Consider the following 144,179-nt stretch of genomic DNA (forward strand, 5'->3'; position numbering starts at 1 on the left):
AAAACGAATTCAAAACCTGGTAACACAAAACGTTTGCAAGCTGTGATTTTTGCCAAAGGCGGTGTCACTAAGTACTGACTTAGTTGGGTGTCCATACATTTGCCACGTTTACTCTCTTTGTTTAGTTTTAGCACATGCGAGGGGCGTTCAATAATTTATTTACCTCAGTAGGAAAGAAAAGAGCTTTCTAAAAATTTGTATTTTTCAATACAGTCCCCTGATAGCTCCATACACTTCATCCACTGTTTCTGCAATGACTTTAACCCCTTTGAAAAAAATATCTTCAAACAGGACATCACAGCTGCCTTGACATCTTCATCGCTTGAAAGCTGCCGTCCACGGAGAGATTTCTTCAAAACTCGGAACAGGAAATAATCTGACAGATCCAGGTCAGGACTGTAAGGCGGATGGTTCAGCTGCTGGAACCCACATTCTCGGATGGCAGCCTGTGATTGACGTGACATGTGAACTGGCACATTGTCATGAAGAAGCTTACTTGATTCGCCTGAGGACTCTCCTGATCTCCTGTCTCTTGGAATGTTAGACTCGCACTGAGCCACAACTGTGCATGAGTAACCTTGAGGTGTGTCACAAATTCCCAGGCTTTCTTTCATACTCAGGTAGATAAATTATTGAACATCTCTCGTACACAAGGCTTACCTCCCGTTATTGCCAGTCTGGTGGTGTCTGTGCCTCTGAAAACCTCTTGCCGGATGAGCACACACACAGGAGCAAACAGACTGATGGATTTTCTCCTATTGTAACTTTGAGGTAAGGTGTTATTTCAGCTCAGGAAGACAGAAGTTTTCAGGTAGGATAGAAATACCTACTAATCATGGTGCCAGAGTGTGGCAAAGTGTTGCATGTTGATTATGTGGACAACGGGGGGGTGTTTCAGTTCCCCACACACACAACACAAGCAGGCTCAGACACAAGTTGAAAGGCTAAAGAGTATTTTATTGTGGGAAACTCTTTAAGGCAAGCTTTTCCCACCACAGCCACAACTACAATAAGCATAATACATCACACATCAACTCTTTCTTTCCTTCTCTCTGTCTTTCACTGCCTCCTCCAATCCTCTTCGCGAACGTTGTCCTCGTCCTCCTGACTCAGGCTCCTTGATGTGAGGCAGATGGCTCCTTTTATTCCAATCCCTGGGAGTGCTTCCAGTAATATGACACCTGCAGCTCCAAAGCACTTTCGGGTGTGGTTGGAGCCCTACAGAGTAGGGACTCCCAAATACCACAGCTCCCCTGGAGCCACGCACAGGACCCAACAAGGCAGTTCCCTGGGACTACAATATGCAGTATGCCTTGTGGATACCCATGCGGGGATCTGAGCCTGGGCTCGCTGACATATAGCATTCGGGGAGAGACAAAGCCCTGTGTATGCTGTCTCCCCCTGTCCTTCCATCCCAAGGGCATCCCAGCTGGGAAGGATTAACAATTAACACAAGAAAGAATTTCATTGAACTCTGCACAAGTGACAATATTGATCTTATGAACCTATGAAATATCTGTCTATGATATTCTGTATAAGTTGGTTTTGTGCTTTGCTGAATTGGAAGTCAGCCAAAATACCAAAAGCAGCAGATTCCTAACATGGCGTGAGTTTAAAAACAAAATGCAGCACAGAGACAGCCACTCTTACACATGACGTCTGGCTACTTAACTGTGCTTTCCATTCAAGGGAGCCTTCTCAAATCAGACCTTTATTAATTCTGTATTTAGTTAATTTCTAGCTGATGAAATGTATTGTATGATAATCAGCTGCAGTGGTCAGAATGAGTCTCTTATCTGACCTTTAAAAATCTGAAAGTCATGTCCCCAAAGCTGATGTCACATCATGCAGCCTCTAGTCGTGGGTATGTCAGCTATCATCACTGGACCAAGTCAGTTTAAACAACTACTACACTAAAATGAATATCTATCTATCTATCTATCTATCTATCTATCTATCTATCTATCTATCTATCTATCTATCTATCTATCTATCTATCTATCTATCTATCTATCTATCTATCTATCTGTTTTGTCTTGGTAGAGTATTATATTGCTCTACTTTCCCCTATTGTATTATTAATATGTATCCTTTGTCAGAATGCCTCAAATCCCATAGACCTACCACTGTTTATAAGGCATTGTACTTCATAACTTCTCCACACTTTCCCTTCTACATTTATAACCTAAGGCAATTAGGTGTAGTAAAAGACAAGCAGGAGTTAAGTTACACATAAAATAATGTGTTCATAAATAATAACAATATGCAATGTACATTTGAATATTGGCAACCATACAACCTGATTAAACGATGATGTGTAGTTTCAGGCAGCACACAGACTTGTTAGTTACTTGAAAATGTCTCTAGTTAAGGCATCATTGGTGGTCAGCTTTCTTTAGAACAGGCCGCATGCCTGTCTCAATATGGCTGCTTAGCTGTACTCTTCATTGTGTTGCCCTTGTCAGTTCATGGTGTGTATAAGCTGCTCCTTCATCAGTTGGTAAGAGAGAGAGAGTGAGTGAGGGACTAAGCAAATTTATAGATGTTCTGTCCAACCCCTAGAGCCAATAGGAAGTCATGGTACTTAAAGGCTTCTGATACAAGCCAGTTCCAAACAGCCATACTTCAGACCAATGGGGGAATACAACATCTTAACACCTGCCATCTCCAAAAACCATATGTTAAGGTAAAGCTTGGCAGTTAGGCAGCCTGGCATTGTGTGGGAGTTGAGAGACTTCAGAGAGACATTAGCCAAACTTGTTTCAGGCACTTCCCCCCTAACTCTGTCATAAAATTCAGAGACTCAGTCCTATTGGGGTGGGGATTGTAAGCATGAATGCTTTTCACTAATGTAACAGTAATATTACATTGCTATGCCATATCTATCTATCTATCTATCTATCTATCTAAGTTACAAATAAAGACATACAAACTATTTATCAAGTTATATGCAAAATCTCACATCACAACACTATCTATTCTGCCTAATACACTAAAATGAATATCTATCTATCTATCTATCTATCTATCTATCTATCTATCTATCTATCTATCTATCTATCTATCTATCTATCTATCTATCTCATAATGTGCCATTCATATTTATCAATTTAACTATCAATTATATAGTGTCTTGTGTCTATGTGTCTATTATATTGAATATATTCTATCTATCTATCTATCTATCTATCTATCTATCTATCTATCTATCTATCTATCTATCTATCCATCCATCCATTTTCCAACCCGCTGAATCCAAACACAGGGTCACGGGGGTCTGCTGGAGCCAATCCCGGCCAACACAGGGCACAAGGCAGGAACCAATCCCGGGCAGGGTGCCAACCCACCGCAGGACACACACAAACACACCCACACACCAAGCACACACTAGGGCCAATGTAGAATTGCCAATCCACCTAACCTGCACGTCTTTGGACTGTGGGAGGAAACCGGAGCACCCGGAGAAAACCCACGCAGACACGGGGAGAACATGCAAACTCCACGCAGGGAGGACCCGGGAATCGAACCCAGGTCCCCAGGTGTCCCAACTGCGAGGCAGCAGCGCTACCCACTGCGCCACCGTGCCGCCCTATATCTATCTATCTATCTATCTATCTATCTATCTATCTATCTATCTATCTATCTATCCTGCCTGCTACACTAAAATGAATATCTATCTATCTATCTATCTATCTATCTATCTATCTATCTATCTATCTATCTATCTATCTATCTATCTATCTATCTATCTATCTGTTTTGTCTTGGTAGAGTATTATATTGCTCTACTTTCCCCTATTGTATTATTAATATGTATCCTTTGTCAGAATGCCTCAAATCCCATAGACCTACCACTGTTTATAAGGCATTGTACTTCATAACTTCTCCACACTTTCCCTTCTACATTTATAACCTCAGGCAATTAGGTGTAGTAAAAGACAAGCAGGAGTTAAGTTACACATAAAATAATGTGTTCATAAATAATAACAATATGCAATGTACATTTGAATATTGGCAACCATACAACCTGATTAAACGATGATGTGTAGTTTCAGGCAGCACACAGACTTGTTAGTTACTTGAAAATGTCTCTAGTTAAGGCATCATTGGTGGTCAGCTTTCTTTAGAACAGGCCGCATGCCTGTCTCAATATGGCTGCTTAGCTGTACTCTTCATTGTGTTGCCCTTGTCAGTTCATGGTGTGTATAAGCTGCTCCTTCATCAGTTGGTAAGAGAGAGAGAGTGAGTGAGGGACTAAGCAAATTTATAGATGTTCTGTCCAACCCCTAGAGCCAATAGGAAGTCATGGTACTTAAAGGCTTCTGATACAAGCCAGTTCCAAACAGCCATACTTCAGACCAATGGGGGAATACAACATCTTAACACCTGCCATCCCCAAAAACCATATGTTAAGGTAAAGCTTGGCAGTTAGGCAGCCTGGCATTGTGTGGGAGTTGAGAGACTTCAGAGAGACATTAGCCAAACTTGTTTCAGGCACTTCCCCCCCAACTCTGTCATAAAATTCAGAGACTCAGTCCTATTGGGGTGGGGATTGTAAGCATGAATGCTTTTCACTAATGTAACAGTAATATTACATTGCTATGCCTAAGTTACAAATAAAGACATACAAACTATTTATCAAGTTATATGCAAAATCTCACATCACAACACTATCTATTCTGCCTAATACACTAAAATGAATATCTATCTATCTATCTATCTATCTATCTATCTATCTATCTATCTATCTATCTATCTATCTATCTATCTATCTATCTATCTATCTATCTATCTATCTATCTATCTATCTATCTATCTATCTATCTATCTATCTATCACAGACTTCAATAGAAGAGGTAGTTGGGCCCAGTTGCAGGTTGAAGTAATTTATTAACTACAGAGAACAAAACCCTTGGGTTATTGTGGCCATTTTCTATTGTTCTGCCAAAAGCCAAGCAAAATGACACCTTTTATTGGCTAACTAGAAAGATTACAATATGCAAGCTTTCGAGGCAACTCAGGCCCCTTCTTCAGGCAAGATGTAATGTTTACATCTTGCCTGAAGAAGGAGCCTGAGTTGCCTCGAAAGCTTGCATATTGTAATCTTTCTAGTTAGCCAATAAAAGGTGTCATTTTGCTTGGCTTTTCTCCACATTCATAATGGCTAACACGGTACAACACCCTAGTACTATTGTTCTGCCATAATAGGTGATCTTGGCAGCAGTTAGTGCTTCTCTGTAAGCTCTTTGGTGGTCAGAGAAAGCCTGGATGTGCACGGTGAGGCCAGTCTTACGTGACATTCTCTCAAGGCGTGTCGGCCAGCTGCTTTCATAGATCACAATTCTGAGTTATACAAAGGAGCTGAACTTTTAAAGGAAACCTCCTTATGTTTTAAAGGAGCTGTTTTATCTAATGTTGAATGAAGGGCTGAGTTATACTGGTCAACAAAACTATCTAGTGTTGATGGAATAGGTGAAGACAGTAAAAGATCAGAAATGGATCCAGAAAGGATAAAGGGACAGATATTTTTAAGGTTTCTGTAAGAAATTTGTCATTTACAGGTAAGAGGAGGGAGAGGTAATGAGACAATGAAAGTACTGCTTTATGGTCAGAGAGTCCCAAATCAGTGCTGTAAATGTTGGCAACAGATAGTCCAGAAGTGCAGATCAGGTCCAGTAAATGACCACCAGAGTGGGTGGGAAAATCAACATGTTGTGTGAAGTCAAAACAGTCCAGTAAGGATAGGAACTCATTTCTCAGTTTAGAAATCGCCCGAGAAGATAATTCTCTGAGAGTAAGAGCTTAGGTAAGTCAAAAGTTCAATCAGATCAGATAAGAAGGATGCATTGTATTATGGGGGATGATAAAGAACAATGAGTGAGACAGGACCTAATTCCATTATTAGTTTAAGAGCCAGGCACTCAAAAGACAATGGACAGTCAATTGGGATTCGTTTGATGTTTAACTCCACTCTGACAATTACTGCAAGGCTACCGCCTTGTCTTGAGCTGCGAGGCTCTGTGTGGTAAGTCTAACCAGGTGGTGTCGCCTCCGTGAGAGACGTAAATTCGTTTGGTTTTTGCGAAGTCTCCGTTAGACACAGAATATCAAGTTTGGTGTCAGTGATGAGTTCTGACAGCACCAATGCTTTGTCATTAAGAGACCTCGAGTTAAACAGTGCAATATTAGTTAATGAGGCTTCTTTTTGCACAGAGCCGTGATCAGGGTTTATTTCCACATAATGTAAATTTGGCACACTGACAATTCTATTTCCAGGGTCATGAGAAGGACGGCGTATTCCTGAGCAAATGCTGCTGGTGCTCTTTTCAATCTCAGCCCGGTGGCGGCGGCGACCTGACCCGCGATGTTTATATTTCGGGCGCCGCAAAATACCGGCGTCGTTTAGAATGTTCCAGTCAGACCGTTTGCTCTGGACAAACTGTTTAATATGAAGGAGTTTGTCACGAGAGTATTTTAACTTGATACTGAACAATACTTATCTGATAGCAGTGGAGAAGCAGCACAGCGGAGCGGAACCGGTAGGACAGGCGGGTGTGGTAGCGTACGTGAGCGGCGATAGCAAATAGCAGAAAGCATAGCAGGATATGGTAGGAGGATATACTTTAGATTAGGAGACATGAGATACAACTGAGGTTAAAGGAGTCAAAATTGAGAAACTGGTTTGAAAAGTGTGGTCTATTTTGTGAGATGCCTTCCCAGTCTTGTTTTTGTCTCGTTCCAGACTTCACATTCATATATTACTGTACTGCTGCCTTTATCCAAGGTGACTTATGACATTTGAGATATGATCAGGTACTTTTTCTTTTGTTTTGCTAGTTGGAGTCCAGGCAGATGAAGTGGCTTGCTTATTTATGATCACACAGTGGTGTCAGTGGTGGGATTTGAAACCACAACTTCAGCATTTCAAATCCAAACTCTCAACCACTGTGCCTCACTGTCTTTTTTGTTTTTCCCAGGATGAGTATGTCCTAACTGGTGAACCACAATATAAATGAAAGCAACTAATGGTATTACTTAGAAGCAAAGACTACAGCTTTGTTATCATAGTAAAGTGCTTTATTACAATACTGCCCATAGGTTTCACCATAAATCACTGAGCATGTGAAGCATACACTGTTTAAATTGCAAAGTAAAATGTCAAGATAATATTTGGAAGATCTGGGCCCCTTGTGTGACTTTGCTGAGATCTCCGCTGAAACTCTAGAGGAGACCCTTGTGAGAATTCCGGGGTATTTTTTTTCCTCGAGAGAAAAATTTGAGAAGCAGGAGGCAAAAGAAAACGTCTCCATTTTAATTCTGTTCTCATCTCATTGTTATCGAGGAGAAACCAAAACATATTTTAAGGAGATCTCTTGTTTTGATATTGCATTCCTGTGGGGCCGGTCAATGCATGTCACCGCTAAATGGCTGTTGGATAATATCATTACAAGAAAGTGAAACAATGAAGGGAGGGTAGATTGTTGAAATGGCATCAGTGTCCACACCCTAAAAAACAATTGTGACAATTCTGAGTTTCTTTTCAGAGGTGAAACCCACAGTTGGTATGCCTACCTGAAGTCATCGGGCAAACCATCTCATTCAAGAAGTTCAGTTAATACAATACAATACAATACAATTAATTTTTGTATAGCCCAAACTCATACAAGAAGTGCCGCAATGGGCTTTAACAGGCCCTGCCTCTTGACGGCCCCCCAGCCTTGACTCTCTAAGAAGACAGGGAAAAATTCCCAAAAAAAAACCTTGTAGGGAAAAATGGGAGAAACCTCGGGAAAGGCAGTTCGAAAAGAGAGACCCCTTTCCAGGTAGGTTGGGCGTGCAGTGGGTGTCAAAAAAGAAGGGGGTCAATACAATACAATACACAGAACAGAACAAATCCTCAATACAGTATAAAAATAAAAATTTTACAAGTATGGAGCAGAATTTAATAGTAGATGATATCCCATAATTTGTTTAGAGTCCTGGTGACCTCAGCCATCAAGCTGCCTCCTCCTATTGGTCATTCCACAGCTGAAACAGCGCTGGGCCAGCCAATCTGATGAAAGGACCCCTCCTGTGATCCTCCATCAGGGATGACTTTACCTTAGGCAGGCAAAACAACTTGACAGGTGGGCCGTGGCACCAAGTGCCATATTTAAGTACCAAGATGAGAAACAGAATAGGTGAGGGTTAGTAACAAATTATAACTATCATGTTACTTATATTTAAGTGCTAATGACTGGCAACAGAGATGCAGTCTGGACAGTTAATACTAAACACTGACCTTAGATTAAGATGGAATAAAAACCTCCTGGCACGGTAGCCCCCCAGCACCTGCACAACTAAATAAATAAATAATAATAAAATAAATAAGGCTAAGCCAACTGATTTACAGAGTTGTTTCCTTTCTTGTACGCAGTGCTGCCTGGTTGTGTGCTGAGTTCATGCACGAATACCCCAAACGTAAAGGAGCCCAGGCGTGAACCACAGCAAAAGTAATGTGAAGATGCAGTCAGTGAGAGATGAAAGCGCAAACTGCACGCGAGGCCACCGGATGCGCGTGCCAGTGACGACTCACTAGAAAAAGGCCTGCGCGCGGCACCGAGGGGGCTGAGTGTGACCGAAAGTCTGAGCGCGCACAACACGCACGCGGAGCGCAATGGACAGCGAGCGCAAGAACGCGGACAAGGGAAGCGACATCAAGATAGTAAGCAGCGCCTTTTAATACTGACATTCTTGACTTGCGTAACGGTCCCGTCGTTGCCTCGTCACGGATCCAGCGTCCCGGGTTGGAATCCATGAAGTTCGCAAGTTCTCGTGGTGTATGCAGGAGTTCCTCTCTATAGGCTTTCCTCCCACATCCCCCAAGACGAACTGATTAATGTTAACCTAGCGTGAGTGTGGATGTGTGGCGGACTGCTACCGCCGTTTCCTGCGTTGTTGTAAGTGCCGCCGGGATAGGCTCCTGCCTTCGTCCGCGCCACTGAGTGGGTCAGAAAGTGGGATGCAATGCTGTTGTTAATAACCGCAACTTTATCCTGCAGAAGTGTTTCTTTGCAGGCTTTGCTGCATAAGAGGCACGGAATGGGAAAAATGTATAAAATTCCAGTAAACTAGCATGGGACGTTAAGGTCCGTGCAAGTCTCTGGTGAGAAAGTTTCGTAAACTCTTCACATTTGTCTACAGTCGTGCGGCTGATAATTTGTGAAAGGGAACCATTTGTAACATCCAGCCCAGGCTGGCGTGATTAATAAAGAAAAAGAAAGAAAAGGAATACTAAATACAGTACATAAATAGGATTGTTGTTTACTGCGGTCCAGACATTCGGGTTCTGCAAAATTATGAAACGGAAATTTACGGCAGTATACAGTAAATGCGAAATCGCCTAAAGTATATTCTGAAGTCAGGCATCGTATACTGAAATTCTCTATTGTATCTTGTAAACGGAATCATAGTCACTCAGTTTCGAAAGACATAAACCGTATACTGAGATTTTGTCTCGTACATTGTATACTAAACGCATACAGAAATACATCCCCTGTATTCTGAGATTTTGTGTCGTGCATTACCCAGCATATTGATCGTACACACTCAGAAACGCTTACACTTTATTTTGAGAGTTTGTCTTATCTCTTACTGCATAGATAGATAGATAGATAGATAGATAGATAGATAGATAGATAGATAGATAGATAGATAGATAGATAGATAGATAGATAGATAGATATGTGAAAGGCACTATATAATAGATAGTGATCGTTTATCAAATTAACTGCAACCAACTTGTTTTGTTCTTTACATCTGTTTTCCTGGTTTTATCAGTTAAGTAATAGCTGAGCAGCCGAGGAAGTTGTGTACACAAGAATGCAATAAAAAAAGCTCTTAGGTTTTCCTGAGCGGCCCACAGCCAGAACTTTATTTCTGCTGACCGCCGTCTTGAAAATTTGTTACAGCAGAACTGAGAATTTCATTGTCACAGTAAAATCGCCAGTGCTAAATGAATACATTAAGTATTCAAGCTAGCATAGGTCTGTAACATAATGAAAGCAGTCTACATAACTGTGAGAGTAAGCAGTTAAAACTCATTCACATATTCAGTAATACATGTAAGAGCACATTTCCACAGTATAATGGGAGAAGTTTACCTTAACGTATTTGGCAGTTTACAACATTTGAGATGCAGCTGGTGACATCTGTTTTATGTTTCCAAGTTGAGCACAGGCAGGTCAAGTGAGTGACTCAGGGGCACACAGTGACAGTGGTGGGATTTGAACCCACAGCCTTAGGGGTGAGGTCAACATCTTTAACCACTACACCACACTGAAATCACCGACGGTGTACATGAAGAGTCGTGAGAAGTCTGCAAAGTGGCGAGTCTGGTCCATTATGCCTTAAAGCATACATTTTTTTTAGATAACAGGATAATTTAGGTTGGAAAGTTTGGTTTAAGAATCATGATTATGAACAAACTGGCAAATAAATAATCAGTTTTAAAAATATAAAATTTTTTGGAAAATAAAATCTTGCATATTTACACCTGATTTCCTTTTTTACTGTTAAGTAAGAAGGATTTTGTACCATTGTATAAAAAGGGTAATCAGTCTGCTCCAAGTTAGCTGAGGCCAGTAAGCTTAATGCGCATCACAGCTAAATTACTGTAATGGAAGACAATTATTAAGAAAAAGATAGAGAAGCACACGTCTAGCACATGGGTTCAGACGAGGAAGGTTGTGTTTCACTAATATGATGAAATTCAATGAGGAAGCAACAAAAGGATATGACTGGGGGGGGAAATATGGCTTTTTATAGAAGCTATTTAAATAGATAGATAGATATGAAAGGCACCATAAGATAGATAGATAGATAGATAGATAGATAGATAGATAGATAGATAGATAGATAGATAGATAGATAGATAGATAGATATTCATTTTAGTGTAGTAGGCAGGATAGATAGATAGATAGATAGATAGATAGATAGATAGATAGATAGATAGATAGATAGATAGATAGATAGATAGATAGATAGATAGATAGATAGATAGATAGATAGATAGATAGATAGATAGATAGTGTGAAATGAATGACTTTGACACCACAAAAGGTTTAGGGCAATGTCCCTGTATACTTGAAGTCTTGCTGAAAAAAAAGGTGAAAGTAGTAATTGACAGTCTTTACAGACAAAGAGTCCAACACAGAACTCACAAACAGGAGGATTATGGCAGTTTTTAAGGTCGGGTCAGGGGAAGTGACATCATTCCAGACAGAATTACCAGTTTTTTGTCTGCAGGGATAAAAGAGAAAGGAGAGAGGATGTGAAGCATTGCTCATAATGGCACTCAGTTTTGTTTTAATATTTTCCTTTGCTTTGACCTCTGGGGGGTCCAGAGTGTGTCCCATAACTGAGCCTGCCCTTTCAGTTAGCTTGTTGATTTGGTGGACCTCTCATGAAGTGAGGTTACCAGCCCAGCACACCACAGAGTAGATAATCTCACTGGCCATCACAGAGTTATAGAAGATGTGAAGGATGTCACTGCCCCCTTTAAAGTCTCCTTAGACTCCTAAGAGCTCACACTGCCCTTTCTTATTTAGCTCCTCTGATGTTAAGCAATTGTGGAATAAGTAAAGTGCATTTGATTTTATTTTAAATTTAATAATTGGTCTTCAATATTCAAACACAGCAGAACTAGAAACTCTGATAACCCTTTCTTTAAATTTGTGTTCTATCGTGTTCTTGGTCTCAGGGTTTGAAAAGCACTGCTTAAGCCCCTCTTACCAAGTGGTCAAAGATCAAGAGAACCAAGCTATACAACGTCTAAAACAGGGACCCCAGCGCACTACTAAACTTAGGATGCTGTTAAGCCGGCCCTGGGTGATGAAGGGGTATCTTGAAGTGCAGTTACTGGTCAAAGGATGTAAAGATATGGTGGCATACTTCCCTGTTTCCCCAAACACAGAGTCCAGCAGATAAATGCAAGCCAGTTCACGAAGAACATTGGTGGACTGGATTGGGCAAAACAGTGCCCATTGCCATCCCTAAATCTAATGACCATGCACAATCCTTCTCCGCTATGAAATTCTAGTTGATGAAGGGGTTTAGCTGCTGCTTGAAGATGAAATCAATTGAAAAATGAACAAATCAAAAAGTCCCGCCACATCCTCCTCTTCCGGTTTTTATGTGTACAGTGCCTGCAGACCCCAAAACTACAAATCCCCCAATCCCCTCCGCATCTGTGCATACCAGTTTGAAGATGCAGACCCCATATTTACAAATGGGAATCTGTGTGGCCATTGTTGTTATTAATATTCAGCATACAGGACCTGCCTATAAACGAATGAAACCCCCTGTGTGGCACGGCTGCAGCTTTTTCTTCCCAGTGCATCAGAAAGAGCCAGCAGTGCTCTAAAAACAAGGAGTGCAGCTCACGTCACACATTATTACTTCTCCTTAGCCTAAACTGTAAAATATCAGTAAAAAGAGATACAGCATATGTCTACTTTAATAAGAGTGTATCCTTTTCATCTTGCTTTGCCTGGAATTGTTTCCAACAGAAGGCAGACGTAGGCCATAGATATACACAGAGGAGAAATGGTTAAGGCGGGAACAGAAAGCAGAAAATTGAAAAAGATCAACCAAAGCAGAAGAGATCTAGCAGATTAGCAGACTCCTACTGTCCTCCTCTCTCTTTTTCTCTCCAAATCTTAGCCCCTTTCCTCTCTTTCAGTGAGATTTCACCCATTTCACAGGGTGTGAGCCAAGTCTTGAAATCACTTTGAGGGAATCACCTGCTTAGAGCAGCCTTAAGCGTCCCTAGGAGTCTCTGCTCACACACTTGTCACCTGTGTAAGCGGACCAGCCTTCAAGACCCCTTACAGGCTGCCAGCTCTTTATTTAGGTAGCAAGGTCCCACCTATCCCTGGTTGAAATTTTTTAGAGGCATAACGTCTTGTCCTGAAGGTTCTCTCTCTCTCTCTGTCTCTCTCGTTATCGCTGCGTCTCTCACACTCACTGTCAGGGCACCCAAAGTGCATGCAGGGCTAACCGTCCCCTGTCTTTGGAGAAAATCTAATTACACTTCAGCATCTCAGACTCTTAGGCTCACAAGGTTGCTCTGTGATAAATGAGCAAATATTGTTCTTAGAGATTCAGCTGTGTACACACAGAATACATGAGAGGGAGATCAGTGGAGTGGCGAGGATGGAGGGAGTAGAGTTGGCGAAGGTGGAGGACTTTAAATACTTGGGATCAACAGTACAGAGTAATGGAGAGTGTGGAAGAGAGTGCAGGTGGGGTGGAGTGGCTGGTGAAGAGTGTCAGGAGTGATTTGTGACAGACGAGTATCCGCGAGAGTGAAAGGGAAGGTCTACAGGACCTATGGGAATGTTCTATGAGTTGGAGATGGTGGCACAGACCACAAAGCGGGAGACAGAGCTGGAGGTGGCAGAGTTAAAGATGCCAAGATTTGCATTGGGTGTGACGAGGATGGACAGGATTAGAAATGAGGACACAGTGGCGCAGCTCGAGTTCGTGCCGCTTGGGGCGGTGCTTCAATTCTCCATCCTCCAACATATCTGAATATGTTAATCTATTTAAATATAAAATTAAAATGACGTATAGAGACAAATTAAGATACATTTTGCATAGATTTATTCATTTATAGAGAAACAGCAATAATTTTTCACATATAATTATTTATAAGCATCAACTAGACAAGAATATCGTATAGACGCACTGATAAGCCATGTTCTTATTATTAGTTTAATATAATTACGTTGCGAAAACCAGAACCAGTGTAGTGTACAACTGATAGGTGGGGATGTTTTCTGCGCAGAGCAAGAACACATTCGGATTGATAAACAAAACGAACTTATAAATTGTAAATTAGTTGTTTATCTTCCTAGAAATTATTATGTAATGTTTATGTTTATTTTAGTTATTGCCTCATAAATTTCAACTGCTGTGTCTGACGCCGTCACAGAAGGACAGTCTGAGAATTATTTTGGAATCATTTGTGGATAAAAATCAGAGAATTTTACTTTTTTAATTCATGAGTGATACTTTTCCGAACCCTGCTGCTTACACACGAATTGTAGTGGCCAATAATGCTGCCCCCAAAAATGTTCTGCCCGGGACAGACCGCCCTCCCAGCTGCGCCACTGGTTGGACAGTTTGGAGACAGAGCCAGAATGGTGAGATTGTGTTGGTTTGGACATGTGCAGAGCAGAGATACTGAGTATAATGAGAGAAGGGTGCTAAGGATAGAGCTGCCAGGGAAGAGGAGAAGAGGAAGACCTAAGAGAAGGTTTATGGATGTGGTGAGAGAGGACATGCAGGTGATGGGTGTGACAGAGCAGGATGCAGAGGACGGAAAGATATGGAAGAAGATGATCCGCGGTGGCAAACCCTAATGAGAGAGGAGAGATACTGAGTATAATGAGAGAAGGGTGCTAAGGATAAAGCTGCCAGGGAGAAGGAGAAGAGGAAGGCCTAAGAGAAGGTTTATGGATGTGCAGGTGGGAAGGTGTGACAGAGGGGGATGTAGAGGACAGCAAGATATGGAAACAGATGATCTGCTGTGACGACCCCTAACGGAAGCAGCCAAAAAAGGAAAAGAAGAAGAAGAGATGCAGCTGGAACTTATCCTTTAAAGAGTGTCATAAGATTGGTGTTGTATTCCTAGTCGGAGGTGTGCAGAGTGAAGAGAACAGCAGACAGGCCTGTTCCTTGTGGAGCTCCAGTGTTGCACACATTCTTATCAGAGACGCAGTCCTTGAGTCTCACAAGCTGTGGTCTGTCTTACAGATAGTCCATTATCAGGACACCACAGGCTCCTCCATCTCTATATCTCTTAACGGAGATGGCTGTATGGCGTTGAAGGCACTGCAAATATCAAAAAAATGAATTGTCACAGTGGTGCCAGCTTTGTCCAAGTGAGAATAACAACAACCACATTTACTTCTATAGTGCATTTTGATGCAAATGACATAGCTCAAAGTGCTTTACAAGATGAAGAAATAAAAAAAAATATATAAAAATAAGATTAGGCAATACTAAGTAACAAAGGATAAAGTAAGGTCCAATGACCAGGAGGGGAGGACAGACAAAAAACAAGCAAAAAAAAATCTCCAGAGGGCTGGAGAAAAAAAAAAAAGAAAAAACAAAATCTGCAGGGGTTCAGAGGCCACGAGACCACCCAGCCCCCACTGGGCATTCTACCGAACATCAGTGATGTAAATCAGTCCTCGTGGTTTTCAGGCTTTCAGAATTAGATGATGACGGTCATGTGGACTTCTGGCCTTTAATCCATCAATGTAGGGACAGCACGGTGCTTTGATCAGGTGGTGGTGGTGATCACCACCACAAAAAAAACGGTAATAGAACAGCAGAGACAGTAGGGGTTAGTACAGATTGCGGAGCCACCATGAATAATAATGGTAATTAAATGCATATTTAGAATATCAGGGTTACACTGAAATGAATCAATAAGAAAGCTAAAGTTAAAATAACGGGTTTTTAGCAGTTTTGTAATGTGCTCCACCGTATTAACCTGGCAAATTTTTATCGGTCAGCTATTCCAGATTTTAGGTGCATAACAGCAGAAGGCCGCCTCACCACTTCTTTTAAGTTTAGCTCTTGGAATTCTAAGCAGACACTCATTTGAAGATCTAAGGTTACAATTTGGAGTGTAAGGTGTCAGACATTCTGAAATATAGGAAGGAGCGAGATTATTGAAGGCTTTGTAAATCATAAGCAGTATTTTAAAGTTAATTCCAGTGTAGTGACATCAGATCTGGGGTGATGTGCTCGGATTTTCTTTTCCTAGTTAAGATACTGGCAGCTCAATTCTGCACTCGTTGTAATCGATTGATGTCTTTCTTGGGTGGTCCTGAGAGGAGTGTGTTACAGTAATCTAGCCGACTAAAAACAAAAGCGTGAACTAATGTTTCAGCATCTTACAAAGTTATAAGGTGTCTAACTTTTGCTATATTCCTTAAGTGAGAAAATGCTGTCCTAGTAATCTGATTAATATGTGATTTAAAAATTAGATCAGAGTCAATAGTTACCCCTAAATTCTTTACCTCTGTCTTGACTTTTAATCCTAATGGATCAAGTTTATTTCTAATACCCTCATTATATCCATTTTTGCCAATCACTAAGACTTCTCTTTATTTAGTTTGAGAAAATTGCTACGCATCCATTCAGAAACACAAGTGAGACATTGTGTTAGTGAATCAAGAGAGTCGGGGTCATCAGGCGCTATTGATAAATACAGTTGTATGTCATCAGTATAGCTGTGGTAGCTCATGTTATGCCTTGTGGAGCAGAGATATAATGGTATCCTCCACTCCAGGTTCTGTCTGTCTAAATGGTTTAACACAAAAGGACTCATACATTCCAGGTCAGGCTTTCAAAGGCTTTCAAGGTGTGAGATGTGAGTGTCCTGGTCTGTAGTAATTAGGTGAAGAGGAGCCTTCCGTGTTTGGAACAGGAACAATGCAGGATGTCTTCCCCAACAAACAGCACTTTCTGCAGCCTTAGGGACGGGTGGGATTGGTGACAGAGGATATCACAACGTTGGTTAGCACAGGGCCGAAGAACCTGAGGACCGACTCCTGTGTGTAGTTTCCTCAGTTGTCTAGTTGTCTTCTCACGTGGTCTTCAGTTATTTTCAGCCCATACTGATTGTCAGGGGTGGTCTTGTCACCAGCCAGCAATAGAAATTGTTGTTGTGGGGGACTGGTCATTGAAAGAAGATGGCAATGGTAGAGAAAATCTATTACAAATTGGTTTAGGGTATTAGGTTTGTTCACATCCCCTTCTAGCAGACTTTCATGGCTGTAATTTCAGTGACCCAGTTAAGTCAACATTTGTGGTTTTGGCAAGTAAATAAATGTAGCAGTGGTGATAATAAGAATAATAGATCTCTCTCTTGTCGAGAGGTTTACTTACCTCGGCAGTGACATTCATATCGCTGGTGAATCTTCCTATGAAGTCAGTATATAGATTGGGAGAGCATGGGGGGTCATGAGGTCGCTAGAAAGGGGTGTATGGCGCTCCTGATATCTCTGCAAAAGAACAAAGGTTTTAGTCTTTAGAGTCCCGGTGTTTCCTATTTTCTTATATGGTTGCAAGACATGGACGTTATCCAGTGACTCTGAGACGAAGACTGGACTCCTTTGGTACTGTGTCTCTTCGGAGAATCCTTAGGTACCGCTGGTTTGACTTTGTGTCGAATTAGCGGTTGCTGACGGAGTCCTGAATGAGGCAAATTACCTGCATTGTGAGGGAGCGTCAGTTACGCCATTACAACCTTGTGGCGCAATTCCCCGAGGGTGGTCCGGCTCACAGGATCCTTATTGTTGAGGACCCAAGCTACTGGACCAGGGCAAGGGGACACCCGCGTAACACCTGGCTGAGGCAGATAGAAGGTCATTATCAGAGGGAGGGACTGGACCACGTGTCTGTCTGGGGGTTGCCAACTGGGATCCCGAGCTGTTTCATTATATCTATCTATTATATAGTGATTTTCATTATCTATCTATCTATCTATCTATCTATCTATCTATCTATCTATCTATCTATCTATCTATCTATCTATCTATCTATCTATCTATCTATCTATCTATCTATCTATCTATCTATCTATCTATCTATCTATCTATAATACAGTAAGATGGTGAGTGTGAGTTATGTGCTCTTGAAATAAACTCAAGCATTTGTTCTCCTAACGTGTGTTTGTGGATTCTGAGGCCGTATTCTTATATTTTGGCTCAGGTAATGTACATAGAGGAAGGAGAGGTGCTCATTCGGGTCGCACAGGTACGCTCATGTGCGCCCCCTGGTGAGACTCAGTGTTCTGGACCAGTTACTGGCGGTTCTGCTTTTCTGTAGTCTGGGCACAGAGCTGAGAACTGAAGAGTAACAATAATAATAATTCTTTACATTTATATATGGAAGGGGTCATCAGCTTACCGTATGTTTAGGTATCACACAATAATTATGGTATGTTTTACTTTTTTATTTTATTGCTTAATGATTAATAAATTAAGCTGATTTAAAAAAAAAAACAACAATACCTAAACAGGCTGGTTTATTTTTAGTTTTGCAGCTTTTCTGCATAATTGGTATGTGTGAAATGCTGACCCGTATTTAAATGGTACTTCTTCTTTTTCATGCCTCGGTGCAAACATGCAGCTCCTTGGATATCAGTTTGTATTCTTAGTACTTCGTGGGCTGACTTCCTTCTGAGGTCGTGTCGAAATACTCCTGGTGGCATTTAATCGAAATGATTCTTTCAGTTAAAGGTCATACCAAACACAAAATGTAAGTCATCCATTTCTTTCAAAGGACAAATGTGTCTGTTTATTTGAAAAATGTATTTCTAAAAGGGGAAGAAACATTAATGTGCAAAAAAGTATATAAGCAAATACATGCTGGTTAGATGGACTGGCGATTCTAAATTGGCCCTAGTGTGTGCTTGGTGTGTGGGTGTGTGTGTCCTGCGGTGGGTTGGCACCCTGCCTGGGATTGTTTCCAGTTTTGTGCCCTGTGTTGGCTGGGATTGGCTCCAGCAGACCCCCGTGACCCTGTGTTCGGATTCAGCGGGTTGGAAAATGGATGGATGGATGGATGGATGGATGTGTTAAAATACTGTATATTGGCATAGAGACGGGTCTGAACCACTGAATTGTTTCATTTTGTATTTGGGGTTAATAATGGCACTTTTTAATTCCTTATGACAGAGCTCTTCTGTTTTGAAAAGCATTCCTAATTAATTGTCTTGGTGATTCAACCCACAATGCACTGGGCTGGTGAGATGAAGACATCATCAGTGCGACTATATAAAGTTCACCTCTTGCAGTTCTAATTTATTTTTGATTGCATAAAAACCCTTAGCAGTTGAACACAACTTTCTTTGATACTTTTGGTACTGGAACGTCTGCTTGCTCATTGATTCATTCTTCTAACTGATTTTTTGGCTATTTTTTTAGTGATTTAGTGGCTTTGATCTTTGTGCTTTTGACTTCCAGTTTTGATCCTTACTTTGTTTTTCAGGCCACGTCTTTTCTCTCAATCTTTTCTTATAAAATCTTCTCTGAAAATCCTTTTCCTGTCAGTACAGTCTAGCCCACTTAGTCCTCAACAGTATTGCGGGGGTCTGCTGGCACCTATCCCAGGTAGCACAGGACGCAAGGCAGAAGCAGACCATGGAAAGAACACCAGTCCATCACAGGGCAAACACATAATTACACACCACACACACACACACAACCACACCCCCCCACACATATACACACCCACACACACACAGGGGCCAATTTAGTTTCACCAGTTCACCTAAACTGCAACTTGGAATAGGAAACACACTTGTTTTGGAGCTCACACACAGAAAAGGCTCTCATCTGTCTCATGTACAGTATCATGTTTCACATTTCAAAGAGGCCAGCATAACTGTACTAGAAGGCTGGCACACAGCTGGCAAATGTGACATGCCAAGCGATTTTCAGTTTTTAAACTGACTTGGTCCAGTGATGATAGCTGACATACCCACAACTAGAGGTTGCATGATGTGACATCAGCTTTGGGAACATGACTTTCAGATTTTTAAAGGTCAGATAAGAGACTCATTCTGACCACTGCAGCTGATTATCATACAATACAGTACATTTCACCAGCTAGAAATTAACTAAATACAGAATTAATGAAGGTCTGATTTGAGAAGGCTCCCTTGAATGGAAAGCACAGTTAAGTAGCCAGACGTCATGTGTAAGAGTGGCTGTCTCTGTGCTGCATTTTGTTTTTAAACTCACGTCATGTCAGGAATCTGCTGCTTTCGGTATTATGGCTGACTTCCAATTCAGCAAAGCGGAAAACCAACTTATACAGAATATCATAGATAGATAGATAGATAGATAGATAGATAGATAGATAGATAGATAGATAGATAGATAGATAGATAGATAGATAGATAGATAGATAGATAGACACTATATAATAGATAGATAGATAGATAGATTTACTTCTGGCTGTAATGGTCATTTGGAAAAGTGAGATCAGAGGCCATAACCAATGGGGCGAAGTAAGAACATTTCTTTCACAATACTGGAGACGGTTTGCACTTCTAATAACTTACTTATGTGCCATTTTAGCAGCGTGACATATCATTCTGAAATCTGCTAAATCCTGCCAGCCCTGGGCGTAAGGTAGGAAACAGCGCTGGACAGGACAGCAGTCGGTTGTAGAGGGCACTCAGACACACCGCCGCTCTCATGCTAATACTTGGCCTATCTGAAAATGTCAATTAACATGGATATGGTGTGTGTGTGTATTGGGGGGGTGTTTGAGTTCAAAGGGGCCACCAATGCACACCTATAAAAGTGAGCAGACTCCACAGAGAGGATGACCGGGCACAGGGTTTGAACCAGGAGAGCTCCGTCTATGAGGTGGTAGCTCGCTGTGCCCACTGCATCACCGTTACTACCCACATATCAGAGTGTCTGCTTTCTTCAATTGTAATTGATTTATGGTACTGACATTGTTAAAAGATATCAAGTAAAAAATAGCAAAATCTAAAAATAAAGAGTACTTTAAAGAGGACGATATCGAGCAATGTTTAATTGTGTGCGACTTACAGTTTTTCAATGGCTGTGTCAAAACTTGAATTGGAAACCATTTTAATGACACAAAGGAAGTGAATTGAGCTCGTCATACTAAAACTCCAGCACGGTCAGGTTGGATGTTAGACAGGATGACTGCACATCTGAGCTATGACAGAGACGAGTGCCTACATTATAACGTTGTTATCTTGTTATTTTTTTTCCAGACTGAAACAAATCTGCCTTTTTCAAGAAAAATTTGCTATGCCATTGGAGGAGCACCGTATCACATGACTGGAAATGCCCTGGCATTCTTTCTGCAGATCTTCTTCTTGGACGTGGTGCATGTGAGAAAACTCATGATATAAAATTATTAAATGTAATGTAATCCTACATGTTTAATGATTGTTCAGGAACTTGTCTTATGTGGAGGAAAATGTGAGAGGTCAGAAAGGTTGACAAAGAGAACAAAGAGGGAAAGGCAGAGTAGCTGTTATTCACACTGGCACACACTTTTCCACTTTTCTGTTGGAAATGCTATCTTGAGGCACTTTTCAAGTACGGGCACTTAGCAGAATTGGTTATATTTAGCTTTTTTTTACAGCTAGAGCACAGTTAGGGCGCCTGGAAAGAGAGAGCGGGCTCAGGGCATTATCTCCCACCAAGACGCTAAAGGACAACCCCTCTGGGTAGCTGTGGCACCATGGATTTCCAAGGGGCATGCTGGGAGTTGGAGTTCACTGCCGCCCTGTTGGGTCCAGTGGGCACCACCAGGGGTAGCCATAGAGATGGCAGAGTCCTACTGCGTTGGGCTTTCACCACACCTAATGAGCCACCTGGGTCACTCCCCGGTGCGGCTTCAAAGAAGGCAGCTGCCATTACGCCAGGAGGGAGAAGACAAAGCTTGCCAGAGGAGGAGTGGAGATGAAAAAGAGAGGAGGAAGAAGAAGACAAAGTACTGTGTTTCCTTGTGCTTTTGTACTGTGCTGCTGAGAACAATGACTGGAAAGCGGTTCCTCCTGGGAAATAAACGTGTGTTGTGTGCAGAACTTGTGCCTACTGTCTGTCTGTCTGTGTCGGGTTCTTTCTTTTCTCATGGCTGTGTTCTTAAGCAGAAATGTGGGTGAGCCCACTGCCTTGGCTGAGAAGAAACGCCACACATGAATGGCCTGAGGAGGCTTTACTGTTGGCGTGACACAGGATTAATGGTAGCGCCATCCACCTTTTCTTTTTTCTGGATGCCCTAAACAATCGTAAAGGGGATTCATCAGAGAAAGTGACTTTCCCCCAGCAGTCCAATCCCTGTACATTTAGCAGAATATCAGTCTATCCCTGTTTCCTTAAGAGGCAGTAGCTCTTTGGAAATATGTTCTTTTGAAATTGCGGCATTTTAAGTAACCGAAAAATATAGAGATATGATATTAAAAGGCGATATCCCTCCCATAGTGATAAGGTGGAGAATAATCACATATGAAAAAAAGATATACTGTACCTTCGCTTTCTTTACTGAAGATTTACGCGGCATCACAGACGGGAAGCCTATGACAAACTTTATCAAGGTGGGAATCTTGATCTATGCAGTCTGCCATCTTTCGTCTGCTGCGCAGGAAGGCTTTTCCGGACGAATGACGTTATTACCCATTCGTCCATCGACTGGCTTCAAAGCAGCAGTCCAAACCTTATATACTGGTTTCTCCACGTGCAGGCTCTCTGTGGTCTCCAAACAAGGAAAGGAAAGGACTCATCCCCACCTCCAAAAATACAGGACTAGCACAATGACTACCCTCACAGTTCTCATTTCTCCAAACTGCTCCAAACTGCTAGGCTAGTGGTTTCTAAATGCAGCCTAGCCCCTGTGTGCCATACTTGGCCTGCCTGTGTGAATGAATCCATAAAACAATGTGTACAGAGACGGTGACATTAAACTTCATATTATAACAAACTTATTATAACAATCCCTGATGTTTTTTTTTTGGGACCAAATGGGACCAAAACATCCTCTGAGAGTAACTTCTCCCAATCATCCATGAACAGTTTGTCGACCCACAAATGGATGATGGAGCACCGAGCCATAAAGCAAAAGTGAGAACTAAGTGGCCCGGGGAACAAAACATTGAAATTTTTATGTCCATGGGCAAGAAACTTCCCATTGAGAACTTGTGGTCAATCCTCAAGAGGCGGGTGGACAAACGAAAACCCACCAATTCTGACAAACCCCAAGCATTGATTATGGGCTGCCATCAGTCAGGATTGGGCCCAGATATTGACTGACAGCATGGCAGGGCGAATTGCAGAGGTTTTGAAAAAGAAAGTATGGCCAACACTGCAGATATTGACTCTTAATGTAATTGTCAATAAAAGCCTTTGAAACGTATGACATGCTTGTAACTCTACTTCAGTATACCATCGAAACATCTGACAAAAAAGATGTAAAAATACTGAAGCAGCAGACTTTGTGAAAACCAACACTTGGGTCATTCTCCAAACTTTTTGGCCATGACTGCACAGTAGCACCTGAACATCACAGAACGGGATCACTAGGCCGCAGAATGGAATAGAATTGATGATACGTAAAATATGTAAAGTGTAACAACAGGAAGGCGGCCTGCCATTACTAAATGGTTTGGAAGACATGTTTGGAGTTGCAAGTGTAGTTTGAGAGTAGACAATTTCTTGTATTTAGAAGTTTGTTCTTTTTCACATACCCCTTGGGGTCAGCCATTGTATAACGACCCTGGAGCAATTACAGGTTAAGGGCCTTCCAGAGTAGGATCCCTTTTGGCAGTAACAGGCAGTGTTGTGCAAGTTCACACCTCACAAGATCTCGCTCCAAGTTCAGTTCATACAGATTAAAATGAATAAATTCATGTTCATAGTTCACCATTTCAATTTTGAACTAGTTCATGGTTGGCGGCACGGTGGCGCAGTGGGTAGTGCTGCTGCCTCACAGTTAGGAGACCCGGGTTCACTTCCCGGGTCCTCCCTGCGTGGAGTTTGCATGTTCTCCCCGTGTCTGCATGGGTTTCCTCCGGGCGCTCCGGTTTCCTTCCAAAGACATGCAGGTTAGGTGGATTGGCAATTCTCAATTGGCCCACCTGTGTGCTTGGTGTGTGGGTGTGTTTTTGTGTGTCCTGCGGTGGGTTGGCACCCTGCCTGGGATTGGTTCCCTGCCTTGTGCCCTGTGTTGGCTGGGATTGGCTCCAGCAGACCCCCGTGACCCTGTGTTCGGATTCAGCGGGTTGGAAAATGGATGGATGGATGGATAGTTCATGATCAGTTCATTTTGTATTTTTTAAGCAGTGAGAATAAATGACCAATGAGTTTACTTTCATCAGTTTTGCATGCCTTATATTAGGCTATTACAGTGTTCTTGAATAAAATACAATAATTATGAAGTCTTTTTTTATTTAAATACACTTTATTGAGTTATGCCCAGCAACAAACACATATAAACATATACACTAATATCTTCCCGGTCAAAAAAAAAATTAAATAGATGTAAGTATAAATATAAATTACAGCTCTATTTCCAACCGTGTGACACAAATGGTGACTGTGGAACCAGCGTGTAGGTAAACTAACCGATTACATCACATATTGCATGTCCGATGGGGAAAAATATAAAGTGGCCTCACGAAGGACAACATTTTCCTTCATCGTGTGCTCGTGTCAGCGTTTGGGTGCAGCTTAAGCACAAGCAGGCAGACACAGACCGGGCCTATTTGATTTGACGTTATTTTCTCCGAATACAAATAAATGGTAAAACATTCGTACAAAAATAAATATTCTTACAAATCCACTATTTGTGCTTATCCACATACCGTATTCAGATTGGGCTCCAGCCCTACATTACAGGGTAAGGCAAAACGTTTAATCTGGACCTAAACCAGACCCAGAATGTCACCTAAAACTGAACCAGCTCACGTTCAAGTTCTTCACTTGCAAATACGTTACGTTAAGTTTACCGTTCTTAGAAAAATGAGCTTGTTCAATGAACGCACTCTTTTGAAGTCGTTCATGCACAACACTGCTGACGGGGATTTGAGCCTGTAACCTTTGTGGCAGATTGCTGGGATCCTTACCTGGACGGGATGCCTGGCCACTGCCAGGGGGCGCCTCAAGCCTCGTGGGACCTGGAGAACTGTTACATCCGCCACACCAGGCAAGATGGCGGATGAACCTGCCAGGGACGCCCGGAATGCTTCTGGTGCAAAGGGCAGCACTTCCGCCACACCAGGAAGTGCTGCCAGAAGGTCATCATCAACCACCTGGAGCACATCCGGGCGGGAATAAAAGGGGCCACCTTCATACAATTGAAGAGCTGGAGTTGGGAGTGGGAGCAGGATAAAGCTCCCAGGATGAGACAGGTGGCCAAAGACTGAGAGAGAGAAGCCTTATTGTGGTGATATTAGCTGTGTGCATTGTCTGTGGTGTTCGGGACTGAAAAACCTGTGTTTATTTGTGCAAAATAAAAGTGTGCTTTTTATAAAGATGTGGTTTCCAACTGGTGGTGTCCGGGCAAGTCTCACACCTTCCAGATGCCAGCGCAGATCCTTAGCCTCAGAGCCACCACTCCACACATTAACACTGAGCCGTTGATCTTCATGCATGAGCAGTTTTTTTTATGCCAGATCTTACATACTGTAAATGTTGAAAACTTTCAAATTGGTGAAGTTTTTAACACTGTGTCCTTTTTTATTCCTGACTAGTCCACTTTCCAATAATTGCCATGACTCAAATGTACAGAATTGTTTCCAGATTGTTCCCTTTAGTTGAGTTTTGTTTTCTATTTTAATGACAGATAGTGGTTCCAGATGTGGTGTTTAACTGACCAACGTCTTGGGGGTTGGGGTAGGGAGGCCACAAAGGGAAGAAAGCAAACAGTTCAGGTAAACCACACTGGGCAATCATCTGGTATATTTTTCTGCAAGCAGGTCCTCCAACTTGTAGGGAAAACTCGAGGAGTTAAGGTGGGATTGGCACTCCAGCCACTGTACAACAAAAACCTCACACTGCTCCAGTCCGTTCACACTAGTGTGCTGTTGAGGTGTCTCCCGCTGTACCTAATTTGGTATCCTGAGGTGGTTTGTCGTGTGTTGGGTGCAGCAACGCACTGTATCAGTGCAGGCTCCCCACCTCCTCCTCCTCCTCCTCTTCGTCCTATAGTAACTTTCACAGAGAGACCCACAACGACAACATGCGTTACAAAGCTTTCAAAAAAGAAAGAATATGCGGGACAGAGGACCTTACAGTCCTTTTAACATACAACACTAATGGCTGATGTGACTATATCTTCTAACTCCCTTAAACATTCAAAATAACAATGAAGATTTCAATAATAATAATAATAATAATCCATCTACCAGTCTGTGTTGAGTTAAATTCCTGATATTCTGCTCTCATAAAATTTTATGCACAAATCTCCCATAATTAAAAATAAAAAATGGTTTCCAAAAGTTCGTAAAATGGTCTGTTTCATGAAACATTGGCTATATTACAGCTCTTGTATTGTTCACGTGTGTAGTAAATGATCAGGGAGGAGACATATACTTATTAAGAACCAGCTTAAAATATTTGTATGTTGTTGTTTTTTCAGTAATAATCGCTTCCTTGCTTGTAATAGTTGCTTCAAAAGTGTTTCCTAGCAGCTTCTCAATGTGGCAGTACAAAACTGGAATGGAGTGGAGAGACGGCACACTTCTTCCAAACGTGTAAATGTGTATTTGGATTGTCGGAGTTGAGTGAGTGAGTGAGTGTGAGTGAGGGGTCAGGACAGATAGACTGCTAGAATGCTTGCCTAATTCCTTGGGTTCGCTAAATGTCGACCTGTGCAAAGCAGATTCAGAGACAATGTAATAATAGTAATTATAATCCATCCATCTATTATGTAACCCACTATATCCTAACTACAGGGTCACGGGGGATTGCTGGAGCCAATCCCAGCCAACACAAAGGAGACAAACCTCGGGCAGGGCGCCAGCCCACCGCAGAGTAATTATAATACTACATTTTATTTATATAGCACTTTTCTCCTGCTCCAAGATTATTGTTCTTCCTCCTCTTCATCTTTCCCACTTCTATGTGGGGTTGATGTGCTTGATCGACCTTCTCCATACAGCTCGACCCTCACTAGGCTGACCCTTCTCCTTCTGATCTTCTTTAACTTTATCCACCTCCATTTTGGCCTCCCTCACTTTCTCTTCCCCTGGACTTCCAATCCCATCACTCTTTTGCACACATCTTCATTGTCTCTCCTCATCACAAGTCCATACCACTTCAAGCTGCCTTCCTGTATTTTCTTAGCTGTCTCTCCCTCTTTTGCTGTACATCTGATCGTCTCATTTCTTATTCTGTCCTTTTTCGTAACTCCACACATCCATCTTAACATTTTCATTTCTGCCACATCCACCTTGTTCTCCTGATGTGCTCCCTTTACTTCCCATGTCTCAGCTACAAATATCATTGGTGGTCTTTCCTATCCCATGCTCAAAGCGCTTCATAGAAATTCAGAAAGAACAACTGGGTTAAGTGGCACTGTTGCCCCTTTTTTCCCAACACAGGTTGAAACTCCAAGAAGTTATTTAATTTATTCTTTAAATAGTGCCCATCAAGCACCACAGCCACCAATAAACAGGCAAGAAAACACCAAGTATAATAATAAATTCTCTCTTTCTCCACCACACCTCCCAGCAGACTTTGTCCTTTGCCTCCTGACTCAGGCTCGCTTGCTGGGTCTTCAGGAGTCCATTATATAGTTCTTGACCCGGGTCAGACAGAGAATTCAAGTTTTTCATCAGCCCGGAAGTAACTTCTGGATCTCTGTCGTCATGACTCAACAGTACTTCCGGGCTGTAGGGAAACATGACTCCCCCTGTCCTTCCATAGCACCACCTCCCAGCACCCACGGCACCCAACAGGACTGAGATAGTGAACTCCCGGTGGAAATCCGGGGTACCACTACACTCCAGGGGAGCTGCCATCTAATGACTTGGGGAAGGCAGTGTCCAAAAGTAGCTATCTTCCCCCATCCTTTCATTCTCGCGGCGTCCTGGCCGGGTTGAGCTGCCAACTGTCCATCACACCATATAAAGATAAATGTAGGATATATAAAGCATTGAAATAAAAGGTAATAACCCAGAATAAAATGCAAAAATACAAAATATGACAAGAAAACCTTAAGCAAAAAACATAATTTATGATACAAACAAAAATTATTCTGAGCACCTGGCAGCAAGAGGGTAAACTGAAAGAAAGGTTCAGAATATCAGGGTTAGTTAAACACCTTCCTGAACTAAATTGTTTTTTGAAAGAATTAATTTAGTGATACCATGATAGAACAATTTGAATCCACCTCCGTTCCACCTGGCCTTACTCCCCTTCCATTTAGTCTCTTGCATGCACAATATATCAACCTTCCTTCTCTCCATCATATCTGCTAACTCTCTCCCCTTACCAGTCATACTGCCAACATTCAAAGTTCCTACCCTCAGTTCCACTCTCTTTACTTTCCTCCTCTCCTCCTGCCTCCATAGACGTCTCCCCCCTTTTCTTCTCCTTCTTCTTTTTCGGCCAATAGTAGCCCAGTTTCCGCCAGCACCCTGTTGGCTAACAGTACCGGTGGTGGTCGCTGTTAACTCGGGGCTCGATCGATCCGGTATGGAAATTTGTATTGTTGTCCACATATTGATTTGGCAAAATTTTACACCGGATGCTGTTCCTGACGTAACCCTCCCCAATATATAAATATATATTTCTCTGTTATAGGAAAAAATCTTGGAAGTCTTAGAAGGAGACGATACGTGATTTTCTCTGAGACACTTTAACGTCCCGCGAGACAAGGCAGTGAGGCAAAAGGACAGCTGCTGTACAGGCTTTTAAATGATCGACACACAGCTCAGCAGAAGCAGCAGCAAGACAGCAGCTAATCCGACCGCATCTCCTTAACATGCGCTCAGCACCCCCACCCCTTCACAATGCGAGCGGCAGAGATGCGAAGTGGCTGGTGCGTAGCGCGGCCCAGTAGGGGGTGGGCGAGCAAAGCGAGCAGGCAGCAAAGCCCTCTAGTATTTTATAATATTAACATTAATATGTTGTTTTTATGTCGCATATTCAGGAGGCCCAATGCACAGTTTCATAAAACCCTAATTGGCTGCTTGTTTCTGTTTTACTTTTTTTTTTTAGATGGAAGCTTCTTATGTGTCTGTTGTCCTATTCACTGGAAGAGCCTGGGATGCAATTACAGACCCCTTAATTGGATATTTAGTGAGCAAAAGTAAGAAGACAAGATTTGGAAAGCTCATTCCATGGTGGGTACAATAAAATAAGATTCTTAAACTGTTGTAATCCTGACCTGTACAGTTTTAGAAATTTGAAAGAAAACCCCACATAGATGCTGGGAGAACATTATAATTATAAGTCACACAGTCCAGAGGGTCAGCAAAGCCATAGTATCCAGGATTTGAACTTCTGACAATGAAAATTCATATCATTGTCCATCAGGCATATGTTCTTCAGGACTCTACCACTTCATCAGGATCGGACAAACTGGAAACGAAAAATTAAATAATTTTCACAACTCAAAACACCTCATAAGTTCTTACTCAGATAGGGGGATTCAGAAAAAAACTACCAGAAATACAAGATTTGGAGAACACTTCTTGGGCAATGCGTCTACAATTAAAAATGAGGGACATCGCCACTGTTTAAAGAGCACTAAGTAGTTAATAAATTCTGCCGTACCCATTAACCACATACATTAATTAATCTCAGCTTGTTTAACACCACATAGCCTGAGGAGCTTAATACAATGTAATAAATTGAAACAACCCCCAAAGTTACACAACAGAGCTCATAAAATATATACTTTTCTAGCACCTTCAACACAATCCAACCTCTGCTCCTTCGGGACAAGCTGACAGAGATGGGAGTAGATTCATACCTGGTGGCATGGATCGTGGACTATCTTAAAGACAGACCTCAGTATGTGCGTCTTGGGAACTGCACGTCTGATGTTGTGGTCAGCAACACAGGAGCGCCGCAGGGGACTGTACTTTCTCCGGTCCTGTTCAGCCTATATACATTGGACTTCCAGCACAACTCGGAGTCCTGCCACATGCAAAAGTTCACTGATGACACTGCTATCGTGGGCTGTATCAGGAGTGGGCAGGAGGAGTATAGGGACCTAATCAATGACTTTGTTATATGGTGCGACTCAAACCACCTACACCTGAACACCAGCAAAACCAAGGAGCTGGTGGTGGATTTTAGGAGGACCAGGCCCCTCATGGACCCCATGATCATCAGAGGTGACTGTGTGCAGAGGGTGCAGACCTATAAATACCTGGGAGTGCAACTGGATGATAAATTAGACTGGACTGCCAATACTGATGCTCTATGTAAGAAAGGACAGAGCCGGTTATACTTCCTTAGAAGGCTGGCGTCCTTCAACATCTGCAATAAGATGCTGCAGATGTTCTATCAGACGGTTGTGGCGAGCGCCCTCTTCTACGTGGTGGTGTGCGGGGGAGGCAGCATAAAGAAGAAAGACGCCTCACGCCTGGACAAACTGGTGAAGAGCAGGCTCTATTGTTGGCATGGAGCTGGACAGTTTAACATCTGTGGCAGAGCGACGGGCGCTGAGCAGGCTCCTGTCAATCATGGAGAATCCACTGCATCCACTGAACAGGATGATCTCCAGACAGAGGAGCAGCTTCAGCGACAGACTGCTGTCACTGTCCTGCTCCACTGACAGACTGAGGAGATCGTTCCTCCCACACACTATGTGACTCTTCAATTCCACCAGGGGGGGTGAACGTTAACATTATACAAAGTTATTGTCTGTTATACCTGCATTATTATCAATCTTTAATTTAATATTGTTTTTTTTTTTTTTTTTTTTTTTTTGTATCAGTATGCTGCTGCTGGAGAATGTGAATTTCCCCTTGGGATTAATAAAGTATCTATCTATCTATCTATCTATCTATCTATCTATCTATCTATCTATCTATCTATCTATCTATCTATCTATCTATCTATCTATCTATCTATCTATCTATCTATCTATCTATCTATCTATCTATCTATCTATCTATCTATCTATCTATCTATCTATCTATCTATGTAAAAGCTGCTGTATATGTATATAATCCCTCTATATTGATCTCAAAAGGTGATGCTGCTTTCCCTTTTGTATTCTTTAATGTGTATCCTTTGTCAGAATGCCTCAAATCTCATTGTTTATAAGGTATTGTACTTTAGAACTTCTCTCCACCTTCCCTTCTACATAACCTCAGGCAATTACATAATTGCATAATCCATCCATCCATTGTCCAACCCGCTATATCCTAACTACAGGGTCACGGGGGTCTGCTGGAGTCAATCCCAGCCAACACAGGGCACAAGGCAGGAAACAAACCCCGGACAGGGTGCCAGCCCACCGCAGGGTCGTATATTCCCTCCAGCCCTAAACTAAACAGCTTTAATTATGTGACACTGGCATTGCACGCTGCCTACCTGACTTAAGTCGTATTCTTTTTGCTTCCTCCCTCACAGAGATTTCTCTCGATTATTTCCTGTTAACAGACTTGTGACTGGTTACTTAGTGTCTGACTGCTTCTGCTGTGCTATGCCTGCCACTGCCAACCCCAATGGCGAGATGCCACTTCTCTTGCACAGGCCATCGAGCTTCACGCACGCCCTTCACCTACAACGAGCTTTACTCAAGGGCAGCTGAAAAAACAGCAATAAATCCTTCTAAATGAAAAAAAAAGCTGTAAAAAGTACAGCCCAGGCCCTTAGTGACAACCACAAATGAGTTTTAAAACCAAACGCAGCCTAATAATAATGTTTTGCATAGAAATAACACAAGGCACTCTGCTCTCAATACCGTTTTCCTGACTAACAAGAATGATGACAGCAGGCGGTACACACCCTGGACACAGAAAGACGCATGTTTGCATATGTTGAACAGCTTTGCTCACAAAATTATTTTTTCCCATGCAAATCAGGTGTGGATGTATCACTTCCCGAACCTTCCACCATTACCTACAATGAGGCTATACTGCACTGCATCTCTGTTGGTAATGGGAGTGCGTCCAGTCTGTACCAGTAGTGCCTTACAATAACAACAACAACATTTATTTTTATAGCACATTTTCATACAAATGATGGAGCTCAAAATGCTTTACATGATGAAGAAAGAGAAAAAAGACAAAATAAATAAGAATTAAAATAAGGGAACACTAATTAACATAGAATAAAAATAAGATCCAATGGCCAGGGGGGACAGAAAAAACTCCAGATGGCTGGAGAAAAAAATAAAATCTGCAAGGGTTCCAGGCCACGAGACCGCCCAGCCCCCTCTGGGCATTCTACCTAACAAAAATGAAATAGTCCTCTTTGTAGTTAGGGTTCTCACGGAGTCACTTGATGCTGATGGTCATACAGACTTCTGGCTTTTAATCCATCCATCATTTTTGGAACATCATGGTACTTAGAGTAAAGGACACCAGAAAAGGAAACAGAAGAGAGAGTAGGGGTTAGTACAGATTTTAGAGCCACCATGAATAGATATTATAATGAATTGGATATACAGAGTATCAGGATCAAATTACAGTGAAGTTATGAGAAGGCCATGTTAAAGTAATGTGTTTTCAGCAGTGTTTTAAAGTGCTCCACTGTATCAGCCTGGCGAATTCCTACTGGCAGGCTATTCCAGATTTTAGGTGCATAACAGCAGAAGGCCCCCCGCCTCACCGCTTCTTTTAAGTTTTGCTCTTGGAATTCTAAGGAGACACTCAGTTGAGGATCTGAGGTTACAATTTGGAATATAAGGTGTCAGACATTCCGATATATAAGATGGGGCGAGATTATTTAAGGCTTTATAAACCATAAGCAAAATTTTAAAGTCAATCCTGAATGACACAGGTAACCAGTGTAGTGACATCAAAACTGGAGAGATGTGCTCAGATTTTCTTTTCCTAGTTAGGATCCTAGCAGCTGCATTCTGCACTAGTTGCAAATGATTTATGTCTTTTTTGGGTAGTCCTGAGAGGAGTGCGTTACAGTAATCTAGACGACTGAAAACAAACACGTGAACTAATTTCTCAGCATCTTTCAATGATATAAGAGGTCTAACTTTTGCTATGTTTCTTAAGTGAAAAAATGCTGTCCTAGTGATCTGATTAATATGCGATTTAAAATTTAGATTACAGTCAACAGTTACCCCTAAGCTTTTTACCTCCGTTTTGACTTTTAATCCTAATGCTTCCAGTTTATTTCTAAAAGCCTCATTGTATCCATTATTGCCAATCACTAAGATTTCAGTTTTCTCTTTATTTAGCTTGAGAAAGTTACTATTCATCCATTCTGATATACAAGTTAGACATTGTGTTAGTGAATCAAGAGAATCGGGGTCATCAGGTGCAATTGATAAATACAGCTGTGTGTCATCAGCATAGCTGTGGTAGCTCACGTTGTGCCCTGAGATAATCTGACCTAACGGAAGCATGTAGATTGAGAAGAGCAGCGGACCCAGGATAGATAGATCTACATGAAAGGCACTATATGATAGATAGATAGATAGATAGATAGATAGATAGATAGATAGATAGATAGATAGATAGATAGATAGATAGATAGATAGATAGATAGATAGATAGATAGATAGATAGATAGATAGATAGATAGATAGATACTTTATTAATCCCAAGGGGAAATTCACATACTCCAGAAGCAGCGTACTGATAAAGAAAATATTAAATTAAAGAGTGATAAAAATGCAGGTATACAGACAGACAATAACTTTGTATAATGTTAACGTTTACCGCCCCCCCCGGGTGGAATTGAAGAGTTGCATAGTGTGGGGGAGGAACGATCTCCTCAGTCTGTCAGTGGAGCAGGACGGTGACAGCAGTCTGTCGCTGAAGCTGCTCTTCTGTCTGGAGATGATCCTGTTCAGTGGATCTAGTGGATTCTCCATGATTGACAGGAGTCTGCTCAGCGCCCGTCGCTCTGCCACAGATGTCAAACTGTCCAGCTCCGTGCCTACAATAGAGCCTGCTTTCCTCACCAGTTTGTCCAGGCGTGAGGCGTCCCTCTTCTTTATGCTGCCTCCCCAGCACACCACTGCGTAGAAGAGGGCGCTCGCCACAACCGTCTGATAGAACATCTGCAGCATCTTACTGCAGATGTTGAAGGACACCAGCCTTCTAAGGAAGTATAGTCGGCTCTGTCCTCTCTTGCACAGAGCATCAGTATTGGCAGTCCAGTCCAATTTATCATATGAATACCATGAATAATAATGATAATTAATTGAATATACAAAGCATCAGGATTAAACTAAGATGAAGTTATAAGAAAGCCATTTTAAAGTAATGTGTTTTCAGCAGTTTTTTTAAACAGCTCTGATATTCTCAAATAATGAATGGACGTCAATCCTAGACAGAACAAAGTCTCCTTCATTTTGTGTGAGACGCTCTCTATGGTTTTGTTTCGTGATGGGTGACCAATCAGGTAATGAGATGTTGGGCTGTGCAGGATCAATTTAGTGTAGAACTACGTTAAGAGCGTGTACAAATCAGAGAGCGAATTGAGTCTGCATTTTAGGAAAAAACAGAGTTTTTGCCCATCCATAATGGTATCCAGTTCTGGAGAGCATTTTAAGAAGCCGTGGTTCTTTCACGGAAACCGAAAATGCGGTGGTTAGTCTGGATGAAATTTGAAGGCTAATGACTGTGTCTGTAAATTAAACTGTAATAATGTGGACGGCGCCTTAGTTTAGCTTTGAATTTGAGGCTTGTCAGCAACTCCTTTGTTGTCTCCTTTATTGTCTTCAGAGGCGTGACCATAGGGGTGCTGGGGTGGGCACTGCCCCCCCAGAGATAAGCCGTGCCCACCCTGCGAAATGCTCTGTCTGTCCAATGAAAACTCTGGAGAAGAATAACATTTGATTTTCAAAACTGAGTTGCTTTCCAAATGTCCCCTTTGAATTTGCGAAGTATCCGTCAGTGTCTCCTCCACTAGACAGGCACCGTGCTGCTCACAGTTCAGTTCGCCTCACATTTTGCAGTACGTTTTGATCCTGTTGACCGCATTCTTTAATTAAAACAGCGTATACGTTCCATTCTTCTTTTATTTTCTGGTTGGTAGCACCAAAGGCTATGCATAGGTGGCTTATTAAAAAGCAGACATCTTCAACCTCTGTCCCTTCGCAAGCTGCTGGCTCCACGGTTGAGCCCAGCGCCGCTGCTACCAACACGGAGTACAGCGCACCCACGTCGGGAACTGAAACACCAAAAGATGTAGATAAGCCTACACAATCCTCCAGCTCTACGCCCGTGTCGGGTTCTCCAGACCTCTGCCTTCAACAAAATATACAGTCCGGTCTGCCTGACTTAAATATGGATAGCCCATCCCAGCCCATTTTAATTAATTATCCCAAGCGCGCATTCGGAAAGACACTCAGATGTTTTAGTGCAAGCTGGTATCAGTCTCGACCATAGCTTGAATATTCTGTTGTCCGTGATGGCAGCTTTTGCTTTACCTACCGCAAATTTAGTGTTTTTAATTCGGACCGCGAGGACATATTCACCAAACACGGCTACACTAATTGGAAAAAAGCTCTAGAAAAAGATGGTGGCGGCTTCCACAAACACAAGTCTGGTATCCCGCACGTCAGAGCCATGTCTGCATCACAGCACTCATCATTGGTGTGTCTTCAGCTGCATGTGAAAGCTCTTTCTCTACTTTGAACCGCATTCTCACTCCACTCCGCCGAACAATGCTGCATTCAAGGAAGAGAAATTTAGTCATTCTGGCACATGAGAAAAACATCACAGAAAATCTCGACATGAATGAATTTATTTCAGAATTTGCCAAGAGAACAGACTGGTCCTGTAGATAATATCCAGGTTAAACACTGGAAACTGATGTCCTATAGCCTCCCATGACTACAATAAGCCACGTTTCTGTTCTTGCTCTCATATGTTGTATACATTTGACTTTATTGATATTTACCTTGTAGATGTAGCGCTATATTTGTTCACAAAAAATAATAATACAAGTTCCATTGCCTCTGTTAATTTTATTGAACAATAGGTTATGATTTATGCCACAATTTTTGCTTTTATATATTATATAAAACTATACTGTTATTATTATTTGACCCCCCTACAAAAATGGGGATAGATGGATGGATGGATATTTTTTTGCCCCCCCAGACAAGCCAAATGCCCACCCACACATGATGTTCTGGTCACACCTCTGATTGTCTTCCTCTTTGATAGACCCCGATCTTCTGATTCTGATCTGTTGTCTAATTCCTTGTGTGGTAATGCCCTGACAGTAATATGATGGACATTTTATTTACATGGCACCTTTCTCCAAAACTTTAAAATAATTCTGTTAATACACATAGCTGTGAATGTAAAGTCAGCCCACTGGACAAGTTATTTACAGTAATTGTCACCCCAGTGCTAATGTCTGTGCAGTGCAGATTTAATAAACAGTGGCCTTTTCCTTAAAGGTTGTTTGCTTCATCCAAGTAACATTAATAACCAATAAATGTGGAGAAACTATAAGGTGCTCAGAAATGATTGTCTGTGTATTATCTAAAATGTTCTGATTTTTCTTTCTAGGGCCGTATTCACCATGCCATTTGGAGTCTGCGCTTATATCCTGCTTTGGTTCAGCCTCCCAGACAGTGTGAATTCAGGCTTGAAATTCTTTTGGCACTTTATGATGTACTGTCTCTTCCAGACCTTCATGACTGTGAGTCTATTAAACACTCTTTTTTTGCAGCATTGATATTGTGAGATTATGTTAATTGGGAGAATAAATTAAAAGTATTATAAGAAAATAATAATTTTTAAGATGGGAAATAAATAGCCTCAACACACAGAAAAAGGTTTGGGGAAGCCACCCGTATACTTGAGCCCTGGTTGCAAAATGCAGATAAAGTTGCAAAGATGTGTATAGGTTCAAGTCCAACATTCGGTTGACTAGAAACAGGAAGTGTGACGGGTTTTAAGTTGACTGCCAGGAAGTGACATCTTCAGGGCCGGAACTGGAAGTGACGTCTTCTGGACCGGAAACGGAAGCATGTATAATTTCCCATTTTTGATCTGTAGTGATAACAGAGAAAGGATTATCGTGCCCCGCCACCGCCTGGCCTGGTGTGGAATTACCTTCAGTTGGTCCTTTTAGCTACCTCTTAATCGCACGTGTGAGACAAAGAGTATCAACAGTTTTGTTCTGTTGCTGAGAACATGTTCTTTCGAAAAGCAGCAGACTAGGAAACTCCTCATGATGCCACCTTTCCATTAACTAAGAACCAGAATGAGACAGAGAGCCTAATTCAGGGTGTTTGGTGATTACAATGATCATAAGAAATGTAACCGCTGGATACTTGGAAATGTACCCTGTGGAGGACTTAGGGGTCACATACTTATTTAGGGGTAATATAGTTACCGTATACAGTTAGGTCCATAAATATTTGGACAGAGACAACTTTATTTTCTAATTTTGGTTCTGTACATTACCACAATGAATTTTAAATGAAACAACTCAGATGCAGTTGAAGTGCAGACTTTCAGCTTTAATTCAGTGGGGTGAACAAAACGATTGCATAAAAATGTGAGGCAACTAAAGTATTTTTTGAACACAATCCCTTCATTTCAGGGGCTCAAAAGTAATTGGACAATTGACTCAAAGGCTATTTCATGGGCAGGTGTGTGCAAGTCCGTCGTTATGTCATTATCAATCAAGCAGATAAAAGGCCTGGAGTTGATTTGAGGTGTGGTGCTTGCATGTGGAAGATTTTGCTGTGAACAGACAACATGTGGTCAAAGGAGCTCTACATGCAGGTGAAAGAAGCCATCCTTAAGCTGCGAAAACAGAAAAAACCCATCTGAGAAATTGCTACAATATTACGAGTGGCAAAATCTACAGTTTGGTACATCCTGAGAAAGAAAGCAAGCACTGGAGAACTCAGCAACGCAAAAAGACCTGGACGTCCATGGCAGACAACAGTAGTGGATGATCACAGAATCATTTCCATGGTGAAGAGAAACCCCTTCACAACAGCCAACCAAGTGAACAACACTCTCCAGGGGGTCGGCGTATCGATATCCAAGTCTACCATAAAGAGAAGACTGCATGAAAGTAAATACAGAGGGTGCACTGCAAGGTGCAAGCCACTCATAAGCCTCAAGAACAGAAAGGCTAGATTGGACTTTGCTAAAGAACATCTAGAAAAGCCAGCACAGTTCTGGAAAAACATTCTTTGGACAGATGAAACCAAGATCAACCTCTACCAGAATGACGGCAAGAAAAAAGTATGGAGAAGGTGTGGAACAGCTCATTATCCAAAGCATAGCACACCATCTGTAAAACACGGTGGAGACAGTGTGATAGCTTGGGCGTGCATGGCTGCCAGTGGCACTGGGACACTAGTGTTTATTGATGATGTGACACAGGACAGAAGCAGCCGAATGAATTCTGAGGTGTTCAGAGACATACTGTCTGCTCAAATCCAGCTAAATACAGCAGTCAAATTGATTGGGCGGTGTTTCATGATACAGATGGACAATGACCCAAAACATACAGCCAAAGCAACCCAGGAGTTTATTAAAGCAAAGAAGTGGAAAATTCTGGAATGGCCAAGTCAGTCACCTGATCTTAACGCAATTGAGCAGGCATTTCACTTGTTGAAGACTAAACTTCAGACAGAAAGGCCCACAAACAAACAACAACTGAAAGCCGCTGCAGTAAAGGCCTGGCAGAGCATTAAAAAGGAGGAAACCTAACATCTGGTGATGTCCAGGAGTTCAAGACTTCAGGTTGTCATTGCCAGCAAAGGGTTTTCAACCAAGTATTAGAAATGAACATTTGATTTCCAGTTATTTATTTCGTCCAATTACTTTTGAGCCCCTGAAATGAAGGGATTGTGTTAAAAAAATACTTTAGTTGCTTCACATTTTTATGCAATCGTTTTGTTCTCCCCACTGAATTAAAGCTGAAAGTCTGCACTTCAACTGCATCTGAGTTGTTTCATTTAAAATTCATTGTGGTAATGTACAGAACCAAAATTAGAAAATAAAGTTGTCTCTGTCCAAATATTTATGGACCTAACGGTATATTCACGTATAAGTCAGGTCTTGAAACCTGAAAAATCTTATCATAAAATCAGACCCCGACTTATACGTCCGTTTATAAATGTGACACTTAATTTTTTTTTCAAGTGTCAGTTTCTCAGACACATCGAATTTTGTTGCAGCAGCCCAGTTACCAATTTCTTTTGCTACTTCAATGACGTTTAATTTAAAACCAGCTTTATATTTTCTTCTGATCGTAGATAAAGGATGCTCTTACGATAAAGGTGTATGAGGGTGTGAGATACAAAAAAAAAACAAAACAGTACAAACGTCGCTTCGGAATAGTTTGGATATTACCGTGTGGACATGTAGCCACAATACATAGAAAAAAAAAGGCCGTGTGCTCCATGGTTACTCTCTCAGGTGGGCCGTTAGCATATCATAATCTCTTGGACCAATAGTGTGAGTTTTCCGCATTCGACTTATATGACCGACATTATAAAATATCGGAAATTATACAGTAAAATCAGGCCCCAACTTATACCTAATGTAGGGTGCATTGATACCGTCTTTTTCCGAAAATAAGACACTGTCTTACTTTCTTTTTTGGTCCAAAATACGCACTAGGGCTTATTTTCAGGGGAGGACAAAAATAAAAGTATATTTATATATTTTTATTTAATATTTATTTATTTTACACAGAATACAGAAATTAAAATTGATTCAATTACAGTCATGTCATCTTCTTCTGGAACATCGTCATAAATCAAGATTTACACCCCTGGAGTCTTCCACAATTCCCTTTTTGTACTCGACGGAATAGCTCTTTCGTTTTGTACTCATTTTAACTGCGGTTAAAAATTATTCACTTTATAAAAAATAAAATTACGTATGAGGAAATAATCAGACTTACAAGACTGAAATGAACAAACACTGTATCTGCACTGTCGCTCAATGTAGACTGCTGCCTTAACGAACAATTATTTATAGTGTGCGCCAACGACGCGTTCTGTCGCATTCCGCATATGCATGCCCCCCTCCACCCCCTCCCCACCTCATTCGACCATACTCTGCGATACGCGCGACGCAGTACAACACAGCAGAGCAGAGCGGACACAATATTTATGTATTCATGCTGCCTTATGTTGTATTTTTAAGATAAATTCCAAGAATTAATTTGAAACGAACTGTAGAGGTAAACAATGAATTTCTCGGAATATTTTATTTCAAACATTTCTCTGAAATACGAGTATTAGGGAAGCTAAACATACTTAATAAATCAACAGCATTTTTTAACGAATTCTTTTTTTCACATTATTTTAACTAGGGCTTATTTTCGGGGGAGGGCTTATATTACAAAAAGTTCCGAAAATCTCGATAGGGCTTATTTTCGGGGGATGTCTTAATTTCGGAAAAAGACGGTATTTGCTCATTTCCATTTTATTCTAATTAAATATGAAACATTGCATCTTTGGGGCGGCACTGCTGCCTCACAGTAAGCTGACCAGGGTTTGCATCCTCACAGTGTGGAGTTTGCCTGTTCTCCCCATGTCTGTGTGGAGGTCCTCCAGGTGCTTTAGTTTCCTCCCACATTCCAAAGACATGCATATTAGGTGAATTGGCGATCCTAAATTGGCTCTGCTGTTTGCCCTGCGATGGACTGGAACCCTGTTCAGGGTTTGTTCCTGCCTTGTGTTTTATGATGCCTGGGATAGGCTCCAGTAGACCCCCACGACCATGTTCAGGACTAAGCGGGTTAGAAAATGGCCGACTGACTTAGCATTTTAATGGCAAAATTCTTACTTAGCATCCCAGAAAGGAAAGTTATCTAATATTTTAAAAACAATATTGGAAAGTCTTTGTTAACCATGTTATTAATAATATATTATTTTTTCCTTGTCAGTGTTATCATGTACCATATACAGCACTGAACATGTTCCTGGGAGGAAACCAGAAAGAGAGAGACTCTGCTACAGCATATAGTAAGATAGAATAATTAGATCTTTTCTACTGTAAGTACATATTTTAGGCATTCAGCAACTAAATAAATACAAATTGGACTTTTGTGTTTAATGGATTGAATCATTCAAATTAAACGAATGCACCACTAGACAGAACTTTCCCTGACCTGACTTAACAGGACACAATCAGTCTGGCTTAAGAACCGTCATGTTAGATCCAAGCGTCAGGGTCCGCATCCCAGTAAGACACAGTTGACATGCCTCTACAAAAACAAGTAGCTCTTGTTAATTAATTTTCTTATGAACTAGTAAACATACAAATACGTATGCAATGGATTACAAATAGAAAATCTGCAAAAAATGAATGTTTTTCTAAAATAAATGTAATCTTATACAGTAAACAGATATATTTCTGGGTAACAGTGAAGCTGTGCTATCACAAATCTGATATAGTTTTTTATGTTTGTGTCTTGCAAATGTAATTTGTGATAGACAGGGGAGCGTGGAAGAGAGGTGAAGAAAAGAGTGCAGGCAGGGTGGAGAGGGTGGAGAAGAGTGTCAGGAGTGATTTGTGACAGACGGGTATCAGCAAGAGTGAAAGGGAAGGTCTACAGGACGGTAGTGATATCAGGTATGTTATATGGGTTGGAGACGGTGGCACTGACCAGAAAGCAGGAGACAGAGCTGGAGGTGGCAGAGTTAAAGATGCTAAGATTTGCATTGGGTGTGACGAGGACGGATAGGATTAGAAATGAGGACATTAGAGGGTCAGCTCAGGTTGGACGGTTTGGAGACAAAATCAGAGAGGCGAAATTGCGTTGGTTTGGACATCTGCAGAGGAGAGATGCTGGCTATATTGAGAGAAGGGTGCTAAAGATAGAGCTGCCAGAAAAGTGGAAGGCCTAAGAGAAGGTTTATGTATGTGCTGAGAAAGGACATGTAGGTGATGGGTGTAACAGAGCAAGATGAAGAAGATAATAAGATATGGAAGAAGATGATCTGCTGTTGCGACCCCTAACAGGAGCAGCCGAAAGAAGAAGAAGAAGAAGTCTTGCAAATGTAATGTTTATAGGATGGATTTGTGAAATTGTAGGAAATATTTTCAGTTAAATATTTATTTTTGTGAAGCACAGTGGTTTGCTAGCTAGTGCAGCTGTCCCATACATGAAGGAGTTTGGGAATAAACTCAAAATCCAACCAACAGTTACGTTCCTGTTTTTTGATATTTTATAGAAAGTTACCAAAGCCATCTAGGGTTAGGGTTAGGGTTAGGGTTAGGGTTAGGAATGTGTATCATGTAATTCTTTTTTTTTACTGTTAGCATGTTAGATTGTCATCTAATGAGCCATGTGGCTCATTGGCACTGGCTTCTAGATTAATTGGGCTGGAGATTATATAACTTGCTTTTTGTATCTTGTATCATATTTTATATCAAACGCCATATACAGTCTCTGAGTAGCATTTTGATTCAACATTTGCAAGTCACCATTTACCATTAGAATTAATATTTACCATATGTTGATTCTCCTCAACACATCTTAAGTAATTTTCCTTCCTTCATTAGATCCACGGTTTTCAAACTGTGGTACGCGTACCACTGGTGGTACTTCAAGTCATGCCAAGTGGTACTCGTGTGGTCCTTTATTTTCCACGAATCGATGTTGCTAGAATGCCAATATGTTGCATATAATCATATATACTATAGGTATACTACTGTAAATGCGTGGAAGACTCCAAGCTGGCTTTTATTAGCGCAGGCACCCATTTCCTTAATTAGTTTAATATCACTTTAACGTCATAATTATAGTCATTATAGTGATTATAGTGACTTTTTCTTCAAAACAACACGGGCGTAAATTAACGATTCATTGACAGTGGTACTTCAGTTTACTGGTCCTCGGGGAGTGGTACTTGTTTAAAAAAGTTTGAAAACCGTGGCATTAGATGACTTGGGTTTTTCGGGATAATACATCCTCACCCAGTTGAAACAGATACAAGGATCAGACTTTTGTTTGTATGTAGTTAGCACTGACTCTTTATAGTTCTCCTCCTTTAATACTCTCTCTGCCACTTTTCTTATTTTGTGGATGGTTCACCTTCTCTATTCTTCTGCAATCTCTATAAAGTTAGCTGTAAAACCTTTGCATCTGTGCTCAACTGGCATGCCCCTAGCTTTCTTCTGTCTGTCACCTGCTTGATCCGTACACCTGAAAATGTCTTTTCAAAATCCTCCACTTAACGATTTTCCAAAGAAACATTAGTCTCCAGTAAGATAACTCGTCTGGTGGTCTCTGAAAGCAGTGAAATATCTTGTCTCTGGACAGTGCATGCAATGTGCCCAGAACAAAGGAGCCTTTTCTCCAGATCAGTCAATAGATACCAATACTTTCAGAAGCAAATTTTAAATAAAATTTTAAAATATGTTGGAACTCATTAGTACCATAGATTAAAATATTAGTTAAAATTATGCTGATCTGGATTGACAACCCCTAGCACACTGCACCTTCATGGCATCAGCCATCCTAATACAATATCTCTCTTTACTTGTTTGGTAGAAGAACCCTTCTTGTCCTGTTTCTGAAAACCTCAAAACCATTCTTACAAAGTCATAAATGTCCATAGCTATAGCCTGTGCCATGTCACATTTTGTGCTTTCTTTCCTGCAGGAATGGCTGTGGAGATGTTTGGGACGCTTGCAGGCTGTGTCATCCAAGGGCAGATTGTAGGAGTGTACCATGCCAAGACAGCTCAGAAATGCAGCGAACACAATTTCACAGTGTTTAACAGCTCATCCACGCTGGCTGAATCCGTCATTGCTATGGTCAGTTGCCACTCATGTTCTCTAGCCATAGTTTTCTGTGTTTGCATGATAAGTTGAAGCAGCATTACTCTTAAATTTACTTTTAAATGAATGTCATTGCTGATCAATCTCTCCATTAAGAGGTAGGTACCAACCTAGGCTTGACATTTGGTTTCTGGCCTCTTCACCATCACTCCAGTACATTAGTTGAATGAGAGCAGTAAGCATTCCACAATTTAAAAAGCAGTTGAAGATGGCTTTAGCACACTTTTTCAATCTTCATCTCTTTTTTACTTAGTTTATAAGGTGAAAAAAAAATAGTTTTATGCAGTAGCATACATTTTGTAAATCGTGTCACAAGCAGCTGGGGGACAGACCCAGCCGGGGACGCCTGGAAGGACCGGGAGGTGGCGTATTCGTCCTCCAGGCCACGAGGGGGCAACCGCCCTGGATCTGGAGAGGACCACGGGAGAGGAGCAAGAAGGCTCAAGCCCGTTGGGACCTGTGGCCACCGCCAGGGGGCGCCCCGAGCCTCAGAGAGCCCGGGAGACATTCACTTCCGCCACACCCGGGAAGATGGAAGAAGAGCCTTCCAGGGATGCCCGGAGTGTTTCTGGGTGCAAGAGCAGCACTTCCGCCACAACAGGAAGTGCTGCCGGAAGAACATCGTCAAGCACCTGGAGCACATCCGTGTGAGAATAAAAGGGGCCGCCTCCCTACAATCAGAGAGCTAGAGTCGGGAGTGGGAGCAGGATGAAGCTCCCGTGAAGAGAGGAAAGGCGGCCCACGGACATTAAAAGAGAGGCCCATTTTAAAGGTGGTTAGTGCTGGGAAGCACTGTGTGTTGTGTAAGGAGAAAATAAAAGTGTCCTTTTGGATAAAGATGTGGTGTCAGTCTGGTGGTGATCGGGCATGTCTCACAATGGTTATAATTTTCAGTCAGTCAGTCAGTTATTTTCTAACCAGCTTTGTCCTCAGCTGGGCTGTAGGGGACTACTGGAGCCCATGCCAGCTAGCACAGGGCACACTGGACAAGGTGACAGTCCATCACAAGGCGAACACACACAGACACACCCCAACCACACACTAGAGCTGATTTAGTGTCACCAATTCACCTAATATGTATGTCCTCTGACTATGGGAGTAAACTAGAGCACCCAGAAGAAACCCACACAGACACAGAGAGAACATGCACACTCCACACAGGGAGCCTAGAAACCCAGTTCGCCATACTGTGAGGCAGCAGCACTACCACTGTGCCACCTCTAAAATGCAGTATTTCAGATTATAGATACAGATATCAAGTGTACCCCACATTGGGTACCATTTTCACAAAGTTGACATGTTGGTTAAATGGGACTGAAAATCCAAAGAACAGGCTGAAGGTTCCATTGGATTGTGGGAGAAAACCGGCGCAGACATGGGGAGAACATGCGAACTCCACGCAGAGATGATCCAGGACAAGAACCCTGGTCTCCTTACTGCAAGGTGGCAGCGTTACCACTGCGCCACCCTTATCATTTTTCAAAGCAGTTATATTTTCTTCTGCAACACAGTATGCTTCATTAAACAGAATGTGCAATATGGGATCACTACCAAAAGAAGGAAAGTTTACTGTAGCAACTGTTCAACTCAAATAGAATTTCAAAGGTCATTTTTTTGCAGTTATTCTAATACGTAGGAAGAGAGTAACCTTTTTATACACAGCAGCACATTAATAAGTTTACCTGTTTCTTAAATGTGGTGTGAGACACACAATTCCAAACATTATCATTTTAATTAAGATAAAATATGTAAAAATGAAGATTGTTATTATTAGTGTTTATTTCAAAACATTCCTAATTGTGCACACTTAAAAATAACAGTTCTTTAATGACACTTTGTGGCCATTTGCTTGATTGTGTGGTTCCTCATAGAACTACAGTATTACATGACAAAGCACCATTTCATTCTGGTAATGATTCTCCGCATATGAAGTTGGTTCTTTGTGCGTCGATCTCAGGGTGCCTCGAAGAACTTGCTTTTCATTATAATTAATTACTAGGGGGCTCTGCCCCCTGCTCACTTTACTTGCCAACCCCCGTGCGGGCCCTACGCCCTCGTCATTTCCCGGATCTGCTGCTTGCGACGAATCATGCTGTGCTTTTGGATAAACACGAGTATCAACTCTGTCTTTGATATCTCCGTCTTGCTAAACTATTATTGCTGATAATTCGTCACATGTTGGTTTATTATATACAGTATGCGAGTGTGATCTTTCGGATTCATATAGAAATCCAAGAAAACTTCTTTGTCTGTGTTTTTCAGATAAATATCATCTAAAGTGCGATACTTTTGGACGTCCATTATTGGCTGTAGAATTTCTAATACGCCCGATCATTTAACTCTTTCGATTCTATGTTGCATCGCTTCTCCGTGATCATAAATATAAACCTGACCGAATTGTGGTTTCTTTGAAATTAAACATGTAATCTGTCATATCACCTATGTCCATATATTCAATCTCTTTTCGCTGTTCTGTTATTTCACCAAGTAATAATTTCCGTTTGTTAGCGCTAATGCGATCTTTACTATCAGTTTTTTGAGACTTTCGAATTTTAGAACTTTCATAATCTCAAACCAACGTTTTTGAACCTCTTTATGACATTCTACTTTGTCTTCCACTCTTTGTCTTTTCTTCTTCTACTGTTTATCTTTTATTTCTGCCCCTGCTTGGACGTGTTAGGTTTTCAATTCTTCTCTTGGCACAATGTCTCGTCTCGCTGGATGTGAAATGATCTCTCTGAAAAAGTATCGTCTCGTCCCAAGATTTTTTTATATAATAGAGAAATACTATTCATAATGTATAAATCTTTTATAAATATACATGCAATATTATTAGTAGGATAATGGTATAAGAGAGAGATTTCAGTCCAATGTTACTGTAAATTAAAAATGAGAACTGAGTGCAAACTTGCAAGAACTGGATTTATACTATGCATGTTGGACATTCAGCATTTCAAATGCTCCATTATCCTGGCTATCTGTGAGCTCTGTGGTGCTCTTAAGAGATTTTCCTTTGCTAGGAGACTATTAAAAAATAATGTCTCTTTAATGGCACTTTATGGTTCTTTACTGGGATGTGTGATTCCTTGTAGATCCATTGCTTGTCATCTTTTGCGTATGTGCCTTGAAAAACTTCCTAATATGTAGTAAAAAAATGGAAATCTTTAATGTAGGGATCCTCAATCACGGTCCTGGAGGGCCACAGCGGCTACATGTTTTCATTTCATTCATTCGGTCCTGTTCAGCCTATATACATCGGACTTCCAATACAACTCGGAGTCCTGCCATGTGCAAAAGTTCTCTGATGACACTGCTATCGTGGGCTGCATCAGGAATGGGCTGGAGGATGAGTACAGGGACCTAATCAATGACTTTGTTAAATGGTGCGACTCAAACCACCTACACCTGAACACCAGCAAAACCAAGGAGCTGGTGGTGGATTTTAGGAGGCCCAGACCCCTCATGGACCCCGTGATCATCAAAGGTGACTGTGTGCAGATGGTGCAGACCTATAAATATCTGAGAGTGCAGCTGGATGATAAATTAGACTGGACAGCCAATACTGATGCGCTGTGCAAGAAAGGACAGAGCCGGTTATACTTCCTTAGAAGGCTGGCGTCCTTCAACATCTGCAATAAGATGCTGTAGATGTTCTATCAGACAGTTGTGGCGAGCGCCCTCTTCTACGCGGTGGTGTGCTGGGGAGGCAGCATTAAGAAGAAAGACGCCTCACGTCTGGACAAACTGGTGAGGAAGGCAAGCTCTATTGTTGGCATGGAGCTGGACAGTATAACATCTGTGGCAGAGCGAAGGGCGCTCAGCAGGCTCCTATCAATTATGGAGAATCCACTGCATCCACTTAATAGTGTCATCTCCAGACAGAAGAGCAGCTTCAGCGACAGACTGCTGTCACCGTCCTGCTCCACTGACAGATTGAGGAGATCGTTCCTCCCCCAAACTGTGCGACTCTTTTATTCCATCCCGGGGGTAAACGTTAACATTTAACATTATACAGTTATTGTCTGTTTTTCACCTGCATTATTATCATTCTTTAATTTAATATTATTTATTGTATCAGTATGCTGCTGCTGGAAAATGTGAATTTCCCATTGGGATTAATAAAGTATCTATCTATCTATCTATCTATCTATCTATCTATCTATCTATCTATCTATCTATCTATCTATCTATCTATCTATCTATCTATCTATCTATCTATCTATCTATCTATCTATCTATCTATCTATCTATTCCAGCCAGTGGGTCTGTATTAAAGGAGTGACATAACAAAGGAGTGACATAAATACCATATTAATGGAGTGACATTTTATTGGAGTGACAAATTATGATTAAAATTTTATTTAAAAAAAAACAAAAATGATAAAAATTATTAAAATTAACACAACTGAAAGTACGCTCGCCAAAAAAATCGTTGTCGCCTCACCTACCACTTGGATGGTTGTCACTCCTTTGAAATTTATATCTAAGGTTTCACTCCTTTGTTATGTCACACCTATGACATGTCACTCCTTTGAATAGGACCACAGCCAGTTTCCTTTTTAGAACTTTGTCCTCACCGATAGTGAAACTTTATTTAACACTATACTGTACCTTGTCAGCACTTTCATTCATCAAAGACAAATTAGTTACTAGAGGTCCTCATTTACAGTCCCGCAGGTCTGCTGTGGCTGCACGTTTTCACTTTAACCAATTTTTTAATTAGAAACAATTTATTTACTACTGAAGCTATGCGTTTTTTGGGTTTAGTTTTAGTTATCTTGCCTGTTACATACAATTCCGAACCTTTAATTTCCTCTTTTAGTTTGTAGCAGCTGCATTTAAGTTTTATTTGTTGCTTGTTTTCTTAACCAGACATTAGTTAACTCTTTCAGGGCTGATGTCGACTTTTGTCAATAGGAGGAGCTGACGATAATCGGTAATCAGCTGTAAACTGTGACAAAACCAACTGTTGTGTTTTAGTTAGACCCTCATTGGTAGAAGGAAAGTTCTCTTCATTGGTTTTGACCGAGATTTCCTGCGCTTCCGTGAGTAGCAAGGCACAGAGAATGGCAAAAATGGCACTGCCATCTGGCGAGAGATTAAAGTGAAAGCATAAAGCAAAATACTCCGTGGAGGACGTGTTGCCTGTTCTCTCTGAATTGGACTAAGACTTGTTGGACACTGATTTTGACACAAGCAATCAAAAACGAATATGAGGTGTTGTAGCTTCAGCTGATTGGTCCCCAGCTAATTGTGGTGCTGAACAGGTTCATGTAGCTGACAGGCCTATGGCACTGTTTGCCTGGGAGGACTGTCACTTAACAATGATAAAAGGTAGAAACCAGATTGCAATGCACTGTGACTGTGACCGCTGCTGTTGCCTCGTGCAGTCACGTGAACGCAGCCTGGCAGCTTGTCTGCCACACATTCTTGGCAAACTGGCAGCCACAGCATGCAGCAACAGATGTTTTATGTTGATTTCTGTGTGAAGCCATTGCGCTTCAGAAAACTGTGTTTTTTGGAAAAAATATTCAGCCCTCAAAGAGTTAATAATGAAATGCAGATAACCAATAAACGAGAAGCTCCCCATCTAACATGCTTCCCTTTAAACCTGTGCAATGTGCACCATGAAGTATCTGTGTTACAAAAACGTTTAGAAATAAATGAGACGAGAATTGAAAGGAGCATTACGTTTAAATCTCTTATACACGGACAGAGAAGGAAACTCTACAATGCAATTAACTCTTTGAGGGCTGAATATTTTTTCCAAAAAACACAGTTTTCTGAAACGCAATGGCTTCACACAGAAATCAACATAAAACATCTGTTGCTGCATGCTGTGGCTGCCAGTTTGCCAAGAATGTGCGGCAGGCAAGCTGCCAGGCTGCATTCACGTGACTGCACGAGGCAACAGCAGCGGTCACAGTCACAGTGCATTGCAATCTGGTTTCTACCTCTTATCATTGTTAAGTGGCAGTCCTCCCAGGCGAACAGTGCCATAGGCATGTCAGCTACATGAACCTGTTCAGCACCACAATTAGCTGGGGACCAATCAGCTGAAGCTACAACACCTCATATTCGTTTTTGATTGCTTGTGTCAAAATCAGTGTCCAACAAGTCTTAGTCCAATTCAGAGAGAACAGGCAACACGTCCTCCACAGAGTATTTTGCTTTATGCTTTCACTTTAATCTCTCGCCAGATGGCAGTGCCATTTTTGCCATTCTCTGCGCCTTGCTACTCATGGAAGCGCAGGAAATCTCGGTCAAAATCAATGAAGAGAACTTTCCTTCTACCAATGAGTGTCCAACTAAAACACAACAGTTGGTTTTGTCACAGTTTACAGCTGATTACCGGTTATCGTCAGCTCCTCCTATTGACAAAAGTCGACATCAGCCCTGAAAGAGTTAAAAGTACTCTTGCATGAATGAAAGCACTAAGAGGTCAAATAGTTAAACAGCAACTTTCATTATCAGCAAGGGCTGAGTTCTATTTAGGAAACTGGATGGAAGGAAAACCTGCAGCCACTATGGCCCCCCAGGACCCCCGTTTGAACAAATAATAGGCTACCTAGCAGGCAGATTCAGAAAACCTGGACATAGCCTGTGCTGTTTTAGTCAGGAAGAGTCCATTTTAAAATTGGTGTTTTACAGATCTGTTACCATCTGTCCATAGTTATTTACTGTATGGAGCCGGTTACACATCTAAATAAATAAAAGGTCTTTCTGGAGCCTTCCTTCATCTGGATGGGTCTTTTGGAATCCAAAAGTGCTTCCCCTATGGCATCTCTCTGAAGAGCCACTCCAGCACCTTTATTTTTAAGTGTGTAGTATCCCGATTTTTCCTTAATGTCCTTTAGTCTTATGGAGGCTTTTTAAATTGAGCACTGCTTGACTGATGGTTACACTTTTGAATGTGTGCATTTGCCACTGTTTTTGGTTGAGTGTAGAGGACTTTGTTTAATTTGTCTTCTCCAGCTATTTTGGTTTAGCTTGATTGTACTCATTGGACTCTTTTAACGTTTGCATTGTGATTTTTTTTTTCTGAACAAGGTTTTCTTTTAACACATTTGCAAGCACACAGACAAAACTCTTATTGTGTATACCTGGTAGTAAAAATTCCAAAGGTTCTACTGATAATTTTGACTTCCTGGACTAATATTTTCATAAAAACATACTTGACGTTAGTTTATTCTTTTATTGTTTTTTGGTGTTTGCTTTTAACATGATTTCCTAAAAGAATCCTCCTGACTAAATCTACATTGCTTACATTTACCTCGCCCGCCTTCCTCTTTTGTGCTGTTCTCTATTTTTGTGTACTTTGCATTAATCCTGGATTTGTATTTTGAGTGAAATGTACTTTTTTCTACAGAGAAAGGCCTACATTTTTGCTGCACTTCTACTTGGAGGATTTTACGTTATCTGTGCAATAATACTGCTGGTGGGTGTAAAAGAGCAAGCAGGTAAGGCTTACACCTGCACCATTGACACAAGTAATGCAAGGCAAACTGGAGTTTTTCTTTGCCAGGCATGAATTCTGCAAATATTAAAAGTGTCAGGTATCAAATAATATCGTCTGTTTACTGGTAAATTACCTTGAGGGAGGTAGTCAGCCAATGTAAGGAGTGCAATGGTCAGCTGAAAAGTTTATTGCTCAAAGGTTGATCTTTGACGACTTGCGAGACTTAACAGAGATTCTCATTTATGCTTCATTTAAGAATTCACTTTGTCACAGATGTTTCTCCTAACATTTCTTAGTAGAAAGAGCTTTAGGCAAAAATCGGGAGTGGTCTCCCCTAGACTTTCTCGTATACTCAGATGTTGGGATGGATATTTGAGGAGTAAACCACAAGACAATTATTATATTTTTATATTACGTACATTAAATAATCATCAACAACAAATCAAATCAAATTAATAATATGTTGAACAATTATTATAAAAGTAAAGTTGAATAAATAGGACTCTGCAGCAGCATGAATAAAAGGTTAAGTACCGCTTCTGGTTAGTGGAAATAGCCCAAAAGTTGATAGAAATCTATGTTTTGTGCCTAATAGTTGTATGCAAAATTTGGTTGACCTAAGAGAAGGAGGACTCAAGTTATCGTGTTTACACACACATGCACAGACACTCACAGACACACAGACATAATTCAAAAAATGGTAGTTTTGGACTCATAGAGGTCTAAAACATCAAGATTCATCAAAATCTCGAAATTGAATTTTTGGAGGATTCCAATACTTTCCCTATACTTCGTATACAAAAAAGTCAGGGAGTTCTAAAACATTGAATTTTTCAACAATTACAATACTTTCCCTATACTTCATATACAGGAAAGTCAGGAAGTTCTAAAATGTTGAATTTTTTGACAATTACAATACTTTCCCTATACTTCGTATACAAGAAAGTCAGGGAGGTCTAAAACGTTGAATTTTTCGACAATTACAATACTTTCCCTTTACTTCGTATACAAGAAAGTCAGGGAGGTCTAAAACGTTGAATTTTTCTACAATTACAATACTTTCCCTATACTTCGTATACAAGAAAGTCAGGGAGTTCTACAACGTTGAATTTTTCTACAATTACAATACTTTCCCTATACTTCATATACAAGAAAGTCAGGAAGGTCTAAAACGTTGAATTTTTCCACAATTACAATACTTTCCCTATACTTCGTATACAAGAAAGTCAGGGAGTTCTAAAATGTTGAATTTTTTGATATTTACAATACTTTCCCTTTACTTCGTATACAAGAAAGTCAGGGAGGTCTAAAACGTTGAATTTTTCTACAATTACAATACTTTCCCTATACTTCGTATACAAGAAAGTCAGGGAGTTCTACAACGTTGAATTTTTCTACAATTACAATACTTTCCCTATACTTCATATACAAGAAAGTCAGGAAGGTCTAAAACGTTGAATTTTTCCACAATTACAATACTTTCCCTATACTTCGTATACAAGAAAGTCAGGGAGTTCTAAAATGTTGAATTTTTTGATATTTACAATACTTTCCCTTTACTTCGTATACAAGAAAGTCAGGGAGGTCTAAAACGTTGAATTTTTCTACAATTACAATACTTTCCCTATACTTCGTATACAAGAAAGTCAGGGAGTTCTACAACGTTGAATTTTTCTACAATTACAATACTTTCCCTATACTTCATATACAAGAAAGTCAGGGAGGTCTAAAACGTTGAATTTTTCGACAATTACAATACTTCCCCTATACTTCGTATACAAGAAAGTCAGGAAGGTCTAAAACGTTGAATTTTTCCACAATTACAATACTTTCCCTATACTTCTTATGCAAGAAAGTCAGGGAGTTCTAAAATGTTGAATTTTTTGATATTTACAATACTTTCCCTATACTTCGTATACGAGGAAGTAAAAAGAATCATAAGATACAACTGAAGTTAAAGGAGTCAGTTTACTTTGAAAAGCATGTTATTTTTTGTAAGATCTCTTTCTAGTCTTCTTTTAATAATTTTCATCACTTATTTTATTATTATTATTATTATTATTATTATTATTATTACACAATTTTATTCAACTTGCTGTCTCTGTTTGTCTGGGTCTTTGCAATCAGTTTCTTACCCACATTTACTGAATCAATTTCCTTCAAACTTTGCCTGCATGCTAATCTCTGGTGGCAATGCAATATTTCATTAGTTTTGACCCGGGATCTGTACGTGAAATACGTCAAATTTAAATTTTTCATTTCTTTATTACTCTTATACAGTATATGGTGCTTTTAGCCAACACACATATATATGAAAAATTTGCAGTTTTGGTCAAGTGGTTAGCATGTTGGATTTTCGATCAAACAGTTGAAGACTCAAGAACAATGTAGGCAAATTAATTAAAAAATAATAATTTTGATTAATTGATATTGAAGTTTTGTCAAGTTACTTCCATATAACAATTAAGCAGCATAGGTCAAGCATCTTGGACGTTCAATCAATTGGCCAAAGGTTCGAAACCAATGTACACAAACTACATTTTATTTTAATTTTACCAGTTTTTCATCATGTATGTACAAATTTGGCAAAATACTCTTTTCAGTGATTTGGCGATATTGGCTCAGTGGATAAAGTGTTGGGCTTTACTAAGAAAGATTGAAGGTTCGATTCTCCAATAGACAAACACACAAATTTACAGTATGATGTTTCACGGTAGGTAGGATTTTCTGAAATGAACCTGAATGAATGTTACGTTTCACTTTCCGATCGTACGTGTCGCTAAAGTCATCTCTGTCAAATTACCTTCACACCAAAGTCAAGGTTTTTATAATGTGCAGACAACTGTGTAGGTTTAGGGTGGCTAAAAAATATATATAAAAAAGATTTTTAAGTGACATGATTTTATTCAAAAATGCACTAAAAAGTAAAAAAAAAATTTTTCCTATCCTAAGATTTTCTTGGTCATAGGTCATAAAAATGTATTTAATTCATTTAAAATACATAGATTCTTACTCTTACAATTTGAAAATGTCTCCAATTATAGCCATTATCCTACATACTGTATTTTAATCAACTTTAATCCATCCATCCATTATCCAGCCCGCTATATGCTATCTACAGGGTCACAAGGGTCTGCTGGAGCCAATCCCAGCCAACACAGGGCGCAAGGCAGGAACAAACCCTGGGCAGGGCGCCAACCCATCGCAGGGTGCGCACACACACACACACACACACGCACACACACACCAAGCACACACCAGGGACAATTTAGGATCGCCAATCCACCTAACCTGCATGTCTTTGGACTGTGGGAGGAAACCCACGCAGACACAGGGAGGACATGCAAACTTCACGCAGGGAGGACCCGGGAAGCGAACCCAGGTCTCCTAAGTGCGAGGCAGCAGCGCTACCACTGTGCCACTGTGCCGTCCATCAACTTTTATATGATGCGTCATTTTCTTTCCATAGTTAAGATGGTTAGAAATTTCACTTTAACGAATCTGAAAACGAAAAAGAGCGCTGATTTCCTTTTTTTTTACTCAGTAGGAAGGCAAATGTGAACAGTTTCCATTGTTTGGATGACTTCAATATTGTTCAATGTTGTAACGAAATCTTTGCATTGTAGGTGTTCTTACTCCTTTGGGACAATCAAAGTTGCACTTCTTTTCTGGACTAAGATGTGTCATCACTCACAAAGCCTACCTGAGACTGATTTGTGGATTTCTTTTCTCGTCCTTGGCTTTCCAGGTTAGCATTCATTTTTCCAAATTTTATTCTTTGAGGACTTCTCTGTTTTCTCAGCCTGCAATGTTTTTAGGAAGATCTCTATTCAGACAGCGTTGATACCCTGGTTAAAGACAGGAGAGTGTAGGACAGGGGTGGTCAACCTAAGGCATGCGATGCCCTTTTCAGTGCAACCCAGATGATCGATAGTCACATGACTACAAAATTATTTGACATTTTTTATTCAAACCTAACTGTAGTAAAGTTTGTTAAATTACATCTGGTCTGTAGTGCCATCCAAGTTTATTATAGTACATATAAATTAATATAAAATAATGCTTAAGGACAGTATTCTGCTTGTATGCACTCCCTTCACTGAGCAGTTGCCAAAATCATCTAATTGTGTTAATACGGTGCAAAATGGCAGTAAAGTAGCAGCCTTCTTTTCAGCTCTGGTTCATTCTTCGCCTCCTTTTTTCCATCTCCACAGTTGTACCTCCATGTGACGTGTTATATCAGAAGCTAACAGAATGCCCACTCCCAACCACACCGTTCCATCATGTGCATCACTTTTGCTACAAGCACAAAAAGGTGGTTTCCTAATGCGTTAAATCACAGTAAAAATTCTATACAGCACCAACATTTCTACTGGTGTACCGTATGCCATTACTTCTGGGTCAGCAGTCTGTCCAAGATATAGCACTTCAAGCATGACCCCTGTCTTCCCTAGAGTTTCTCAATATTTGTCCATCCTCACTGGATTCCTCAACTGCTTTAAATGACTAATCTCAACCTACAACTCAAATCCAGAATTACTCTCTATTGCTTACCAAGAGTTGTGTTTTGTGCCTAACTGCACTGAAAGGATGGATGGTGTAATAGAAGACAGAGGTTGGGTGGCATCTCAACCAGGATGAATGGTTCCTTACCCAGCTGGGACACCTTTATAATGGAAGGATGGAAGAAGACCACCTCCCAGAGCCATGTGTTTCCCCCAGTCTGACAAGTGGCAACAGCTTTCTGGTGGGTCTCACATATTCACTCCCACAGGGCTTCATGGGAGTTGGAGTTCCAATAGGCAGCCCTGCTGAGTCTCATGGAACCCACCAGAGGGTGCTGTGGGGAAGAGGTCTCCTCCTTTTAAGGTGGTTCTACCTAACCTGGAAGTGCCTCCTGGATGCAGTGTGGCGGCACCAGAAGTACTCGTGAGTCCGGTATAAAGGAAGCCACTCCTCCTCACTTCAGCTGAGTCAGAGTCAGGTAGATGAGGAGGAAGCTCACTGAGGAGGAGTGGAAGTGAGGGGAGACAGAGAGAAGGAAGAAGACTTGATGTAATTGTAGTTGTGCAACGTTCAGAGAAGCCTGTGAGAGGTATTTGTGCACAATAAATCATCTACAGTATCTATCTATCTATCTATCTATCTATCTATCTATCTATCTATCTATCTATCTATCTATCTATCTATCTATCTATCTATCTATCTATCTATCTATCTATCTATCTATCTATCTATCTATCTATCTATCTATTATATAGTGCCTTTCATTTATATCTATCTATCTATTTCTGCTCTCACAAAATGCTTCATGTCAGTTTTTCACATTGTTTCCCAGTTACTTATCTATGATAAATCTACACACAGTTAACTTACTGGTAGCTTCTAGTGTGGAGATTTCCGAGTAGGCTTGGTTTCAAATGAACTTTCTGTAGTCATCAAGTATTATGTTACTTGACCAGATAAAATATTAACTGACCACATACTTGACTTTCTAAAAATTGCTTTTCTCTTTGACATGCTTGCCGGCCTTTATCATGATCTGTGGCCCAGTGATGTGGTTTTGAACTAACTAAGATATTTTTTTTTTCTTTTTCAGATGGCTCAGGGAAACTTTGCCCTATTTTCTACTCATGCGGCTGGCCTTGGCCATTCGTTCCAACATTTAGTGGTTATCATGTTGGTACGTATGGATTTTTCAGCTTAATTATCACATCAGTAACTTTTCACATTACTTTTAAATGCATTTGAATGTAATTTTATTGTGATCAATTTGAATTATTGTTATCCCCCAAAATATAAAACGGTAGCAGATAGTGCAAAGCCAACTAACATTCACACACAAACACAGACACACATTAATCAATAACTCCCCCCCCCCCCCCACCCAAATCCACCTACCCTCCCCTCCTTATATATGCTCACATCTAAATATACAGTACTGTGCAAAAGTTTTAGGCAGGTGTGAAAAATGCTGTAAACAAAGAATGCTTTCCAAAATGGAAGTGTTAATCATTTATTTTCATCAATCAACAAAATGCAGTGAATGAACAAAAGAGAAATCTAAATCAAATCAATATTTGGTGTGACCACCCTTTGCCTTCAAAACAGCATCAATTCTTCTAGGTACACTTGCACACAGTTTTTGAAGGAACTCGGCTGGTAGGTTGTTCCAAACATCTTGGAGAACTAACCACAGATCTTCTGTGGATGTAGGCTTCCTCACATCCTTCTTGTCTCTTCATGTAATCCCAGACACACTCGATGATGTTGAGATCAGGGCTGTGTCAGGGCCATACCATCACTTCCAGGACTTCTTGTTCTTCTTTACGCTGAAGATAGTTCTTAATGACTTTAGCTGTATGTTTGGGGTCATTGTCCTGCTGCAGAATAAATTTGGGGTCAATCATATGCCTCCCTGATGGTATTGCATGATGGACAAGAATCTGCCTGTATTTCTCAGCATTGAGAACACCATTAATCCTGATCATCTCCAACTCCATTTGCAGAAATGCAGCCCCAAACGTTCAAGGAACCTCCACCATGCTTCACTGTTGCCTGCAGACACTCTTTATTGTACCGCTCTCCAGCCCTTCGACGAACAAACTGCCTTCTGCTACAGCCAAATATTTCAAATTTTGAGTCATCAGTCCAGAGCACCTGCTGCCATTTTTCTGTACCCCAGTTCCTATGTTTTCGTGCATACTTGAGTCGCTTGGCCTTGTTTCCACGTCGGAGGTATGGCTTTTTGGCTGCAACTCTTCCATGAAGACCACTTCTAGCCAGACATCTCCAAACAGTTGATGGGTGTACCTGGGTCCCACTGGTTTCTGCCAGTTCTGAGCTGATGGCACTGCTGGACATCTTCAGATTTCGAAGGGTAATAAGCTTGATGTGTCTTTCATCTGCTGCACTAAGTTTCCTTGGCTTACCACTGCGTCTATGATCCTCAACGTTGCCCGTTTCTTTGTGCTTCTTCAAAAGAGCTTGAACAGCACATCTTGAAACCCCAGTCTGCTTTGATCTTTGTCTGGGAGAGACCTTGCTGATGCAGTAGAACTACCTTGTGTCTTGTTGCTGTGCTCAATCTTGCTATGACATGAAACTGTCTTCCACAACCTCACCTTGGTAGCAGAGTTTGGCTGTTCCTCACCCAGTTTGAAGCCTCCTACACAGCTGTTTCTGTTTCAGTTAATGACTGTGTTTCAACCTACGTGTGACATTGATGATCATTAGCACCTGTTTGGTAGAACTGGTTGATCAGACACCTGACTAGAATCCTACAAAATCCCTGCCTTTGTGCAAGTGTACCTCTAAGAATTGATGCTGGTTTGAAGGCAAAAGGTAGTAACACCAAATATTGATTTGATTTAGATTTTTCTTTTGTTCGCTCACTTTGCATTTTGTAAATTGATAACAATAAACAATCATTATTTATATTTCTGAAAGCATTCTTTGTTTACAGCATTTTTTCACACCTGCCTAAAACTTTTACACAGTACTGTATATGATGAAGAAAAAATGTACAGTATAGGAAAATTAGTGTAAAACAAATATGAACAAATAAGACTGTTGGCCAACTGATTAGAACAAATAAAAAACAGCTGACAGTGTTCTTGGGCACCGTGAACCTCTGGTGTGTTGGAATAAGCAAAGTCATAATGAGACTAACTGAAACTAACAGTCCGCCACTTCATGCACATCCCACAGTATGGTGTGGTAAATAATTGTGGCATAATCATATGATGATTGCATGCTGCTCTATGCCAGTATTCATCCTAAAGGGTTTTAGCGGCTTGTTCCATGGCCAGGAAAGTTAGGTTGACACCATGCACCAAACAAAAATGGTCATTAAGAGTAAGTAAAGATAGCTGCTTCCATTTTGCTGCAAACAATTAAGTATCAAATGTTTTTCCTGCCATATCAGCTGCTCTAACAAGGGGTTTCTATGCTTGTACTGCATGCAATAGAAAATGGCAGTATGGTAGAAGTAAGGGACTCGTTGATAATGCATAGATCATAAACAAAAGAAGAATTTGTAATCATGAAGTCAGAAATCAAGTAACCAAAACCAAATTGCTAGATCTAAACTGTAGTTAGAATACAAAGCAGAAAATCACTGAAGTGCTAAATAGTTTAAATGTATCCACAATCTTGGACAAAGAATCTGGCATGAATAGCAGCACACTACAGACGCCACACTGTATATCCTGTATGCGCTGTGGGTTGTGGCCTGGTGACTGAGACGCCTCCTCACTCAAAATTTGGTCCAATTGAGCAGGCCTTCCATTTTTTTTTTCAGCGTGTTGCAGGAATAAATTTCTGTAGTAATGCAGTAATTCATTTATTTAAGTAATGCAGGAATTTTTCTTCAGTAAAATAAGTATTGCGTTAGGTTACTTGTTACTTTAAAAAGTAATCTGAATATGTAATATCCGTAAACTATTTATTTTTTATCAATTCTTGTCTGATGCATCATATTTTATAACATTTGTGTTGTTTTTTGTCTATGAAAGGAGTCATGTAGGATTACATTGTGATCTGTAGCAAGAGTAGGGAGCAGGTTGAGGAGACCCTGGAGAGGTGGAGATATGCTCTAGAGAGGAGAGGAATGAAGGTCAGTAGGAACAAAACAGAATACACGTGTGAATGAGAGGGAGGTCAGTGGAATGGTGAGGATGCTGGGAGTAGAGCTGGCGAAGGTGGATGAGTTTAAATACTTGGGATCAACAGTACAAAGTAATGGGGAGTGTGGAAGAAAGGTGAAGAAGAGAGTGCAGGCAGGGTGGAATGGGTGGAGAAGAGTGTCAGGAGTGATTTGTGACAGACGGGTATCAGCAAGAGTGAAAGGGAAGGTCTACAGGACAGTAGTGAGACCTGCTATGTTACATGGGTTGGAGACGGTGGCACTGACCTGAAAGCAGGAGACAGAGCTGGAGGTGGCAGAGTTAAAGATGCTAAGATTTGCATTGGGTGTGACGAGGATGAACAGGATTAGAAATGAGGACATTAGAGGGTCAGATCAAGTTGGACAGTTGGGAGACAAAGTCAGAGAGGCGAGATTGCGTTGGTTTGGAGATGTGCAGAGGAGAGATGCTGGGTATATTGGGAGAAGGAGGCTAAGGATAGAGCTGCCAGGGAAGAGGAAAAGAGGAAGGACTAAAAGAAGGTTTATGGATGTGGTGAGAGATGACATGCAGCTGATGGGTGTAACAGAACAAGATGAAGAGGACAGAAAGATATGGAAGAAGATGATCCGCTGTGGCAACCCCTAACAGGAGCAGCTGAAAGAAGAAGAAGAAGAAGAAGAAGAAGAAGAAGAAGAAGAAGAAGAAGAAGAAGAAGAAGAAGAAGAAGACTTTCCAGACAATATAGTCAACATAATTCTTTTTTTTTTCTCATTACAGGTTGCTGCTACGCTGTCTGTTCCCATATGGCAGTTGCTGTTGGGAAGATTTGGCAAGAAGCCCATTCTTTTTGTTGGTTTATCAGTAAGTAATTACAACTTATTTTTCTGCCCGAACACAACTTTACTCCCGTCATATTTGTATTTCTTCATTTAAGCAAACAATGGGCTGTTTGCATTTTTATTTACTTAACTACGGAGGACAATGTAGTCACTTTGCTTGTTCTCTCTGCATTGTTTTTAGCTGTATCTCTTGGGAATAAATAGAAAAGTTTTATATGTACCAGTATAACCTGTGTATGGTGGCCACTTGTTACCCTCCTTAAAATCCAGCCCTGGTGTAATTATCTTTATGCATCATAAACTTTTCTACTAGATCATTTCCTGATCAGCAAGGGCCTCAAAAATCAGTGTATTATGGGCCATGTGTATAAGTGAATACAATTATATTGTAATTTACTGTATAACAGGTTAAAGTAAAGTAAAACAAAGTACAGTAAGCCTAAATACTGCTAAATATTTTAGATAGATAGATAGATAGATAGATAGATAGATAGATAGATAGATAGATAGATAGATAGATAGATAGATAGATAGATATGAAAGGCACTATACAGTAGATAGATAGATACTTTATTAATCCCAAGGGGAAATTCACATACTCCAGCAGCAGCATACTGATAAAAAATAATATTAAATTAATGAGTGATTTATTACCATAAAATCTGCATAATAGGTTGCATTGAATTTGATTGGGGGAAGATCATTCAAATAAAACATCAATACACGTTCTGGCAAGAGTATGTACTATTTCATAACATCATTGTAGTTAATGCTTAAAGTCAAGACGTGAAGTCCATGTATCTCACCGTTGGTGGTTAGGTACTCCTGCAAAATGTGGTTGTCATGATTAACCTGAGCCACTGAACAGACAGAAGGAGGGTGGGATAGACAGGACGTGAAGGGTCAGAAAATGTCTTTGAGGCTTTACATTTTATTCTGCAAACGTACAATGAATCGGGAACTGGCGTCCTGTAATTTTAGAAGTGATGAACGTTCATTTTTTTGGCGCTACCTCCTCTGGACACAGATAAAGAAGGTAAGAACAGTTTCTGTCGTGGACGTGTTGAAAATGATCGTTACGTCCTTTGACACTCCAAACTTATTTAATTGTCTCAGAAGGAACAGTCTGTGTCGAGCATTTTTGAAAATAACAAATGGGTTGACATGTTAGAGTGAAATAAATGCTTGAAATTCTGGAGTCGGTTGTACAAGAAATTTTTGTACAAAGGAGGGCGTCATTTTTTGTCTTGCTTAAAGTTCACCCTCAATTCTTTACTTTATTCTTGACATTTAATTTATTGGTAACTTTAGTTTAGGTCAGGGTTCCCCAGCTCCAGTCCTGGAGGGCCTCAGGCTTTCATGCTAACCCTTTTCTTAATTATTGACCTGTTTTTCCTGCTAATGAACTTCTTTTGAATTTCATTTAACTTGCTCTTCGAGACTCAGATCCCTTAATTGTTTCTTTTCCTTAATTAGCAGCCAAACAATAATGAGATACAAAATGACCCAAAATATGAGCAGCAAACTGTGTCCATCATACGATATCTGAAAACAAAGAGAGATGGAGGTCTCTGGAATGTTGATCTGCTCAGATCCCCCAAAACATTTTAACAGTGCTCTTAGAAAAGAGAAAATCCTTCGAGGAATTAAACACCATTTCTGCATTATATAAAATCTTATTAGATTCCCTACCTTTCAAAGACCCAAGAGGACATTGGGAAGAAGATCTCTTAATCAATATATCAGAAAAGGAGTGGAAGGTAGCAAAGCAGAGAATTCACTCGAGCTCCATATGCGCAAAGCATAGAATTATTCAACTATAAATTATATATCGAGTTCATCTGTCTCGCTTAAAACTGTCCAAAATGTTTCCAGGGCAAGATCCAACCTGCGACCGCTGCAACCAAGCTCCTGCCTCACTGGGTCAGATGTTTTGGGCCTGCACCAAACTAACATCATTTTGGACCAAAATTTTTAAGTGCCTTTCAGACAGCCTTGGTGTCCCAATCCCTCCTAACCCATTAACAGCTGTGTTCGGTGTTCTTCCAGACGGACTTGAAGTGGAGAAGGACAAGCAAACGGTGATTGCATTCACTACACTTTTGGCACGCAGACTTATTTTGTTAAATTGGAAATTGGAAAAAATCTAATTCTCAGTTAGAGGATCTGTACTGAATTTTTTCAAAATCTGGCAGTATCTAATCAATATTATTTTAGAATAATAGAAATAACTATTACTGCATTTATTTCCCTTCTCCATTTTTTATTTACCTATATATATTTCTCCCTTTCTTTTGTTTATTGTTGCCTTATTAAAAAGCCCTAAGCAATTCTCCTTTGGCTAAGCTCTCCTTCTCAGGGGTGGGGTTTGATTTGTCTTCATTTTTTTTTTTGTTGTTATAAATTGATCTATTTGTATGGACTGATTAAAATAAAATTAATAAATAAAATTAAAAAAAAAGAAAAGAAAAGAGAAAATCCACAAGTTCAGAAATGTATGCTATTGTACAACAAGAGCAGCAACAAGAATCAGCGCCTAATTAAGCAACTGGTTGGAGTGAAATTGGTTGGAGTTTGAGGCCCTGACTTGGTTGGTCTTCTGTTGGCTCCCCTACTTCACGTTTCATTTCTGTTTAAGGAAAGAAATGAAGAAATTCAGGGGAACAAATCTTAAAAAAACGAGTCAATTAAAATGAAAGGAAAAGGAGTTAATTAGCAGCAAAAACTGATCACCAATTACAAAAAGAGTTGGAATGAAAACCTGCAGCCACGGTGGCCCTCCAGGACCAGAGTTGGGGACCACTGGTTTAGGTATTACAAAAATCCATCTGCTACTCATTTACTCTTAAGTTACAAGACCTTAACACACACTCCTTTGGGTCTTCATGACACTTACAGAACTTCAATGAAGTGTGTATTTGTAATCAGAATATAAGTTTAATGTCACCGTGCTCTGTGCAAATATTTTAAATCTGCTTCTTCTTACATGTACAGCTAACACAAGGCCAGATTTAACATACAGGGGCTCATCATTTAGAACTGCTAGTCAAGCATTAGAAGACAAGAAAGGGACAACTACGAAAATGGACATTGTGCTATTTCTGTGTGACAGAGTCAGCATGACATTGGATATTCTCTTTGCCTTGTTTGGTGTGGAACTTGACCCGGACACAGACAGGCAGACATGTTACGATCACCCCACACATGTTTATTTAGGTTTTCCATTATTTACAAAATCACTTCACAGTCCCCAATACCCCAAAGTTCCGGCCAAAAACAATGCCTTTCTCCACCTACTCTTCTTCAGGCCGCCTCCTTCTCTCTTCCAGAGACCTCATCCATCTTCCACCCGATTCAAGTCACTCTCTGAAGGGAGGCGGCCCCTTTAAATAAGCACCTGGATGTGCCTCAGGTGTGTTCCCGGCACTCTCCCACCGACACGCCCCAGTGTGGCGGAATTGGCAGCTGTATCCCTGGAAGCTCTCCGGGTGTTCCCTCTTTTCTTCCCCCCAGCACTTCCGGGTGTGGTGGAAGTGCTGAGGTCCAGGGTCCTACTGGTATTGTGTTGGCCGGAACTTTGGGGTATTGGGGTCTGTGAAGTGACTTTGTAAATAATGGAAAACCTAAATAAACGTGTGTGGGGTAATCGTAACATGTCTGCCTGTCTGTGTCCGGGTCAAGTTCTACATTGGAATGGCATGATTTACCTAAGTAAGGGCCTGCACATGGAGAAAGAGTATAAAGTCTTGGAACATTGCCCGGCACACCTTTGAAGCCGACGGACGGATGGGAGATAATGTCATCCGATCCTGAAAATCCTTCCAGCGCAGTGACGGAAATGGCAGACGGTATACATCAAGATTCCACCTTGATAAAAGTCTTGTCATGGCTTACTCGTCTGTAATGCACAGTAAACCGCCATTAAAGAAAGCTAAGTTATTTTCTCTTATGTGATTTCTTACAGCCGTATCACTATGGGAGGGATATCCATCCATCCATCATCCAACCCGCTATATATCCTAACTACAGGGTCACGGGGGTCTGCTGGTGCCAATCCCAGCCAACACAGGGCAGGAAACAAACCCCGGGCGGGGCGCCAGCCCAACGCAGGGCACACACACACCAAGCACACACTAGGGACAAATTAGGATCGCAAATGCATCTAAACTGCATGTCTTTAGACTGTGGGAGGAAACCCACGCAGACACGGGGAGAACATGCAAACTCCATGCAGGGAGGAACCGGGTAGCGAGGCAGTAGCTCTACCACTGTGCCACCATGCCACCGGGAGGGATATCACCTTTTTAATATTGTATCTATATAGTTTCGGGTTACTTAAGACACCGCAATTGCAAAAGAACGTATTCCAACTAGGGAGCTAGCGCCACCTAGAGGACAGTATCGATGTCTGTAATGTGACCTACTAAGAAAACAACACTTTGGACTTCTGGTCTGAGGTTGCTTAGCGGAGACACATTTCTCTTCCATCCATCCATTATCCAACCTGCTATATCCTAACTACAGGGTCACAGGGGTCTGCTGGAGCCAAACCCAGCAAACACAGGGCACAAGGCAGGAAACAAACCCCGGGCAGGGTGCCAGCCCACCGCAGGGCACACACACACACACACACACACACCCACACACCAAGCACAATTTAGGACCGCCAGTGCACCTAACCTGCATGTCTTTGGACTGTGGGAGGAAACCGGAGCACCCGGAGAAAACCACGCAGACACGGGGAGGAACATGCAAACTCCACGCAGGAAGGACCCAGGAAGTGAACCCAGGTCTCCTTACTGCGAGGCAGCAGCGCTACCCACTGCGCCAACATGCCGCCTGAAGGGATATCCATCCATCCATCCATTATCCAACCCGCTATATCCTAACTACAGGGTCACGGGGATCTGCTGGAGCCAATCCCAGCCAACACAGGGCGCAAGACAGGAACAAGCCCTGGGCAGGGCGCCATAGGGAGGGATATCGTCTTTTTAATATTATATCTATATAGTTTCGGGATACTTAAGACACCGCAATTGCAAAAGAACTTATTCCAACTAGGAAGCTAGCGCCACCTAGAGGAAAACAGTATCGATCTCTGTAATGTGACCTACTAAGAAAACAGCACATTTCTCTTAATATTCTATATTCAGTATAAGACTTGTGGATCCTTCATATTAACAAGTCATCTTGGCATCATGTGAGTATGCCACACTGCACAGAGATGAATAACCGACTGCTGATGCTTCATAAGTGTTAAGAAGACCCAAAGAAGCCTTTGTTAAGGCCTTGTTATGTACTGTATGATTAAATGAGTAATAGATGCATTTCTGAAGTACCTAAACTAAAGTGTTACCCAATCATTATTAATAAGGCAGCATTTTTTTGAAAAATGTTCTTTATTTGTTTCAGAAAAATACAAGAAAGAAGAAGCTGACTAATATAATATTCTGGCATAAGTTTCAGTAAAATGATATTACAAGATTTACAATCAGAATGATAAGCAATCCCGTATGTCCCTTAAAATACTGAATGTACTCGTACACCACCACTGTTTGACTACTTCTTTGACCTCACGGCTGAATGCATGATTGTGATCACTTCGGCTGAGAAGTGTGCTGCAGCTGCTGCCATCAACAGACTTGACTTTCTTACAGAGTCTGCATTAAGAGAGCGGCTCTTCATGGGTGTTAAATGAAAGAGTTGCGATAAGACACAAATCTTGTGAAGCATCTCAGCTCATGGTGACGAGCTGAGAGATGTTGTATTTCAGTTTCACCACTTGCCTGTTGGAATGGAAACCAAATAGTTAATAACATCAAGATGGCTCGTTTATCATTTTGTCAAAAAGGTTCAGAATGATGAATTGTGTTAAAGACAAAGCTGTAGTCAATAAAGTGAATCTCTCTGTGTTGAAGACCATCATATAGTGATAGAGACATTGTGTCACGTGTTTCTTTTACTTTTTCGTTTCTATTGATGTCTGGAGTTTCTGACATAGAAATTTCAATCAGCTTCTATAATAAATTCAAGTGGTGGATTTCAAGTTAGTCAGTTGTTTATCAGTTGCTAAGCAACAGTTGTTAGCTTAACACATTGACTTCTGGGCTGTTTATTCCCAGGATGTTACAGTATAGGTCTGCACATATATGATAAATAATGAACTCTATCAAAACTAGTAAAAATGCAAAGTAGTGGTTTAATTATCAATCAAAATTCAGAAAATGTAAATAAATCCGCTGTAAACTGTAAGTTACATTTTTTTCCATCAGATAACGTGACTGAAAGTCTGCATTTGAATGAGAGAGCTTGAAGGATGGCACCACACAGAGTGCAGGCTTACAAGAACACATGCCGTAAATGTCACACGTTTCTCTGCGCTGTCCACGCTTGTTGCACACACGTTTGGCAGTTGGTGACTGTTTGCACTCAGTGGGTGGCAGAATGTCCAGTGCTGTCCAGACAGCCGTGACAAGTTGGGACACTTTGTGATGAAGAAACATCTTTGGAGCAGCTCTCCATGTCAGGGCCAGAGCTTACGGGCTCCATATCATCTAATTCATTGCCACCATCTCGATCACTGTCATTATAATCAAAATACAAGGGGCGTTCAATTATAAAGAGGAATTTTCAGGCTCTGTTCTTGTAAAGAGTGCAAGGCAGACGCGACTCATTGGACAAACACATGCATCTCTGAACTTGTCGTTAGCAGTGCTAGCTTCTCTCCTCCTCTTCCTGTCAGTTGTAATCAATATGTTGGAGCAGGAGGTACACAGTAGTGTTACGCAGCAAATCATTAATACATTTATGACAAATGAAGGAGTCTTTCCATCTCAGACTTATTCGAGACTTAAAAATCAGTTTGGGGATGAGTGTCTCTGTCAGTCTAAAGGGTGGTCCAGATCTAATTATGCAACTGTTCGACTGACAACCGTACACCCTGCAATTTTGGAATGCAGGGCAGGTGCTGCCATCTATCGGCAACAAAAATAATTTTAAGTGAAATCTCTATGTGCAGGGTAATAATAAGTGTAGTAAACTCAATAAGTTATAGCGTGATGAAAATTGCACAATTAGATCTGGACCACCCTATAGAGCAGGGATGGGCAAAGTCAGTCCTGGAGGGCCGCAGTGGCGCCAGGTTTTTGTTCCAACCCAATTCCTTAATAAGAAGCCCTTATTGCTCAAGTGACACTTCTGTTTCACGTTAGTTGTCTCGCTTGTTAAGATTTTGACCCCTTATTGCTTATTTTAGTCTTAAACCGCTGTATTCTTGGTTTTTAATTGCTCCTAATTGGCTCCAAAAACATGCAAATGACAAAAGAGACCAGAATTTCCCCCATTTAACTTGTTAACATTTACACCTCTGTGTGTATTTATCATGCACTATTGGGTTTAATTAAATACTTGGAAGGAAAGTAAAGAGAAAAAGTGAAGGACTGAGAATTAGTCCTCCGTTTTAGCCTTCAAATCATTTGGATGATATCCTTAGAAAGGGGAAGAAAATCTAGGATATGAGAATGAGCTGACATACTGTAGCAGAGTTAAAGCTCTAAGAAGCCATAAAATGAAATAATTGACAAGGATTGGTTTTTAATTAAGCAACTGGGTTGGAACAAAAATCTGCAGCCACTGCGGCCCTCCAGGACTGACTTTGCCCACCCCTGGACTAGAGTGTATGATAGGTGCAAGTCATTCAGAGAGGGACTATCCTTTCTTCAGTCCTCTTAAAGAATTTTTAGGAGGGAAGAAACTCAAGTCGAATGAGGAGGTTACTGGCGCTGTGCAAAGATGGATCAACATGCGAAGTTACAAGACTTCTGTTCTTATGGGATGAAGACGCTTCCTGAGTGCTGGAACAAGTGGATTGTATTGTCAGGAGACTACAGTGGTACCTCTGGTCACGACCATAATTCATTCCAAAACTCTGAACGTGACCCGATATGGTTGCGATCCAAACGTAATTTCCCCAAAAGATTGTATGTAAATACAATGAATCCGTTCCAGCCCATACAAACTGTATGTAATTATTTTTTAAGATTTTTAGGCACAAAAAATAGTTAATTATACATAGAATGCACAGTGTAATAGTAAACTAAATGTAAAAACATTGAATAACACTGAGAAAGCCTTGAACAACAGAGAAAACTAACATTGCAAGAGTTCGTGCTACACCCTTACCAACCGCTCGCTGTAAACACTTTTTTATTAGTTTTAAGCACAGGGAAAAATCCTTAATTTATAGAAAAACTAACCATAAACTAACCTTGCATGAGTCTCCTGCTCTGCGAAGGAAGATTTCGATTTAGAAATTGATCGATTTCTAGTAGATTTCGACTTCTTCTACTCAGCGGCAAGATCAGTAACATGAACGCCACACTCATACATTTCAATGATTTCTTTCTTTAATTGGATTTAATTTTTGATTGAACCTCTCTTTTCACCAACACTACCACTCTTCACTTGCTTACAGGCCATGGATTATTGCAAAATGAATACAAAAGCATACGAAATACAGCACAAAGAGTTCACAGCGAATGCACGCATGTCTGACTGAGAACGATGTACAGGGAGAGAACAAATGCAAAAGTTTGGTGAACGTTTTGATCATAACCTCATTTGTACGTGTTCAGAAACGTTTGTGAGCAGAGGTTCTACTGTACTTAGAAAAATAGTGTGTAAGTCATATCATCGTATTCAATAAAAAAAAGTGTAGGTCATAAATTCCTGTTTATATTTGAACGCCCCTCGTATTTGTCTGGCAACAAACCTAGATGTTTCCAACCATCAGCAGCTTTATGCCTTTTTCCTGATGACATAACTACAGACTGTCTATTTATAAAACGATTTTCCACAAACTGCACCAAAATAAAACAAAAAAAAAAAAGATAACTATCCACTAGATGGCAGCACTGTAGTAGGTAACTGAGACATGGCAGCCGAGATCGTCAGCAGTGCCTATACTGGCAGTATGCTGAGGTGCGAGTTATTTCGTATGTCACACCTTGATAGACTCAATGATGTATGAGTTAACTCGTACCTCACATTCAAAGTGTTAATTAGAAGTCAAGCAAGCTGAGTAATTGCCTAACTGAACAGATTATCAATATGTAAGCTTTCGAGGCAACTCAGGCCCCTTTTTCAGGTGGTTTGTAATATTTGTAATTACAAACCGTCTGCTGTAGGGGTCTCAGTTGCCTCGAAAGCTTGCATATTGTAATCTGTTCAATTAGCCAATTAAAGGGGTCATTTTGCTCGATTTCTTATTGTATCCATAATTGTTAACACCCATCTACTAAAGTGTTAATTAGCAACTCTAAATTGGTGCTTGTGAGTAAATGTGAGCATGTATTTAAGTGTCCTGTGATTGACTGCTGCTCTTTTCAGAATTAGTTCCTAGATGTCAGTGCCCCTCTACGTCAGGATCGCCAGTGTTACATTAACTATATTAGTGTTTAAATTTTGTTTCAATATACGCACCTGAAATGTTAATTTAACACGGGCAGTTTTCCTTTGTTGTTTTGCAAATCTGCGATGGATGCCTTTCCAAGCACTCTTGCTGCCTATGAAAAAAAAATGCTTTTAAATGATGTAAATGTTATCAAAATGCTTTAGTATTCAGCAGCAGACAAGATTTGAAATATAGCTAAATAGTTTTCCAACTGAACAAATTGCTTGTTAGCAAACTAAATAGAGATGAGTGGCTGGTTTTGTATTAAGCAGCTACATGGGGTACAACTGATTGCAAAATTAAGATAGATAGTGTGGTGAACAGCCCGGACACAGACAGGTGGACACCGATGGTTCAAGCACCAGCACACGTTTATTCATAATTCACAGTGAAAACACAGCACACGACCCAATACTCCCCCAAAGTCCAGGCTTTCTTCCACAATGTCTTTCCTCCTGTCCGCCTCCACTCCTGTCCTCCGAGCTCTGTCTTTCTACTCTCCTGACTCCAGTCATCGAATGGAGGTAGGCGGCCCCTTTTAAATCCACCCAGATGTGCTCCAGGTGCCTCCCTGGTGTGGTGGAAGTGCCGGCTGCGCACCAGGAAGCACTCCAGGTGACCCCAATCCTCTTCCCCCCAGCACTTCCGGGTGTGGCAGAAGTGCTGAGGGCCAGGGCTCCTCAGGCATCTGGGTGCCCCCTGGCGGTGACCACGGGCTCCTATAGGGTTGAGCTTCTAAGCTCTGTTCCCATGGTCCCCAAAGCCACCAGGGCGGTCGCCCCCTCATGGTCTGGAGGAGGTGTCCTTCTGGGCATCCCAGCTGGGTACCACCCCCAGTCGCTTGCCACAATAGATAGATAGATATGAAAGGCACTATATGATAGATAGATAGATAGATAGATAGATAGATAGATAGATAGATAGATAGATAGATAGATAGATAGATAGATAGATAGATAGATAGATAGAACATCAATACGGTAACAATCAAGAAAATGGGAGTGGTGCGTACTGTATAAATATTAATCATAAATAGGAATATGTTAATAATAACATGAGCAACCAACCAACTGAGGTATGTCCAAAAGAATACTGGAAAAAAATCAAGCAAAGCCGAGAAAACGGATAAATAACATAAACAGTGAAAAAGAGCAGTGTAACACCTTTCAAATCTTTCAAAAGAATTAGGTATATTAATGTGTAAATCAAGTAAACACTGATAGATAGATAGATAGATAGATAGATAGATAGATAGATAGATAGATAGATAGATAGATAGATAGATAGATAGATAGATATTCATTTAAGTGTAGTAGGCAGGATAGATAGATAGATAGATAGATAGATAGATAGATAGATAGATAGATAGATAGATAGATAGATAGATAGATAGATAGATAGATAGATAGATAGATAGATAGATAGATAGATAGATATTCATTTAAGTGTAGTAGGCAGGATAGATAGATAGATAGATAGATAGATAGATAGATAGATAGATAGATAGATAGATAGATAGATAGATAGATAGATAGATAGATAGATAGATATTGTCATTGTCACTTTTACAAAGGAACAACGAAATTGAAGGTGCAGTCGACTCATTGTGAGGCATTAGAGTTAAAAAGACAAGAAGAGAGAAAAAAAATAACAAACCGAATAATAATAAAAGTACTTTACAAAATAAACAAATTGCACTGGTTTGACTTAAGGTCTATTTTGCACATTGGGAGAATGATATGGAGCAGTTTTATTCTGAGTTCAGGGCCATGATTGCTTTTTGATAAAAGCTCTATTTAAGGAGGTTCCTCCTGGTTTTCATTGCTCTGTATCACTTGCCCGATGGCAGAAGCTGGAATATGCAATGACCAGGATGTGATGAATCCTGTGAAATGTCTATTGCTTTTTTGCGGCATCAGGAGGTGTACATTTGTTCCAGAGTGGGGAGGGTATAGCCAATTATTCTCTCCGCTGTTCTGACGACCCTGTGGAGCACTTTAATTTCTTTGAGGAAGCACAGCTGTCGTATCACACACACAGTCCGTACGTAAGCACGCTCTCGATGGAACAGTGATAAAGGGCAAGGAGCAGATTTTTGGGGAGATGGTTCTTTCTGAGGATTCTCAGAGAATACAGTCTCTGCTGCGCCTTCTTCAGCAGCCCCTTGGTGTTGGCGCTCCAGGTCAGGTCAGCTTCCAGCTCAATGCCCAGAAACCTGAACACCCGGACCCTCTCCACACAGGCCCCGCCAATGATGAGTGGCTGGATGTCAGTTTTGTTTTTTCTAAAGTCAATAATAACAAGCTCCTGAAACGATTTGTGGTTGAAACAAGTCAGTCATAAAAATACACAGCCATGTCATAAGTCTAAGGATCACTGCCACTGGGCATCAGCTAACACTTTCTATACGTGCGCCAGCAATTCTCTTACAACAACTGTGCACTCTTCATTTTCCTCTGTTTATTTATCTCTCCTGTTTCATCTTCCTTAGCTCTTAAAGGTATGGCTCAGAAACAAGGCTGGACTGTAAGTCATTGTCACTTTCTTATTCAGTCCAATCAAGTGTGTAAGCAACTGCATATTATCTATATATATTTAAAACAAAATTACCAGCAAAATATGAAGGGTAGCCAAAGTGACTGAACTGCTATTAAAGTCTTTATGTATTGTAAGAGCCATTTTCCTAGTTATATAAGATTCATAAATATTTTCCTAGATGACAATGCATAATCTATGGGAGGTTCCTATAACCCCCATAAGTAGAATTGAATTGGTATATTCTTGCCATTTCTAACAGCTTTGAGTAAACATTATTCTTCAGTTAGTGACCAGCCTTGCCATGTGTAAGGTGTAGGAGGCATATGGTTTTAAACCGTGCCAAGGGGCCTACGGGCCTTCTGAGTGTGTGAAGTAACATGTAAGAAAATAGCACTTATTTAAATGCAGAACCGTACACTGATAGTGTACAGAAGAAGAAGCTAAGAACCTTTAAGTAAAGAAGAAGAAGAAGTAAAGAACCTTTAAGTACAGAAATAACTAAAGTTTCTCAAGAAAAGCTAAGTTTAGAGAACATACATTTTTCCTTTTTTTTGCCTTTTATTCTATGTGTGTAACTATTTTTTCTTTTATTCTTGTGTGGATTATTTGCTTTCAACTTTCACTACATATTTTTAAAACGAACTTTTGGATTGAGAGATTTCTCTTGACACACGTTTTACCCGTGCTTGATCTCACCTTATGTTTCGGCGGCTACATGTAACATTAACCTTTCAGAAAAATCGCAATTAGTAACTACTCCCCATCTCTCTATATATAAAATCCAACGTCTGTATGTCTGTCCGCTATTCACGAGAGATTTAGATCGGGTTTTTTTTCTAGAATTTGCTTGAACATTCTGGTTGATTTTGCGACTTCTCTCATCACGCTAAGTATCATAGTTCGCTCGTGGTACCGATTTATTTGTGTGAATCTGAGAGAGACGCAGCGGACTGAGACAAGGGGAGTGGGGCCCTCCACACTCACGCGCCAGCCTTGGGTAGTAACCTTGCCTCCACTTAGCTAGCGAATGAGAGAACTACTTAACGGATTTAGATCGGGTGTTTTTCTATAATTTGTTTGAACATTCCTGTTGATTTCGCGACTTCTCTCATCGTGCTAAGAATCATAGTTTGCTTGCACGGGTGATATATTTGCGCTAATCCGAGACAGAGGCTGATGGCCGAGGAGAGGGGGAAGCATGACGTCAGGAGTAGGGAGTCGGTCTACCTCTGTGTTTTGCATTGTACCTTGCCTCCGCTTAGCTAGCGATACCTTTTTGTTTATTGAGTCTTAAAGTTTGTCCTGTTTCACTACTACGCGGGCGGAGCCACAGGGGACGGCTAGATACTAATATACTGAACAAGCAAGCTCATAATGAAAGCTGAGTTTCTTTTAATAAGATCAGAATCTCAGATTGATGCAGTACAAGTACACATGCTTATTTATGCAGAAATATTCCATGCCTCAAAGCCAATATATTCAGGTTTTACAGCCTTTTTATATTTTCTGCCCCATGGGCATCTTTAGTAAACTCTTCAAGAGACACAGTATTGTATACAATTTCATTATACTGTACAACATTAGACATATACAAACAAAAGATGTGTGTGTGTGTGTGTGTGTGCGGGTGTGTGTGAGTATGCGTGTGTGTGTGTATGGAACAGACCGCTCTCCTCATGCTCAACCACAGCCACTAGATGGCGCATGAATGCACTTTTAAATTTTTCTGTGCTTTCATGCACCTCAGTTCTCACTTTGAAAGACTAGGGGCCTTCTCCCCCTGCTCGCTTCACTCGCCAACCCCCGGATTTGGTTTTCCAGATACACACTTTGAAGATTGTTTTTAATTTGAATTGTTGCTATTTCATTAGTTTCACTTTTATTTCAGAACTTCTGTAAAAACAATATTTGTAATCTTGCGAGTCCCAATATGCTGAATCTTTTTAATGAGGTCAGGACAGGTTTCTCTGTTTGGAATTTCAGCACAGACAAAACGATCGACATCATCAGCAGTTAATAATTTTTTTTTACAAAGTAAAAAAGTAAGTAGAGTTCTGCATTGGACTCCTGTCTGTAAAGTCCTGCTATTTTCCTCTCACAGTTCCAAAAGTACATGGAGTTACCAAGTGATACCCCAGCTTTTGTCTAGGTTTTTGTACAACGGCTAGACAGAACGTTTTTGACTCCTGGTGTAAATTTAGGTTTTTAAATAAGCAAGACAGATAAATATATATACATTAACAAAGTAACCAATAAATGCATGTGCGGTAAACTCCGTTTTTGAAATTCTCAAGATTCTTTATTTGTCACAAGCATAGTTATAGAGGACAACACGCAGTGAAATGCATCCTGATCCGCTTATCAAAAACTGTGCAAAGTTAGAAGAATATCAGTTAGATTAACAAAAAGTCATAGATTGAAAGATAACAGTATAGTAGAACATAATAAATAAGTAAAATTATGTGAATAAAGTAGAATTAAGTGTTAAGGTGCAATAGTGTAGTAATTATTGTGCAAAACCAAAGTTAGACTGGTGCATAGTTAAATGAGTCAGTTTGTTTGTTTGCGCTACTGCGATCTTTACTTTCTTTTTTATATTTTCTAATTTTCCTACTTTCATATCCTTTAACTTTCTCCACATGTGTATAGCGCCAACATTTTTTTTTTTTGAGCCTTTCTAATTTCACTGGTTTCATAATCTCTAACCTGCTCTGCATGTGTTTAGCGCCAACGTTTGTAAACGTCTCTATGAAGTTCTACTTTGTTTTTTACTCATTGTCATTTAATTCTGAGCCGGATTGGACGTGCTTTTTTTTCAATTCCACTTGTTCCGAGCTGATAATTACTTTTCTTATTTTCTGAATTTACACCTCGATTATTCTTTTTTGCTCTTTTTTCTGTCCAATGCATTTGAGTCTCTTTTCTCCACGCTTCTTCGTTTAATCGTCAATGTTTCATTTCTACCGTAATGACCTTATACACTTTATATGCACTGAGAGTCCTGGAGCTGTGTGTGCTGCATGACTGCCTTTACACTACTGATTTTTTTTTTTTGATATTGCTTGTAAGTAGGGTGTGTCTTGCAAGACTCTCGTTCTGTGTTCCCGTGAGACGCACCGTGGCAGGTCTCTTTTGTCTCGCAGGTCTTTAAATTATCTTCCGAGAAAGATCACGTATCGTAGACTATCAGGACAGGGGACAGGATTTCTTTTTATAATAGATAGATATGTGTGGGTGTGTGTGTGTGTGTGTGTGTGTGTGTGCGTGTGTGTGTGTGTGTGTGTGTGGCGCAGTCCTCTCTGCTCACACTAAACCACAGCCACGGGAGTTGGTGTGAATTGTACTGAAGATGTAGAAGCGTATGCAAGTGTGACTTGCACTTGGTGAGATGGCACATGCATGCACTTTTACATTTTTCCGGTACTTGCACTACCCATTCAACCCAAGCAGACAAACTCAGCTTTGTGCTACATGCATGCTGTACGTTCACACCACGAACTACCACGCGTTTATCTGAGACGGGTTCCAGCCTGTCCCGCTCAGTTTGTGCCACATCTGCACTCGACTACACATCCGTTTTGGACAAGACGTGCCCTGTCCAGGCCCACTTAGCCGACGCCTCTGCATGTTCACCCATATAGTAAAACTGGTTGTTTTTTGTCCTGAAGACCACATGTAGCTAGTAAGTTAATAAAAGTGTGCTTAGTGCAAAGCAGTATTGTGAAATAAATAACAAACTTTAAAAATAAAGAACTTCCTAGTTAATATGGTTCTGGGAGAAAGAATCTTTAAGGACTGCACTGACAAAATGTGCACATGCAAAAACTAGATGTAAAAAAAGTTTAAATGGAAGTTGTTTTGCTTTTATTTAGCAAAATAATCTGCCGATGGAGTAAACAACATTTATTTGACAAAATTTCTTAAAGCGAGTTAAATAATCATCTCTATATATAATCTTCATTTGGATCTTGATCTTTGTTTGTCCGTGAATTCCACACATGCGTAGACCACCTTCCAGTTTAGTACGTTGTTGTTACTCACGGATGTCAACAATGTGCCGGAATAACGAAAGGGGTGGTGGACAGTGTTACGCTGGTTAGCTCCTGAGGCCTGGTTAGAGAATGAGATTGCCGAAGATAAAAGGTACGTGCCTACGTAACATATGAATGAAAGAAAGACAGTGGGTAAAATGAATGACAACGTAACAGCACATTCCGGAAATTATTATTGTTACGTTGTAGCCGGCGAGTGCTGCACGTCTCACAGTTGTACCGTGGCTTGCTCACATGTCAGTGAAGTGATCCCTATTTATGCTTTAAAGAGCCTGGATACCTATGTGTCCCCCTTTTATAACCATTGCTCCGTGTATACTGCCTTACTCTTTGGATTGCCACAAAGTAACCTGCGAGATTGGAGAAAAGTTGAGAAGAGATCGTGAGAGGAAACGACAGCGTCGTGAAAACGAGACGGACTGTGAACGGAGAGAAGCAGAAATGCTCCTACACCACCACATAATTACTATTCGGACAGTGATTCCGAGTAGGCTGTTCCTATCGAATCAATGTCCAAGGGTTTTCTTTTGTAATTTTGTTTCCCTTATAAAAAATCATAATGCTGTGCGACGAAGGACCCAGTTCACGACTGACAGCCGCGTTTAAACAGGGAGCCCTTCACAGACAACTTTAACACGCGCAACGTAGTTGGGCGCACATGGCTAGTAACTATATATGTTTTGATAAGTCAATAATTCTTACAATAAGGAAAACAAGATTTAATGTCTTGATATAAATTCTTTTCACTTGCTTAGATTTCCTTTTTTTTGCAGTGTAGGTGTATAGTGAATGGTATTTGCTTTTTAAACTTAAGGTCTTACTATATTTACTTTTTTCCTTTTTTAGTGTTATATTCCAGTCCTAGCCATTATTGCTTCATCAAAAAGTAGTTTTCTATCATTTGCTATATTGGGATCACTTGCAGGTGCCAGCTTGGCATCCCTCTACCTTATACCTTGGTAAGTTCATTCAAATTATCTATGCTAACATTAGTAATTGTGTACAGTATCATTTTAAATTGTTTTGTTTCTAAAATGTAAGCAAACCAAAAAGCAGGATTACAACTAGTAAGACAGACCAACGGCATACACATCTGTACTGACTGCTGCCAGTGCCACCATTTCATAGCATGACATTCTCAAACCTTCTTCTCACTGAGGAGGAATCACTGAGGGCGACGCCCACACTCTCTCTCTCTTTCTCTCGCCCACACTCTCTCTCTCACTCACTTGCTCTCTCTCTCTCTCTCTTTCTCTCTCACTCACTCACTTGTTCTCTCTCTCTCTCACTCACTCGCACACTCTCTCTTATTCTCTCTCTATCTATCTCACTCTCACTATCTCTCTCTCTCACTCACTCACTTGTTCTCTCTCTCTCTCTCTGTCTCTCTCTCCCTCTATCTCTCACTCACTCACTCTCTCTCACTCACTTGTTCTCTCTCTCTCTCTCTCTCTCTCCCTCTATCTCTCTCTCACTCACTCACTCTCTCTCTCTCTCTTTATCTCTCTCTCACTCACTTTCTCTCTCTCTCACTCACTCTCTCATTCTCTCACTCCCTCTCTCTTGCTCTCTTTCTCACTCCCTCTCTGTCTCACTCACTTGCTCTCTCTCTCTCTCTCACTCACTCACTCGCACACTCTCTCTTATTCTCTCCCTATCTATCTCACTCTCACTATCTCTCTCTCACTCACTCATTTGTTCTCTCTCTCTCTCCCTCTATCTCTCTCTCACTCACTCACTCTCTCTCTCTCACTCACTTGTTCTCTCTCTCTCTCCCTCTATCTCTCTCTCACTCACTTTCACTCTCTCTCTCTCACTCACTCTGTCTCTCTTTCTCTCTCTCTCACTCTCTCACTCACTCTCTCATTCTCTCACTCCCTCTCTCTCTCTTTCTCTCTCTGTCATGTGCCAGCCTCCCTGTGATGACCGACGTAGGACTCACATACAGATTGTTGGAATCAAAGCCAAAGTTCTACCTCTGAACTAATAGATAGATAGATAGATAGATAGATAGATAGATAGATAGATAGATAGATAGATAGATAGATAGATAGATAGATAGATAGATAGATAGATAGATAGATACTTTATTAATCCCAAAGGGAAGTTGCACATCTCTTGCACACCTGTCTCCCTTGAATGGACTCCATGACTCCAGATTTACTTTTTAATCTAATTCTGGTTTGCCAGTGCCACAGCCTATCCTAGCAGTACAGGTACAGCCCTAGACAGCGCCCATTCACGCACGCACCCACACTCACGCAAGACCAATGTGGAATAGTAAATCAGCTAAGTCAGCATATATTTGGTGATGTGGCAGTGAAATCTGACATAGTGACAATGTGCAAACTCCACACAGGTAATGAGTAGCCCTGGTATTCGAAGAAAAGCTTCCATGAGGCGCCAGCATTTCCCACTGTGCAGCCGTGTCATGCCCTTTCAGTCCTGTTGGCTTTAAATTGTCACTCTCCTTTCTCACTTGCATTTTGAACAGACATCTTCTCTTCAGATGAGACCACACTATTTAATTGAGGTGTCAAATTCTTTGAATATTTTGAATGCTTAGATTTGCTTTCGATATGGCTCTGTTTACTTTGAACAAGTTACGTCAGACTGTCAGAGTAGTATAAACCATTAGACTCACATAAAGCACCTGGTTGTTACTCCTATTTATGACAAAGTTTTAGATGACAGTCTTCAGAATGACACACAATACGCAAGAAAGTGTACTTCAGTCTTTGGGCTTTTCATATTATAGGCTCTTCAAATGAGATACAGCCATGATATTAGTTTCCATGTATTATTTATATTATTATGTATTTATATTTCTGATCTATGACACTACTTCTTGTATTTCATCTCACCAGGTCGATGCTCCCTGATGTGATAGATGATTTCAAAGTAAAGAACCCCGACTGTATGGACTTGGAACCAATCTTCTATTCCTGTTATGTCTTCTTTAATAAATTTGGTGGTGGGATAGCACAAGGAGCATCAAACTTAATTTTACAGTGAGTTGTTTATTAAGAGAAAGTCTATTGTAATGTTGATTATAGTCATGCTCTGGATACTGACTGCTTTACAGGTGTGGTCAGAAGTTTACATGCACTCATCATGGACATGAATGTCACGCTAATTGTGGGCTTTCAATGATTTCTTTGAGGTTTTCCTTCTCTGGGGGGGGGGGGGGGGGGGGGGGGATTGGCTATACAACATGCACCGTTAATGACTCTAAAAATCAAGGATTTGATGCACAAGTTTGAATTTATTTTGGATTTTCTAAAGTCCGCACAGAGTTAAAAAGCATAAATACTCTATATACAATCCTAATTCTAAAATGTAAGTAAAAATAGAATGCAATGATTTGCAAATCTCATAAACTTATATTTTATATTTTACTAGTTGATTACCCAGTAGCTTCACTCACTGAGTGCAACGGAAAAAAACGGGGCGCACACAACGGGGCGCACACAAATAATAACAATTCGTAAAGACGATATAAAAATGGCGTCCACAAATGAAGTGATTAGTTCCTGTATTATAATATGTTCTGTGGTTATATGTAATTTCCGTTTCAAACGCGAAAAAATTTTTTTATATATAGATTTTATTCACAATAGAACATAGAAAACATAGCATAGCATAGTATAGCATAGTACACAAATATAAATAAGAATACGAAAAATAACATCAATACGGTAACAATCAAGAAAATGGGAGTGGTGCGTACTGTATAAATATTAATCATAAATAGGAATATGTTAATAATAACATGAGCAACCAACCAACTGAGGTATGTCCAAAAGAATACTGGAAAAAAAATCAAGCAAAGCCGAGAAAAGGGATAAATAACATAAACAGTGAAAAAGAGCAGTGTAACACCTTTCAAATCTTTCAAAACAATTAGGTATATTAATGTGTAAATCAAGTAAACACTGATAGATAGATAGATAGATAGATAGATAGATAGATAGATAGATAGATAGATAGATAGATAGATAGATAGATAGATAGATAGATAGATAGATAGATAGATAGATATTCATTTAAGTGTAGTAGGCAGGATAGATAGATAGATAGATAGATAGATAGATAGATAGATAGATAGATAGATAGATAGATAGATAGATAGATAGATAGATAGATAGATAGATAGATATTCATTTAAGTGTAGTAGGCAGGATAGATAGATAGATAGATAGATAGATAGATAGATAGATAGATAGATAGATAGATAGATAGATAGATAGATAGATAGATAGATAGATAGATAGATAGATAGATAGATAGATAGATAGATAGATAGATATTGTGAATTTCCCCTTGGGATTAATAAAGTAAGTTAACAAAATATATAGATATCAACATCAGATAAATAATAAGATAAATTAAAAACAAAAGGAAGCAAATATGCTAAAAAAAATATAATGCCGAGAACAACTCAAATCTGTAAGTGATAAAGAGAAAAATCGTCTCCAGGCTGGCAAACAGTTATGTATGCTTTAATGTTAATTATTTTTGCTATTCTTATGTATACAGTACTATTCAAAAGTTTTGAAATGCCCAGAAATCTTTCAGAATATTTTTAATAGAAGCGGATACTTTTTTTTTTATCAAAATACCATTAACGTTGATTTAAAAATATATTACTAATGTTTCAAATAACCATTACTGTTTAATCTGACTAATTGATCATTTTTTCATCACATATTTGCACTGCAAAAAATGCACATTTAAAAATTAGACCACAAAAAAAAAAACTTTAATGGGAGTTGTTTTGCTTTTATTTAGCAAAAAAATATCTGCCAGTGGAGTAAGCAAAATTTGCTTGACAAGATTCCATAAAGGAAGGGAAAAAATACACCTTTTTTGATACGTCGATACAGGTAATTGTTACAATGTCATGATATGAATACTTTTCACTTGCCTACATTTCACTTTTTGCAGGGTACAAAGCTGTGTTTTCAGCAGGTATTACTCCAGTGTCAGAGTCCTAAAAGGTGAACTCTCTTAGCTCATTCTTAATTAATTATGTTTAAATGCGGAATGATTATTAGAGAAACCTTTGTAATCGTGTTAACGCAACTGAAACCCGGTATTCTGTTCAATTGTCCTCCCGTGACCTGCTTTGTACTGACATTCCTAAAGTCAAGTTCTGGCTTCAGCAATGGCCCAAGCTTTGTCGTGTCTGTCTACTGCCATTTGCAAAATGAAGGTCATTCTGCGCGACAAGTTACCAAGAAGCTGAAAATGTCATGCAAAGCTGTTTACCGATGTCTTCAGAGATGAGGACAAGCAGGATCTGAGCAGGACAGAAACAGAAGCAGAAGGCCCCCAGATCCACAACTGCACAAGAGGAGAAGAACAGCAGGGTCTCGTCTCTCTTCTCCTCTTGCAGGTCCTCAGGTAGCTGCTTCCCAATACCATCTGTCCTGTGTACTGCATGTGCTTGATTTTCTTGGTTATTACTGTTTGTTCACTTTATATTTACTGTATTTCCTTCTCTTTAGAACACAGTATAACATTTCTTTTACTTTGTATTAGTACGAAGTGTGATCAAAAAATACGGTTAATGTTTCAAAAAAGAAACGTTTATTGCACTGCGGTGGGCTGGCACCTTACCCGGGATTTGTTCCTGCCTTGCGCCCTCTGTTGGCTGGGATTGGCTCCAGCAGACCCCCGTGACCCTGTTTTGGGATTTAGCGGGTTGGAAAATGACTGACTGACGTTTATTGCAGTAAAAAGATTTACAACTACTAGTCACCCTCAAAATACTCTTCTCCACTTCGAATGCGCTTATCCCAACGCTCCTGCCACTTTGTGAAGCAGTTCTGGAAGTTTTCTTTCTTTAGTTGGGCTGTCATGACTGCCTGGATGTCCTCAATGGATTGAAATCATTTGCCTTTAATGGTCATTTTCAATTTAGGCAACAGCCAGAAGTCTCACGGTGCCAGATCCGGCAAATAAGATGGATGCGGACACAGCGTAATGTTTTTATTCGAGAGAAATTGTCATATTAGAAGGGATGTGTGACAAGGAGCGTTGTCATGATGAAGAATGAAACTGTTTCAACATTTTCCTCGTAGTGAGACCAGCTATGTTATATGGTTTGAAGACGGTGGCACTGACCAGAAAGCAGGAGACAGAGCTGGAGATAGCAAAGTTAAAGATGCTAAGATGTGCATTGGGTGTGACAAGGATGGACAGGATTAGAAATGAGGACATTAGAGGGTCAGCTCAAGTTGGACGGTTGGGAGACAAAGTCAGAGAGGCGAGATTGTGTTGGTTTGGACATGTGCAGAGGAGAGATGCTGGATATATTGGGAGAAGGGTGCTAAGGATAGAGCTGTCAGGGAAGAGGAGAAGGGGAAGGCCTAAGAGAAGGTTTATGGATGTGCTGAGAGAGAACATGCAGATGGTGGTTGTAACAGAACAAGATGACGAGGACAGAAAGATATGGAAGAAGATGATCTGCTGTGGCAATGCCTAACAGGAGCAGCCGAAAGAAGAAGATTGATGTTGAAGGACGTCCTGATCTTTTCTCGTCTTCAACCGAGTCAGACATGAGTTGACCATGCTGTTGATTTCATATCTCACATTACTACATTTAACGTACATAAAGAGGAATGCTTGAACTTGTTTTTATTTTATTACGGATCATTCTAAGAATTCGAGTCAAACGTCAATAAAGGCAATAGCTGCAGTGACACGCTCAATTAAACAGTGCAAAGAATAGCTCAAATGTCAAAAAAATGGGAAACCCCCTTTATCTGATGCTATGAGATGACAGAATCTTCAAGCTTTTATATTATCAAACTGTGTACCAGGAAATGGAGTTGCTTCCAATCACTTTTGACCCATAGACAGAGCTGTTGTGGAACTGACAAGTGCTTCATTTTTCCATTATTAGCCTCAACCATTTGTTTTATTTCCCTAAATTTAGTTCCTGTAACCAAAACAGCTTCAGTTCCCCAACAGTACGATTCTAAAGATGTTAAAGGCATTTGGCTCCTGGAGTAGAAAGCTTGCTTCAATTTATCAGTGATAACAAGTTATTAGTAGTAAATCCAGTGTAAAAGACAGGGGGCGCCCCTGAGCCCCAAGACCCCCAGAGACACCACACTAAACAGTCCCAGGTGTAACATGAAGTTTTTTATTTTCCCAAAATACTGTACCTCCTTTCCAACCAATCCACACCCTTTCAATACACAATCCACCTCTTCCTCCTCCAGGTGAGCTTTGCTTTCTGCCTCCCGACTCTGACTCACCAGAGGCTCACTTTTATGTCAGACCCTCCAGTACCAGGTTCATAGTCCGGAGAAACCACTTCTGGGTCAGGTGGAAGCCTCCTGAAATAGGGAGTCCCCCTCCCTGCACCACCCTCAGGTGGCACCTAAAGACGCCTACAGGAATGTCCCCCAGGACTATGACTCCCACATATTCCTGCAGACGTCCTTACTGGGTCCTTGCCAGTGGAGCACTGCCATCTATTATACTATGGAAGGAACTGGTCTTGATATCCCCCCACTGTCCATTAATGTACCCCTTTGTTGAAACAGCCCCATCCCGGATGGGTTATGCCTCCTTCCATATTGTCCTGACTCTGAAAGAGTCCAGCGCAGGACTTACACCAGGTTCTGTCTCTCATCAGTATAATCGCATAACCAACAAACATCATTTCACAACAGTTATAATTTGTTCACACATATTATGGACTTCCATTTAAGCTGTTCTTTAGTAGTTGTTACATTTCCAGTTCCCTTTGTGGGTGTTTGACCTAACTTCCACTTACAATAGATAAATACTTTAATCTTACTGAAAGATCATGAGACTGGATGATGACTATTTTTACTTTCAATATTTGCCAGTGTATTTTGGGTGTTTCCGTGTTTTAATTTCCAAGTCAAGTTAGTCACATCGTAACCACATATTTTTTTACATTAAGGAAGCTCAAGAAAGGAAATGTATTTTGTTTGCATCATTTTCAGGAACCACCAAATTTACAAGATAGGATTTGTTTGCTAAATTTGCCTAAAAGAAAGAGCATTTGAAAAATAGTGCACAGGTATCTTGAAGATGAACTTTCAGTTATCAGGGAGCACATTTGTGAATATAAGGAAAAAAGGAAGTTGTGCATACTGGAAGTAAATATTCAGACTAGACGAAATGCAGATTAAGTACAGCTGAAGTCAGAGGCTTACATCCACTTTGGGGGAATTCCTTTAGATAGATAGATAGATAGATAGATAGATAGATAGATAGATAGATAGATAGATAGATAGATAGATAGATAGATAGATAGATAGATAGATAGATAGATAGATAGATAGATAGATAGATAGATTTTTTTTTATTTTTAAAACCAAACTTTATTGAATAAACACAGAAAATAAATCATAACAGTAAACCAAACTCAACCTTAAGTCTAACAGAAAACATTTACACACATTCCTATTTATGAATATTCAGTTTCAAAACATTACATACTCAAAATTGTTCTTTAGAATAAAATCTATATATATATTTATCCAATCCCTCCCATTGTTTCCACCCTCCAATCCCACTTATCCTTCGTATTCTTTTCTATCTCAAATTTATAAATAAGTAAAAACAAAAAAAACACCAAACTCAGAGCACAAATTGTAAATAATAATCATCATCACATTTACAAAGTACATTATTTACGCACCACAATTCCTTAAACTGTGCTAAATTATTTGTAGACTTATAAAAATTAAAATCCACTAATATTGTACTTTCACACACTTTTCTAAAAAAGACAACAACATCTTCAATCCCACTCCCAGTAATTTTGTTTTTACGGGTCTTCCATATTGACAGTTTTGCTTGCCCGAGAATAAAATTAATTAAGTTCAAATTTTCTCTTGTTTGTCTTGCAATTCTCACCCCAAACACAAACACCGTGCCATTATACGGGACCCCCAGCCCTTCTACTATTCTTTCCATTACACTAAAGAAGGTCTTGAGTCTCTCACAGTATATAAAAGCATGATAAACAGTTTCCCTCAGACCACAAAAAGGACAGCAATCAGAAACCCCCGGACATATAATCGATAAGAAGGAGTTCACCGCTAGTATCCCATGCACCAACCTCCACTGCAGGTCTCCCACCCTACTGGCCAATGGCGGCTTGTACAACGACCTCCAGGCGGGGTTCAGTCCTTGAGGGGCTCCGAGTTTGTCTCTCCAAGGTGTGTCGTGTTTTCGTGTCCTCAGCTGTTCCATGTTGTTCACCTTCACGCACATCCTATAGAGCTGCTTCCCAGGCACCGTAGGCAGAGATAACACCTCAAGAGAACGTAAGGCTAAAACATCGGTCTCACCGTCCCTCAGTTCAACAGCAGGAGATACAGTAAGCGTTGGAAAAGGCGTTTCGTCAGTTGGCTTCAGTCGTGAGGTGAACATTCTGTGCAGGAGTGTCATGGAGTCCCTGTCCAGTGATGATTGTATCCGACACAGAAAACCGGAAAAGAACAGAAGAGAAAGTAGTAGATAGATAGATAGATAGATAGATAGATAGATAGATAGATAGATAGATAGATAGATAGATAGATAGATAGATAGATAGATAGATAGATAGATAGATACTTTATTAATCCCAAGGGAGAAATTCACATACTCCAGCAGCAGCATACTGATAAAGAACAATATTAAAGCTCACTTTAAACCACTGATTTCATACTAACAAACTATAAATTTGGCATATCGTATAAGACATCTACTTTGTGCAGGGCTAAAGTGATGTAGTCAAGAAAAAGTGAAATCCTCTGAGGTCTGTGGACATTGTTGGAAAAAATGACTTCCACCCTGTGCAAAGTAGACGTCCTAAACGATATGCCAAATGTATAGCTTGTTAGTATAAAATCTGTGGAGGGTTATGAGGTGAGTTTTAAAGAATTCACCTTAAGTTTATGTAAACCTCTGACCTCAACTGCAGGTCAAAGTGCAGAAAGTCCCTTTTCATTTTATAATTTTTAGGTTACATATGTACCTGATTTAGCATAGCGGCAGCCCTTTTGGTAAGCAGAATAATTCTAGTGGAACAAAAAATGGTGAATGCACAGGCACCTTCTTATTAGCACTCTTCATATATTTCTATATTTAACAGCTTTTAATAATAATAATAATAATAATAACAATACCTTTATTTATATAGCATCTTTCCCATGCTCAAAGCAATCAGATATCTTTCTTGGTTTCTCATCGCTCATTTATCACACAAAATCCAAAAACGAAAAAAGAGCATAGATCTGAAGACTCGTCTCATGTGATGTGTGAATTTTTGCCAACATTCACCAAACCTCTCCCACTGGGGGTGTAACATCAGCCTCATGGGGGGCTCACCTTCAGTATACAACATGTGGCCAGAACTGCACTGCACTTTTAACACCGGCGGGCTGCTATCGGAGATGAGTGACCTCTTTAAATTGCTGGCCTTGGATGTTTGAATGTTTCCTGCTTGGAATTTCCTGCTGTTATTAGCCAAGTGGAAAACAATTTGATTTTTTTTTCCCCTCTAGCAATGTGTCAATTGTTCCTTATACTGACACAGCACAGTGCAATCCATTAACTGCTTTACAGAATATATAATGAACAATGTGTAACTCCTGGTCATTAAGGAAGCTTTTAACAGCTCCATACCAGAGTTACTTTAAAAGATTAACAGATAGTTATAGACTTTAAAGCAGTGTTTCCCAAACTCCGTCCTGGAGACCCCTTGTGGCTGTAGGTTTTTGTTTGGTGATAATAATCGATAACAACGAATTCATTTACCGAATATACTCGTGTATAAGTAGGGTCTTGAAACCCAAAAATTGATCATAAAATCCGACCCCGACTTATACGCTTGTTCAAAAATGCGACACTTTATTTTTTCTTTTTTTACATCTTCTTGCCTTCTCCAATCTCGTTTCTCAGTTTCTCAGACACATCGAATTTTGTTGCAGCAGCGCAGTTACCAATTTCTTTTGCCACTTCAATGACATCCAGTTTCATATTTTGTCTCTAGCTTCTGTAAATGTTGCTAATAGGAGGGGAGCTAGTTGAGCGGAGAATTTCTTATAAAATTCTGCAGGGTAGCCATCAGGGCCTGCTGCTTTCCCACCTTGAAGTGACTTTACAGCATCTAGTAATTCTGATAGCGCCAGAGGTTTATCCAGTTCCTCCTCACTAAAAGTATCTATTTGTGGTAACTGTAATGTATCCAGAAATGCATAAGATTGTGTGTTGTCTTCTTTAAACTCAGTAGAATATAAGGATTTATAGTAGTCTCTAAATGTGTGCATTATATTTTTATGGTCAATGATTTCGTCTCCGTTTGTGTTGCAGTTTCATATTTTCTTCTGATTGAACGCTCCATCGTAGACAAGGGATGCTCTTACGATAAAGGAGTATGAGGGTGTGAGATACAAAAAACACAAAACAGTGCAAACGTCGCTTCGGAATAATTCAGGTATTACCGTATGGTCACATAGGCACAATATATATATAAAAAAAGGCCGTGTGCTCCATGGTTACTCTCTCAGGTGCGTATTAGCATATCATAATCTCTTGGAGCAATATCGTGAGTTTTCCACATTTGATTTATACGACCGACATTATAAAATACGGGAAATTATACGATAAAATCAAGTCCCAATTTATCCACGGGAGAATTTAAATGTGAGTATATCTGGTAATTAGCTGTTCTTTTTTGCTCTTCTCTTATTCTGCATTCAGAAAAAACACAACAGTATGGTTTTTACATTTATAAGACATTTGGAAATATTTCTATTTTTTTTAAAGCTATAAATGCTTAGCTCTCTTTTGTTATTTTCCTATTATTGTTCCCTTTTCCTGTAGTTTGCTCCCTTCATTTAAACCTAATAGTGACAATTAACAACCAGCACAGCAGACACTCAGGATGATGAAAGTTGCAATGATTTCAGTGTCAGACCCGCTAATTAGTAAATAATCAATTAAATAACCAGAACACCTGGAAAAGGAGAATGAAAATTAGGTTGAAAATACTGTTAATGACTTAACAAAACTACATATTATGCTTATTACATTGTAATAAAACTCTACCTAACTTAGTTTTGTAATTTCTACATTGACTCCAAAACACAGAAGCTGGGAAATAATGACTCACTTAATTAGTCCAATGAAAAAACAGAAGTTGGTTGGAACAAAAACCTGCAGCCACAGGGGGTCCCCAGCAGAGGCGGCTTTAGGGGCGTGCGGGGCCTCGGGCTGACCAACCCCACGCGGGGCCGGTTAAATCAAATGCTGTTACCAGTGTGTGTGGACTGTATAACCTTTTGTGTGAATTTAATAAAAATAATGTTAACATACACCAGATTTTCTCATTACAGTATTCAGCTAAATTTTTGCAAGATAACGCACAGACTTTATCAAAATATAATGATATAATGTATTAAAAAAGTGCAATTCATAATTCATGACAATACCACAACAGTGCAAAATGTGATGCGGTGTCATGCAGAAATTAGCAGGGCCTCTTCTAGAAAAGTCCCCAAATTGCAAGTGCACTCTGAGTCTCGATATGCAGGATGTCATGGTCATAACTCATGTGTGATGTCATGTCAGCCGGTTATCACTAGCGATACATCTTTTTGTGCATTCATATTTGGACATGTTTATGGCCTACAAATAAAATGGGAGTTTCAGTGTTTTGACAGGAAGTGTGAAGTTAACGTAGAGGTATCATCATGAAATCTCTTACCGGTTTCCAGTTTCAGAGACGAAAATCCACTTTTCTTGCCTTCCGATTGGAAAAGTCGTTGATGACATCTTCGCAGTCTAATCTGGATGCAATGTCTTTTTTCTATAGATAGCATCGCCAGACCGCAAAGCCTGTCTTGAAACGTGAGATCTAGACTGGAGAATATAACTTGACAGGCGGACCTCAAAAGGACCTTAGGTGCAGGGCCTGGGGCGGTCGCCCCACTTGTCACCCCCAAACACCGCTCTTGGTTCCCCAGGACTGAGTTTGGGAACCACTGCTTTAAAAGATTAACAGTTAGTTGTAATCAGCCTACCTTTGAACAGTTTGAAAAGTTAAAGAATTGTGGTGTGCTGCTCAGTTTTGCAGGGTATAAGCCAGGGGCCTGCGTACAGGAGGCAAGAGTGGTCACCAGCCTGAAGATCCTCTTTGCTCCAATACCCATCGTACTGCTGCTACTGGGCATGCTGATGTTTTACTTTTATCCAATAAATGAAGAAAGGAGGAGAGAACTAAAAGCACAACTTGAACAAATCAGGTAAGAGCTCAAGGGGATGTTTGCTCCAAATGTTCATGTTTGCACTCATTTTTCCTGACCATTGCAAAGAGCCATATAAGTGTAAACAGTTATGGTGGCTCAGGGGTAGCGCTGCTGCCTTTCAGTATAGAGACTTCAGTTCACATTCTCTGAAGTCCTCCCTGTGTGGAGTTTGCGTGGTCTCCCTGTGTTTCTGTTCACTCCGGTTTTCTCCCACGGTCCAAAGACATGCAGGTTAGGTGAATGGGCAAAGCTAAATTGGCCCTAATGGGTGTGTGTCTGTTTGCCCTGCAATGGACTGGCACCCTGTTAAGGGTTTGTTCCTGACAATGCTAGATGCGATAGGCAAAGGCACCCCCCCACCCCCCACCCCTATACCAGAGACCCTGGTCTGATTAAGAGATTTAGAAGATAACATGATAGTTATGGTAGCAGTGTGTCTTTGGATTGGAAAATAAAAATATTGCCCAAGGTAATGCTGGGATGGGTAGCATACTGCCATACAGATCAAATTCTAACTGGAGATTAAATCAGGTCTAGGTAACACTGTTTGATGCCATTTTTCATATGCAGTAATGTTTTTAATTATACAACTTGTAACTTTTTTCTTTCAGAATCACACAGTTTCTCATGCTACATGCTAGAGAAAAAAATCATTTCCCTTAATTTTTTCTACAAATATATATTGTGAAACATGACCTGGACACAGACAGGCAGACACGTTCAAATCACCCCACACATGTTTATTCAATCCTGGCCACAACAACACAATGCCTTAATTCTCTTCAGGCCGCCTCCTTGCCTCCTCCCAGACCCGACTCAAGCCCTGAATGAAGGGAGGCGGCCCCTTTTATAATCACCCGGATGTGCTCCAGGTGCTCCCGGCAATCTTCCACCGGCACTCCCCAGTGTGGCAGAAGTGCCGGCTGAGTACCCAGAAGCACTCCGGGTGTCCCCGATCCTCTTCCTCCCAGCACTTCCGGGTGTGACGGAAGTGCTGAGGTCCAGGGCTCCAAAGGCATTGGGGTGCCCCCTGGCGGTGACCACAGGCCCCTACAGGGTTGAGCTTCAAAGCTATGTACCCGTGATCCCAATAGGTACCAGGGCGGTCGCCCCCATGTGGTCTGGGGAAGGTGTAAGCCCTCTTCCGGTCCTCCGGGGCGTCCTGGCTGGGTCGCCCCCCAAGCCACCTGCGACAATATACAGTATATACATATATATATATATATATATAGTGCATCCAGAAAGTATTCACGCGCATCACTTTCTCCACATTTTGTTATGTTACAGCCTTATTCCAAAATGGATTAAATTCATTTTTTTTCTCAGAATTCTGCACATAACACCCCATAATGACAACGTGAAAAAAAGTTTACTTGAGGTTTTTGCAAATTTATTAAAAATAAAAAAACTGAGAAATCACATGTCCATAAGTATTCATAGCCTTTGCTCAATACTTTGTTGATGCACCTTTGGCAGCAATTACAGCCTCAAGTCTTGTTGAATATGATGCCACAAGCTTGGCACACCTATCCTTGGCCAGTTTCGCCCATTCCTCTTTGCAGCACCTCTCAAGCTCCATCAGGTTGGATGGGAAGCGTCAGTGCACAGCCATTTTAAGATCTCTCCAGAGATGTTCAATCGGATTCAAGTCTGGGCTCTGGCTGGGCCACTCAAGGACATTCACAGAGTTGTCCTGAAGCCACTCTTTTGATATCTTAGCTGTGTGCTTAGGGTCGTTGTCCTGCTGAAAGATGAACCGTCGCCCCAGTATGAGGTCAAGAGCGCTCTGGAGCAGGTTTTCATTCAGGATGTCTCTGTACATTGCTGCAGTCATCTTTCCCTTTATCCTGACTAGTCTCCCAGTTCCTGCCGCTGAAAAACATCCCCACAGCATGATGCTGCCACCACCATGCTTCACTGTAGGGATGGTATTGGCCTGGTGATGAGCGGTGCCTGGCTTCCTCCAAACATGACGCCTGGCATTCACACCAAAGAGTTCAATCTTTGTCTCATCAGACCAGAGAATTTTCTTTCCCATGGTCTGAGAGTCCTTCAGGTGCCTTTTGGCAAACTCCAGGCGGGCTGCCATGTGCCTTTTACTAAGGAGTGGCTTCCGTCTGGCCACTCTACCATACAGGCCTGATTGGTGGATTGCTGCAGAGATGGTTGTCCTTCTGGAAGGTTCTCCTCTGTCCACAGAGGACCTCTGGAGCTCTGACAGAGTGACCATCGGGTTCTTGATCACCTCCCTGACTAAGGCCCTTCTCCCCCCGATCGTTTAGTTTAGATGGCCGGCCAGCTCTAGGAAGAGTCCTGGTGGCTTTGAACTTCTTCCACTTACGGATGATGGAGGCCACTGTGCTCATTGGGACCTTCAAAGCAGCAGAGATTTTTCTGTAACCTTCCCCAGATTTGTGCCTCGAGACAATCCTGTCTCTGAGGTCTACAGACAATTCCTTTGACTTCATGCTTGGTTTGTGCTCTGACATGAACTGTCAACTGTGGGACCTTCTATAGACAGGTGTGTGCCTTTCCAAATCATGTCCAGTCAACTGAATTTACCACAGGTGGACTCCAATGAAGCTGCAGAAACATCTCAAGGATGATCAGGGGAAACAGGATGCACCTGAGCTCAATTTTCGAGATGGGATTTCTCAATTTTTTTATTTTTAATAAATTTGCAAAAACCTCAAGTAAACTTTTTCACATTGTCATTATGGGGTGTTGTGTGTAGAATTCTGAGGAAAAAAATGAATTTAATCCATTTTGGAATAAGGCTGTATCAGGGGAAACAGGATGCAACCGAGCTCAATGCTGTGAATACTTATGTACATGTGATTTCTCAAGTTTTTTATTTTTAATAAATTTGCAAAAATCTCAAGTAACCTTTTTTCACGTTGTCATTATGGGGTGTTGTGTGTAGAATTCTGAGGAAAAAATGAATTTAATCCATTTTGGAATAAGGCTGTAACATAACAAAATTTCCGGATGCACTGTATATATATATATATATATATATATATATATATATATATATATATATATATATTCTATTGTGACTGAGTTAAAATTTCAACATTAAGTGTTCAAGAGATTTACTGTACGCTTTAGGCATAACTGGACACGTATGTGGGGTTTTGTGTGTGTGTGGGTGTGTGTCTACATGTCTTACTTTCCGAATATGCATTGAAACCATAACTTGAAAATAAATCTCACAGTTATCAGCATTTTAAAAGTGTAGGATTGTATTAAATTTGATCAAATTCTCTATGGTAGATTTTGCTCTGTAGCAGTATTAATCCTTCCATTATCCAGCCTGCTATATTGTAACACAGGGTCACAGGGGTCTGCTGGAGCCAATCCCAGCCAACACAGGGCACAAGGCAGGAAACAATCCCTGGGCAGGGCGCACACACACACACACACCAAGCACACACTAGGGACAATTTAGGATCGCCAGTGCACCTAACCTGCATGTCTTTGGACTGTGGGAGGAAACCGGAGCGCCCGGAGGAAACCCACGCAGACACGGGGAGAACATGCAAACTCCACGCAGGGAGGACCCGGGAAGCGAACCACAGGTCTCCTAACTGCGAGGCAGCAGCAGTACCACTGCACCACTGTGCCAGCCCGTAGCAATAATAAGTTATACCAAAATGTTTATACCGTATTTACACTGCCCCCCATAATGTTGGGCACAAAGAAACATTTTTCTTTGATTTACTCCTCTGCTGCACAGTTTAAAACTTACAAATCAAGCAATTCAGACAGGGTGGCGCAGTGGTAGTGCTGCTGCCTCACAGTATGGAGGCCTGAGTTTGCTTCCCAGGTCCTCCCTGCGTGGAGTTTGCATGTTCTCCCCGTGTCTGCGTAGGTTTCCTCCGGGCGCTCCGGTTTCCTTCCACAGTCCAAAGACATGCAGGTTAGGTGCATTGGCATTCCTAAATTGTCCCTAGTGTGTGCTTGGTGTGTGCCCTGCGTGGCATTTGTTCCTGCCTTGCGCCCTATGTTGGCTGGGATTGGCTCCAGCAGGCCCCCATGACCCTGTGTTAGGATATAGCGGGTTGGAACATGACTGACTGACAATTCAGACATTGTGATTAAAGTGCACACTGCAGACTTTCATTTAAGGGGATTTGCACACATTTCGGTCACGCCATGGAGAAATGACAAGACTTTTTCTACACGGTGCCCCCATTTCAGGACATTGCTTGGGACATTGGTGTCACAGGTGTTTGTGATTCCTCAGGTGTGTTTCATGGCCTCATAAGATACCTCGGGTTTTCTTCTACCCTTTGGAGTCTGTAGTTGTCATTGTTCAACATGAGGACAAGAATTGGGCCAATGAAAGTCAAAGAAGCCATCATGAGGCTGAAAAACAAGAATTAAACCATCAGAGACATCGAGAAAAACATTAGGAACAAAATCAACTGTCTGGAATATCATGAAGAAGAAAGAACACACTGTTGGGCTCAGTAATTACAAAGGGACTTGGTAGGCCAAGGAAGACCTCCACTGCTGATGACAGAAGAATCCTCATTGTGGTGAAGAAAAAGCCCCCAACGCCTGTCTGACAGCTCAGTAACAGTCTTCAGGGGGCCGATGTGTGTGTGTCAGAGATGACTATCAGCAGAGGACTTGATGAACAGAAACACAGAGGACACACTGCAAGGTGCAGACCACTAGTGAGCCATGAAAACAGGGTGGCCAGATTACAGTTTGTGAAAAAAGGATTTAAAGGAGCCAGCAGAATTCTGGGAAATGGTCTTGTGGAGAGACGAGACAAAGATTAACCTCATCAGAGTGATGGAAAGAGCAAAGGGTGGAGACCAAAAGGAACTGCCCGAGATGGATGGCTGCCACAGGTCCTGGCACACTTCTCGTTATTGATGATGGAACTGCTGACGGCAGTGGCACAATGAAAACATCTGATCTCCTCAAGTAAAGGCCTCCAAATTCACTGGATGGCGCTTCATCCTACAACAAGATAAAGATCTGCTGAGGCAACACAGGAGTTTATCAAAACTAAAAAATGGAAAATTCTTGAATGGCCAAGCCAGCCACCTGGTTTAAATCCAACTGAGCAGGCCTTCCATATACTGAAGAGAAAACATAAGGGGGCATGCCCCTGAAACAACCGAGAACTGAAGATGGCTGCACTACAGGCTTCATCATCAAAGAAGATCCTCAGCACCTGCTCATGTCTGCGAATCACAGACTTCAAGCAGTCGTTGCATGTGAGGGATATGCGACAAAGTCCTAAAATGATAACGGCTTTAATGGACCTGCCATTGCTGTGTCCAAACACTACGGTGCCCTGAAAAGGGGGTTGATCGTGTATAAAAAGCGTTGTGTGACAGAAATGTCCGCAAATCCCCTTAAATGAAAGTCTGCAATGTGCACTCTATTAATCACGATGTCTGAATTGTTTGATTTGTAAAATTATTGTGGAGCAAAGGGGGGGGAGTCAAGAAAAAACAATGTGACTTTGTCCCAAGCGTTATAGAAGGCACTGCATGTACAATTTACACAGGGGAAGGACCGAGGGAAGGTTAACGTTTTGAAATGATACGCTGCATTCTTCAAATTTTTAAAAGTTGAGTTTATGCAAATGAACATAGTTGTGAAAAATGATATTTTCCAAAAAAAAAAAAATCAATTGCAAAAGAAAATGTCCCAAAGATTTGCCAGCAGATTTTAAATCAGATTACACTTAAAGAATTTTTAGTAGTGTAGGTTTAAACAGTAGAAAATAAATTTCTCTGTTCGTAAGACAATGTAAACATTTGGGGTATAATGGATTGAAAAAATCATGCAAACGTATTAAACTTATATTTGCTTGCCTTTGGGTTGTGTTAAGTTCAGCATAATAACTCATTGCCATTATGAGTTTGGAGATATTCTAACAGCTCAATAGTGCCATCTACTGTAATTATGTGGAGCGATTTACAGGACAGTTTTCCGGCATGCAGGGAAAACTTGGGGGTTGGTGGCAGGACTGGCACTCTAGCCACTGTAAGAAAAAAAAATCTCCCACTGTTCCAATGTGGTGCTGATCTGTCACCCGCTGCACTCGGGTCCCAACCCGGGTGGTTTGTGGTGTGGTGGGTGCGACACCACTCTGTAATTAGCGTATGCTCTCAAACTCTCTCTTTCCAGAACACGTTCAAATATTCTTCAGCTATCCATACGTTTTCCTTTTTTCTTTGTGATGTGTTCTTTGTCCCAACACTCTGATAAGGGTCAGTTAGGTCAGGTTGGGGAGCATGCACTGGTACAGCACGTTGCTGCACCCACCCCATGACAAAACAGCTCAGGATCTTAGTTGGCAACCCCCACAGGCAGACATGTGGTCCAGTCCCACCTTCCAGAAATGACCCTCTATCTGCCGCAGCCAGGTGTTACGTGGGTGTCCCCTTGGCCTGGTCCAGCCACTTGAGTCCTCAGTAATGAAGGTCCTGCGAGCCTGATCACCTTCAGTAGTCGCCGTAACTGATGCTCCCTCACAATGCAGGTAATGTGCCTCATTTGGGACTCCATGAGCAACACAAAGTCAAACCAATGTACCCAAGGATTTTCCGGAGAGACCCAGTACCAAAGGAGTCGAGTCTTCGTCTCGGGTTGCTGGATAGCGTCTCGCAACCATCTAGCATAAATATGGTATGGCAGTATTTGTGTTTCAACCAATTTTCCCAAGCAATGAATACCAACTACTGGACTTCCTCAGTTAATTCCATAGCCACCTCTAGCCACGTGAGCTTTTCAGTATGTTCTGGGTCTACCCCATAGCAATTTCTCGGTGTCCGGTATTGGCACTGAAGTTGTCCCTTGTCCCCCACGTCTACTCCCACTGTTCCAAGATGAAATGATATTTGACAGTGCTGCTTCTTATAGAGTATGTGTTGTGTCACAGTTTGTGTGGCTCATGTGCTCAATTGTGATCAGAGCTGGATGAGTCAAAAACGACATCTCCTGTGTGCAAACCATTAAGATGTCACCTTTGAATCCAAAATGAACACCATCTTTTTATACTGTCCAAAAACAATCACAGATTAGAATGGTGTCAAAACACCCCCTCACTGGAGCGTGATCTTTACTTTGGATGTTAATGACATAAAACTCAAAGCTCAATGTCGAGGTTCAGTCAGGGAACCCATGTATTCCTCTTATATGGTGGTCTAACTGCCACTTGGGGCTAATTAGGGTCACAATGGCCCTAAAGATGGTAGAGAGGGAAAAGAAATCAAGAGAAGAGTCACTGAAGAAAATGGCGCATTATTTACTTGCACGTCCCCCAGCTATTGCTCAGTTGGCGTGAGTGCCCTGGGCGGGCAGGGTGTCAGCAAAGGTTCCCTATTGAACATGAGGAACATACAATTATTTTAAGCTATTTTTCCCAACTATAAATGGAACATGAAAGATTCTCACCCCATCACTCGTTCAGGTTTATGTGAAAGATTGCAAGCTGCAAAGTGTCAGGCATTCTGCTAGTAGTATTTGGTGCTACAAATGGAAGCCATTTCTCCAATCCATCCATCAATTAGTCATAAAGCACACTATTATAAAACACCTTGCATTTCATTGTAAAAAAGATAAAATGCAAGATCAGGTAATAAAAAAATGAATTACCAGAAAAATAAATATTGCCATGTTTTAATGGATAAACATTAACCGACAGTAGACAGGTTTCTGATTAATGGTATGAGATAACAGTACAGTAGAAGGCAGATGTGGACTTTGGCATAGAACACTCAATAAAAGATTCCATTTCATAACATAGCCAGTGTAACAAAAGGTGCTATATTGGCGCCTGACCCGACACAGACTCACACCGGAGGCACGTATAAAAGCCAAATAAACTTTCATTTTTCTTTAACTGTGTGTGGGGCACATCTTCCCCGTGTCCCACAGGCGCAACACAGTCCCAAAACAGACCACCACAACACAAACACTCTTCCTCTTTGCACCACCACTCCTCCTCCAAGCGTAGTCCTCATCCTCCCAACTCTGGCCCTTGAGTGGTGGTTGCTGGGCTCTTTTATAGACTGCCAAGTTCTGGCTGCACTTCCGGGTGTGGTGAATACGCTGCCCATACGGGCTCAGGAGTCCCAGCTGCAGCACCCCCTGGCAGTGCCTGCGGGACGCAACAGGGCTGCACCCAACTCCAATTCCCATGGAGTCCTGCGGGAAACCGAGGCACCACTCCAACCCACGGGGGCGGCCATCTAGCGTCCAGGGGAAGATATTGGACCGTCCAGGGCTGCTCCCCTTGAGTATACAGTGAAGGGGCGTCCTGGCCGGGTATGGGCCACGGCTGTCTGCCACACCAGTTAAAATACAAAAGAGACAAAGGAGATTTGTTTAAGCTTGATTTGAATGTGCCCATTAAAGACACTTTAATGAGGAAGAGAAAAGGTTCACGTGAGTTGGAGGCCACAAATCACATAGGATCACCTAGGGGGTGTTGCAGCACTCAAAATGCCAGACACAAGTACACAGACATAGTGCCGATTCAAATAAAAAATTTTAACTAACTAAACGTCTTCGACAAAGCTCTTCCATTTTCCTTCTCTACTCCCACTCTCCAGGCAAGCTTCGTCTACTTCCTCCCGACTCTCGCTCATCATATTGAAGTGGGGCTGCTTCTTTTATACAGAACCCAGGAGTACCATGAGAATGTCCCTCAAAAGCACTTCTGCATTGTGATGGATGACAGCCAGCATCATTACTTGGCTGGGACCCCTTCATAATGGAAGGACAGGGGGGAGGTGACTTATGAAGGGCACTATCTTCCCTGAAGTGCTACTTGGCAGCCCCCCTGGGTTGCAACATCACCTTGGATTCCCACAGTGCTGTATGGAACTTGCTATTTGTTGTCTCAGCTCTGTTAGGTTCCATAGATGCTGCCAGGGGGTCCTGCTTGAGCTGCAGAGCCCTACTTTGGACTTCCACCACACCTGGAGATGATTCTGGACCTCCCTAATCAGCCCCCTGGAATACTATTGGGTGTGGCTTAAAAAGGAGGCAGCTGCCTCACAGAGACAAGCCAGAGTCGGGAGGAAGTGGACGAAGCTTGCCGGAGGAGGAGTGGAGGCAAATAAAGAAAGAGAGATAGAGGGAGAGAGGGAGGAAGAGAAAGAAGAAGAAGAAGGCAAACACAATGTGCTGTGCTGCTGTGGGGAACGAGGGAGAAACACTTCCCCCACTTAATAAACATAGATAGATAGATAGATAGATAGATAGATAGATAGATAGATAGATAGATAGATAGATAGATAGATAGATAGATAGATAGATATGACAATAAGGAGACAGACAATAACTTTGTATAATGTTAATGTTTACCCCCACGGGTGGAATTGAAGAGCCGCATAGTGTGGTGGAGGAACGATCTTCTCAGTCTATCAGTGGAGCAGGATGGTGACAGCAGTCTGTCGCTGAAGCTGTTCCTCTGTCTGGAGATGATCCTGTTCAGTGGATGCAGTGGATTCTCCATGATTGACAGGAGTCTGCTCAGCTCCCTTCGCTCTGCCACAGATGTCAGACTATCCAGCTCCATGCCCACAATAGAGCCTGCCTTCCTCCCCAGTTTGTCCAGGCGTGAGGCATCCTTCTTCTTTATGCCGCCTCCCCAGCACACCACTGCATAGAAGAGGGCACTTGCCACAACCGTCTGATAGAACATCTGCAGCATCTTATTGCAGATGTTGAAGGACACCAGCCTTCTAAGGAAGTATAGTCGGCTCTGTCCTCTCTTGCACAGAGCATCAGTATTGGCAGTCCAGTCCAATTTATCATCCAGCTCCACTCCCAGGTATTTATAGGTCTGCACCCTCTGCACACAGTCACCTCTGATGATCACGGGGTTCATGAGGGGGTGGTCTTCCTATAATCCACCACCAGCTCCTTGGTTTTGCTGGTGTTCAGTTGTAGGTGGTTTGAGTTGCACCATTTAACAAAGTCCTTGATTAGGTCCCTATACTCCTCCTCCTGCCCACTCCTGATGCAGCCCACAATAGCAGTGTCGTCAGCAAACATTTGCATGTGGCAGGACTCCAAGTTGTATTGGAAGTCCGATGTATATAGGCTGAACAGGACCGGAGAAAGTACAGTCCCCTGTGGCGCTCCTGTGCTACTGACCACACTGTCAGACCTGCAGTTCCCGAGACGCACATACTGAGGTCTGTCTGTAAGATAGTCCACGATCCATGCCACCAGGTATGAATCTACTCCCATCTCTGTCAGCTTGTCCCTAAGGAGCAAAGGTTGGATGGTGTTGAAGGCACTAGAAAAGTCCAGAAACATAATTCTTACAACACCACATGTGTTGTGTACTGAACTTGTACCTGGTGCCTGTCTGTATCGGGTCTGGGCGGTTAGTGTGCCCCCTGCAAGTCACAGGGTACAGCTGAAGCCCCGCAAAGCAGGGACTATGAATCGCTACAGCACCCAGCAAGGCTGTTCTACAGGACTACAATTCCCAAGATGCCTTTTGGGTATCATAAACTAGGGACACTGCCACCCAGCATTCTGGAGAAGAAAATGTCCCAAATAAATTGTCTTCCCCAGTCCTTCCTGGGCCTGCTAATCAGATAGGGATCCCTGTTTAGTCCCTGCATGCCGCCCATTACACAAACACGCTCTGTGAGTTACGTAACTCGTCTTCTCAATAGTGAAGAGTGGATCTCTTCATGCCTGGCAGGTTGTATGTGTTAGTCACGGGTGTTTAAAATGAACAGTTTCAGGGATGGTATGATCCTTAGAGTTTGTGTGTGTCAGCACTCTGGTAGTTTGTTATTGTGATCTGTCGACATTTTATCCAAGAAGGGTACTGAAGACTAAACTGCAGTTAGCCAGGAAAGAGGTGGTGAAAGTGTCAACGAGTATGGCTGATGTTGTGAAATTGACAGAAAGGCATGCTGACTGCCACGAGATGTGAGGTGAAGACTGATTATAGGTGGAAGATGGGAAACATTTGGAGGAAGTTGTTTCATGTTGCTGCGAAATCAAGTTTACCGTTTTAGCAAATACATGCGGTGGAGGCTTTGATGTCCCTTTGACAATGAGGCAATCTTTCATTTATTCATAACAGGTACTGCACAATATAAAACAGAAAATTAATCCAAAGGTAAAATATCTCACACTATTTGCAGCAAGAGAGAAAATGCAGGCTCATATTTAAAAAATACTGTTATTTTTAACTAATTAATGATAATTATCTGCCCATCTCACCCACTTCTTTTTAAAGTAATGGTGAAGCAGGGCCCTATCCCAGTTGGGTGTGACTAAATTCCCATTACAGAATATTTTCATGCACTGATTCCCACTGGCTCACTAATTAGCCCGTTATTAATTTTAGCAAAGAAATTAGAGTATCCAGTGTAAAGAAAGCACGCGTGAACTGGCATCCCTGCCAGTCTATTATCTGGCCAGGAAAATCAGAAAGAAAGGAAGGATGTTCCCTGCCAGACAACTACTTACGCTGACATCTCAGCCTGGATAGGTTTGGATTCCTTACCTGGCCAAGAGGCCAGTGTAATGGTGCTCAGACCATTTACTACCCCGATACGCAAGAAGGCAGCATCCCTGAGTTAGGATTCCCACATGGACACCCTCAGGGCATGCTGGGAGCTGTAGCCCATGGGACAGCACTATTGGGTTCTGTGAGGGCCACCAGGGGAAGTTGCCAGGATTCATAAATCCTACTTTCAGGGACTTCTCTTTGTCCTGGAAGTGCTTCCAGCTGGCTATGCCCTCCCAGATCATAGATAAAAGAAGCTGCTCCATCTCATCCAGGCGAGTTGGAGTCAACTGGGCAGAGTGGAGAAGAAGAGGGCAAAAAGAAAGAGAGAAAGAAAAGAATTGTGTTGTGCTGGTGCCACTATTACATTGTATTATCGCATTATTGTATGGTATTATAATTAGAATTTATCTTGCATTTGAACCTGTGACTTGTGTCTATGTGGTTGTGTCTGGGGTTTTTTTGTGCTGCAACGCCCCCTACTGGTCACACCTGAGACATTGGAAGTCAGAACAAAGTCCTCGATGCTGTAAGTTCCTCAAGCTATTGCTTAGTCGGCGTGAGTGCCCTGGGCAGGCAGGATGTCAGTGAAGGTTCCCTTTTGAACATGAGGATCACACAATTATTTTTAAGCTGTTTTTTCCCACCTATAAATGGAACATGAAACATTCTCACCCCAGCACTCTTACTCCCTCACTCACTCAATCTCACTCTGTGGTGTAATTCTTAACACTATCCCACAAAACTGTCATGCTATAATTATCAATTAGTATTAATATTATAGTAAAGAAACAATAATTCTTTTTAACAACCATGACCATTAACAGTGGCATGCACAGATACCTTGAACTGTAAAAATTAATACCGTATTTACCCGTGTACCACACGCACATTAGAAAATCAGGTGTGCGTCATACACAAAGAAATTTTTTTCTGTAATGTTTACTTCTTCTGCTTGGGCTCTCTCACTCGCTCTCTCTCTTGTTCGCTCGTGCTCTCTCTCTCTCTCTTGCTCGTCCACGCACGCTCTCTCTCTCTCTCTCTCTCTCTCTCTCTCGCTCACTTGTGTACCCTCTCTGTCTCTCTTGCTCATTCGCTCACGCGCGCTCTCTCCCTCGCTCTTTCGTCATGCAACAAAGACAGAAGGGCATTTCGCGGAAAACATGCCCTAAACTATTCCTATACAATCACAATGCGCATCGTACATGGGGAAATTTTTTTTCGTGATTTTCTTTGTAAAAATTAGGGTGCACGTCTTACACGAGGGCGCGTGGTACATGAGTAAATACGGTAAGTCAGAACCATGACACCAACAGCAAATACTTGATTTAAAAGTAAGGGCGTTGTGGCTGTGCAGTCATATGTTGTCATTACAGGGCCTTGGCATCAAATGTTCACTATCTGCATAAAGTTTGAATGTTTTTCCTGTTTTAGAATAATCTGTGACTCTAAATTGATCTGATGTGAGTTAAAATAATTATTTTCATGAACATACCTTCCTGTGCATTGGCAATTAATTTAAGATTAGTTTTTATTTTGCACCTGATATGCCAATATGGAGTCCTATGGACAGACTAACAGGGGAGTGTGGAAGAGAGGTGAAGATGAGAGTGCAGGCAGGGTGGAGAGGGTGGAGAAGAGTGATTTGTGACAGAAGGATATCAGCAAGGCTGAAAGGGAAAGTCTATAAGACAGTAGTGAGACCAGCTATGTTATATGGGCTGGAGACGGTGGCACTGACCAGAAAAGCAGGAGACAGAGCTGGAGGTGGCAGAGTTAAAGATGTTAAGATTTGCATTGGGTGTGACGAGGATGGATAGGATTAGAAATGAGGACATTAGAGGGTCAGCTCAAGTTGGACGGTTGGGAGACAAAGTCAGAGAGGCGAGATTGCGTTGGTTTGGACATGTGCAGAGGAGAGATGCTGGGTGTATTGAGAGAAGGGTGCTAAGGATAGAGCTGCCAGGAAAGAGGAAAAGAGGAAGGCCTAAAAGAAGGTTTATGGATGTGGTGAGAGATGACATGAAGGTAATGGGTGTAACAGTGCAAGATGCAGAGGACGGGAAGAGATGGAAAAAGATGATCCACTGTGGTGGCCCCTAATGGGGGCAGCTGAAAGAAAAAGTAGAAGAAGATGCTAGTATGGTGCCCATGGCAGTACTTTAAACCACTTCAGTAAGGAGATAAAGGGATCGTTTAAAACCACTTGTAGCTCTTCACTGGCAGTGTTCACCAGTTTCCTGAATACCTTTAGTCCAACATCGAGGCAGTGGAGTAATTTAAGGCAGAAGCAGTCTCTATCAATCCACTCGTTTCCTGCACCTACTTAATCTAAGTCAGGGTAGTAGGGAGCTGAAACCACATCAAGCACAAGGCAGGACATAATCCTTGAAGGTGCATCGCTCCATCATGTAGAACGCCTGCATAAACAAACACATTTTTCTAATTTACTCAATCTCCCCAGACAAAGCTTGAATTGCCAGTTAACCTTGCATTCTTTTATTGCAGGAAGGAAAAGGAAATACATGAAGACAAAGACACAGTGTTGTAAACAAACGTCACTGTCAGAAACAGTTACACACTGCACAGTGTACTCCTTATATCACGTGACTGGACCTCTTATTCTGTGGACCGAAGAAGGTTTGACAGCTGTGGTGAAATTTTATATTTTCTGAGCCATTTGTCGACATTAGGCAAGATTTATGATGTTGTAATTATAACTACTTTTTAAAGAAACAATATGCAGGCCCTTATGATCAAGTTTGCATTTTTACTCTATGTTGGATTTTCATGTTAATTAAAAGTACTGTATACTTTTCATGTAGTAATACTAATGTAATGTTTATTTTTCAAGATTTTATGAAATGTACACAAGCGTCATAATATTGGCGTCACACAAAGAAGGACTTGCCTTTTTAAAATATTACTATTTAAATATTTGGGTGATGCCTTTATCCAAGGTGACTTATAACACGTGTGATAAAATTTGTTGCATTTCTTTAGGTTTTGCAATTGGAGCACAGGCTGGTCAAGTGACTTGCTCAGTAGTGGGATTTGAATCCACAACCTCAGTGTTTGAAGGCCAAAGCCTTAATCACTACGCCACACTGTTACCAGTGTACTGTAAAGATATTAGGGCAATATCACCTGCAGTGGCTAGCAGGCTCGATTACTGGCCACCACTACATTTACGTTGGTACTCTTATGTATAGAAAATTTTTACCCAGTTATGGGGTGATGAGTTTCACACTTAAATTTTGAATTACTCTTCTTGTTGCTTCAATTTTATATTCTGTTCTGCACCTCCTTTGATAATTCTCACATATGATTTTTGATTTTAATACAGACTGTGGCTTGATATTTATTAGGAACAGCAGCACAGCTCATGATTATTATTATCCTTACAAATACATTCTGGCACCTAGATATACTGTATATGCAATATTTTCAGCAGAAGAGTAGGAGAATATGGTGCTTGCCAAAGGCAATGCTGCAAATGAAATATCCTGAAGGATATTGTACGGTATATGTAAAGGAACAGGTCAGCAACGACTTTTTAACAATGAATTATCTTCCTTATAACTATAGTGAACGATGACAGAGTTTGATGAACCAGAGGAGCGCTCTGTGAGATTTGCAGATTAGCTGCTCTGTGCTGTAGTGTGTGTTCATAATTGTTGTGTGTCATGCAAACTGAAAACAGCAGAGGGCATCCTTACCGGTTCCTTGATATGATGTATTTTATATGCATTTCTTATAAAAATATTCAAGGTTTTCAAATGTTGCTTATTTACAAGTCACATATTATACCCAATGTGTACTTTTATTACATACTCATGCCCAAAGAAAACAGTTTTAAAAAGAATATTTTTTAATAATAATAATAATAATACATTTAATTTAAATAGCACCTTTTTCATGCTCAAGGTGCATATACCTTTCAGCTGAAATCTTAAAGTAAAAAATGGAAGTGTGCTCCTGATATAGTATTCACACACTTGTGGTCAGATGAATGTTATTTCACTAACAAGAACAGAACTGCCTTCCTATTGGCCTCTTTCTGTCTTCTTCATCTTCTTCTTCTTTCGGCTGCTCCCGTGAAGGGTTGCCACAGCGGATCATCTTCTTCCATGTCTTTCTGTCCTTGTCATCTTGCTCTGTTACACCCATCAGCTGCATGTCATCTCTCACCACATCCATAAACCTTCTCTTAGGCCTTCCTCTTTTCCTCTTCCCTGGCAGCTCTATCCTTAGCATCCTTCTCCCAATATACCCAGCATCTCTCCTCTGCACATGTCCAAACCAAGGCATTCTCACCTCTCTGACTTTGTCTCCCAACCGTCCAACTTGAGCTGACCCTCTAATGTCCTCATTTCTAATCCTGTTCATACTCATCACACCCAAAGCAAATCTTAGCATCTTTAACTCTGCCACCTCCAGCTCTGTCTCCTTTTTTTGGTCTCCAACCCATATGACATAGCTGGTCTCACTACCGTCCCGTAGATCTTCCCTTTCACTCTTGCTGATACTCGTCTGTCACAAATCACTCCTGTCACTCTTCTCCACCCATTCCACCCTGCCTGCACTCTCTTTTTCACCTCTCTTTCTTCCACAATCCCCATTACTCTGTACTGTTCATCCCAAGTATTTAAACTCATCCACCTTCGTCAACTCTACTCCCTTCATCCTCACCATTCCACTGACCTCCCTCTCATTCACACACATGTATTCTGTCTTGGTGTTCCTACTGACCTTCATTCCTCTCCTCTCCAAAGGGTATCTCCACCTCTCCAGGGTCTCCTCAACCTATTCCCTACTATCGCTACAGATCACAATGTCATCAGCAAATATCATAGTCCACGGGGACTCCTGTCTAATCTCGTCTGTCAACCTGTCCATCACCATTACAAATAAGAAAGGGCTCAGAGCCGATCCCTGATGTAATCCCACTTCCACCTTGAATGCATCCGTCACTCCTACCGCAGACCTCACCACTGTCACACTTCCCTCGTACATATCCTGTACAACTCTTACGTACTTCTCTGCCACTCCCGACTTCCTCATATAAAAAGTGTATGGAAGTGCATAATATATTGTAGTAGTTGAGTGTGGTCTTCGGGACAAAAAACAACCCAAAGACTCTCTATCAGTTTTATTATATTCGTGAACTTGGAGTGGCGTCAGTTAACTCTTAAGAATGACCCAGTGCTGAGGACATGGACCCACCTGTGCTTGCTGCCCCACTGGCTTTCATAAGAACACACTGCCGATACCGTATCTTAGCCGTATCGCTGGCATATGAGTCCTATTAATCTTTGCCTCTAGAAAATACCTCCAGATAGACAAATGTTTTTAATGAAAACTTCAAGCCATGCCCTCCGTTGCTGAGGTATTTCACTTGCATGTTGTTGAGTCGCAGCATTTGCTTCGTTTCGACTTTGCGTCTCTTCTTCTGTTTCATTAGCACAATGTCGTTGTCGTGCGGCAGTGTTTGCTGCACGTAGGTCTTTCGTAGTGAGAAGTGAGGTGCATGCAAAACTCAAAAACATGGCAAGTATATGCCATCTAGTGTCTGTGGTTGAGCGGACTGCTCCATACACACACAGGTTTTTCATTTATATATATCTAATATGCTGAATCTGCGGTGGGCTGGTGCCCTGCCTGGGGTTTGTTTCCTGCCTTGTGCCCTGTGTTGGCTAGGATTGGCTCCAGCAGACCCCTGTGACCTTGTAGATAGGATATAGCAGGTTGGATAATGGATGGATACTATGCTGAATATGATATCTCGCAGCAGTTTTTCTGGCCTTCTGCAGTTGTACTTTGCTGCCCATTCAGATTTATTAGACAAGCATTGGAGATGAGTGTCACTTTTTAAATAGTTACGTGAAGAGACCTGTGATGAAATGTAGTCAAATGCAGTACTGTACATCTTTTACAAGAGAACGTTACAGTGTTTCAGTCACCTGATCTTTTTATTTATTTAAAAAAAGGCTTTCTTTTAGAGGTGATATTTCTATATAATGAAAATAACAGTGATTTACGCAGAGCAGATCATATTTTTAATTTAGTCTGATTTTCTTTACCGAGTTTGCAGTCATTGCCAAAACCAACAGCATTGTTTGCTATGCGCTACATGACTGTACTGTCATGATAACTAATAAACACTGTTTAGCACTCTGACTCATATCTGTACATTCTGTCCTGTTTATGGAAAATAGTAACAGCATGTGTTCCCTTTTACCCTATTAGACACAGATGTGACACAAAGAGTGGGGTTTAAGTTAGTCAACCAGTGGGGTCCAAACAAGTTGGATAAATATACCTTGAACATTATAAGAGATGGAGCTTCCTGGATCGATATGCTGCATCTATTTTACAATATTATTTTGTCTTGGGAGAAATTCTGCATTGTACAGTGCAATGGTTCCCAGCCTTTTCTATACCCTAACACCCCTAGAAAGTGTTTGATGTATGTTTGCACCCCTACAAAAGTAACACCACATTTGAAAATGAAGACTTTGAATTTCTCAATTTTTGAATCACAAATTGAACCACATACAGTAAGTACTGGGGGTGAACTCAAAAAATAAGCTTTTAACTGTATACAATTTCAATATAAATTACCTTTATGAATCTCAATGAGCTCAGACACTCAATAGAAGATTCCAGGGGTTGGGTTATCCCATGAAACATCAAGTGTCATGAGGAAATAACACAAGATCAACAATTGAAGGGTATGGGGGATTGGAGACGCCCCCACCCATGATGCAACGGTTGCCGTTGTGCTACTAAGCGATCAAACACAGTCAACGAGGTGTCTCGCCCTGCACTGCAGTTCAAACACAGAGGCGACACACAATTCAGATTGCTGCGCCACTGCCAGGACCACCAGCAGGAGAGATGGGCTAAGTGTAAGCGGCAGGTGTTACATCCAATTCAGTCCCCTTTGCCTTCCCCCAGCAACAGTGTCAATCAAACTTCAGAATCAGTGACGTTAACGATCAGGGCTTCTGCAGAAGTCAGTACTAGACCTTGGCCATTTCTGTGGATTATTTCAAGGTCCAAATTCTATTTTCTTAAAAAGAGCTGCTGTATTTACGCGTGTACCACGTGCACATTTTTTCCCGAAAATTAACATTAGAAAATCAGGTGCGCGTCATACACAAGGAAATTTTTTTCTGTAATGTTTACTTCTGCTTGGACTCTCTCACTCTTTCTCTCTCTCGTTCGCGCGCTCTCTCTCTCTCGTTCACTCTCTCTCTCACTTGCTCTCTCTCTCTCTCTTTCGAGCAGAAGAAAGAAAAACTTTCGTCATGCAACAAAAACAGAAGGGCATTTCGCGGAAAACGTGCCCTAAACACTTCCTATACAATCACAACGTGTGTCGTACACGGGGCAAAACATTTTTTCGCGATTTTCTTTGTAAGAATTAGGGTTCGCGTCTTAAACGAGGGCGCGTGGTACACGAGTAAATACGGTGTTCACCTTTACGAATGCTCAGCCTACAGCAAGGAACCTGCGAGAATGTACATTTCTGCGGCTTATTCACAGTCGACAATCGCAGGTACAATGCTTGATTCTTTTCATATCACAGAACAGGAGCACTAACTACTAAATGACCTACAAATGATGACGATGAAGTCATACAACACCCCTTATTTAATTTTGGAGAATCGTGACGTAGCCTTCCTCTTTGTCACGCCACCTGAAATGCCATCTGCGGCCTTCCCAGGTGGGGAATCCCTGGCATTATGATAAACGTTACTTGCTCAATGACCCAGCAATACTTGATATTTTTAAAGTGATCAATCAGGATATGACTTTAAAGATTTTCATTATGAATAGTTTACCTTGCATCAGATGTATGCTGAGCTTTCACGTCCAACAATAACGATGGATTCTAGTGGACTTTCCATTGGTGCACTGACTAATGAAGGTCAGCATAATACTTAATGTAGTAATGTGACCCATTTTTTCTTTCCTTCTATTCAATCCATGCTATCTTCACAAAACTATTTGTTATTCTTGAATGATTATCTAAAACGACAATCATGCGGAGGAAATTAGTTCATTTTTTGGTGCGTAATGAGAAGTTTCATTCCAGGGGGTTTTCCAAAAAAAAAGTAGTCACACAGTCTGCATTGGTGCACATGTATTACACTACCGCAACCTTAAACCGAAAGAAACAAGATGAAATTCTGAAATATTTAAACGAACAAAACATTTAAACCAATGGCAAACTGTAACAAACAACAGAAATAGTATTAGCAGCTAGACTTATTTTGCTGACCGGAGGTGTCTTTGAATAGCAAAGTGCGGACTCCAAAAGAAGTATATCTGGGTTTTTCATAGCCAGCTTAGTGTAAAGACATGTGTGCGGTCACGTACAAATGCATGCCTGTGCAAATGTGACTCCTGAGCAACTAAACATTAAGAAACATAAGAAATCTGACAAATGAGAGGAGACCATTCAGTCCATCAAGTCAGTTTGTTTAGCTGATAGCTAAACTGCCCCAATATCTCAGTTCGATTCTTCTTTGACTCCATGTTTCTGTAGTTTGTTCCAGAGTTCCACAACTCTTTGCGTAAAGAAGTGCTTCCTGGCTTCAGCCCTAGCGTGTCCCCTACATTTTTTTCTGCAGAGAATATGCACCTGTCTTTCCAATTTCAATTTGTTCCAATATGAACTAAAACTGATCTTCTCCTAACCTCGCCCATAACCGGTCCGCTCTTTGAGTTACGTGGGAAACTCTTGCTCCTGGTAAGTAGGATACTGTGGTTGACTCCTGATCTCTACTGCATATCGAGCTGCCGGTTTGTCGGAGGATGGAATCTCCAACAATGAGTATTTCACTTTTCTGCCCCTACTTCTCTTTAACTGGGCTTGAAGGCAGAATTTTCCTCAGACTTTTGAAGCAAGTTATACCTGTGGGTAAGTTCAGTCTTATTTTCTGGTGAGATGCTCTGGTTCCTTGCTCCTCTTTTGACTACCTGTGTCCAAGTTTGATTTGTTGTTATCAGTAACTGCTTGATAAATGGCGCTGGTAAGACAATAAATATTAATGGGGAAAACAAATCTTAAAATCTGAACATTTTGAACAGCCAATATGTTGTCCATAAGTTATAAATCATCCTCAACAAACACTTTACAGTACAAATGATGAAATCCTACCATATCCTCTAGATGCTCCAGTTTCCTTCCATGGTACACAAACAGAGGTAGATTGGTAGGTTAGGAAGATTAGATTGGCAGTTCAAGGTAGGTGCTACATGTGCTGTATGTTGGTTTGGCTGCTCTTTCATTGTTGGATCCAACTTTCATCCTTTAGGGAAAAAAATGAATTACAGAACAGGGTTTGACAGGTCCTGGAAAGAAAGAGAATGCTGTGAGGAAGACGGCCTTCAGCAGGGGGTTGTAAGACCTGTAATTTTTACTTTGTACCCGTGTAACAGATGGCTGGGACACCCCTGAGATGGAAGGATGGGGGAAAGCAGCTACTTGTGGACACTGTCTCCCCCAAAATGCTAGATGGCAGCTTCCCTGGAGTGTAGCAGTGCCCCGAATTCCCACAGGGCAACTTGGGAATTAGAGTTCGGTGTCATAGCCCTGTTGGGTGCCACCAGAGTCTGCTACGAAAGGACCTGGGGAGTCATGCTTCCCTTATAGCCCGGAAGTACTAGGAAGTCATGAGGACGGTAGCCCCGAAGTACTTCCGGGCTGATTAAAGGACTGGGATTCTCCATCGGACCCGGAAGTGCTGGCAGGTCACATGGATGGAAGAGCAGAAGCACTTCCGGGTCAAGGACTATATGAAGGACTGTTGGGAACCCAGCAAATGAGCCGGAGTCGGGAGGAGATGGACAACGCTTGCTGGAAGGTGTGGAGGAGAGATTGGGCTTAATATTTGTTTGTTTATTGGTGGATGTGGTGCTTACAGGCTAGCATTCAAAGAAGATGAAGCATTGAAATACTTCTGAGTGCTTTTAACCTGTGTCCTGTGCTTCTGTCAGTTGGGTTTAAAGGGGCAACAGTGACCTCTAGGGTCCACACCCTGGAAGTAACTTACCTGAGAGCACTATACAGGCAATGGGTTTGGAGGTTTGGACACCTTGTAGCGGCCCGGTGCCGCTAATATTCACACCGTCAAGAAGATGGTGGTTTATTTAATGTTATGGTGGAGATTCCAGGGACGCACCCAGCCTTGGCCCGACCCGCACGCACTCACAAACAGAGACAAAAACAAAGCAAACCAGTAATCAAACAACAATTAAGGAATGTAATGAAAACAAATGAAATAAATGAAAACAACCTGTTCCCCTTACGGCGATATTACATTAAATAAACAAAGCACAAGCAAAACACACACGACAAAGTCCTTGAAAAATGGCAACGGATGAAATGAAATAATGAAGATAGATAGTCCAGAGAGCTGCACGTTGAATAGGAATGTAAAGACAGTCCTACCAGTAGTTCCTGAAATGGTGAAGACGGGTTCAGGAGCGTTCCTTTCTTCGCAGGGTGGCCATGAATCCATATACAGTCCTCATGTACACAGGCAGACAGCAGACAATCCAGACCCCAACAACGAAACAATCCAGGACAAAACAATTAAGTACAGGCAACCCAACAGAAGGCAGACAGACAGGAACTTGGAACACCGATTACATAAAACACCTCTCCTCCTTATGGTCACCTACCCCCTTTTAAAAGCCACGCTGACCTCCTTTGACCCCAACAGCCCCTGCACCCTTGACAGAAGACCAATCAGAGCCACGGCAGGGACTGCTGGGAGATGCAGTTTTAACTTTTAGTGGCACCGCTACAACCTGAATTCCAAACAATGAAGTTGGAGCCCAGGTAAGGACTGTAAGGACTGGTATAAGGCCAATTTATGACCTCCAGATTATCTGTTGGCTAGGTGGGAAAATAAAGATCCATGATTTACATTTAAGGTAGATTTAATGGCTGTTACTGTTAAGGACCACTATAAAGGGAAACAGGGTGGTTACCGACCAAAACTTTAAGGCCAATAAAATAAGAGTAGTCAAAAAACTCCAAAACAAGTAAATTTCTTCCCCTTCCACCTCCTTTCTATGACTCTAACTAACTAGAGAAAGTTGGATGGCTTCCTTTTATTTTGGACCGGGGAATACTTCCAGTGCCATAGTACTGAATGGCAGGAAGCACTTCCGGGTCATGAGGAAGCCCTACGAGAAAAAGGTGGTCCCTCTCTCTGCAGTGGCACCCAAGGACCCTGACAGGACTGTCCTTCAGGACTATGATTCCCATGGATCATTGCGGGCATCAACACCGTGTCCACGTCAGAGGCGCACCGCCATCCAGTGCACAGGGGGAGGAACTGCTCTTGGCAAGCAGCCCTCCCCCAATCCCTCCATTTATCCTTCACCGCGACTGGGATAATAATCAAGTCTCATCCCGGCCTATGTTGTGGCAAAGATCTCATTCGGGCTGCCAGTCCATCCCCAGTGGCACTTACAGAGGCTAAATAGAGGGCAGTATATCACTCGCCACAGAATTCTTGCTTGCACAGTCATGAGGCAACCCATCCAGAACACGTCTGGGACCTTCTTTAAGAAACACCAGGTTAGACGATATATACTGATAATTGCATGCTGTGTACTGTGAGTATTCTCAGTCTTACTTTGGAGACTGCTGACAAACCTGAGTTAAAAAACTATTAAGAGACTGTAAAGGTGCAAAAGGGGGACACGTTAGCCTAAAAGAGGATTGGGGTACCACCTGGTAGCCCCATTTAGAGTTGGAGGCGTACAGAAAGAAGAAAAAAGCAGACAGGCCCGTTCCTTGTGGTGCCCCAGTGTTGCTGACATGGTCCTTGAGTCTATCTGCCCAACAGATAGTTCATTATCCAGGACACCACAGGCTCATCTACCTGCATATCTCTGAGATGACCCTAAACTGACCCCTTAACAGGGATGGCGGGATGGTATTGAAGGCACTGGAGAAGTTAAACAACATCACCGTCACAGTGCGGCCAGCTTTGTCCTGGTGAGAATGAGCCTTTCCTCTGCTGTGGGAGATTTCCATTTCACGCTCCAGCCTGGATGCCAGAACTATGTAGAGATCTGTTCCATCCATCCATCCATTTTCCAACCCGCTGAATCCAAACACAGGGTCACGGCGGTCTGCTGGAGCCAATCTCAGCCAACACAGGGCACAAGGCAGAAACTAATCCCGGGCAGGGTGCCAACCCACCGCAGGACACACACAAACACACCCACACACCAAGCACACACTAGGGCCAATTTAGAATCGCCAATCCACCTAACCTGCATGTCTTTGGACTGTGGGAGGAAACCGGAGCGCCCGGAGGAAACCCACGCAGACACGGGGAGAACATGCAAACTCCATGCAGGGAGGACCCGGGAAGCGAACCCAGGTCTCCCAACTGCGAGGCAGCAGCGCTACCCACTGCGCCACCGTGCTGCCCTAGAGATCTGTTCAATTGGCGTAAGTATACACAAAGCAACTTTCACTTTCTGCTTTTGTGGTTAGATGAGGTGATAGACTATCAACAAATATCCAAAACACAGTTGCTGCAATAAGCAAAATAATATTTTAAAAACAACTTAAGGATAATGGACAGAGTGGTGCCTCTGAGGTAGGGATCTGTGCTGGCAATCTCCAGGTTGCTGGTTCGAATCCCATAAACGCCAGAATTGACTCCCTTGAGCAAGGCCCTTAACCTGCAATTGCTACATCCTGGGTGTGACGTTAATCTGCATCCAGCCCTGCAAGCAGGTCCTCCAACTTTCAAGGGAAAATTTAGGGGTTGGTAGCCAGATTGGCAAAGCAGCCACCGTAACAAAAACCTCACACTGCTCCAGTGTGGTGCTGAGGTGTGTAATAATTTATGAGTCCAAGACATTATAAAGGTTTGGGGCAGCCACCCGTATATTGTTTTTCCCAGCTGCAAAAGGGTTTTTTGTATCACAAGCATGATGTGCATCTGACAGAATCCAAGACAGAACTGACTATAATAGCCCCAAATGGAGGCTTTAAAGGTCTGGAGAGGAAATGATGTCATCAAAATGGCCAGAACCAGAAGTGGCGTCAGCAAAGGGGCCGGCTTCGGAAGTGACGTCAGCAAATGGGCCGGCTTCAGAAGTGACATCAGCAAAGGGGCCGGCTTCGGAAGTGACGTCTTCTGAGGCGCCGGAACCTTGCAGGATTTCCCGGGAAAGGTCTGTAGGGAACTGAGAAGACAGCCAGCGCACTCCGCCATCCCCTGGTCAGATGTTTTATTACACTTACTCATACCCTTTAGCTGTCTCCTACTCGCACGTGTGTGACAGGTGTCACCCGCTGCACTCGGGTCCCAATCATGGTGGTTTGTTGTGTGATGGGTACGGTAACGCACTATCAGTGCATGCTCCCAACCTCTCCCTTATAGATAATAAAAGATGAAATATGTTCAAGTCTATAGAGACAAAAGACAACAACAAACAGCACAGAATATAAACTCATCCATCCATCCATCCATTTTCCAACCCACTGAATCCGAACACAGGGTCACGGGGGTCTGCCGGAGCCAATCCCAGCCAACACAGGGCAGGAACCAATCCTGGGCACGGTGCCAACTGACCGCAGGACACACACAAACACACCCACACACCAAGCACACACTAGGGCCAATTTAGAATCGCCAATCCACCTAACCTGCATGTCTTTGGACTGTGGGAGGAAACCGGAGCGCCCGGAGGAAACCCACGCAGACACGGGGAGAACATGCAAACTCCACGCAGGGAGGGCCCGGGAAGTGAACCCGGGTCCCCAGGTCTCACAACTGCGAGGCAGCAGCGCTACCCACTGCGCCACCGTGCCGCCCATATAAATTCATATTAGCTTATTTTATCTTTTTTCTCTCATATAGAAAAAGGCACAAAAGTTATGAATTCTATTTTCCTAATTTTCATCTAGCTCCGGTTTCCTCCCACAGTCCAAAGACATGCAGATTAGGTGTATTGGCGATCCTAAATTGTCCCTAGTGTGTGCTTGGTGTGTGGGTGTGTGTGCCCTGCGGTGGGCTGGCACCCTGCCTGGGGATTTGTTCCTGCCTTGCACCCTGAGTTGGCTGGGATTGGCTCCAGCAGACCCCCCGTGTTAGGATATAGCGAGTTGGACAATGACTGACTGACTGACTAATTTTCATCTAAAGAATTTGCCCACGACTGGCCTTAAAAATATTCTTGCCAGAATTGTGGTCTTCCTGCTGGTTAGATGTGTCCCTGTTTATCATGACTGCATACATTACTCCACCGCTTGAGCTTTGGATTTCTTCACAGCCCACCTGCGCTTGCTCAGCTCCTCTGTGTGTGAGTGTGTGGGTGGATGTATGTGGGTGATATGCCTCCAACTGAATTTACAAATACGTAGACTTTTATAACAGCTTAAGGCTTATCCTTCACACAGGTTACTACTTTCAGCTAGAGTGATAAAGAAACACAGAATACTGTACACTAGATGGTTTTACTTCAACTAGACACTTATAACAGAATTAAAGCTATAAAGTATATGTCTCTATTTGATTCTTGTCGCCTGCATGTGACGATTTCTCCTGGATTGCTGCAGGGTCAGTAGTGTTTGTCTGGTCTGATCACTTGGTCTTTATTTGTCCAGATGATCTTTTCACTTTTGGCTTTGGTCACCCCTTATGCCAATGGACTGTCTTTGAGGTTTCACACACAGCGGCCCCCTTCTAGTTAGCATAAAAATTGCATCTGCTGGGCAGACGGTTATCAGTCGACTCCCCTCTTGAGCAAGATGAGCGTGTGGCTTTACATACAGTCTCTCCTACTTGGGCACTTTGCTTTCTTTTAGCAAGTGTGGATTCCATGTGGCACCCATACCCAACTCCGTTACACACTGAGTGTGGTCTGGCGCTAGATTGTAGTGGCCACAGGGTGTTCAGATTCACATTGTTTATTTACTTATATATTTATTTTGTAATCAAATTTTTATTGATAAAATGAAAAAAGAATACAGTGAAAGGAAACCAACAATGCTAACTAATTTTTGAGCTATGTAAGAACAAAAAAAAAACATTCTCCCACCAGTGGTGACCACCACACCCCACCTGATCCCACCACACCCCTACCTCTGATGGCTAATTAAACAGAAACACAATACGAGGCAGGTGTCGACAGGTAAACTGGCCCACATACAAACACACACATATACACACACCCCATGCTCAGCAAATTAAGAAAGGTGGACATGAGAAACTCCAACCACTGACTTGACAGCATGAAGCCAGTTGTGGACAGCAGAGCCAGAAGAGTTGTTGATCCAGGATGCAGAAAGTTCAAGAAGGAAAAGATTGTATATAAACGTTGTGACAAGACCACTAGGGGGCGTGCCAGCTACCCAACCCGACACAGACAGACACGGGAGGCACACTTATAAAACAAATAAATGTTTTATTTTCCCCGTTCCCACAGGCACAACACAGTCCCAATAAGCACCAAACACACACACAATACTTGTTCTTCTTCTTCTTTTCTCCTCCACTCCTCTCCAGCAAGCTTTGTCTCCCTCCTCCCGACTCTGGCTGCTGGCTCCTTTTATAGCCCACCCAGAAGTGCTCCAGGTGTTTGATGACCCATTTCCGGCTGATCTTCCGGGTGTGGTGGAAGAACCACCCACCTGGGCTCAGGAACAACTGTAGTGCCCCCTGGCGGCACCCCCGGATCCCAACAGGGTTGTAGAGAACTCGATCTCCCATGGAGCCCTGCTGGAATCCAAGGCACCACTGCTACGCATGGGGCTGCCCTCTAGCGTCCCGGGGGAGGTACTGCTCTGCCCATCTGCCGCAACGTCTACACTTGGAAGTGTGTGTGTCTGTCTGTCCAACCCGGAAGTGCGAGGCTACAGCAGGAAGCTCAAGGAAATCGACTCTGTCACCAAAGTGAAACTGCCGAGAAAAGAGAAACTCCTTTAGCCATTAATACACAAGTGAGGTGAGCACATCAGCAAAACACAACCTCCGAAGAAATAGAAACTCGCTTTGCCACTAATACACAAGCAAGGCGAGCACATTAGCAAAGCGAAACCCCCGAAGAAAGCGAAACTCGCTTAGCCGCTGATAGACAACAGAGGTGAGCACGTCTGCAAAACAAAACATCCTAGGAAAGAGAAACTCGCTTAGCCGCTGATAGACAACAGAGGTGAGCACGTCTGCAAAACAAAACCTCCAAAGAAAGAGAAACTCACTTCGCTGCTAAACACAAGCAAGGCGAGCACATTGGCAAAGCGAAAACCCCCGAAGAAAACGAAACTCGCTTAGCCGCTGATAGACAACAGAGGTAAGCACGTCTGCAAAACAAAACCTCCAAAGAAAGAGAAACTCACTTTGCCGCTAATATACAAGCAAGGCGAGCACGTCGGAAAAACAAGACCTCCTAGGAAAGAGAAACTCACTTAGCCGCTGATAGACAACAGAGGTCAGCACGTCTGCAAAACAAAACCTCCGAAGAAAGAGAAACTCACTTCGCCGCTAATACACAAGCAAGGCGAGCACATTGGCAAAGCGAAACCCCCGAAGAAAGCGAAACTTGCTTAGCCGCTGATAGACAACAGAGGTGAGCACATCGGCAAAACAAAACCTCCTAGGAAAGAGAAACTCACTTAGCCGCTAACACACAAGCAAGGTGAGCATGTCGGCAAAACAAAACCTCCAAGGAGAGATAAACTTGCTTAGCTGCTAATGCACAAGCGATGCAATGGATTGATTGAAGTGCCAGAATCCATGGTTTCTAGAAGCTCTGGCTTTTTACAGCACGGGCTTACACAGCTAGTATACCATAATTGTGAAGAAATAACTTTGACTTGGGAATACCAATCTTATCCTTTAAATTAAATAAATGGAAAATAATGTTATAATAACAAGCAGAGACAATAAAGAGTGTTGGTGCACCGATGGGAAAACCTCGTATCGTTGATTTTGAAAAGAAGAACAAACACGATTAATAGCATTGAGGAAAATGTCTTTTCAGACAGGAATCCTATTCTGAGTGATCAAAAAAATTGCGGAGCTTCCAAGCAGACAGACACTGGAAGTGGCAATGCTTGCTGGGATAGGCTCCATTTGGACTACACCCTTCCCTGAATAAGCTGGCCAGGATGATGGATGAATGAATGGAGGCAGAGCCTGAAGTGGGACAGTATGCACTGATATGCCATACCAGCTTTCTCCCGCTTAAGGACTGTATGTATGCAAATGATTTCTGTTCATTTTTTGTCTGTCACGAGGCGGATTGCCATTGGCAGTGACGCCGGTAGAGGAAAAGCCATCTATCTTCCGGTCTGCAGAGGGAGGAAAAGAGAAGGTGTGATCACACAGTGCCAACCCCTGGAGCCGCAGAGAATTACCACTACCAGAGCCCTTAAACTGTTCCCTATCCGTACGCACGTGACAATGTATTAAATGAACAATGAAAAAAACAATTAAATAAAAAACGCACGTGCGGAAACCCACCTGAATAAACCTCAATGGAGTTAAACACAGACACAAAAAAGCCACAAGATGATACACATTAAATGATACATGGTAAACACTCGCAAACTCAGTCCTGTACCAAACTGCAGATGATGCTGAAGAAATGAAATGTCCCCTGTGAACAGCCTCATGAGTGAATTGTAAAATTTTGCCCTACTGTGAACAGATTGTCTGTTGATGATTAGTAAATGTTGGAACGCACTCAACAGATGACGACGACTTCCAGCACAGACGAAATCACACTAGCAAACCAGCACAGGACACAGAAAACAAATCCAGGAAACACTGTAATCCTCGGAGTTTGGGTAATTGTAATCTGAATGAATGGTTTGGTGCAGAAGTAAAACAGATGACATAACACATACAAAAAACAATCACGATCCTCTGCCAGAAATCAAGCTCTTTGGCTGTCTCTGTAATCAAGTAGGCTGGTTAGGGTCAGCAGCTCTAATATGGGGAGCTCCAATATGTGGAAGCTCATGTCAAAATTGAGATGCCATCTTCTCGGGGATGTCTGGCTTTATAACTGCACTCGTTAAAGTAGTAAATGACTTGCGTGTTAATGCAGACAGAGGCCATTTTGTCTGTTCTCATCCTCTTAGATCTGAGTGCTGAATTTGGTACCATTGATCACAATATTCTTAGAAATCGCATAAGCTTCTTATGGCTTCTTGTTCAATCCAGTGCCTCGTCTTCTTTCTCCCTGCAGCCCCAGAGTGAACAGCTGAAGCTACGTAGTGACTCAGTGATCCTAAAGCTGCTGGGAATGGACTCAGCCTACCCTAAGCCTAACCCTAACCCTGTAGCGCAGCTACAAGAATAACCTCATGGAGTACAAGGGTTCTCTGGCCACACCCTTGGCCGCAGGGGTCCTTCTACGGACCGGAATTTAAGACTGTGTGGCACAGTGGGCAGAGAATTACTGCAGGCAGTGGGTTTTAAAGGAAGGGGTGAACATTTCACTATTGGTTTTCTTAGTGTGCATAAGTCCAATCTTTTGTCTGATAAATGGTGTAAAATTTTGTTCATCAAGATTGTCAGTGTTTGAGTTATGGCTCTTGGTTCACTAACCATGTAGTAAACCTTGCAGGACTGAGACATCTCTGGACATCATTTACTTGTAATAAGTAATCAGTCTTATCAAACGAGGCCCATTCCCAAGGGATGCTCTTTGGTGAAGTTAAATCTTAGTGAAAGAGGATATGGCAGCAGCCATACCACCTGCACTTCATAGCAATTCATCCACCTGAAGCTAAGCGTGGTCAGGCCTGGCCAATACTTGGATGGTAGATCATCAAAGAAAAGCTAAGGTTGCCAGTGGAATGGAGCCAGCAGGGGGTGCTTACCCTGTGGTCTGTGTGTGGATCCCAATGACGGGGACATCGTGCTGTAAAAATGGCACACATGCCATGATGCAAAGGCATGACAATGTCCACTTGGCTGACTCAGTTAAGAGGTACAAGCCAAGAGGACAACTGAAAAAGTGGCCCTGGAAGCAAAAACTCCCAACACATCATAAGGTTGGGGAGGCCATGGGGAAAGACTATCGAATGTCCTTGAGGCTAAACTGTCTGATGCCACCGAAGGGGAAGGCGTGACCCCTTGTCCAAACTGTGTTAAGGAGGGACGGAGAGGTGCTGACCTCATCTGGGGAAATTGTCAAGTTGTAGAAAGAACACTTTAAGGAACTTCTCAACCCACTGGACAGGTTGAATGTTGGATTCATCTTGGGGTAGGGTGGGTTTTATGACAGTTGCCAGAGTCTCTATGGTGGTCCAAGGACTTCATAGTTTCAAGTCTGCCATGGTGAAAATACATATGTTTGGGCCATTGTGAACATATGACTTGACCATATGACATGTAGTTTTATTGACATGAGTAACGTGCACACTTTTTGATAGTGCTTAATTTTATTCAGCACTGGTCACCATAGACTCTTTTAATCAGAAACTTTGGTTTCTCCATTCTGCATGAAAACATGACAGTAAAATTTTTCCTCCGCCATCACTACAAACTACTTGGGGTAAGAGGAAATGTTAGGAGCATGCACTGATACAGCACATTGCCGTACTCACCACATGACAAACCTTCAGGATCCCAGATTAGGACCCAAGTGCAGCCATGCAACCAATGGGTGACACCTCAGCACCACACTAGTTCAGATGGAATGGAACAGTTTGAAGTTTTTTATGATGGCTAGAGTGCCAATTCTGCCACCAATGCCCAAGTTTTCCCTACTTGCAGGACTGGGTGCAGATTAAAGTCATACCCAATTGCAGGTTAAGGGCCTTGCTCAAAGGCCCAATGGAGTAGAGTCACTCCTGGTGTTTATGGGATTTGAACCGGCAACCTTCCGATTGCCAGTGCAGAACCCTAGCCTCAGAGCCACCACTCCACCCCACTACTTGGGGTAAGTAATAAATAAAAAGAAATCTAATTTTTGGGTGGACTATTCGTTTAATACATTTTTTAAATATAAAGAACTGTGTCTCTTGTATCCTTTGGATCCAAACCTGTGAGACAGGCATGTGTGTTTTTTGTGTTGACCTGCTTGGGGCAGGAATCATGACGCATATAATTCCAAATTTCAGTTCATTTCTGAGAATAGAACTACTCCACAGGATAGGGGCCATGGCAAAACTTCAAAAAGGATGAGTGAGATATGAGAAGGTTAAAGAGTGGGCCCAGATGTTTGATTCTGTTATCTACTAAAGTGGGAGCAGCTCCAAAATGAAACAAGGCCAAAATCCAGGAGCACAGTAGGCAACAAGTTTTTTAGAGCAAACACAGGCATGATCACGATATTAAAACAGATAAACAAGCGATAAAACACTTGTGAGGAATCAAATAAGGTCAGGAGTCCCAAAAAAATAGTTGGGGTGCCAGCTGGACCACCCTTTCTAATATCAGGCACCAAAAAAAAAAAAAAAACTAAACAAAAACATACCCCTTGTGGAGCAACAGAAATCAAGCTCTTTGGCTGTCTCTGTAGTCAAGTAGGCTGGTTAGGGTCAGCAGCTCTAATATGGGGAGCTCCAATATGTGGAAGCTCATGTCCAAATTGAGATGCCACCTTTTTGGGGATGTCTGGCTTTATAACTGCACTCGTTAAAGTAGTAAATGACTTGCATGTTAATGCAGACAGAGGCCATTTTGTCTGTTCTCATCCTCTTAGATCTGAGTGCTGCATTTGATACCATTGATCACAATATTCTTAGAAATCGCCTTAGTCGATGGGTGGGCCTCTCTGGCAGTGTCTTAAATTGTGTTGAATCCCATCTGACAGATAGAAAATTCTTTGTTAGTTGTGGTAATTATACTTCAATATGGTGTTCCACAAGGCTCTATCCTGGGTTCGCTACTCTTTTCGATTTACATGCTTCTGTTAAGTCAGATTATCTTTATCAATAGCACCTGATGACCCCGACACTCTTGATTCAATGACACAATGTCTTACTTGTGTTTCTGAATGGATAACTAGTAATTTTCCTAAACTAAATAAGGAGAAAACAGAAATTATAGTGATTAGCAAAAATAGATATAATGAGGTTATTAGAAATAAACTTGATGCGTTAAGATTAAAAGTCAAGACGGAGGTAAAGAATTTAGGGGTAACTATTGACTCTGACCTGAACTTTAAATCACATACTAATCAGATTACTAGGACAGCATTTTTTCATTTAAGAAATATACCAAAAGTTAGACCTCTTATAACATTGCAAGATGCTGAGAAATTAGTTCATGCTTTTGTTTTCAGTCGACTAGATTACTGTAACACACTCCTCTCAGGACCACCCAAAAAAGACATCAATTGATTGCAACTCGTGCAGAATGCAGCTGCCAGAATCTTAACTAGGAAAAGAAAATCTGAGCACATCACCCCAGTTCTGATATCACTACACTGGTTACCTGTGTCATTTAGAATCTATATATACAATATAATTCACTAAGGCAGCAGACCATGGTAGGCAAGACGCAAGACAGAGCCATGCCCGCCAACTCACAGAGCCCCGCCCACCAACAATTCACTAAGCAGCCGACCATGGCACGCAAGACAGAGACCATGGGATACGCACAACAGAGCCACGCCCGCCAACTCACAGAGCCCTGCCCACCAACTCTAAGACCATGGGATACTCACGACAGAGCCCCGCCCGCCAACTCTAACCCTCCTTTCGCGTCCACCCTCACTCTCGAGGCATGCACATGTGCCAGCATGCAAGACCTCACCAAACACCGCCTCAGTTGCTTTCGTCTCTGCTACAGTCCACATGCACCTCTGAGCCACGTTGACATTTCATTGTTCTTTTCGGCTTCGGCTGCTTTTCTATATATAATCCACCAAGTCGCCCGACCATGGGATACGCACGCACGCAAGACAGAGCCCCGTCCGTCAACTCTAACCCTCCACCAGCGTCATGGGATATGCACGAAGACTCGCTACACCTTAATGTCTGTTCCAGCTGCTTTTCAATATATAATCCACCAAGTCGCCCGACCATGGGATACACACGCACGCAAGACAGAGCCCCGCCCGCCAACTCTAACCCTCCACCCGCGTCATAGGATACGCATGACAGAGCTCCACCCACCAACTCTAATACTCCTCCCACATCCATTACCTTCACATTGTTTTCTTTTTATTTATGATCCCGTTCAACAACTATATGGCGACATCGACTTCTCAACTGTGGCTCCGGAACAACTCAGTACGCGAGCTATATTAAGCGTCACCAACGAAGACTCGCTACACCTTAATGAACAGGTACTGAAACTTATCCCTACCGACAAAGTAACTTACACCAGCGTTGACTCCATCGTCACAGACGATCCCGCAGATCAAGTTTCATTCCCCAAAGAATTTCTTAACAGTCTTACTCCCACTGGCATGCCTCCGCATAAACTCAAAATTAAAATTGGTTCAGTCGTCTCAGAAACCTCATGCCAGCAAGAAGTCTCTGTGATGGCACTAGACAGACTGTTACCAGCATTCACCGCAATGTACTGGAGTATAAAACTATCGCAGCTCCTACCTCAAAAACTGTCCTTATTCCCCGGATATCCCTGACCCCATCAGATTCAAATTTGCCTTTTACTTTTACACGCAGACAATTTCCTGTTAGATTGGCCTTTGCAATGACAATTAATAAGGCACAGGGCCAAACTTTCAAAATGATATGCCTGTATCTGCCAAAACCAGTGATCAGTCACGGACAATTGTATGTTGCTGTCTCCAGAGTTCCATCTTTTCATTCACTCACAGTTGTATCCTCAAACCCACCCCATTTGGACAACTGTTTCATTCAGGAAATGTTCATCCATCAATAAATAATTATGCGGCGAATGCTATGCCGCAGGTTGGCTAGTTAACTTTAAAATACTGCTTATGGTTTACAAAGCCTTAAATAATCTGCTCCTCCCTATATTCCATATTGTCTTTCACCCTACACTCCAAATCGTAACCTTAGATCTTCAAATGAGTGTCTGCTTAGAATTCCAAGAGCTAAACTTAAAAGAAGTTGCGAGGTGGCCTTCTGCTGTTATGTACCTAAAATCTGGAAGAGCTTGCCAATAGGAATTTGCCAGGCTGATACAGTGGAGCACTTTAAAACACAGCTGAAAACACATTACTTTAACATGGCTTTCTCATAACTTCATCTTAGTTTAATCCTAATACTCTGTATATGCATTTCATTATCAATATCATTCCTGGTGGCTCCGTAATCCATACTAACCCCTACTTTCTCTTCTGTTCTTTTTCCGGTTTTCTGTGGTGGTGATCTGCACCCCCACCACCTGATCAAAGCACCGTGATGTCCCTACATTGTTGGATTCAAGGCCGGAAGTACACATGACCGTCATCATTAAGTTCTTCCATGTGAACCCTGAATACAATGAGGACTGATTGAGGTCATTGATGTGAGGTAGAATGCCTAGAGGGGGCTGGGTGGTCTCGTGGTCTCGGAACCCCTGCAAATTTTATTTCTTCTCCAGCTGTCTGGAGTTTTATTTTTTGTTTATTTTCTGTCCTCCCTGGCCATCCGGACCTTACTTTTACTCTATGTTAATTAGTGTTCCCTAATTCTATTTTCTTATTTCTTATTTCTTAAATCTTTTCTTATTTATTTTGTCTTTTTTCTCTTTCTTCATCATGTAAAGCACTTTGAGCTACATCATTTGTATGAAAATGTGCTATAGAAATAAATGTTGTTGTTGTTGTTGTTGTATAGGGACCTAACCAGAAGGCTCAAAACTTCTCAGGATGCAGGCACTGTGGAGGAAAAAAGGGACGACAGTGTTAGCGACAGCGCCCTCTCTGGTACTGGAGTGGCATTGCATACCTTGACTAAGCCCAGATGCCCATGTGTAACGAACATGTTGGAGGAAACAGAAAATGTAACCAAGGTACAATGCAAGACTCAGGAGGAGAGGTGGGAAACCTCCCTGAAATGTGCATGACTATTTATCAGATGAAGCCCCCAATACTGCAGTTGCTAGGCAGCCCTAACCTAAAGGTTAAAGACAGGCATTACCTGATGGGACAAGGGGGAAAAGTAAGAGCCAGTCCTGAAACTGATGCTCACCTTAAAGTTGTGGCATCCAGGCATACTACACTAAAAATGGAGGCTTGAGCAGAGTGAGCAATGTAGACCACAGGACCACCACGGTCATTTCATGAGGGAGCTGCAGCCGAGACAAGGTACACTAGTCCCAGTGACAGAGCAGACACTTATGCTGCAGGACCTTAAGAGTAGGAAGAAAAACAAAAGCGGTGGCACAGGAAAGAGCAAAATTATTTAAGGAAAACAAACGAGGGGACCTTTGTGTTGACTCTGGTTGGAGGTTGCAGTCATACGCTCTATTATTCATGCCTTTGCTATTTTAATTGTTTTTAAATTGGTTTGCCGGAGTGCTCTGTCATTCAAAGAAGTACTGCAGCTTTTAAAAGCTGCTGAAGACTGTTAAGAATCACACTAATCCTTGTTTACAAGTTCTTGTATTCCTCTGGCAGCTCTGTGCTATCAGACCACTTATTACCTCCCACTCTGTTCTTTCAGTAAGTGCCTAAGAACAGGACCACTTAAAAATGATGGAGGGCTTGATTAAACGGTGGGTTCAGACATGTGATGCCATTATCAAATGTTAAGGCATGGTCAAATGCCCAGAGTTTAGCTGAGCCAGGAAGATGGTTTACTACCGCAGACACAGGCATAATGAGGAACAAGAAGGAATTAAGATTAAAAAGCAGGGCTGTCACTCTCATCTCCGAGCTTTCAGTTTAGTTTTACAGTTGGAGTATTTGGTAACACTTTAGGATCTGCAAAAGTGTGTTTATTACTCATGAAAATATGGACAAATTTGTTAGTCCCCTGAAAAAGTGATGCTTGCCTTCTGAATAATGATGAAATGAAAAGCAATGGTCCCCTATATACTTGCGTACCTTTGATATGACATCAAGTAAAACAAAGCAATTGTGAAAGGAGATCAAGTGTTGCTTATTCTAGGAAGATAATCTAAAGTGGTCTGGACACATTTGTTGGTACCCCAAAATAATTGGAGTTGAGGGATTTTTCAAACGACCTGTCTTCTTGAATTCATATCACACACGTCTTCAATCGTGCAATCAGTCATTCAACTGATTTACATGGAGAAAAGCCGTCACTCTGCTGTTTGGTGTGTCCCACATGGAACATGGACCACAGAAAACAAAGGAGAGAGTAGTCTGAGGCGATCAGAAAGAAAATTCTAGACCAGATATTAAAGACAAAGGCTTGAAGATTATCTCCATGCAGCTTGATGCTCCTGTGACAACAGTTGCAAATGTTATCAAGAAGTTTAAGGTCCATGAGACTGTAGTCAACCTTCCAGGACATGGCCGCAAAATGAAAATCAACTTCTCAATGGGCAGAAGAGTAATGAGAATGGTAGACAAAAAAAGCCAAGTACAACTTCCAAAGAGATACAATCTGAACTCCAAGGTCAGGGTCCATCAGTGTCTGATTGCACCATCTGTTGCTTTATATTTGACAGTGAGCTCAATGGCAGATTCCACAAAATGTAAAATAGCCCGACTGGAATTTACTGGAAAACACATATTGACAAGCCACAATACTTCTGGGAGAGTGTCCTTTGGACAAATGAGACAAAACTGGAGCTTTACGACAAGTCACATCAGCTTTGCGTCTACAGACGAAGAAAATGAAGCTGTCAAAGAAAAGAACACCAAAACCTACTGTGAAACATGGAGGAAGATTCATTATGTTTTGGGCCTGTTTTGCTGCATCTGCTGCTAGTCACTTCACCTGCCTGTGCCCTAGTTGGAAAACCAAAAGAAGTGTAATTAATTGTATCATAAATGTTGCAAGTTGCCTTAGATAAAAGCGTTAGCCAAATGTAATCAGAATATAAGTTTAATATGTCACTGTGCTCCGTGCAAATATTTTAAATCTGCTTTTTTTTTCTTCTCACATGTACAGCTAACACAAAGCCAGATTTAGAACTGCTAGGCAAACATCTTAAGACAAGATAAAGACAACTGCGAAATGGGCAACGTGCACTATTTCTGTGTATCAGAGTCAGCATGACATTGGATCTTCTTTTCCTTATTTGGAATGGCATGATTTACCTAAGTGAGGGCCTGCACATGGAGAAAGAGTATAAAGTTTTGGACATTGCCCGGCACAGCTTTGAAGCCGACAGACGGATGGGAGATAACGTCATCCAATCCGGAAAATCTTTCCAACGCAGAGACGAAAATGGCAGACTCTACACAACGTCTTGTCATGGCTTCCCGTCTGTTATGTCGCGTCATTAAAGAAAGCTAAGTTATTTCCCCTATGCCAGTGGTTCTCAACCTGTGGGGCGGGCCCCCCTTGGGGGGGCGCAAAGTAACAAAAAGGGGGGGCGCGAAGATGTGAAAAAAAGAAAACAAGAATCGAAAATATGAAAAATACATCTATTGAAACCAAATTAACTTAAACTACATTCTGATACTAGAAAAATAAATATAGAGTTAGATAAATGTTGATAAAAGTAGGTATAATAAAATATGCATCTATGATATATCATTAATTAATAAAGAACAAATTGGTATTAGTGGGCTCCTTTCAAAAAAACGTTAGGTGGGCGCAATTAAAACTGTTATGAAAACTCGGGTCGCAAATACTTATAGGTTGAGAAACGCTGCCTTATGTAATTTTTTACTGCCGTATCACTAAGGGAGCGGTATTGCCTTTTTACATTATATCTATGTAGTTTTGGGTTATGTAACATGCCGCAATTACAAAAGAACTTATTCCAACAAGGGAGTTAGCACCCCCTACTGGATAGACCAAATAAGTAAATGTAAGTAAAACTGTCAGTATAGCATCTAACACTTCATTACCCAGCCATCATCCTATTCTGGCCCTATTCAGCATTTCATATTCACACATCCCTTTCTGTGACTGGCCTATTAGTATTTGTGGTTGTGAGAGTTTGCAATATCAAGAACAACCTTCTATACCATGGAAAACTGCAGTGTTTTCCATATTAGGTGCTGTCACAGGAGGCTGGCCACGATGGTGCAACCGCCTTCGATGTTGAGGGGACCACAGGGAAGGAGCAAGGGGGGTCAAGCCTACTGGGGCCCGTGGCCACCCCGAGCGTCGTGGAGCCTGGGAGATCGACACTACCAGGGACGCCCGGAGTGCTTCCGGGTGCAAAGGCAGCACTTCTGCCACACCAGGAAGTGCTGCTGGAAGAGCGTCATCAGGCACCTGGAGCACATCCGGGTGGAAATAAAAGTGGCCGCCTCACTCCAATCAGGGAGCTAGAGTCGGGAGCGGGAGCAGGATGAAGCTCTCGTGAGGAGAGGAAAGGCGGCCCACGGACATTTGACAGGAAGGCCCGTGTTAAGGATAATTGGTGCTGGGAGTACTGTGTGCTGTGTGGAACTGTGCTTTAAAATAAACATGTGTTTTGTGTAAAATGCTGGTGTTAGTCTGATGATGTTTGAACCCGGGGTCACAATGCAAAAAACCCTGTAGGGCTCCATGTTGATTTGCCCCACCATCCAACCTTCTGGTTCGTAATTCTCAAACTGCTGCTGACAGGGAGGATGCTTTTAAAAGCTGAATTATACATAATATGAATAAAACAGACAGAGAACTGTCATTATCAAAGAGAGAGCAGATACACATTCACTCATGTTATGGGCCCGGCCACTTTCCAACATTTTAAGCATAGTGGGCATTCTGTGATTGTGTCTAGAAACCCATAAGAAATTGATTGTGATTGAAACAGAGTGCTACACAGCCATTAATTCATTCTTGTTGCTCACAGCAATGACTCTGTGGGTGCTGCCCTGCCAGACGCCAGAACGCATAATGTCACTGCCAGTCTCACTTGATATAAACTACAATTGGAACAACTGACTATTTTAAATGTCCTTTGGGTACTTCATTGTTATTACTAAGCAGATGCATTTATCCAAAACAACTTACATTAAATCATCCAGGCATTCATCCACCTAGTATGTTTGCCAGTTTAGGGGTCCTAGCGTATTCCAGCAGCCACAGCACGAAGGACAAGTTGTGACCCAACACCAGTCCATTACGGGACACTCTCACTTATTCCGAGCCAGCTCACAGCTGCCATTTAATCTAATGTGCATGTATTTGAGACGTAGGAGAACACCAAGAGAAGAACCTTCACAGAAATGAAAAATGTGCAAACTCACGCAAGTATTGTGGCCGTACGAGGGAATGACAGGCTCAACAGAAACTCAGTTTTGTGGCGCCTACCCAGCCGTCACCCGTTTCCTTAAAGGAAAGAACAAAAACGAATTCTCGATGGGTTGAAAATAAAACAAACACAGTTGTCAGCAAATAACCTGACCTTGACAAAATATAGGCATTCATAATTGTAACTGACGAGCTCCTTCGCTCTGGTTGCATGGTTGAGAAGCGACATTTCCTTCTGGGTGGTCGCCCTTTTATAGCCCAGTGACCAGAAGGGGTGGAGTCAGTTGCCCTCACTGGGCAGTTTCTCTGTACTGTGGAAGAAGAGAAAGGTAAGACATTTAGCAGCAGTGCCCCCTCTCAGTTTGGGGTAGAACTACATGCCAGGGTGGACCTCAGAGGGTGAGGGTGACAGTAGGTACTCAGCTGGCATTCAGGACTCTGGGGGGATGAGGCAGTAGGGCTGTGTCACTATGGAAATAAATACATTTGTGGATTAACAAGGAAGTACATCATTAACAAGTTAAAAAAATGTTAAAGTAGGTCATAGTTTAGATGAAAGCTAGCAATTTAACAAGATCTTTAAAGAGGGAAGGGAAGAAAACCTGAGTAGTCGCAAGATACTGTGTGAAAAGGTACATTTTATGTAGGAAATTGACACATTTGTTTGTGAGCTGCTGTGTTCAGATGCATCTTGCAAATCAATACCCGAATTAGAACATGATGTTCCATACAGAGCCATGAAGAGACAAATAACAGTGATGGTATAATAACTGTTTTTGTTTCCTTTCAAGCATGTTTTCTCACATGAATATTACTAAAAGAGAAAAGTGGGAGATTGAAGTATTAGTGAAACGTATTATTGAAATAATATTCTGCATGTCCATATTCCAAATCTGTTTATTCAGAACAGGGTCAGGGGGCAGCTGGAGCCTACACCAGCAACCATAGGGTGCAAGGCAGGAACAATCCCTGGACAAGATGCCATCCCATCACAGGGTGAACACACACCCACACACCGCTATGATGGCCAGTGTAGTGCCGCCAATACACCTAACCTGCATGTCTTTGGACTGTGCAGGGAAACCCGGACAGACACGGGGAGAACATGCAAACTCCACACAGAAGAGCACCAGGGGTTTCAACCTAAAACAGCTCTTATCATTCAGAAAACTCACAGATTTCTGAGAATTTTCATTACCAGTAGAAATGCTTAGTTTTAGCTTAGTAAAGCTGAGAGAAAGACTTGTGGGCTGGCGCGAGGATGTGACGATCATTGAAAACGGTTAAAGACAGATAAGACATGAGAGTGTTTTGTGGCACCTAACAGCCAACCCCGTATAATTATTAACATTTGGTTGAAAAAGAAATGCATGTTAAAGACGCAAAAATGAGTCGTTCTGACTTTCGTATCAGGCAGACTTCTGTTTATTAGGCATTCTGGGAGGATGAGGTGGCGGCATGTGGGCGGACCCAGGAAGTGACATCAAAGGTGGAATGGTGTCAGTCTTTCTTTCTGCAGAGGAAGGAGAAGAGAGGTCATCCTTATGCAGTACCACGTCAAGTCTCGGCGGGGAATTACCATCAACTGTGGCAGACAGCCGGGTCCCATGCCCAGCCGGGATGCCCCTTTGACACTGGATCCGGGGGAGCAGCCATGGGATGCACACTATGTCCCCTGGAACGTGTGGTGGCAGCCCTCCTGGGTTACTTTGGGGCCACAGGCCTGGGACTTCAGGGCTCAGCCCTGTTGAGCTCCGTGGCCACCACCAGGAGGAGCTGCACGGCTTAACGAGCCTGTGTGGGCTGAAATGCAGCCACACCCGGAAGTGCATCCTGAATTAGGTTAATTATCACCTGAAGCACTTCCGGGTGGGCTGTAAGAAAAGCCCACAGCCACTACTCCAGGTGCCAAAGTCGGGAGGAGTAGGACAAAACTGCCTGGGAGGAGTGGATGAAGAAGAAGAAGAGTGTGTTGGTGTTTTCGTTTGGTGTGTTTTTGGGGACTGTGTGGGGCCTGTGGGACACGGGGAACACGTGCCCCACGGCTGAAGAGAAAATTAATCTTTTATTTTCATTTTCATGTGCCTCCGGTGTCAGTCGGTGTCCGGTCGGCGCCAACCAAGCGCTTCTGCCACACAACCAATCCCATAAATTGCTTCACAAACACCCCGCATGTGACAAAGCTTTATATGAAATGCCACTTAACTTTGACATTTGACTCCTGGTGGCAGTTAAGGAATGAAGTAGTTAAAAAAATGAATTCATGAATGCAGCTTGCCTTAGGAAACATTAAATAAATAAATGTTGTTCAAATGAGCTCCACCACTAACAATGCATTTTTATAGAAGAATTAAACATACTCTGGTTTCCATTGGGTGGCACGGTGGCGCAGTGGGTAGCACTGCTGCCTCGCAGTTGGGAGACCCGGGGACCCGGGTTTGCTTCCCGGGCCCTCCCTACGTGGAGTTTGCATGTTCTCCCTGTGTCTGTGTGGGTTTCCTCCGGGCGCTCCGGTTTCCTCCCAAAGACATGCTGGTTAGGTGGATTGGCGATTCTAAATTGGCCTTTGTGTGTGTCCTGTGGTGGGTTGGCACCCTGCCCGGGATTGGTTCCTGCCTTGTGCCCTGTGTTGGCTGGGATTGGCTCCAGCAGACCCCCGTGACCCTGTGTTTGGATTCAGCGGGTTGGAAAATGGATGGATGGATTCCATTTAACATTTCAAACGGCGAAATTATTCTCAAAAAATATATGCGCTATGTGTACTTTACACGGGTGATAGGATGAATCTCGCCAAATTTTTCAATGAACAGTTCCAGTCTGAAACGTTTAACTTTACTGACAAACATCGTGCTGAATATCTACTGGTTGTCCCACCCTTTCAATATTTTCTGATGTCCTTGCAGTTCTCATGGTCTAACAAACATGTCTTTCACATTCCAAGTAGAATGGTATTTATCAAACAACTTTAAAATAGTGTGACAAGAAGGAATTGTTTCTCCCAATGGCGCGTTAAAGTCTTCTTTGCACCTCAGTTGCAGGTTTAGATTCAACGTACTGTATGCCATAAAGACGAACACGTAATGAGGAACCAACCATGTACCTGAGCACAGAAACTTCATTTATATTAAAACACTGCCACGGCACTATACATATATCCTCACTCTATTAAGTCCAGCTTCACAAAACCCATAAAATTGTCACATTCTTCTTCATCCATTTTCATTTTAACATTTCAAACTCGTGCCGCAGTCACTTCACTTCTCAAGCTTGCCTGTCATTTCCTCCTCTCGCCCCCTATTCTTGCCCATGTCTCTGCTGTCAGTCTTCTCAGTCTGATTGTTTCACTGGTTGTGAGATGGGAATACTTATTATATTTTAGTGCCACAGAAACAAAAGCTTTTTGTGATGCGTCAACAGCATTGTTTCAAATGCTGCACTGCCGCAAATGTTATGCTGCACAGTGGGCGGTTTATAACTCGGTACAGAATTCACGCTGGGGCACACAATCATGTGGCGACACATCAGAGAATTGGGCCACAACTCGTAGTTTAAGAAACACTGCTCCAAATGACAGCACTCATACCGCAAGAGTATGTCAGATTTGCTAATTGTAGTCGCTGATCTCGCCACCGTTACCATGTCATATTACAGCCCAAGTCACATTTACCAGCTGAGCTCCGATTTTCCATCTCATTTTCCTGACAGCCAAGAGTGCGCTGCCTGGCAGAGCCAGTGCTGTATGAAGTGCTAATAGCAGCTGTGAGTTCAACAGAAATCTCTCTCTCTGTTTCTCTTTTCCATTCTGTTATGGTGTATAAAATATGAGACATTAAACAGATGAACTTCTCCTCTGTTTGTGTGGTCCACAGCCCCCATGCTGCCTGACAGAGCCGGTGCTGTACTGGTGCTGTGCGAAGGGTTAAGAGTTGAGGAGCATTCAACTGCACTCTCAGTATTGTTACTCTATTTTTCATTCTGTTTTAGTTCATAAAACGCTACACACTAGATAGACGAGCTTATCTTCTATTTGTGATGTTCAAAACACGTGTATTCCTTATTTCTATGCATTGTACTTCATTGGTTCTCAACTCTTGTATGCAAAGCGCCCTCCCCTGCGACCATAGTGAATATCAGACCTGTTTAATGTCATTCTAACTACTCTCAGACTAGTTGGCCTCATTCGTTAGGTATGTCATGTTAGATGATTAGCTTCACCACCAATCGCCTCCAGCTGGTTAAGAGTGTGTAAATGAAGGCTACGACTGAAAATTTCTGGAAAAGTCGTCTAATGTGACATGGACTTAACTGGCCAAAGTTCACTTCCCCATTGTAATAAGTATATAAGATTAATATGTCACTGTGTTCTGTACAAAAAAAATATTTTATAAATCCACTCACATGTACAGCTAACACAAGGCCAGATTTAGCACACAGGAGTTCACCATATAAAAACTGTAAGCTTTTTAAGACAAGTTAAGGACAAACTATGAAATGGGCATTGTACTATTTCTGTGTGTCAGAGTCAGCATGACATTGGATCTTCTTTTCCTTGTTTGGAATGGCATGATTTACCTAAGTGGGGGGGCCTGCACATGGAGAAGAGTATAAAGCCTTGGAACATTGCCCGACACACATTTGAAGCCGACGGAATGATGGGAGATAATGTCATCCGATCCTGAAAATCCTTCCAGTGCAGTGATGAAAATGGCAGACTGTACACATTGGACTCCCATTTCGGTGATAGTCTTGTCATGGCTTCCTTGTCTGTTATGCCACTTAAACCGTCGTTAAAGAAAGCTAAGTTATTTCTCCTATGTGATTTCTTACCGCTGTATGACTAAAGGAAGGGTATCACCTTTTTATATTATATCTATATAGTTTCGGGTTCTGTAACATGCCGCAATTACAAAAGAACTTATTCCAACAAGGGAGCTAGTGCCCCCTGCTGGATTCATCCATGAAGTGTTAATTCAATCTGGACAACAACGAAACACTGCAAGCCAAATAAACAGTTAAAAATGAGAGGATATGAAGCATCAGAGTATGCATTTTTTTTATTGATAATTAACTAACATCACTCTTTTATCGGTAGTTGAAAATAGTTTTCAGCATGTTTTCAATGTTTAGCATCAATACCACAACCTGATATATACTGTTATTGACATGAATTTGACATGAATCACATTTTTCCTGAACGTAATAAATTTTTGTATGTAGTTTGTGACTCTGGTGCAGACCCACCCAAACTGGGATCTTGTCTGTTACCCCTACAATTCTTGAACAATCCTCACACACTTCTCTGGTCTTCCTTTCTCTCTCCTGTACCTCCAGACCTCTTGATGTTTCACTCTATCATAGGCCTTCTCCAAACTGATAACTGCCGTTACAATCCATCCATCCATCCATTATCCAACCCGCTATATCCTAACTTTAGGGTCACGAGGGTCTACTGGAGCCAATCCCGGCCAACACAGGGTGCAAGGCAGGAAACAAACCCATCTATCAGCTGTCTCAATGCAAAGACTGCATTAGTTATTCCTCTCCCTGGCATAAAACCAAACTACTCCTCCACTATGGTGGTCTCTTTCCTAAGCCTTCTCTCTATAACTCTTTCACAAATTTTCATTGTGTGTGACATCAGCTTTATCCCTGTATAGTTTCCACAATCCTGAGTATTGCCCTTCTCCTTATAAATGGATATAATTCCATTGTTCCTCCACCCATCTCACATTCGGTGTTGTTGACAGATCTTCTGTCTCACAATACTAATCTCAACAGATGTACACATCAGACTAAACATTAGGCAAATACAGCGTTCAGAAAAGAAGCAAAAACCCAAAAATCCAGGAGGCGGTCTAAACACAGGTAAATAATTAAGGTCAGTGCTAAATGAAAGGTGGGGAGACAGGCAAACTCAAGCACAAATTATTTTTTTTTGGTAACCAAGTACGACAGAATTATTTTGGTTTGATGTCTTCAGGCAGTACGAAAAATATCCATCCATTTTCCAACACGCTGAATCCGAACACAGGGCCACGGGGGTCTGCTGGAGCCAATCCCAGCCAACACAGGGCACAAGGCAGGAACCAATCCCGGGCAGGGTGCCAACCCACCGCAGGACACACACAAACACGGGCCAATTTAGAATCGCCAATCCACCTAACCTGCATGTCTTTGGACTGTGGGAGGAAACCCATGCAGACACGGGGAGAACAGGCAATGTCCACGCAGAGAGGACCCGGGAAGCGAACCCGGGTCTCCTAACTGCGAGGCAGCAGTGTTACCACTGCGCCACCGTGCCGCCCTAAGAAAAATATGTGGGAAAGAATTAAGTAATTCTTTGTTATTGTCACAAACTCGAACAAGAGCCATAGCTAGGTTTGGGGCACCCACCTGTATATTATTTCCTGGCTGCAAAATTGAAAACAAGTGATAGCACTGGTGTGCACAAATCAGAGTCCAAAACAGAACTGAGAGGATAGGGACAGGGCGGAGGCTTTTAAAGGCCAGTATCAGAAGTGATGCCCAAGGGGCTGAGGCTGGGACCGGAAGGGTCTTCAACCATAGGCTTGGGCCCAGAAATCACACCAGATGGGCCGGAACCGGAAACGTCTTCATCCATAGGTTCGGACCCAAAAGTGACATCAACAGGGCCAGGTGGAATTTCCCATGAGCCATCTGCAGAAAAGCGAGAAAAAGAATCAGTGCACTCTGCCACATCCCGGTCTGGTTCAGAATTGCCCTTATTCAAGCCCTTTAGCTGCCTCCCATGTGACATGTTTGACAATACATATATATATATATATATATATATATATATATATATATATATATATATATATATATATATATATATATATATATATATATACTGCAGTGGGTTGGCACCCTGCCCGGGATTGGTTCCTGCCTTGTGCCCTGTGTTTGCTGGGATTGGCTCCAGCAGATCCCCATGACCCTGTGTTCGGATTCAGCGGGTTTGATAATGGATGGATGGATGGATATATATATATATATATATATATATATATAGTGATGGACGGCTGGCGGTTCAGTCTGGCTGTGATGTTCCTGAAAGAAAAGAGTGGAGGAAGGCAGCCTTTCAGGGCACTGCATCCCCCGGGACAGTAGGTGGCAGCTCCCCTGGACGGCAACGGTTCCCCGGATTCCCTCAAAGCATCCTGGGATGAGGAGTCCGTTTCGTCAGCCCTGTTGGGTGCCATGGGTGCCGCCTGGGGGAGCTCACAAAGAACCTGAGGACTACTACTGTTACGACAACCCGGAAGTACTTCAGAATCACGAGGATGGAAGTCCGCAGTACTTCCGGGCTACTTGAGGAAGGATGATGTGGCGTTGAACTCTGGAGAAACACTTCCGGGTTATGGAATATTTAAAGGACTGGTGAAGACCCAGCAAGGAGAGCCGGAGTTGGGAGGTTGGGTGACTAAGCTGCTGGGAGTGGAGGATTGATTTATTGTATTGATTATTGTATTGATTACAGGAGAATTGTGGAGTTTGTGGTGCTTTGTGCACTTATTGAAGAAATTATTAAAGATTATTCTTGGTGCTTTTTACAAGTGTGTCTTGGACGTCTGTCTGGTGGATTTCACAGGGCAACAGCGCCTCTAGCGTCCACAATATATAAAATCTAACGTACGTCCGTCCGTCCGTCTGTCCACTTTTCACGAGAGAATTACTTAATGGATTTAGATCAGGTTTTTTACAATACTTTACTTGAACATATTCCAGTTGATTTTGCAACTTCTCTTTGTGTTAAGTATCAGAGTTCACTTGCAGTACCGATTTATTTGCCCGAATCCACGAGAGAGGGGCTGGGGTGGGGGGAGGGGGGGGCCAGCCTCCATTCGAGTTGCTCTACCTCTTGTCACGTGTTGGAGCGTACCTTGCCTCTGCTTAGTTGGTGATACCTCTTTGTTTAACAGACATTATCATCTAGAGATTGTTAAGAAGTAACGTTTCATATTTTTGAGAGAGAGATCAGGGCTACGGGTGTTTTAGAGGGTAGCTGCTGATTGCCAGAGATATCACGGCCACGTGCTTTTCTCCCCACGCGGTGGACGCTCTCCCGTCAGAGCTGAACACGATCAGATACTGTGCCAAGGTTTGACGTTGGAGCGTACCTACCTTCCTCTTACCACAGAATTACATTTTTTTTATTGATTTTTAAAGTTTGTCCTGTTTCACTACTACATGGGCAGAGCCACAGGGGACAGCTAGTATAGGATAAAGGTATAATATAAATATAAATCAGCAGAGCATGTATTTCCGGTAAAGAAAAGACCTGGAGGACCAGGGGTTAAGCATGCATAATGTGGACTTCCTGCTACTGATTATTGATAAAGGACCCTCTAATAGTGTTGGTGGAATGCCTCTATGAAAGGAAATGGATCCAGAAGGTTATTTTATCTTCTTCTCCTAAAATGGAACTACTCTTTTCACAATTCTAAAGCTATTAGTGACACGGTAATCTCTTGTGGTCCTTCACTGCCAGCACAATACTCAAAACATTGCAGTTAATGTTTCTATGTGGTTGTTACTCCACCCCTGTTTCTAAACTTGAGTTTACCACTCCATCATCTGGCAATTTCATTGTTTTCCATTATATTTCCACCCACTCTCTGCCCCATTTGCATTATTTTTCAAAGCCAACCAGCCTAGTGAGTCATTTTTCAGGCTTTGACGCAGGATGATTTACTAAGCATACTACGCCATGCCTATTAAACTGTTGCAGATTTTTTCTGAAGTGTCACATAGAAGGCCTACATGATTCTAATTTCCTGCAGAGAAATTTGCTCCTTGTGGGACCTCTTAAAAAAAAAAAGCTCAAGCTAGAGTTTTCAACTTGAATTTTAAATCCTGCCTACTACACCTAATCTCTTCTGTCTAGTATATTTGAGTCATCCTTGAAAACTGGCCAGGTCTTTAACTCCCACATTTCATCTGTTCTTAAAAAGATCCTCCAGAACAACTCGAGAGCCTTTCTTCAACACTATTTCAAATGAAAAAGTACTTTCAGATGTCATTTTTACTGCTGACTTGAATCATTATGGTTATCCTTTACTATGAAAATTCAGTATTTTGTCGAGTTCTGCCATGAAGCCAGGGTTGTATAACATTTTGACTGACTCCTTCTGCTTTTCCAAATATTCTACAAGACCTCACTGTTTATTTGTGTAATACAGTATTAGGTAATTTCAGTGTTATGTTTTGAGCAGTGTTCCTTTCCTGACTTATGTTTATGTTTTTTCTTTGTCTTTTTCATTTATTCTTCAGTTTGAGTTATTTAGTTTGGCCTTTTCTGTTAATATTGCTCTGATCATTTATCATTTAGTTGATATGTTTAAAGTGTTATCGTTTTTGTTGTGTTTAAAAATATTTATGTACTGTTTCTTGTGTTCCTTGTGTTTAGTGGGTGTTTCCCAAAGAGGCGGGGCCACCTGTCCATCACAGGTGAAAGACCGCTCCCAGCCTTATGAAGGCTCATGGGATATGCAGCTCCTCGCTGTTCATTGACTACGCTTTGTTAGCAGTGCTGTTTTGTTAGTCTTTACTGGTTATTTTGATCTTCCCACTTGTTACTGGTTTACTTTGTTGAATTATGATCTGGGACTTGTTTGCTGTGGTTTGTGCTACCTTTTTAAAAAACTTTTTTAGTATTTTGTTATGTTTGAATTTTTGTTAATAAACTTTTGTTATGAACCAGGAGTCTCAAGGTACCTAAGTGTCAAAAAGCACCTAAAATTCTCACTAGAGAGGGATATGCCACCAAACCCCCATTAGTTAAAAGGGCTAATAAAACATCTTTCTAAAAATAAAAAAAGTTTAATTTTTCACAAAATGCTATGTGACATAGTGAAGCTCTGTAGAGCACAAAAGACACAAAGGATTTTCCTGAAACATAAGACAATTCAAGTCAACAAGTCTCAAAGCAAAAACATTAAAAAATCAATTGGATTACAAAAAATCAAAGCAAAGCAAAAACTGAGAACTCACTTAAACTCCCTGGCACATTTGAAATAAACCAGCAGGAACTATGGGAGACCCACCAGATTTATCAGATTACAGTGATCCCTCCTCTATCGCAGGGGTTGCGTTCCAGAACCTCCCGTGAAAGGTGAAAATCTGCGAAGTAGAAACCATATGTTTATATGGTTATTTTTATATTGTTATGCTTGGGTCACAGATTTGCACAGAAACACAGGAGGTTGTAGAGAGACAGGAACTTTATTCAAACACTGCAAACAAACATTTGTCTCTTTTTCAAAAGTTTAAACTGTGCTCCATGACAAGACAGAGATGACAGTTCCGTCTCACAATTAAAAGAATGCAAACATATCTTCCTCTTCAAAGGACTGCGCGTCAGGAGCAGAGAATGCCAGAGAGAGAGAGAGACAGAGAGAGAGAGAAAAGCAAACAATAAAAAATCAATAGGTGTTTTTTGGGCTTTTAAGTATGAATGTCAGAGAGAGAGAGAGAGAGAGAGAAAAGCAAACAATCAAAAACCGATAGGTGCTGCTCGAGCTTTTAAGTATGTGAAGCACCGTGCGGGAAGCATGTCACTTGACAAAGCAGCTGCAAGGAAGCCCAGCAAGGAAGGGAGCAATGTGAAGGTAGTCTTTCAGCATTTTTTAGACGAGTGTCCGTATCGTCTAGGGGTGCGAACAGCCCTCCTGCTCACACCCCTCCGTCAGGAGCAGAGAATGTCAGAGCAAGAGAAAGAGAGAGAGAAAAGCAAACAATCAAAAATCAGTAGGTGCTGTTTGAGCTTTTAAGTATGTGAAGCACCGTGCAAGAAGCATATCACGCAACAAAGCAACCACAAGTAAGCCCAGCAAGGAAGGTAGCAATGTGAAGATAGTCTTTCAGCGTTTTTTTGAGGAGCGGCCGAATCCTCTAGGGGTGCGAACAGCCCCCGTGCTCACAATATATTTGAGGAGTTTTATTTAATACGTAATTCGTGCTCTGATTGGGTAGCTTCTCAGCCATCTGCCAATAGCGTCCCTTGTATGAAATCAACTGGGCAAACCAACTGAGGAAGCATGTACCAGAAATTAAAAGACCCATTGTCCAATGAAACACACGAACCAGCGAAAAATCTGCGATATATATTTAAATATGCTTACATATAAAATCCGCGATAGAGTGAAGCCGCGAAAGTCAAAGCGCGATATAGCGAGGGATTACTGTATCACCAAATAAACAGGTGGCACCCACCTCTTGGGGACCAACCACAAAACAAATGGAACATAACTCAGGTAGCTTACCTACATAGACACAATCAAAACTAAAGAATAATGGAACTAATCAACAAAACTAACATTAGCCTAAATAAAAAATGAAAAAATGAACCAGTCAGATCTAAATCATGAAACTTGAACCTCAGCTTTGGGAATCCTGACTGAAACACAACATTCACTTTTAGAAATATTCTGGTTTGATTTGTCTCTGTACAAGCACGGAACTCCCTCATCTGACACATATTTTGAGATATTTGAGACTGTCTTTTGCATTTTTGACCTTTAAAAACCTGTTGTCTATGTCGAGGCCTATGATAGGCCTGAAGCTTCTCAGTTTCCGAAGGATAGGCTCCTGGGGTGAGACCTACTGTGGGGCAGGCTAGTTTGGATTCATGTTAGGTTTTTATGAAGTCTTTACCTTTTTGCCATTTGTCTTCTGCTGCAATCATAATATTTGGATTCTATGGTTTTGATAACTGGTTCTCAAGTTAAGGTATTTCTTGTTTTTTTAAGATTATTGGATTTGTTTGTTTTTAATGGTACATTCTGGAAAACCTATTTTTGTTTTCTTTTACTGGTTCTAGAGCTTAGATATTATTTTGTCTAATCCTCTTGACAAAATATTTAAATATTAAGCAGACTTAGAAAGTAGATGGATGGATGGATAAATGTGCTATTTTTAGGCCAAGTTTGTTTTATGGTTTTCCACTCTCCCTTTTGTGGACAATTTGCATTTAAAAGCCTTTACCATCTAGTAGGCCTGTGAAGGATGTGAGCCTGCATCTTGAGTTTGGGACTAGGCTACTTAGAGAAGTGAGGCCTACTACTTTGGCTCTAACCTGCCTGGAAGTGGAGAAATGGCTTATGCTTTTAGAGGTCTACAATTTTGTTGATACTTTGAACAGGCAATATGTCTGGTTCTATATTCATCTGCCTCAGACAGTCACGTTGTGGTTGTCTGAGAGCTGAAAATTAGCCTTCCTAAACATGTACAAGATGATCCTGCAACATTTCACAGGTTTTAAATTATGCCACAACTTCATCCTTCTTTGTTTGTCAAGGAGCTGTTAAAATAGCTTGCTTAATAATGGAAAAGGACATCTAATATTTTACTATCTTTTGTAAATAAATTTAAATCAATATTTCATGAAACCCATAAGAAGGTATATCACTATGCTCAGGCATTCATGAAAATGCATAAACAACATCTGAATATGCCACAGAATTGAAAATTATTGCTACTGAAAGAAATGAATCTCAGTATTGAGAAACAGACAGGCAGATGAAATGAAAGTTACATAATCAGAGTTAAATAACTAAGCGACACGATGAAGTAAAGGGCTTTATCAGTATGCATTTGCAAAGATATAAAAGTCAAGGGTATTTACAAGCTGATCAAAAAAGGCACGAGACACCATGTTTTAGATATGTGACCTTCAGTGGGTATGTGAATGAAAAGGAAAATCCAATTTACATATATAGGAGAAGGAAGGAAAGAGTCAAGGGAGAAGAAAACATGGAAGGCAATGGGAGGAGCAAAACAGGCCTGGTTGGTTGAAATGGCTACCCACTCTCTACAAGCGCTATGAGTAGTGAGAAAAACGCTATATAAACGTAAGGAATTATTATTATGATTAACTCTCAATTATATTAAAAACGTTTTCTGCTGTGTCTGTGTTATTCAGCCCTGACCACTCCTCACCACACCGCTCACCCAATCATTACTCCTAATGCACACATCCTTTCTCCATACCACCCCATGACATGCCCATTGATGCAGTCGGTTACAAGGGCAAGACAGAAAAGCACATTTTCTATTCAAGAACATCAAATTTTACATTGCAATAGAAAAAGAGTGGCAAGAGCTGATAATGAATGTAAAAAAAAAAGAAAATGAATAAAAAAGAGCTGCATAAAATAAAAATCAAGAACAAAGAGAACTGTCCAATAAAAAAAGAGAAAAACATCCTGAACAATTTGTGTATAGAAATGCAAAAAAGCAACATTTATAAAATGTAAATTAGAGGATAAAGTAATTTGTAATGTTGTTTTTGATGAGACGTTAATGTAATTTAATTTTTTATATACCGCTTATTACGTTTTATTATGTTTTACCTTTCTACTTCTACTCTTTTACTTTTCACTATGTTTTATTATTCATTGGTATTTTAAATAGACAGATATAACTAATTTTGTATCTATAATAACTAAGAACCAAACCATCTTCCTCCTGAGCCCGCATACTCTTCTATATTCCATCCATCCATCCATCCATCCATTTTCCAACCTGCTGAATCCAAACACAGGGTCATGGGGGTCTGCTGGAGCCAATCCCAGCCAACACAGGGCACAAGGCAGGGAACCAATCCCGGGCAGGGCGCCAACCCACCGCAGGACAAACACACACACACACACACACCAAGCACACACTAGGGCCAATTTAGAATCGCCAATTGACCTAACTTGCATGTCTTTGGACTGTGGGAGGAAACCCACACAGACACGGGGAGAACATGCAAACTCCATGCAGGGAGGACCCGGGAAGCGAACCTGGGTCTCCTTACTGCGAGGCAGCAGCGCTACCACTGCGCCATCTCTTTAAATACAATAGCTTATAATAGTAGGGGACAGAGCCCTCACTATGTAACACAATTTTTGTTCCTGGCTTCCAAGGGATTTCCAATTCCAATTTCAACTGCTTATGTCTAAAGCCTATGGAAAAATGACTACATTCAGCACAAACTGATTTTATGACCACAGCCCAGTAAATTTCGTATTTATAGTGATAAAACAAGGGAATTTTTATCTTTTCGTTCATGCGGTCTGATAAAGAACAACACTTGCATGGTAAATAGACAGTCAAAACCACTCAAAAAGGTTCAGAAATGAGTAGGTTTTCTAGATTTGCGACTGTACTGCAAATCGCTTTCTCGAAGAAGCCCCCAAATGTTGTCCCCCATCATGTTTTCGTTATACTGTCCTTGGTAACGATGTTCAAAGTCCAGTATATCCTGATGAAAGCGCTCGCCTTGCTCCTCTGAGTAAGCTCCCATGTTCTCCTTGAATTTGTCAAGATGAGCGTCAAGGATATGGACTTTGAGAGACATTCTGCATCCCATTTTGGCGAAATTCTTTATGAGAGTCCTAACCAAGATCTCTGATCAGATCGTTGACGTCTTTCTGGTTAGGGAAGTATGGCCTTCTCTCCTCAGCCGCATCTGTGAAACCGCAATCTGGATCTGCAATATCTTCCTCTCTGTCTGACTTGCTGCTGTCTCCTGAAGATGGCTGATCCCTCTTCGGAGGAGTGGGAACGGGCAGCTCGGGGCAGTGCGGTACTGGGGCAATGGAAGAAGGAATGTCTGGATAAACGATTTGAGGCGCATTCTTGC

General features: G+C 41.7%; 1 protein-coding gene across 1 annotated transcript; it reads left to right on the forward strand.

Annotated features, from left to right (window-relative positions):
* The first annotated feature begins 8,579 nt into the window (after positions 1-8,579).
* LOC114659570 (sodium-dependent lysophosphatidylcholine symporter 1-like) lies at positions 8,580-104,088 on the forward strand. Its single transcript, XM_051932575.1, has 14 exons — positions 8,580-8,703; positions 20,822-20,941; positions 28,776-28,900; positions 36,230-36,362; positions 40,590-40,668; positions 43,314-43,468; positions 50,862-50,952; positions 54,578-54,699; positions 56,551-56,634; positions 60,359-60,442; positions 77,308-77,420; positions 79,329-79,472; positions 89,568-89,744; positions 103,777-104,088. Exons 1-14 carry the CDS (start codon positions 8,656-8,658, stop codon positions 103,817-103,819), a joined length of 1,518 nt encoding a protein of 505 aa, XP_051788535.1. The 5' UTR covers positions 8,580-8,655; the 3' UTR covers positions 103,820-104,088.
* The last annotated feature ends 40,091 nt before the right edge of the window (positions 104,089-144,179 follow it).

The sequence above is a fragment of the Erpetoichthys calabaricus genome, chromosome 10 (assembly GCF_900747795.2).
Source record: "Erpetoichthys calabaricus chromosome 10, fErpCal1.3, whole genome shotgun sequence".
In the NCBI taxonomy this organism is placed as follows: domain Eukaryota; kingdom Metazoa; phylum Chordata; class Cladistia; order Polypteriformes; family Polypteridae; genus Erpetoichthys; species Erpetoichthys calabaricus.

Coding starts and splice junctions, on each gene's coding strand:
- LOC114659570 (XM_051932575.1), top strand. CDS start 8,656: ATGGACAGCGAGCGCAAGAACGCGGACAAGGGAAGCGACATCAAGATA. Junction 36,363..40,589: donor TCTTCCAGACCTTCATGACT/GTGAGTCTATTA, acceptor TTTCCTTGTCAG/TGTTATCATGTACCATATAC. Junction 79,473..89,567: donor GCATCAAACTTAATTTTACA/GTGAGTTGTTTA, acceptor TGTGCTGCTCAG/TTTTGCAGGGTATAAGCCAG.